This window comes from Panthera leo, chromosome A2 (genome assembly GCF_018350215.1).
Source record: "Panthera leo isolate Ple1 chromosome A2, P.leo_Ple1_pat1.1, whole genome shotgun sequence".
Lineage (NCBI taxonomy): Eukaryota > Metazoa > Chordata > Mammalia > Carnivora > Felidae > Panthera > Panthera leo.
The window spans coordinates 69,197,703-69,341,881 of record NC_056680.1 but is presented as its reverse complement, the minus strand read 5'-3'; the positions used below and the strand labels follow the sequence as shown (position 1 = coordinate 69,341,881).

At 43.4% G+C, this 144,179-nt stretch overlaps 2 protein-coding genes and 1 long non-coding RNA gene across 4 annotated transcripts; 1 reads left to right on the top strand and 2 right to left on the bottom strand.

The window, feature by feature from the left end:
- Window positions 1-798: 798 nt before the first annotated feature.
- Window positions 799-3,425, bottom strand: LOC122213142 (taperin-like). Its single transcript, XM_042927327.1, has 3 exons — window positions 3,296-3,425; window positions 2,639-2,698; window positions 799-1,259 (listed from the first exon to the last, which is right to left on the bottom strand). The coding sequence occupies exons 2-3, from the start codon at window positions 2,664-2,666 to the stop codon at window positions 799-801; spliced, it is 489 nt and encodes a 162-aa protein (XP_042783261.1). The 5' UTR covers window positions 2,667-2,698; window positions 3,296-3,425.
- Window positions 3,426-31,185: 27,760 nt separating this feature from the next.
- VOPP1 (VOPP1 WW domain binding protein) lies at window positions 31,186-141,542 on the top strand. The gene is made up of 5 exons (XM_042914157.1): window positions 31,186-31,413; window positions 82,487-82,545; window positions 109,498-109,575; window positions 115,063-115,199; window positions 138,931-141,542. Exons 1-5 carry the CDS (start codon window positions 31,360-31,362, stop codon window positions 139,119-139,121), a joined length of 519 nt encoding a protein of 172 aa, XP_042770091.1. The 5' UTR covers window positions 31,186-31,359; the 3' UTR covers window positions 139,122-141,542.
- LOC122205619 lies at window positions 83,508-92,399 on the bottom strand. 2 transcript variants are annotated; one of them, XR_006196169.1, is made up of 3 exons: window positions 92,220-92,399; window positions 91,717-91,810; window positions 83,508-84,081 (listed from the first exon to the last, which is right to left on the bottom strand). It is a non-coding gene; the product is annotated as an uncharacterized LOC122205619 (long non-coding RNA). The 2 variants fall into 2 exon arrangements; XR_006196171.1 differs by having other exon boundaries at window positions 91,721-91,810.
- Window positions 141,543-144,179: the final 2,637 nt, after the last annotated feature.

The window sequence follows — 144,179 nt, the reverse complement described above, 5'->3', positions numbered from 1 at the left end:
ATTTTTTTTTTCTAATTCTTAATTTTCAGAGAGAGAGAGAGAGAGAGAAAATCCTGAGGAGGGCTTTGTGCTGTCATTGTAGAGCCTGACTTGGGGCTTGATCCCATGAACCATGAGATCATGACCTGAGACAAAATCAAGTCAAGAACTCAACCAATTGTGCCACCTTGGCACCTGTCCTTATTATTCAGATTTTTATTTTATTTAAGAAATAACATCCGTATAAAACCTATATCAGTAGTAAATGAGAAGATTTCATATTTGAATTTGATATTTGTTTAATATGCACCTTAGACTAATTTAAAGATGGCCTCACCAGGAAAATGAAAGGTCTTCAAGGTATCACTCTGCTCCAGACATTTCTCTTGTGGCTTTTAGCTCTCAAGTCAAACTTCTAAATGGGATCCCTATCCCAGATAATGAAGATATTTCAAGTAGGAGGCTTCCATAATCTTTGTTCTTTGGGGAATATTCCTCTGTCCTAAAAATATTAGTTTGATTGAATATTTAACCAATTATTAATCACTCTCATGTTATGTAGCCAGACACAATAAGCCATGGTGTGTGATTGCACACACCTGAAAACCCCAGAGGAGCTAAAGCAGCAGAAACTGAGGTCAGCGGTTGCAGAGACCGGGGTGAGGGTTGAGCCATGGCTGATGGGTAGTATACATGTGTCTGTGATGGAAATATTCTAGGAGAACATAGTGGTCATGGTTGTATAATTCTATGAATATACGTAATGGCATTTCAATGTGTACTTTCAAAGGATCAGAGTAAAATTATTTTGAAGTTAATTTATCTTTTACTTATAAAACAATACATAAGGACAGTAAATATCTCTATACAAACCACAAAAATGACAAAGAACGCAATGACAAGGTCAGGGAATTCATCCTTTGGGGCTGCGGCCGACATGAGCCGCTGTTGGGGAGCTGAGGCTGGTTGCTCAGCTGCAGCAGGTGGTTGCTCCAGCCCTTCCGTGACCCCGCCGGCTGGGACTGAGGGCTGCTCATGCTCTGGGGCCACCAAAGGGGCAGGTGGCTCTTCCAGCTCCTGTCTGTCAGCCAGATCTGGGAGTACCTCCTGCCCTGGTGGGGACGCTGTAGTGAGGGTCTCCGATTCTCGTACGCGCTGAGCTCCAGGAGAACTGGTGGCTTCAGGCAGCCTGGGCTGCAAGGCTGCAGTGGGCACCACAGGGATAGCGGGGGCTCGCTCCCGAGGGACGTGTGGATGTGGCTCTAGAGCTGCTGCCAAAGCTTCAAGAATAGAAAGTGTCATCACCGTGATTGCCATTCCATGGCAGGAAACCTCTCCCGCAGACATTGTCATCTGAGTCAAAGGACCCACCAGGAGGAAATCTCCCAGACGGCAGGCTAATGGAACAGTGATCTGAGACTAGTTCCTACTCCTGGCCCACCTGCAGTCTCAGTAAACATGCTCTCTGTGGCATATCCCGTCCCCTCCACATGCCCACATCTCCCACCCAGAGTCCTCCTCACCCAGAGACTCTGGCTCATTGGGCTCACACTTTCTCCACCATGAGTAGAGAAGGCGGGCACGGCGCTGCAGCTCAGAGCCCGGCATGTGGACCCCTACATATTCCTGCAGTGCCTTCAGGCTGATGCAATCTGGGGGCTGGAAAAAGTACTCAGGGTAGTAGTCCAGCCAGGTGCCCAGGATGGAGGAGATGGCCCTGGGGATACAAAAGTAGCCAGAACAATCAGGACGGGGTGTTCCTCCCACACTGATGTCTCAGGACAGGCCTGTGGGACCTGGCCTCTATGCCTCCTGCTCCTGAATGTCCAGAAACTGTTCCTACACCTTGCCCACCTGTGATTTAGGAGTCCTGCTTGAGATAGTTTAGTCACTGAAGAGGGACTGGCCAAAGTCTTTTTGACTGGGACCCCTTAAACAATGATGTGGCAAAGTCTGTCCATCTTGGGGAAGCCAGCCAGACTCCTCCGTGTGTCCCCCTGCCTACCTCCCACCAGAATTCAAGTCCGTGCGTGAGTGGAGGGGTGGTGTCGGGGTGAGTCAGTGCCTTCACTGCACACCCTAGCGCTCCATGAAAATCTGCGCAAATACGGGACAAGGGGACTCTGTCTCTTACCTGGGCTTGCTGGGACCCTCCTGATGCCTTCAACGTGACGACCTGTGCCTCTGTGCTGCCTCATGCCCTCAGTGCACATGTGGGTGTCCTCCCACTGACATTGGTCTCCCATCGTGTGGGTGATATGTGCTCCTTGAGCCCTCACTGTGTCACCTGTACCCTTGCTAACCACACACGTTGGATGTTCCCCAAGGTGGTGAGCGTGATGCTCCCCAAAACCGTTATTCTGGGTCCCCTGATGGGGGTGGAGGCAAGGCTGTGAGTGGGAAGGGATGGGGTTGGACTCTCTGAGGGGCTGACGCGGTCCTCTGGCGCCCTCTGCTGCCTCCCTGTGCCCACAGCCCATCCTCTACCAGAGAGGACAGAACCCCTTTCCTTGCTTCCAAGAGAAAGCCCTCAGAACTTTGCCCTCTCACAGGACTCTCAGACGTGTGGGATGCTGGGTCCTGCAGCCCTCCCACACACAGTCTCAGCACTGCCCTCTTGGAGAAGGAAGGCCCTCCAGCATGAGCTCAGCCTACTCACAGTTTCTCCTGCTCCCGGGGTCCGCCATCCTCCTCAGCCTCAGAATGGAAGCATCCGTATCTGGAGGATGCCAGAAGGATATCATATCAGGTGCCCTGTGGATGCTACATCTTGTCCTATCCAGAGTCACTGACTGCTGACTAGAATGCAGCTCTGGAGGGGAGGGTACTGTCTGCTCTGTGCATTGGATCCCAGTCAGCTCCTACAGAAGTGCCTTCACCTAGTGGGGCTTCCTGCATGTTTGAAGAATGATAGGGCCCCAGTCAGCTCCATCACACATATTGGTGTGGGTCTGGGCCTCCTGCTCATCCTGGGCATCCTTGACTGGTTTGAGCCAGGACTCAGACACACAGATAAAGCCTCCAGTCTCCTTTTCCAATGGGAAAACAGCCCAACTCAACACCTGGCGACGGTGAGGGATGAGGCAGAAAGTTGATCATGGGGAAGAGGACAAAGATGACCCAGCAGAGACGCAGCCGTGCCAGCAGAGCTTTCCACAGGCCAGGGTGACTTTCCCTTCAGTGCCCCCACTGAGAACCTGGAGTTTTTCTACCCCGATCAGAGGAACAAAGTGAGACTCAAGGAGTTGGTGACTTTCCCTAGACTCAAAACCTCAAGGACTGCATCACACTGGGCTGTGAAGGTCAGGGTGCTCACCTCATAAACAACACTTCCAGGACCTGCTGGGTGGTAGTAAAAGTTGGGTACGTGCCCAAGAAGGTGGAGACGTACGTGGGGTCTCTCCCCAAGAAGGCGGGCACGAGGTGCTCCACTCACTTCTTCAGCAGACCTGCATCAATGGTCCACCCCACATAGTTCTCACTCTCATTCCTGGGTGTGACCTTTGTACCCTGAGGTAGAACACAGGAAGGACATAGAATCAGACACAGCACTATGGCCAACAGGAGGGTTGGAGTCCAGAATGCAGACCAAATCCCCAGACCCCAGTGACTTGTGGCAAGCCTGAGACCTGGGTGCCCAGAGTAGGAAAAAGGATCCTGGCATTCACTCGAGAATTTGAGGTGGGAAATGACTGAACACATTAGGATCTCAGGTCAGATTGTTAGATGAGTATGGACAGCAGCTCCCTGCATTAACAGCAGTGTCCTTGTGATTTCTGACAGCACAGTCCATTCTGGGGATCCGAAGACAGAGACTTTACCTGGCAGAGGTTGGATCAGGATAATAGGACATGTAGGATGTTCAGTGCAGCACTGTGACATGGCAAGAGAAGGGAATCATGTCACAGTCCCACATTTGTGAAGGGCTGAATGGGTGAGGAGGTGAGTGGTCTCATTTCCAGAACGTTGTCTAGGTGGTAAGGCCCTTGCTCCTGATCTGGAGGGGCCCCAGGGGCGTGTTCCTTGGCAACCAAAGTGCAGAACAGCAGACATAATGCCATGAGCCCCATATCCCTGTGGCTAAAAATCCTCCTGCTCATCGTGATCATGTGCCAGACTTGGAGAAGGTGTGGAAGGATGGTCAGGCCAACAGGGACACCTGGGAAGAGGAGTTTGGAAAATATGCAAACATCCTCTTTGTTCCCGTGGAGGGAACAAAGTGGTGGCCAAATGATCATACTAATGAAGCACAGTGTCTTCCTGGCCTCTAGGAGATGGAGTTGGCAGCTTTAAAACCTTGGCTTGGTTGTAGGATACCATAGACGTTGGCCAGGGGGAACACAGTGGCAAGCATGAGAAGGTAAATCGTGAATGAGATATACAGTCCAAGATGCCCACACTTCCCCTCTCTCGAGGTATATTCAATTTCAAGCATAGTGTATTTCATCAAGTCCAGCTTGAAGCAGGGCGATGGAATCCAAGCAGAGATCCAAGCAGAGATGGCACTCAAGGTGCAAAGCAACTTTCTTATCCCAGGGGAATGTCCCATTCTAAATTTCAGGAGATAATTCCTTTTTTTGTTGTCATAGGACTTGGTGTTGTCAGCAGGAGAGCAAGTTAATCCTATGTATGGTCACGGTAAAGGCTGTTTCCCACAGCTTTTACTTTTATTAGGGTGCTGGTTATCTCGGTGGGGGGCTCTAGTCTATCATAGGGAGTAATAGGCCCTGTTGGTTGATCATTCCAATGTGTTAAGGTTGGAGCAGTATTTTAGGCCACTAGCCAAGATGGCTTTGCTTGTTACTTTCATATTTAATTTAATTTGTTAGTTTAATATTCTTTTTTTTCCCTTTTTACCAGCCCTGCCATTTGTGAGTTATAGGGTAGGTAAAACCTCCATTCAGAGTCATGTTCTTTTGCCCAGTTTTGCATATTATACTTTTGAAAGGTGACTCCCACTTTTGAAAGGTGTATATTTTATGAAGGCATCCATACATAGTTTCCAGTTTCTCGAATCCCCTAATGGTGGCGGCCTGGTTTGCATGGCAGCAAGGGAAAGCTTGGGTTAGGCCAGATGCAGTGACCACAGAAACCAGGGTGTATTTAGAACATTCACTCAGAGGAAGAGGGCTGATCGAATCAACCTGCCAATGTCTTCCTGGTTAGGAATTCCAGTGAATGGCTCCAGATGCTTTTGGCAGTTTCCTTGGACATTGTTTAGAACTCACAGGACAGGCTGTTACTGCGTTACCCACGTCAATGTACTTCAAGGTAATTCAGCATTCCTAGCAATATGCCATTCCATCTGGGCACTGCAGTGGCCACTCTTTCTACGCACCCATTCTAACGGAGTTCAGTAGTTAAAGCTTGTACTTGAGTACAAGTAGTTAAAGCGTGAGCTTTCTGACTGCCAGGAGGTGTCAGTGTCTTATACGCTGGTACAGTGAAAACAGTGAGGTCCGCCTTAGGCTCTGGCAGACAGACCCAAATGTCTTTCCACATATTTTGACTCCATAAGGACTTATTCATAATCATCAAAGCACTTGGCTTTCCATTGTCTGAGCCCTCTGGTTAATACCTTTAGAAAAGCCCAGCTGTCAGTGCAAAGGGTTAACAGCCTGACTGCTGCTTTCAACCCACTGGCTGCTATGGTTTGTTCCTGTTCTCATCCAGATGGTGTCGGTGTTGGGCTGAATACTGATCACAGACCATGTGAGTAGATGTCCTCAGTATACCAGGTATCAGTGGGAATCACTCCTACCCACTCTTTCTCGGCTGCAGGGGCCACCATTAGGAATAGGTGTGGGGCATCTGGAGGTTCTATACAGGGCCTGGTAGTGCCTGCACATCTAGAGACACTGGGAAGTGGACAGGGACTCCTCTGCTGAAAACAGGCATGCCACTTAGTCAAAGTAGGGGTTTGAGCCATAGCAGAGATGGGTCGATGAAAAATAGTTTTCATCTTCTCCTGCACAGTCACGGAAGTTCTCAACCCAGTGTGTTCTACAGTGAGAGGCTCTACCTGGAGGAGAGCTGTGTACATTGCCTAAAAACCATTGTTCTCTTGGGGGTATGTCAGATTTTGACCAAAATGTTAGAGGTACTCTCTCCTCTTACTGTCCCTGCCACAGTGCCAACCCATGCCTCTGGAGTCAAAGACACATCTAATCCAAAAAGTAGCCCTGTTGGACAAATGCCCAGAGCTTTAATCTGCCTATTATTTTTTTTTAATGTACCATTTTAAACATTCATTTCTTTAAAAATGTGTATTTATTTTTGAGAGAATGGGGTGGGGGGAATAGTGTGAGGTGGGGAAGGACAGAGAGAGAGGGAGACAGAACCGCAAACAGGCTCCAGGTTCTGAGCTGTCAGCACAGAGCCCAATGAGGGGCTTATACCACGAACCATGAGATCATGACCTGAGCTGAAGTCAGAAGCTCAACTGACTGAGCCACCCAGGTGCCCCATGCCTTACTATTATTTTTACTTTCTCAAAGGTGGCTTGCTGTTCTGATCCCCTATCCCATATATGTCCTTTTTTCATCAGGTGCTTTAAAGTACAGAGGCACTGTGCCAGGTAGAGAATAAAAGTCCTCAAAAACCCCCAAACCCCTACAAAACCTTGTGCCTCTTTCACATTCTTAGAGTTTGGGTGGACTTGCATCTTATAAATCACAGCTTCTGGAACAATATGAGTCTTATCTGACTAGATGATAACTCAAACCTTATGTGAGTGCCTGTTGCTTGAATTTTCTATGGGTTTGTTGTATATCCTTTCTTTTGCAGATGTTCCAGCAAAGCCCGCAAGGTGTCCTGGAGTAGAGGCAAATCTTTACGTGTTAAAATTATATCATCAATATAATGATCCTGTCTCACCTATGTGGGAAAGAGAACAGAATAAATAGGTCCCCAGCTACCATCCATGACATATGGCGGGACTGCCTATTCAGGTTGCTTTGGGGGGGGGGGGGTTCGAAAGTTCATCATTGTCCCTTCCACATGAAGCCAAATTAACTTAGTTACCAGAAACCTTTACTCACCAAAGCCTTTTTTTTTTTTTTTAAACGAATTTCCTAAAAGACTTTTGCAAGGACACTTTTTTTTTTTTTTTTTGACAAAGCATTAGGGTAAAACAGCTACTATCTGCAAATAACAAATAACAAAAGACTTAAAAATGGCCAGAATTAAAGATTTTTTGAGAGGTCATTATAATGCAGTTGAAAAGCTAACTGCTATAGTGGTCTGTATGTTAGAGTCTTCCCCCACCCCACTTGTATTTTCTTCAGTCTCTTTGGGCAGTGTTTTGATAATCTGCTGGGGTGTTTACATTTCAAAGACATGTTAAGATTTACAACTTCAAAGGACCTGGAAAGAAAGAAGTTTTCTCCTAAAGGTTTGGGGGATACTTGTTGTTTAAAATTTTCCTTTGTATTAGAGATTCTGTTTCTTCATCAATTACCACAACATCCTCCTCTTTACTTTCATCACTTCTTTATAGAGATTCCACCTTTTAGTGTCCTACTCAGACCTTGTCATTAGTGCCTAGATCTTTAGTCCATGGCAGATTGCATTGCAAAATGGCATGCTAAAGTCTCCTACTATCATCCTGCTCTACCATTTTGTCTGCCAGCCCCAAATCTGTCATGGTGGTGGGCATTCTCATGTCCTTTTCTGATCTTAGCTCATCTTTTAACTTCCTGACACGACTTTAGCCTCCAGTTGGACATCGTGGCTGGCCAAAGTATCCACAGTAGAGGCCAGCCCACGGGGGCTACCATGAGCTTCCTTTCTCTGACACACTGCACAAGGTGTAGTTCCTTTAACAAGCACATTAGACCCAGTGGTGTTCTTAGGCCATCCCATCTTTGTGTGGCCATCTACAAGTATCTGACATAGGGTCCTCCCTCCCCACAGACAGGTCAATGGCCCACTTGGGATTTCCCCTCCAGATGTCTTTTTCTCAAGGCCCATTCTTCGGTCTCCTGCCTAACTTACCAATTGTTGGTTCATAACCCTCCGAGAAGTTTCCAGGTATCACCTGACACTGGTCTTCATATACAGAAGACAGAGAGAAACCAAAGGAAGAGGCAGGCCACTTCAGGTTGGTAGGTGGCAGTTTTAATAAGCAAAAGGAACTTACATTTGAGATTTCTTTTAGGTGGTAGCAAGGCAGATGGATCCCTGCACCCACTCACTAAACCCTACAAGTTTCTAAAGAAACGGAACTGGGCCCAGTCACATGTACCACGTAGGTGTTTTCAATACCAAATCACCATCTCACGGCTATGTCCTTGGAGTAGCCTCTGGGAATGGGAAAGGCCGTTAGAATACACACCACAAGGAGAGGAGAAAAGTGCGAAACCTCTGAGGGCCTGAAGTCTGGCTCACAGGTCAACTGAAAACCACATCTTTTTGATGACATTTCACAACAATTACCTGTGCATTTACTTTTATTAATATTTCATTCCACCATGTGGCTTTAAGCTGCTGTCTATTTCTTTCATTTCACCTTAATCGACTATATTGAGCATTTCTCTTTTTTATTGAAATGTATTTGACATAAAAAGCTGTGCACATGTAAGGTGTACAATGTGTTGATTTGAGACATTTATATACAGTAATTTAATTGCCATTGTAATGATAGCACATCTATCTCATCATATAACTTTAATTTCTTTTTGGGATGGAAATACCTAAGATCTGGTCTTTGGCAAGCTTGGTTATTATAGGGCAATATTGTTGTTTCACTATCCTATGAATTAGATCTCCTGGACTTATTTGTCTATGGGTGTCAAATCTGTACGTTTAAACAACATCTGCCCTATTCTCCCAACCTCAGCTTCTGATAACCTCCATTTACTCTGTTTTTATGGATGTGATTTTTTTTGGATTCCACATATATGTTATATTATACTGTATTTGTCTTTCTCTGTCTGCTTTACCTTACTTAGCATAATTTCCTCTAGGCCTATCCATACTATTACAAATGGCAGGGTATCGTTCTTTCTCATGGCTAAATAATATTCCATTATACACTTATACCGCATCTTCTTTCCCCATTCATTCGACAGGCACTTAGATGATTTCCATATCTTGGTTATTGTGAATAATGTTACAACAAACATGAGTGTACATATTTTCTTTGATATCCTGTTTTTATATCCTTTGGGTGGGTATACACCCTGAAGTGTCAATATTAAATCATATTTTAATTCTATTTTTTATTTTTTTGAGGAGGGTCCATTCTTCTTCTATAGCGGCTGAACACATTTACATTCCTGCCGACATGTCCAAGGATTTCCTTTTCCCCACATCTTAGCCAATGTGTGTTACCTGTTGCCTTCTTGATGATAGCCATCTTAACATGTGTGAGGTGAGGTGACATGTACTGTAACTTTGATTTGCGTGTCCCTGATAACTTGTGATGTTAAGCGTCCTTTCAAGTATGTGTTAATCTTTTGGATAATGTTTATTAGGTTCCTCGGCTCATTTTTTTTCATTGAGTTGTCATAGTTATTTTTGTTGTAGTAGTTACTGTTATTGTTGTTACTGAATCATGTAAGTTCTCTGTATGTTTCGTATATTAAAACCTTACATAATATATAGTTTGTAAATATTTTCTTCCATCCTGCAGGTTGCCTTTTCATATCGGTGATTGTTCTTTTGGCTGTGTAAAAGCTTTTCATTTTGATGTAATCCCACTTGTTGATTTTACTGATAGCTACTTACCTTCATTTTTCTAGTAAAAGCTTCACACTTTTCTTCTTTCCCTTTAATATTTTTGATGACACAATTTACCTCTTCTTATGCTGTATATTCAATTCCAAATTATAGTAGCTATAGCTATTTTGAAACCTCCATTTGCTTAACCTTTATACTATACTTAAGTGGTTTCTCCATCATCCTTACAGAATTAGAATTTTCCGAATCTGACTGTATATTTTTCACTTTACCAGTGTGTGGTACACTCCCATGTGCTTCCCTATTACTAAGTGGCATTTTTCAATTTAACTTGGGCTCCTTTCAGCATTGCTTGCAAGGTAGGTCTACAGGTGATAAATCCCCTCAGATTTTTAGTCTATACATGTCTTTTTTTCTCCTTCACATATTCAGGATAACTGCCAGATACTGTATTCTCAGTCTGCAATTTTTCTCTTTCAGCACTTTGAATATATCATTCTAGTCTTTCCTGGCCTCCAGGATTTCTGCTGAGAAATATGCTGGCAGTCTAGTGGGAGTTCCTTTGTGGGTTAAACTGTTTTTGCTCCTGGCTGCCTTTAGTATTTATTCTTTACTTACCTTTGATTTTTTTATAGTTTCATTATAATGTGCCTTACAGAAGGTCATTTGGTATGGAGATAATACAGTGATCTATTATCTTCTTGAAATTCGATGTCCAAGTTTTCTAGGCTTGAGAACTTTTTACCTATTATTTCTTTAACTTAATTTTCTGTCTTCTCTCTCTCTTCTCCTTCTGGAATCCTGATTATTTGGAGATGACATTTTGATTGAATTACCTACACTACTCAGGGTTTCTTCACTCATTCATTCTTGGCTCTTCATTGTCTTATATCTGTGTGATTTCAAATGTTACATACTTTAACTCATTTTTTTCCCTTTCTTCTCTCTGCTTACTCTACCTTAGATGTTCTCTATTGTATTCTTCACTTCATCCAACTCATCGAATTCTTTACCTCCAGAATTTGTTGCTCTCTTTTTAATCATTTCTGTGCTTTGATAAAGGTCTCATTTTGTTCCTGTACCCTCTTGTGAATTTTATTTAACTGTTTATCTGAGTTTACTTGTAGCTTGTCAAGTTTCTTCAATAGAGCTATTTTACATTTTTTTATCAGCTAGATTACAGATTTGTCTTTTTTTCTGTTGTTGGGGAAATATTGATAGCTTTTGGCAATGCCATGTTTTCTTGCTTTTGACATTACTATATTGCTATATACTATACTATAGCATTACTATATTGCTGTTTTCACATTTGAGGTATCTTTACTAGTTATCAACACATGAGGAACTGTTTATTGATGCTGCCTCTTTGGAGATCACAAATTTGTAATAGATAGACCTCCTCTACTCAATGGCAGAAAATATTTATACATTATACACATAATAAGGGATTAATATCCAGAATATATAGAGAAATCCTAAGACTCAAAAGAAACAAACTAATTTAAAAGCTGGACAAAGCACTTGAATAAACGCTTTCCCTAGGAAGATATACAAATGCCTAATAAGCACAATAGAAGATGCTCGTTTTTAGGGAAATGTAAATCAAAACAACAGTGAGGTATCACCTCACACCCATTACGATGAACATGACTAAGATAAAATAGACAATGACAAACGTGGTTGTTGGCAAGACAGTGGAGACAATGGAATCTTTGTGCCCTGTTTTTGGTAATGTAAAATGGCACAGCTTCTTTGAAAATCAATATAGCATTTTCTCAAAAAATTAAACACAAAATTAACATAAAATCCAGGAATTCCACTTCTGGGTATATACCTAAAAGAATTGAAAGCAGGTTCTCAACAAGATATCTGTACGCTTATGTTTATAACAGCCTTCCTTACCATATCTGTAATGTGGAAGCAAGCCAAGGGTCCACTGACAAACAGATAAACAAAATATGTTATACAACTACACTGGAATATGGTTTACCCTTGAAAAGGTAGGAATTTTTTTACATATATTATAATGTGTATAAACCTTGCAGGCATTATGCTAAGTGCAATAAGTTAGTCACAAAAAGATAATTACTTTATGCTTCCGTTTCTATGAAGTAACTAAAATAGTTACATTCATAGAGATAAAAAGTAGAATAGCAGTTGCCAGGTGTTGGGAGGAGAAGGGAATGGGGAATTATTATTTAATGGATACACCTTCAGTTTTGAATGATGAAAAGTGTTCTGGATTTGGATGTTGATGATGGTTGTACAATACGAATATACGTAACACTACCAGACTGTTCACTTAAAATGATTTAGATGGTAAAGTTTAGATTATGTGTATTTTACCAGGCTAAAAATGTATTTTTAATATATTTTTTAAGGAAATTTAAATTTCCTTAAATCTCCTTTAAATTTTTTAAGGAAATTTATTTAAGGAAATAAAAAGCAATGGGAAGAAATTGGAGAGATTAAAAAAATTTTTTTTTTAAGTTTATTTATTTTTGACCGAGAGAGAGGCAGAGAATGAGCAGGGGAGAGGCAGAGAGAGATGGAGACACAGACTCGGAAGCAGGCTCCAGGCTCTGAGTTGTCAGCACAGAGCCTGACGCGGGGCTCGAACTCACAAACTGCGAGATCATGACCTGAGCTGAAGTCAGATGCTCAACCAACTGAGCCACCCAGGCGCCCCAAAATTGGGGAGTTTTTAAACAAAGAAGGAGTTGATTTTATTCCTGTATTTTATGAAGATTATTTTCTCAGCAGCATGGAGAACAGATTGAAAGGAAGTAACATGGAAAATATTGACAGAAGATGTAAAGATCTGAACTAGGACATAAGTAGGAATTTCTTTTCTTTCTTCCTTTTTTTTTTCTTTCTTTCTTTCTTTCTTTCTTTGTAAGAGGAAAGAACACACTCAAGAGACTCTTATGTAATAAAATTAATAAGCTACTTGAGAGGTAAGAGACAGAGAAATAGGTGGAAAGAAACTTTTCAAGGTGGAGAAAACAGGAAAAGGAGCTGATAAAGAAGATAGAAAGTTAATGGTTTTACATGAGCTTGAAGACATATTACCCAAATGAGATTCTCCAGTAGGATACTGGATATGGCCATGTTAGTGTCAAGCTCAGAAATACTTCAGATTGAGATGTACATTTGAGGATAATGAGCATATCAATGGTAAAGATCTGAATCTGAGAGAAATAATACATGGAGGCTCAATAAATTACCCTCAATATTCTGCAGAAGCCAACGGAGTAATCATCTTTCCAGAATACAAGTGCCTTACTAAAATATCTGTTTTATTAATGTGAATTAAATCTCTGATTAGATGTGAAATAATGACTAATATGTTCCTGGAAATTATTATTTTTCATACTATAAATCTGCAAGTGACTATAGTTTTTAACAAGAAAATAAATCTTCTGAGAGGGCAAGAATTATAACCTTAATTTTAAAAAATATTCTATAAACCTCTGTGGATACGCATGTTTGCAAGTAGTGTGATAATGTCATAGTATACATTCTTACAAAATATGGACTTTTAATTTTCCTACATAATCCAGATTTTAATAGCTGTAACATTCAATTACTAGAAACATCTTGTTCTATGAAAATGGTAGGAACTGGTAAAATATTAGCTGTATCTGTGATGAAGAATTTAGCCAGCTATTGTAGGATAAATTTTCTATCCTAACAAAACTTTTGATTCCTGGATTTCAGAGCCAAACTTTAGTGTTTTTTTTTTTAATTTTATTTTTGTTTTTGCAGAAACTATTACATAGTACGTGGCCAACCATTGTTCATAGAGGATGTTAATATTGTGAAATGTTTAATGTTGAACACCATGAGAAGGTAGTGATTTTCTTGATTGCATAGGAGTTAACCATTGAGTAGCAAATATTCTTAGAGTCAAATCTGTAGAAGGAAAGTAAGACACACCCCTAGCACTCTGATCAGTTTAAGCATCCATGTTTTAGAGAAGGCTATGACAGTGGGAGAGAGAATTCTCTCTGAGCCTTGGGATTTAGAAAGTGGCAGTTCATATCAGCAAATACTGTGAGAGGTCTCATCTCTGTAGTTAGCCAAGTTTTCATTCAGGGATAAATACCACACTGCCCACATTGAGTGGAGTTTTCCAGAGAGATCAGTGTGTCTGGAGTGTCAAGAGGAAAAACTTGATGGAACTTTGGAGGCCTAAAGTGGAATAAAATATTTTAAGGGTCTTTATGCATCTAAATGCTGTCATGTGAAAGTCAGGATAAAGGCACATTGTCATTACCCTAAAGGAGAGTTTAAACACTCTGCAGGTGAGGAACTACCTTCCAGAGGACTGACTTTTCTTAGTGTAGCAGGAGCCCACACAACTGTGGTTTTCTTTTTTGTAATGCAAGTGTCTGACTTAAGCTTTGATTGCCAGGACATACATCTCAAAGAGGCATCCATTTCAAAGAAAGCTATCTCCAATAAACACATCCCTAGCCACAGGACTAGACAAATAGGACACCTCCCCCCACTGAAGCTCCATTGATTGATAAGGCTTGGTTGATTTCAATAACTCAGCATTTGGGACACTTGTCTTTTTTATTCTCTGTACTTTTCCCACTCTTATGTTTTAATTTACCAATAAAGACTAATGCCATGACACCCAAGACCCCCATTTATACCATAACAAAAATACAACCCCACCCTGTGTGTACTGTCTTCTCTCTCTCTCCCCTCTCTCTGTCTCCCTGACCCAACAAAAATCTTGCTGTGTGACACCAAGTGTAATTTCCATGTCTTTTAAGTAATAAAACTATCTTTTTTCACTTTCCTGAATTTGTTGTTGAAGGGTGTCTTGCCATCTTACTAAAAACAACAAAGGTTGGGTCATTGGTTAGTTATAAGCTAAGACCCACACAAAACAGTTTGTGTAATCAGCAGGATTGCATGATTGCCCTAGCACTTAATCAACGGGAGTGTCCTTTACCTGTGACTTGTTAACTAACCATCTAACTCAGGTGGGTAATACCACCTGGGAAAGAAGCACCACTTGCTAGAAGTTTTCTTGCTACTATGTGCTTTTCCATATTTCCTCTGTCACGTTTTGCCTGTGGTATGCAACCCAAAAGGCTATCACTTCCATAATAATCCAATGATCCCCAGAGAAGCATGATCAGTATCATATGTTCTAACAAGATGATTAGACCACTAATTATAAAAGCCTTACTTGACTATTAAAGTGTGAAAGGGTCGTCTCTGCATCAAGGCCAAGGAAAGCTGAGGAGGTTGGACTCGATCAGATCGGATTGCAGACTTACTGTCACTTCCTGAGGAGAGGCTCTGGACTAAAGGCATGAGGAAAGGATTCCTGTAGGTGAGTGGGATGAGAGACGCCTGCCTGCAACCAATGACTTAATGGTTCTTGCCTGCACTGTATGTCCTAACCCAGAAAAGTGAAATAGCCTTGCAAGCAGAAACCAAAGACAACACAAAATGAAAACTACAACAGAGGCCTACAGTCTCTGTGTCACCATTTCACTCACAAGTGTCACTGCCTTCCCTGACCTGATGGGATATGATGGGTCTAATTCCTGGCATGATGTTGCTAAAAAAAATAATGGACAAATAAAAGTGTCCTGAACTTTTGGGATTAGCACCTCCTTAGAGCCTTGAGAAGGTAGACTAGCCCTTTGATAAATGCAAAACCCCATGGACGCTTCCTGGACATTATTTAATACCATGCATACCAATAGGCCAAGACTCTGGCATTACACTCCAGGAGCCTAGGGGCTTTTCCCATTGTTATCATGCTGGTAGTGACAGACCCAATTCTGGAGAAGTCTTTTGGGACTCCCTGGAAAAGAAATCAGCCATCTACGAAGAGGGCTCATAGTGACATCATTGAAATTTTTTCGGTAATAACACGTAAGATTAAGGCAACACACAAAAAAATCAAGAAGTAGCAACTGAGATAAAAAAAAACCACAACTATGCCTTAACTGAAATTTAAACCTTTCTTAAGTATTTTATGTAGAAAGAAGGAGAGGAGGCTATTGTGGGTTTTCTTATTTGCTTAAAAGAGCTCTGAATTTTTACTCATGGCTGCTAAAATGTGTCCACTGGCCAGTATCTCTAAAACCCCTAAAATCCATAACTTTCTTAAAGGTCCATCTGGGCTATATACTTATTCCCTTTGAGACACCACAAATCCTGCATCCCTTGGCTTTTCCCTGAACAGGTGAGAATGAAGAAATGTACCCGATGAGGCATTCTTCCTGCAAAGGGAAAAGCTAACAGGGTTATTGAGTCCTCTGGTGAGGAGAAAGGGGGAAAAGGAAAGGCAAAGACCCCTAGAACCACTAATGTCTGTACCAGGACCTTCTTCTCCTCACTTGGATATTTATGGCTTGGCACCGTCTCCTCACAGTGAATGAAAAACAATAAGATAAAGCCCAGGTCCTGTGGTACAAAACTGGCATAATTGAATGGGTTTACCATTTCCATAACTATAGTAACCCAAAGGACCCAATCTTCATGTCCAACCCTGAAAAGGTCCCATTTGACCATGAGTCCAGAGAATTATATTTTACAGATGCTCCCCCTAGTTACAGGATCAAAATGATGGGAGAAAAAGAAACAAAGGGAGAGGGGCCAACATGGAGGAGAAGTAGGGGGATCCATATGTCCCGTGTCTCTCAAACAAAGAGGTGTAGAAGCCAAGGGACTTTGAACACCAGAGCCTGGGAGGAAAAGAAACTGAATCTATTAGGAAGAAAATGGGAAAGCTGGAAAAAAGATAGGTGGGTAACTGAGAACTGGGGGAGATTAAAAAAGGCCACGTGGGCACGGAGGGGTGGCACCCCCTTCTGCAGAGAGGCAAAGGGAGGAGAAAGAGTGGCTGGGGAAGTGCAGGACCATATCTGGACAGGAGAAAGACCTCGGACTGAGACTGAAAGGGATCCCATCTCTAACTGCGTGGCCTTCTTTGGACTGGGGCCGGCTCCCTGTTCCGAAGTCCACCTGGAGAGGAGGGGAGCCAGCCCTGGGTGCAGTGGTAGGTCAGGGGCGCAGTCCGCAGCTGGAGAAAGTGGTTGCCTTCCCGGAGGGCTGCACAATAGTACAAAACCTGCCTGCATCAGCCACCCTGGGCACAGTGGCTGGGCCGAGGGCGCAGTCTGCAGGGGGACAAGGCCGCTGTCTCCCTGGAGTGCTGTGGGAAAAGACAAAGCCGGCCTGTGTCCGCCACCCCAGGGGCTTGCGGTGGCGAGGGTGGCGGCTCAGTCCGCAGGAGGAGAAGTCGGTCCTCCCTGAAGTGCGGCGACACAGACAAAGCCAGCGGGACCACATATCGGCCACACTGAGAGGCGCTTCTCCAGGGCCAGAGCACGCAGAGCAGGACTTTGAATCCTAGTCAAGCACAGGATCAGGGGAGCCGGTGGAGAGAGGGAAGACCGCCCCCTCTGCACCCGCGGCACAGTGAGGACAACTCAAACTGTCCACTGGGTCTGGCTCTGTGGAAAAGACACTGGGGGATCACCATTCCCCCCTCCCACACACACACACCACCACCAAGGCGGGGCCTCAGGGATCACTACCAGGCCCATAGTGGAGGTGGGTCCAGACCACACCAAACCACGTTCTTTGCACTGGGTAACTGCTATCGACTGGAGCGGCACAGACCCTGCGGACAGCTCGTCCCGACGAGCTATGCAGCATTGCCTGGATTAACTCTAGGTCAATTCTGGATATACAGATATATTCCCCCACCCCACCACCCCATTTCTCCTCCTTACCTCTTCCTTCCCTTGGCTGGTCACTCTGGTTATCGGTCTGTCTAAACAGACATTTAACCCATTATCTTCATACATGTTCTACGCCTCCTTCTTTATACTTCTTTCCCTCTCTCTGGAATAACCAAGCCACACAGTTTCTCTGTCTGGGTAACTGTATCCTCGTTTCGTTTTCCCCACCTCCTTCCTTAGTTTCCTTTCTCTCTCTCTGGATTAAGCCTTTTAGTCTCTCTGCCTAATCAATGTTTATTTTTTCTCCCCGCCTCCACGCATTTCTCCCATGGTATGTGCTCATCCATTAGCACTGCCTCCACTCTCTTCTTGTAGTTGGTGTTTTTGTTTTTGTTTTTTTAGTCTTTAGGTTTTTGTTTTTGTTTATTTGTTTGTTTATTTGTTTGTGTGTTTGTGTGTTTTTGTCTCCTGTTTGTCTATCTGTTTTCCCTTCCAGGGCTACTCCAAGGAACAAATCAAGGCACATCTGGTGGAGGGTCCAAAAAATCACTACGAGTAGGGTAATAAAATAATCAAAGTCACAACAACAGAGAGCAAGTAACAATCCCTGAAAAAACACCTCCTGAAAGGCCAGGCCCTAGACTTTCCTTTAATATAGCAATGTTCACAGATGCAGAGCACATAACAAGATTTGAACACTCATAAGGGATAGAAAACTAGCCAAAATGACGAAATGGAAGAATTCTCCTCAAAAGAAATTCCAGGAAGTAGCTACAGCTAACGAATTTACCAAAACTGATTTAAGCAATATAACAGAACAAGAATTTAGAATAATAGTCATAAAATTAATCGCTGGGCTTGATAAAAGCATAGAGGACAGCAGAGAATCTATTGCTACAGAGATCAAGGGACTAAAAAATAGTCATGAGGAATTAAAAAATGCTATAAATGAAGTGCAAAATAAAATGGAGGTGACCACAGCTCGGATTGAAGAGGCAGAGGAGAGAATAGGTGGATTCAAAGATAAAATTGTGGGAAAAGAGGAAGCTGAGAAAAAGAGAGATAAAAAAAATCCAGGAGTATGTGGGGAAAATTAGACAACTAAGTGATACAATCAAATGGAACAATATATGTATCATAGGAATTCCAGAAGAAGAAGACAGAGAAAAAGAGGCTGAGGGTGTATTTGAATGAATCATAGCTGAGAATTTCCCTGATCTGGGGAAGGAAACACGCATTGAAATCCAAGAGGTACAGAAAACTCCCTTCAGACATAACTTGAATCGATCTTCTGCATGACATATCATAGTGAAACTGGAAAAAGAAGGATAAAGAGAGAATTCTGAAAGCAGCTAGGGATAAACGGGCCCTAACATACAAAGGTAGACACATAAGGGTAGTAGCAGACCTATCTACTGAAACTTGGCAGGCCAGAAGGAATGGCAGAAAGTCTTCAATGTATTGACCAGAAAAAATATGCAGCTGAGAATCCTTTAAGCCTGTCATTCAGAATAGAAGGAGAGATAAAGGTCTTCCCAAACAAAAACTGAAGGAATTCAACACCACTAAACCAGCCCTACAAGAGATCCTAAGGGGGATTCTGTGAGGGAAATGTTGCAAGGACCACAAAGTACCAGAGACACCACTACGAGCATGAAAACGACAGATGTCACAATGACTCTAAACCCATATCTTTCAATAATAACACTGAATGTAAATGGACTAAATGCTCCAACCAAAAGACATAGGGTATCAGAATGGATAAAAGAAAACAAGACCCATCTATTTGCTGTCTACAAGAAACTCATTTTAGACCTTCAGATTGAAAGTGAGGGGATGGAGAACTATCTATCATGACACTGGAAGTCAAAAGAAAGCTGGTATAGCCATACTTAGACAAACTAGACTTTAAATTAAAGGCTGTAAAAAGAGATGAAGAAGGGCATTATATAATAACCACAGGGTCTATCCATCAGGAAGAACTAACAATTATAAATGTCTATGCACCGAATACAAAAGCCCCCAAATATATAAAACAATTACTCACAAACATAAGCAACCTTATTGATAAGAATGTGGTAATTGCAGGGGACTTTGATACTCCACTCACAGCATTGATTAGATCATCTAGACACAGGATCAATAAAGAAACAAGGGCCCTGCATGATACATTGGATCAGATGGACTTGACAGATATACTTAGAACTCTGCATCCCAAAGAACAGAATATACTTTCTTCTCGAGTGCACATGGAACATTCTCCAAAATAGATCACATACTGGGTTACAAAACAGCCCTTCATAAGTATAAAAGAACTGAGATCATACCATGCACATTTTCTGACCACAATGCTATGAAACTTGAAATCAACCACAGGAAAAAGTCTGGAAAACCTCCAAAAGCATGGAGGTTAAAGAACACCCTACTAAAGAATGAATGGGTTAACCAGGCAATTAGAGAAGAAATTAAAAAATATATGGAAACAAATGAAGATGAAAATACAACAATCCAAACGCTTTGGGATGCAGCAAAGGCAGTTCTGAGAGAAAAATACATCGCAATCCAGGCCTATCTCAAGAAATAAGGAAAATCCCAAATACAAATATTAACAGCACACCTAAAGGAAATAGAAGCAGAACAGCAAAGGCACTCCAAACCCAGCAGAAGAAGAGAAATAATACAGATCAGAGCAGATACAAACAATAGAGAATAAAAACAAAAACAAAAACAAAAACAAAACAAAACTGTAGAGCAGATCAATGAAATCAAGAGTTGTAGTTTTTTTTTTGAAAAAATAAACAAAATTGATAAACCTCCAGCCAGGCTTCTCAAAAAGAAGAGGGAGGTCACCCAAATAAATAAAATAATGAATGAAAATGGAATTATTACAACCAATGCCTCATAAATACAAGCAATTATCAGGGAATACTATGAAAAATTATATGCCAACAAACTGGACAACCTGGAAGAAAGGGACAAATTCCTAAGCACCCACACACTTCCAAAACTCAAACAGGAAGAAATAGAAAACTTGAATGGACCCATAACCAGCGAAGAAATTCAATCAGTCATCAAAAATCTCCCAACAAATAAGAGTCCAGGACCAGATGGATTCCCAGGGGAATTCTACCAGGCATTTAAAGCAGAGATAATACCTATCCTTCTCAAGCTGTTCCAAAAAATAGAAAGGGAAGGAAAACTTCCAGACTCATTCTATGAAGCCAGCATTACTTTGATTCCCAAACCTGACAGAGACCCAGTAAAAAAAGAGAACTACAGATCAATATCCCTGATGAATATGGATGCAAAAATTCTCAACAAGATACTAGCAAATCGAATTCAACAGCATGTAAAAGGAATTATTCACCATGATCAAGTGGGATTCATTCCTGGGCTGCAGGGCTGGTTCGATATTCACGAATCAATCAATGTGATGCATCACATTAACAAAAGAAAAGATAAGAACCATATGATCCTGTCAATCGATGTAGAAAAAGCATTTGACAAAATTCAGCATCTTTCTTAATAAAAACTGTCGAGAAAGTCGGGATAGAAGGAACATACTTAAACATCATAAAAGCCATTTATGAAAAGCCCACAGCTAACATTATCCTCAATGGGGAAAAACTGAGGGCTTTCCCCCTGAGATCAGGAACACGACAGGGATGTCCACTCTCACCGCTGTTGTTTAACATAGAGTTGGAAGTTCTAGCATCAACAATCAGACAACAAGAGGAAATCAAAGGCATCAAAATTGGCAAAGATGAAGTCAAGCTTTCACTTTTTGCACATGACATGATGTTATACATGGAAAACCCAATAGACTCCATCAAAAATCTGCTCGAACTGATACATGAATTCAGTAAAGTCACAGGATACAAAATTAATGTACAGAAATAAGTGGCATTCTTATACACTAATAATGAAGCAACAGAAAGACAAAGAAATTGATCCCATTCCCAATTGCACCAAGAATCATAAAATACCTAGGAATAAACCTAACCAAAGATGTAAAAGATCTGTATGCTGAAAACTATAGAAAGCTTATGAAGGAAATTGAAGAAGATACAAAGAAATGGAAAAATATTCTGTGCCCAAGGATTGGAAGAATTAATATTGTTAAAATGTCAATACTACCCAAAGCAATCGACACATTGAATGCAATCCCAATCAAAATGGCACCAGCATTCCTCTCGAAGCTAGAACAAGCAATCCTAAAATGTGTATGGAACCACAAAAGACCGTGAATAGCCAAAGTAATGTTAAAAAAGAAAACCAAAGCAGGAAGCATCACAGTCCCAGACTTTAGCCTCGACTACAAAGCCGGCATCCTCAAGACAGCATGGTATTGGCACAAAAACAGACACATAGACCAATGAAATAGAATAGAAACCCCAGGGTGAGACCTACAAAAGTATGGCCAACTAATCTTTGACAAGGCAGGAAAGAATATCCAATGGAAAGAAGACAATCTCTTTAACAAATGGGGCTAGGAGAACTGGACAGCAACATGCAGAAGAATGAAACTCGACCAACTAGACCACTTTCTTACACCATTCCCAAAAATAAACTCAAAATGGATGAAGGACCTGAATGTGAGACAGGAAACCATCAAAACCCTAGAGGAGAAAGCAGGAAAAAACCTCTCTGACCTCAGCCGCAGCAATTTCTTACTTGACGCATCTCCAAAGACAAGGGAATTCAAAGCAAAAATGAACTATTGAGACCTCATGAAGATAAAAAGCTTCTGCACTGCCAAGGAAACAATCAACAAAACTAAAAGGCAACTGATGGAATGGGAAAAGATATTTGCAAATGACATATCGGATAAAGGGCTAGTATCCACAATTTATGAAGAACTCACCAAACTCCACACCCAAAAAACAAATAATCCAGTGAAGAAATGGGCAGAGACATGAATAGACACTTTTCTAAAGAAGATGTCCAAAGGGCCAACAGGCACATGAAAAGATGCTCAATGTAACTCCTCATCAGGGAAATACAAATCAAAACCACACTCAGATACCACCTCATGCTGGTCAGAGTGGCTAAAATGAACAAATCAAGAGACTATAGATGCTGGAGAGGATGTGGAGAAATGGGAACCCTCTTGCACTGTTAGTGGGAATGCAAACTGGTGCAGCCGCTCTGGAAAACAGTGTGGAGGTTCCTCAAACAATTAAAAATTGATCTACCCTATGACCCACAATAACACTGCTAGGAATTTACCCAAGGGATACAGGAGTGCTGATGCATAGGGGCTCTTGTACCCCAATGTTTATAGCAGCACTTTCAAGAATAGCCAAATTATGGAAAGAGCCCAAATGTCCATCAACTGACGAATGGATAAAGAAGTTGTAGCTTATATATACAATGGAATACTACTTGGCAATGAGAAAGAAGGAAATCTGGCCTTTTGTAGCAACGTGGATGGAGCTGGAGAGTGTTATGCTAAGTGAAATAAGTCAGGCAGAGAAAGACAGATACCATATGTTTTCACTCCTATATGGATCCTGAGAAACCCAACAGAAGACCTGGGGGGAGGAGAAGGGGGAAAACAAGTTACAGAGAGGGAAGGAGGCAAACCATCATTGAGACTCTTAAAAACTGAGAATAAACTGAGGGTTGATGGGGGTAGGAGGGAGGGGAGGGTGGGTGATGGACACTGAGGAGGGCACCTGATGGGATAAGCACTGGGTGTTGTATGGAAACAAATTTGACAATGCACTTCAAATTAAAAAAAAAAGAAAAAGAAACACAAGCTGGACTTGGCTGCAGCTCATAGTCTCCAGGTGGAATTCCTGAGGCTTACAGATTGTCACCCTCCTACAGGTCTCTCAAGGACTTTATTTAACCTTTTACCACTATAGCTTGGCCCCGGTTAGTGTCACTTTCCCTGATAGCCATAAACACTTCCCCAGATAGATGTTAGCAATTACCTCTCAAGCATATGGCCTACTGATACACATTGGGTTTCAAGACTGATGTTTTAATAGCCAGTAGTAAACAACCTTACCTTAGCAGTAGCTAGCTCATGGTCCTGAAAGTGCTACTTCTAAATTCCTTAGAGACTTGCATTACCCTTAGCCCCCACTAAGTAGAAAGTATGGAATCAGTCACTTCTCACAAACACAAGTGCAGCTCTTCCTACCCATGGGTTCTAGCTCCATCCTGTAATAGAAGCACATTTTTGCACCGAAAATGGCTCAAAATTCTTTCTTGACTGTTTGCTCCCAGCCCACATCACACCAGCAATGCTACATATTAGCTCCTGGTGCATTGATCTGTTCCTTTGTGTGTTAACTTTGAATTTTGTTTATTTCTGCTTTACTCTTCATTATTTCCTTCCTTCTAATGGTTTTGGGTTTTGTTGTTCTTTTTCTAGCTCCTTTAGATGTAAGGTTACATTGTTTATGAGGGAGTTTTTCTTGCTTTGTGAGGAAGTGTATTGCTATAAAATTCTATCTGAGAACACTTTTGTTGCATCCCAAAGATTTAGGACCTGTGTATTTTCATTCTCTCTCTCTCTCTCTCTCTCTCTCTCTCTCTCCATATATATATATGTGTGTGTGTGTGTGTGTGTGTGTGTGTGTGTGTGTATGTATATATGATCTATATCTATCTATAAAATTTCCTCTCTTATTTCTTGGCTCACCTTTTAGCTCTTTGGTCACATGTTATTTAACCCCCATGTATTTTTGGTCTTTCCAGATTTTTTCTTGTGGCTGATTTCTACTTTCATAGCATTGTGATCAGAAAAGGTACGTTGTATGACTTCAATCTTCTTGAATTTGTTAAAATTTGTTTTGCGACCTAAGATGTGATCTATTCCAGAGAATGTTCCATGGACTCTTGTGTACAATGTACAATGTGTATTCCATTGTTTTAACATGGAATGTTCTGCATATACCCGTTAGATACATTTGGTCCAATGTGTCATTCAAATGCACCCTTTTCTTGATGATTTTCCTTTTGGATGTTCTGTGCATTGATGTAAGTGTGCTGTTAAAGTCCCCTACTGTTATTGTGTTATTGTCAATGCTTCCATTATGCTTTCAATAGCTGCTTTATGTATTTGGGTGCTCTCATGTTGGGTGCCAAATTATTTGCAATCACATCTTGTTGGACTGTACCCTTTATGATTATATAGTGTCCTGCTTTGTCTCTTGTTACGGTCTTTGTTTTAAAGTCTGTTTTGTTCAATGTAAATATTGTTACCTCATTTACTTATGACTTTCATTTGCATGTTAGATGTTTTTTCTTCCTTTCACTTTCAATCTGCATGTGTCTCTAGATCTGAAATGAATCTCTTACAGGCAGCAAATGGATAAGTCTTATTTGTTTATCCATTCCATCACTCTATTTCCTTTGCTTGGAGTGTTTAGTCATTTAGTCCATTTACATTCAAAGTCATTCTTGATAGGTATGTAATTATTGCCATTTTATTGCTTCTTTTATGGTTCTTTTTTTAGTTCTTTGTTCCTTTATTCTCTTGCCTTTGCCTTTATTCTCTTCTCCTTCTCTTGCTGGCTTTCTTTAGTGATATACTTGGATTCCTTTCTTTATTTTTTGTATATCTATTACTGGTTTTTGATTTAAAGTTACCATTAGGTTTGTGTCCAGCAGTCTGCATATGGCAGTCTATAGTAAGTTGATGGTCACTTAAACTTGAATCCATTCTTCACTTCCCCCAGCCTTCCAGGTATATGATATCATACTTTAATCCTTTTATTTTGTGAACCCCTTAATTTCTTTTTGTACACGTACTTCATTTTACTGCTTTTGTGCTTTCCATGTTCCTTACTCCTGCTCATGTTTTTTCCTTTCCACTCAGAGAATCCCCTTTAACATTTATTGTAAGGTTGGCTTAATGGTTATGAATTCCTTTAGCTTGTGTTTATCTGGGAAACTCTTTATGTCTCCTTCTATTCTGAATGATAGACTTCCTGGATACAGTATTCTTGGTTGCAGCTTTTTTCCTTTCAGAGCTTTGAATATATCATAACTCTCTTCTAGCCTGCAATGTTTCTGCTGGAAAATCAGCTGATAGCTCTGTGAGGTTTCTCTTATATGTAACTGTCTTGCTTTCTTTTACTGCTTTTAAAGTCTCTCTTTATCACTACAGTTTGCCCTTTTAATTACCATGTGTCTTGGTGTTGGAGCCTCTTTTTGTCCTAGACCTGGATTTCTGTTTCCTTCCCCAAATTTAGGCAGCTTTCAGCTTTGTTTCCTTAAATAAATTTTCTGACCCCTTTTGTCTCTCTTTTCCTTCTGGGACCCGTATCATGCAAATTTCATTACACTCTGTGGTGTCACTGAGTGCCATTATTTATTTTCATTTTTTAGTATTCTTGTTGCTCCTCTTGTTTTGCTTCTTTTTTTTTCATTACTCTGTGCTCCAGATCGCTTACCTGTTCTGACAACTGAAACTGTGTCCTTATGAAGGAGAAGTCCTGTGGTCCCCTATAGTGCAATGTCCCCTCATCATCTGACCATGGTGCTTCAGGGTGTCTCATGCGTGTGGTGCATGTATCCTCCTGTTGTGGCTGAGCTGTTTTTGCCTTCAGTCCAGTCATCTGCAATGGCTCTCTTTGCCTGCTGTGGATAGGGTTTGGGCCCTGTGTTGTTGATGGGCCAGTGGGCTTGTGTTGAGTCTGACCTGACATTTGTTAGAACCACAGTCACACTGAATTCCAAAGTACTCTCTCCCTGTGTTGTCCTCTGAGAAGCCTTCATTGGTGGACAGGGCCTGAAGTCAGACAAAATGTCTGCCCCCAGTTGACTCCACTGCTGGGGCCACAGTGGAACATGTGTTGCCCTCTTCCCCAGGTAGGAGTCACTTTGGAGCTGTGTTGTACTTCGTGCAAGCTGCATGCACACTGCTACGCTTGTGGCACCACTTTGGATGGACTCCTCCTGAGGGTGTGTTGGATGGGGCAGGTCTGCAGGAAAACACAGAGTGTGGCATGCAGGGTTAGCCAGGCTTGCACAAGTACGCTGTGGGAGCAGATCGCCAGCTGCTTTGTAGAACGACCAGGGGTATCTCAGCAAGGGAATGCTGGTGTGGAGTGCTCTTTTAGCAAGCTCGGTGGAGAGTGCTTTGAATGTCACTGGTTTCCACAGGTGTTCGTGTGTTTAGCTGTGGGCGTGGGGTGGGCAGCGAGAAGCAAATGGCATCCACCAGCTCTTCTGTTCCTGGGTAAGTGTTCTATCCTCTGCTCCTCCAGCACATGTTCTGAGATTACTAAATAAATCTCTTTCCCATATACCCCAGGAATTTTTCAAACTTCTCCTCCTCCTCCTCCTCCTCCTCTGCCTCCTCCATCTTCTCCTCCTCCTACTGCTCCTCCTTCTCCTCCTCCTCCTACTCCTTCTTCTCCTTCTCCTTCTTTTTAATTTGAGATGTGGAAGACTGGAGGGGGAGAGAGAATCTTAAAATTCTCAGATCATGACCTGCGCCTAAATCAAGAGTCTGACACTTAACCGACTGAGCCACCCAAGTACCCTCGTACTGGTACTTCTATGCTTTATCTCAGCGGTGTTGTTTGTTGTATTGTCTCTTCTTCAAGTACAAGGACTCAATTTTCCATCACCCTTCAGCTCTCCCAGAGCCAAGATCACTGATTTTAGTTTCAGGTGTTAGGCCTCACTGATTGTAAAAAACTTGTGGAGTTAAGCCTCTCTGGGTTTCACAGCCAAATGTTACAGGGATTCATCTTCCCAGTATGGGTCCCTGTGACTCAGGTGCCTGGTGTGGGATCTGTTCTTTTCCCATTTTTCTGCCTGTGGGTTCCCTCCCTACCATAGACAAATAGCATACGATCTCACTCCTATGTGGAATTTAAGAAACAAAACAAAGGAACAAAGCAAAAAAATAAAAAATAAAAGAGAGAGACAAACCAAGAAACAGACTCTTAACTACAGAGAATAAACTAATGGTTACCAGAGGGCAGGTGAGTGGGGCATGGGTGAAATAAGCAATGCGCAATAAAGACTACACTTCTCATGATGAGCACTGAGTAATATATAGAATTGTTAAATCGCTATATTGTACTCCTGAAACTAATATAGAACTGTATATTAACTATACTGGAATTAAAATAAAAAACTCAAAACAATAAAAATATAAAAATAAGGAGAAAAGGCATACTATATGGAATAGTGACACTTTCACGAGTAGTAGGAAATGCATTTTTTTTTTTTTTAAAGACCTAGTAGGGTTGGGTCGCCTGGGTGGCTCAGTTGGTTAAGCGTCAGAGTTTGGCTCAGGTCATGATCTCACAGCTTGTGAGTTGAGCCCTATGTGAGGCTCTGTGCTAACAGCTCAGAGCGTGGAGCCTACTTTGGATTCTGTGTCTCTCTCTCTCTGCTCCTCCCCTGCTCTCTGTCTCTCAAATATAAATAAACATAAAAAAATTAAAATAAAAAAAAGACCAAGTAGGGTTATCCTTGCAAAACCAATCTATGGAGCGTCAAAGCTACCACCATTGTTCTGCTTTTTTTAATCTGATTATAAAAATCTATGCTTATGGCCTAAGTCCTTAACTCCGAACTTTCCCATTTCTCACCCAATCTTGTCAATTTTTCATTCACTAATTCTCTTGCATCAGCCATGTTGTGGGGGGGGGGGGGTGGGGAAGCTGTTTCTCTACCGTCTTAGGCTAATTCATTGAGGACTTGCAAATTAAACTGAAATGGTAAGTTAAAAGGAGAAAAAAGATTTATTCCTATGTAGAGAAGAACTTACAAAAAAGAGTAGCTAGTTTACTACATGATTACCATTAGAGGCTTACATATCTTAGTAGGAGAAAGGGAGTGGGGGAAAGAGCTTCTGTGGGTAGAACAAATAGGTTTGTTTATAAAAAGACAATGGATGGGGCACCTGGGTGGCTCAGTCAGTTAACCATCCAACTTCAGCTCAGGTCATGATCTCACCGTTCATAAGCCTGACCCTGGAGCCTGCTTTGGATTCTGTGTCTCCATCTCTCTCTGCCCTCCCCACTTTACGCTCTGTCTCTCTCACTCTCAAAAATAAACAAACATTTAAAAAAATAACAGGGCAGTGGAATTTTAGGAGAACACATGGGAGATAAGAAAGTTTTTTCTTTTCATCATGATAAGTGTATTCTGTAATCTCCATCACCTATTCCAACCATACCCCCTCCCACACACACTTCCCCTCTGGTAAACATCAGTTCATTCTCTATTGTTAAGGGTCTGTTCTTGGTTGGTTTGTTTCTTTCTCTTTTTTCCCTTTGTTTATTTGTTTTTTCCTTAAATTCCACAGAAGTGAGATGATACGGTATTTGTCTTTTTCTGACTGACTTATTTTGCTCAGCATTGTACTCTCTATCTCTATCCATGTTGTTGCAAATGGCAGTATTTCATTCTTTTTATGGCTAAGTAATATTCCATTTTACATATACCACTTCTTCTTCATCCATTCACCTGTCTGTGGATACTTGGACTGCTTCCGTATCTTAGCTCTTATAAATAACGCTGCCATGAACATAGGGGTGCATGTATCCCTTTGAGTTAGTGCTTTTGTATTTTTGGGGTAAATACCCAGTGGTGTGATTCCTGCATTGTAGGGTAATTCTATTTCAATTTCTTGAGGGACCTCCATACTCTATTCCACCGTGACTCCACCCGTTTGCATTCCCATCGACAGTGCACGAGGGTTCCTTTTTCTCTGTATCCTCACAAACACTTGTTGTTTCTGGTGTTTTGGTTGAGGTAGGAAGAGTTTTGTTTCTGCGGGTGTGAGTAGTCTTTTCATACTTTTTCATGGCCATGAAACGTTCCCAGAGAGGGGATTTATGATAGATTTATTCTCAATCTTCTTCCCATGAGTGGACGCACTCAGAAAATTTATGGCCTTTCCCAGCAGTTGTTGCTTTGAGTCACATCAGAGAAGCTCTGAGAAGATTCTTCTGTTGAATCTCCTATGTCTTTAGATCATAATAATCTCCACACCCACTCTGGGGTTCTGAGTGGTTTTCTGAGTCAGCCCCTCCCCTTTCCTTTACTCCAATATCCTCACCTCAGTAACAGACTAGCCTCCTTACAAAGTCGACAAGTAAGGACCTTTAGGTGGTCACCCCAGCATAGACCTTAGATTCTCGTGTTGCCGTCTGTTTGCTTAAAAGTGGAAATTAGACAGCTGGAAATAGGGAAGGTGTGGCAAGGCCAGGAGTAAGTCCACTCTTATTTCTATAAGGCATGACTCCTCCAGTCTGCAAGGGAAATCAACAAAGACTGAGCACATGAGAACAGGCAAAGGCTATGGACTCGGTGCTTGGGACAGCAAGGGAGTCTGCCGTGATCTCTCGTATTTGGCAGAGACTCCAAGTCAGGCAGAGGAATAGGAAAGCTTCAAGGCAGAAAAAAAGGGAAGGCTTCTAGGATGCCCCGACTTAAGTGGAGGCTGTTGTCATGGAGAAACTGTAGGTGAGGTAACTAGAGGTGGGCCATACTATGGGATGGATTAGGGGAGTATAAGTGGCTTTCTCCAGTTGATTCTAAATTGAAAGTGGGGACACAATGTATACAAGCTTCTGCCAGTCTGACTTCCAGATAGTAGCCTGGCCATTGTAGATAACAGGTTGGTTTCCTGAGCAAATAATTGCCACAGATTGCGGGTCCTATTTTGTCTTTGAATTCGAGTTCTACTACATGTAGAGAGGAGCACAGGGCCTCACTGCACTGATCCTATTTGAAAGTTCCCAGGGCCCTGGCTGCTGGTAACTTAGGGCCTTTACCTAATAGTGCTGTTCCGTTGTCCTGCCTCCCTTTAGGTCTCTGCTGCTGACAATTTGCCATAGAGGCCTGGCCTGCCTCTCCTATTCCCAGTGACACCTGCCATACCTCCTAAATGTTTCATGCAATTTATTTTTCTTCCTGGCCAGTTACAACTTGACATACGTTTGTTTCTTTATTCTAATTATCCATCACTCCTCCCTCACTGGATTGAAGTCTACACTTCAAGCTAGAGGGTAAGCTACTATGTCTGTTTTGTTCACTGCTATTATCCCCAAGGACCACAAGAATACTCAACTGAAAGAAGGTGTAGACACATATTGGTGGAATAAATGAAATCCATGTCCATCATTCAGGCAGACTCCATGCGAGGAGAGATGAGCTTTGCACGGGGGACTCCAGGTCGAGCCCAGTCGCTCGTGTATTTGCTTCCTGTGACAACCCAAAAGCCCAGGTTCTGGGATCTTCCCTCATCAGGGGCAGCTGAGTAGGCCTGGGGCATGTCTAGTCCTGTCCCAAACAACAGATCAGAGAATTTCTTGCAACTGGCAGTCACATCCTCCGTGAGAGTTGTTGTACTAGAGTTGTCTTCACCTTGTTACTTTTTCAGAAATTTGTGCGCTCTCATGGTCTTTCCTCGGGGAAACAGCCTGGCCAGCCAGCCCTTACCCTATTACCAATTCCTGGAAGCAACCAGCCATCATCTAGAACCAGGTAGAGGACACACAGGAGAGATACCAGGCTAGGAGGAAAGCATCGCAAAGTTTCACCTTTTTTGTTTTTAATTTTTCTTAATATTTATTTATTTTTGAGAGAGACAGAACGCGAATGGGGGAGAGGGGCAGAGAGAGAGGGAGACACAGAACCTGATACAGTCTCCAGGCTTAAGCTGTGTCCCCTGCCTGTGCTTGGATCCCGGTGCCTACGAGTGCGTGCCAAAGAGGGCGTGCCAGGAGCGTGCTCGCGCGTGCGCGCGCGCGAGCACGCGGGCGCGCTTGCTTCCAGGCCGGGGGCGGAGCGCAACGAGGGCTGAGCTGTAAGTGCTCCGCGTACTGGCTCTGCGACCTCAAGCCGCACGGAGACCCCACCTCCCCCCACCCTGGGCCTGCTGGGAACTAACGCCCTCCCTGCCCTCTTGACCGTCTCACGGGGGGACGTGCTGCTGACTGGCGCCTGCGACCCGGTAGCGGGACACACCCAGAGAGGACTCGGAGCCATGAGCCGCCAGCCCCGGAGGGTGGCGGCCCTGCTGCTCGGGCTGCTCCTGGAGGTAGGGGCTGAGGTGGGGGCCGCGCTACACGGGGGCACCTCTTGGATAGGCTCGTGGAGCGCAACCACTGCCAGGGGCTGAGCGCGGTGCGATGCCCAGATGCCCCAGAAGACCATCTGTGAGAACCCTAAAGGTCCAGGGGCTGAGAACCACAGCCTCCCTCCAGTACCTTCATAAGTCCCAGGGCTGAGTATGTAGGGATCCTGGTAACAAGGTCCCATCAGGGTTTCTGCCTGCCCCTCTCTGTCTTCCCCTTCCATTCCCACCCGACCCCGCCTGCCCTTCCCCACCTCCCCTCCCTCGTGCTCAGGGGTTCTTGTTGCTCTCCTTTCTCTGGTGGTCTGGAGGACTCAGGAGTGACCTTTATGCATTGTAGCCATCCCACCCTGCCCTTTCCCTCCAGGAGGAGGGCCCCAGATCCAGTGGGGGGTTAGGCTCCAGTGGTGATGGGGGGGCGGTGGTCCAGGAGCTGCGCAGGCGCAGAGTCAGGCCGGCTGTGTGCAGTGGGTTGGAGGGTGGAGGTGAGAACACGCAGACCTGCGGTTGTGGGAAAACGTCAAGGCAGGGCCAGGGACGTCGCAGCCAAGAGCAGGAGGAAACATTCCTGCCTGTGAAAATGAAGCACAGGGACCTCAGATTCCAGAGAAACATTCCAGGGAGAGTCAGGGTGGTGGGCCTGAGTTGCTGGAGGCCAGCCAGGGACTGTGTTGAAGGGGTTGAGAGTGGAAGCAGCAGGTGAACACAGGCCTCCTGCCTCCCCCCTCCACACCCGCTGCCCTGCCCCGCCCAGCCCCGCCCCGCCACTGGTGGTGGAGTTGCACCCTCTGATGGGGAGGGGGAGATTCCACCCCGCTTTTGGCTAAAGGGGGTCCTCTATCATGGGAGTCAATGGGACTCTGGGGTAGGAGTCTGGATTAGGGGAAGTGCAACTCCCTGTTGAGCTCTTCATTTCTGAAGGCCATTTGCATTCAATCAATGAACTCTGAGCAAATGGGCCAGGAATAAGTGGCGCTTCTGTGTTTTTGAGGGTGGTCCAGACTCTTTCCTACTTGGAGATGTGTGCTGAAGAGAACTGGGTGTTGTGGATGGAGTTAAAAGTCATCTTTTTGGGAAATGTTGGGTGGGAACGTCTTCTTCGCACTCTCTCAAGGAAGGTGGATGGAAAAGCTCCTTGTTCCAGGCAGACTTGTGGGTTTTGTTCTTCATATCCGTGGGGCGTGGTGCTTCATGTTTCCGAAGAGCACCTCCTGTCTTGTATTCGTTCCGCGTTTCAAGAGTTTCAGACGTTAGGAATCACATCTCCTCTGGGACTCACCAGGCAGCAAGAGGGAGAAGTGACTCAGAGCCCACCGGGTCCCTAGAAGCCAGTGCATGTGTACTTGAGCAGGCAGTGCTCCTCTCTCAGCCTCCTTTGGAAATGAGGTCTTGAGCAAACGCTCTTTCATTGCATGGGTTCCACCTCTGTCAGGTTGTTGGGGTTTGTGTTTGTGTGTCTGTGTAAGTGTCTGCGGTGCCATGTCCTGTATGGAGTCCTGACCGCATTAGGGACCCAGTTCTTTCCAAAGACACTGTTTTCTTGCATTGGAATTTCTCATTTCAACAGAGTTTTCCAATCCTGTCTCAAAGGCTGAAAACATCCTGAAGGCAGCACCGTGACCTTACCGAAAGCAAAAGTCTAAGAACTGAGGCTTTCCCAAACTTACATATCAATCTGACTGGTACTTTATGTTTTCAGTAAGATGGTGTGGTGTAGGCCACTTTCAGCAGCTGAGGCTCCTAAGCATCTATTTTGTCCCTGGGGGGTGACAGAGGACACCTGACAGAGGTAGAACCCATGCAATGAAAGAGCGTTTGCTCAAGACCTCATTTCCAAAGGAGGCTGAGAGAGGAGCACTGCCTGCTCAAGTACACATGCACTGGCTTCTAGGGACCCGGTGGGCTCTGAGTCACTTCTCCCTCTTGCTGCCTGGTGAGTCTGTTGTCTGTGTCAGGAATTAAGGAGATTATTATTATCTTTAATATATTATTTTCATTATTACCATTATTATTATATTTTGCACAACCCATCGCATGGAATTTGATACATGAGCTAGATATCTGAGACATTTTCTTCTTAAATTAGTTGCCCTGAATTTCATCTAAAATTGGTTGTTGTCAGAGTACCTTTGATGCTTTTCAAGTCTTGAACCGCCTCCATAGACGTGCTGTCCCGGTTGCCATATATGTGAGGAGGCAGAGTCTCTTGACCTGAAGCACATCAAAGTATCCAGGGAGATCTTTGGTGGCCTCTCACAGTCCACTGCACCCTGGCCTGGTTCGTGGCCTTTGTTTCTTTGTTCTGCTTGCACTGGTTTCATGGTACTTGTGGAGCAGTGGATCCTGCACCCCCTGGGATAAGGTGGTTCTTCCATTGTGGCCCTCCCTGCAGCACTCTGTTCTGGCACTCTGTTCCTAGCCGGCACCACCCAGAATCAGGCAGGGAGGTTTTCTTTTTGCCAGCGGAAGTCCTGAATAGGGAGGGGGAGCCGGACACTGTCTGGGGAAGGACGGGATACCTCCCCTGCCTCACCATCCCCAGCAGTTCCCTTAGGTGCTGGCCACGAGAGGACTGCCTATGCGTTTTTGTTTTCGTTGGTCTTATCCCACCTTGGTAGAGCACTTAGCCTGTTCCAGGCACTGTTCTGAGCACTTTAGAGATCTTGGCTGTTGACACAGAGTACCTCGGCAAGGACTCTCGTCCCCATTAGTATTTCCAATGGAAGATGTGAAAGAATGTGTGCCTGGGGTCACTGCTGTGAAACGGGAGGACTCGAGGCATGAAGCCAGGCAGCCGGGCTCCACGTGAGCGTGCTGCGCCGCTGGCTTTCCCACTGCTGCCTGTCGAGAGGCAGGGAAAGCATTTGCACGTAGCGTGCATGTCCTGAGAGCAGAGGTGGGCTTGGAGACGTGCGTGTCCCCTGAAGCAGGGAATCCAGCAAAATAGGCTCTAGGGACTGAGTCATGCTTTCTGTGGGGAACCCTATGATTTCACATCCAGCCTGAGAGACTTTGGAGAGTGACATGTGGGGCTCTTAGTGAGTGTGGCGGCACAGTGGGGGGCATGGGTCAGCGGGACCTTCCTAGGACCACCCTCCCCCCCCCCCCCCCCCCCAGTGCTGTGCTCCCCCTGAAACCCAGGCAGGGCTGGAAGGAGGAACAGGCTGTTGATGGCACCATCCCTTCCGCAGGGAGGCTTCTTGGGAGCTGGTGACTGAAGTGACCTTTGCTTTGGGGTGAACTCAGAGCTCCCCCTCTGAATTGCACAAGAAGCGGCCGAGGGCCCTCATTTCATGCGGTCCGCATTCCCCGTCGCCCCGTGCACCAGTCACCAACGTCTCAGGTGCCCAGGCCGTGAACGTGGTCCCCCAGTAGGGGAACCCCAAAGCTGTTTCTGCGTCCTCAAATGCTAACGTTCTCTGCTTGTGTCCTGCGCCCTGGCTCGTCCGAGACCCTGAGCACAGTGCCTGCAGGAAGGGTGAAGGGTGCGAAGCTGTCTCCTGGTAGGTAGGGTAGGTAGCTGTGGTGAGGTCGTTCCCGGTGGCCTGCACTCAGCTGCAGGGCACCTTGGAACCCAAAGCCACGACGTTTCCAATGGGACAAAGTGTGCTGCAAGTGGAACCTGGGGAGTCATCAGGCCCTAAGGGTATGCAGGCATGACCTTTATCCGTGGGGCTTTTGATCAGAGCGCCCTCTTTGCTAGATATCATCAGGGCAGCCTCTTTGGAAGACAGAGGGCAGGTTGTGGACAGTTGTATAGCATCGTTCTTATAGTATGTGTTGTAAGGGCTCTGGCCTTGCGGAAATGGGCGTGGATGGATGGAGTGGACTCCTGAATGGAAACTTCCTGGGGCGCCTGGGTGGCTCAGTGGGTTCAGCTTCCGACTTGGGCTCAGGTCATGATCTCGTGGTTCCTGATTTCCAGCCCTGCGCTGGGCTCTGCGACAACAGCTCAGAACCTGGAGTCTGCTTTCAGATTCTGTGTGTGTCTCTCTCCCTCTCTGCCCCTTCTCCACTGGCTTTCTCTCTCTCTCTCTCTCTCAAAAATTAATAAACATTTAAGAAAATTAAAAAGAAAAATTAATATAACTTTCCCCAGGGTAGGTGCTAGGCATTCTGTCACATCCATTCTGTCACATCCATTCATTCACTGGATGAGTAATGAACTCTACTGGGTTATATTATTATTATTATTATTTTAGGCTTTTTTATTTGTTTTGAGAGAGAGAGAGAGAGAGCATGTGTGTGCCTGTGAGCAGGGTTAGTGCAGGAGAGAGGGAGATAGAGAATCCCAAGCAAGCTCTGCCCTGTTAGCTGTTTTTTTAATGTTCATTTTTGGGAGAGAGAGTGAGAGACAGGAAGAGAGAGAAAGCCAGTGGGGGAGGGCCAGAGATGGAGAGATAGACACACAGCATCTGAAGCAGGCCCCAGGCTCTGAGCTGTTAGCACAGAGCCTGACAGGGGGCTTGAACCCACAAACCATGAGGTCATGACCTGAGCTGAAGTCAGAGGCTGGCTTAACCAACAGAGCTATCCAGGCGCCCCAACTACTGGGTTACTTTCCTGAAGGGAGTGGCATCAGTATCTTTCTGATTCTGCCCTGGATCCCAAACTGGAAACCTTTAAGTGAGGCTCCCATGTGTTTGAAAGTTGTTCCCACAAAAGGACAACCCTTCTTAGGCTTGAAACTTCCAGAGAGTGTTGGAAAGTGAATGTTGTTTTTTGAAACTAAGGAAAATAAGAGGATTACTAAGTAGTTTCCTAAAGTTCTGTGTATTTTGATGTCTGGGAGTCTAGAAATTAGAACCAAGTCATGTTTAAGTGTGTTTTTGTTTTTTTGCCAAATACTTCTTGTGCCCTGGGATGCCAACAATTGTGGCAGCCCTTGGATGCCAATTCTCTGAAATAAACCTTTTCAGCCCTCCCACTCTGTAGAGTGGCAACTGGCCACTCTGTAGAGTGGCAATCTGGGCAACATGGGATTTCAATGAAAAAGAGGACTGTAGGGAGTTTGTTATCACTGGAAGCTCCATAGGTGGCTGGGAGCTGGTGGATGGCAGTTGAACCCAGTGGTAAGGCCTTGTTCTGAAGCAGGGAAAACCTGTCTCCAGGTATGTGAGGAGGGCCAGGGGCCTTGGGACCAGACTTGGGGCTCTAACTGGCCCTTGCTTTCTTTTGGCTTGTGCACAGCTATAAGGCCAGCTGGGGGGAAGTGACTCTAGAAGTCTATTGATTGGGCTAGTGGTCACTTGATTATCTAGCCATGGGATGACAAGTAATGTTTCTAGAATTCACATTAATCATCTGTTGATGAGGCCTCTCAAATGCCACCCTTCAGGAAGCCTATCTTGATCACCCTATGTAAAATTCCAACCCATTCTCCTCCCAGACCCCTTGCTCAGACCAATTCCCTCCTTCCTGTGTATCTGTTACTTTCAAAATCTGATGCAATTAACTTTAGAGGGGCAAAGGTTTTCTCCATTTTGTTGACTGAAATATCTCTAGCTCCTAGAATAGTACCTGCCATAGAGTAGGACTCAGTAAATATTTGAATGCGTTAATAGATCCTTGAGTAATGACCTTGGGTGAAGGAACTGAATAGGTGTAAGGTAGGAGAGCGGAAGGTCATTGATTAGCTGTGGACTCTGAAGCATGGAGTGCTGTACTAACCTTTACTTCCTTAGCTGTAACCTATTTGGACACCGGCAGTAATGGAAACAATGCACCCACTTTTTGGGCAACTTAATTGTTAAAGTTTTCTGTTATATTGAGGAGAGATGTCTACATTATTTTTAACCTGGCTCTAGTTCTGCATTCTTGGGCTTTTCAGAAGAAATAGAATCACAATGTCAGCCCCTCAGCATTTGAACACAGCTATTATAGTCCCCAGTGTGTTCTTCTCAAGGTTCATTTCCTTCTGTCATTTCTCCCAGGATGTGCTTTTGAGTCCTCTCATGGTCCTCACAGCTGCCCTTTGAAAAGTCTGTCAAACTGTGAAAATAGTTGGTCCTAGGAAAAGTCCACTCAAAGTGAATCCAGTGTTTTTTTAAAAGAAAAATAATGTTTATTTTTGAGAGAGAGACAGAGATGGAGCATGAGCAGGGGAGGAGCAGAGAGAAGAGAGAGACAGGAATCCAAAGAAGGCTGCAGGCTCCGAGCTGTCAGCACAGAGCCTGATGCAGGGCGCGAACTCAACGGACCGTGAGATCATGACCTGAACCGAAGTCCGATACTTAACTGACTGATACAGCCAGGTGCCCCCAAAGTAAATCCACTTAAGGACCAGAATTTTGTAGTTAATAGTGGGGGAAAAACAAAGTCCAAATTTTAAAAATAAGTTAGGGGTGCTTGGGTGACTCAGTCAGTTGAGCATCTGACTCTTGATTTTGGCTCAGGTCAGCATCCCAGGGTCCTGAGATCGAGCCCTGCCTCAGGCTCCACATAGAGCCTGCTTAAGATTCTCTCTGTCTTTCCCTCTTCCCCTCTCCCTTGCTTGTGCAATCTCTTTCTCTCTAAAATAAAAAAAAAAATTTAAATAAGTGAATTTTATCTAAGTATTCATTTTTAGAATTTTAGAATTTTTTAGAATTTTAGAATTTTAGGGGTGGGGGAAGAGATTAGTTTTTGTGACAAAAATATGTGATGAATAATATTCAGGTCTTCACTTGACATTGAAAGTCAGAGGAATGATCATAGTAAATTTTTTTCTTTTTTTTCTTTTTCAAAATTATTTGCTCTAGTAACCAACCCTCCACCCACAACGTCCACTTCTAGCTTCTCTTGTTGTGTTTTATTCCTACCATTCTCCTTTGAGCATCTGTTGGGTCATTATTGTGGCTAAACTGCCAGATTCTTTGTCCCTTTCATAGGCTTCATTAGGTACTGCATCTTTGTGAGACCTGCGAGATCATTTTGCTGTCCATTTGTGTGGTATCTGTGTTGTACTTTCCTATGATCCTGTCATCAAAGATTGATTCCAGAGCTGCTTTAGTTAAGTGGGCTGGGTTGTTGGTGCACTGCTAAGCAAGAATGAGTTCAGTGGTAAGTATATTTTGCCATGAAGCCTTTGGCTTGCCTCCTATGTCTTCCCATTATGTCTTATTTGAACATTCAGGACACTCTGTTCTATAGGCGTGATCTGACTGGCTCTATCAGAACCCTCCTGTGGACCTTGTCATATGCAGATAAGATAAGCCAAGAGATTCACATTGAGTTTTCAGTGACATTGAAATCTTTTTGACAAGGGCTCCTGATAACCCACAAGTCCTCACAACAGTTGTGGAGATGTATACTATAATTTATATTTTTTAAGACTGAAATTGAGGTCTATATATTTATTGTAACTCAACTCACATTAACATTCTTTATCTCATCTTGTTAAACTTGTCAACATCTGTTTGGGTGGTGTCTCAGACCATTCGGCCTGCTCTAACAAAATTGAACACAGAAATTTCTTTCTTATGGCTCTGAGGGCCGGGAAGTCTAAGACCAAGGCCTCAGCATGGCTGAGTCCTATGAGGGCCATCTTCCTGATTCATAGCCAAACACCTTCTGGCTGTGTCCTCCCTTGGTAGAAGGAGCAAGGGGTCTCTGTGGCGTCTCTTTTACAAGAGCACTAATCCCATTCATGAGGACCTCATGATCTAATCAACTTCCAGAGGCCCCACCCGCTAATACCATCACATCAGGCATTAGGATTCCAATCTATGGATTTTGAGGGGACATGAACATATGGATGTTAGCAGATGATGACATGACCATGTGTTATAGAATCTCCACTTTGTGTGCCTTGGCTGGGAGTCTTTGAGGAAATTACTGAAGCTCTCATTGACTCAGTTGATTCACTTGTAAAAGGAGAAGTGCCTTAGTGTTGTGGGAGGCCATGGGAAAGTCCCCCACTTGAACCTTAACTCTTTGTGTAGGCTGGATCAACAGATTGTGAACTTGTCTCTAGGCAGGCCCTCTGGGGTGTTTATTTCTTAACAGATGCACAGTGGCTCTGAGGGGATGAAGACTTGGCAGTCTTTAGTCAGCGACTAACCTGGATGCTGCAGGTCCCTGAAAGTACCACATGATCTCTGCTTGTTTCCCTCCTCTCTTCCTTTGCCATTTGAACTCCCACCATACTTGTAGATGCTCAGGTGACTGATGTCTGGGAAGAGGATGCTGACTGTTCCCTCAGGTATGAGTTAAGTGCCAGACCTGGGCAAACCACATTGAGGACCTCCTAGCTCAGGTATTTTAATGGCCTCTTTGTGGTGTGTGAACCTCTTAGACCTTAACCTAGAGTACCTTGGTGCAGAAAAGCTTAGCAGATGGAGGGGGGAATGGAAACAGGAGTTGGATATAGATGTTAGCCTCAGGGGAGAGAATGTGGTTTGAGTTGGGAAATGAGGAGGTGGGTAGGAGGGAAGGTGCAGATATATTTTAGGTTTAGTGGAAATAGGTTGGGGCAACTGTGGCGAGATACCTTTTTTTTCCCCTTTGTATTGTTTTGGTTTTTATTAAAGTAAGCCATGGGGGTGAGTTGGAAAGGGTCTGAACTTGAAGCAATGGCAAAGGTCTAAGAGAGCTGTTGTGGGAAGGACCACTTGGAAGCTGTATACCTGTGCATCGCAGAGCATCCATGGTTGAGATTTAGAATGAATGTTTCTTTCTTTTAACTCTTCGAAGTTTATTCATTTTTTGAGAGAGATAGAAAGAGAGGGAATAAGTGGGGGAGGGGCAGAGAGGGGGGGCATAGGATCCAAAGCAGGCCCTAGCTGATAGCACAGACAAAACAATCTGACTCTTGATCTTAGCTCAGCTCTTGATCTCAGGGTGGTGAGTTTTAGCCCCATGTTGGGTTTCATGGTGGGTGTGGAGCCTATTTAAAAACAAAACAAAACAAAACAAACTACATTTAGGTATCACCACATACCTGTCAGAATGGCTCAAATTAACAGCATAGGTAACAACAGATATTGGTGAGGATGCAGAGAAAGGGAAACCCACTTACCCTGTTGGTGGGAATGCAAACTGGTACAGCCACTCTGAAAACCAGTATGGCGGTTCCTCGAAAAGTTAAAAATAGAATTACCCTATGATGTACCAATTGCACTACTAGGTATTTATCCAAAGGACACAAAATACTGATTTGAAGGGATATATGCACCCCAATGTTAATAGCAGCATTATGAATAATAGCTAAATTACGGAAAGAGCCCACAAGTCCATCGACTCATGAATGGGTAAAGAAGATACGGATGTATATCTATGTACACACACACAAACACATACACATACACACAGACAGATACAATGGAATATTACTCAGCCATCAAGAAAAGTGAAATCTTGCCATTTGCAATGAAGTGGATGGAATTAGAATGTATTATGCTAAGCAAAATAAGTCAGAGAAAGACAAATCCCATATGATTTCACTCATGTGGAATTTAAGAAACAAAACAGATGAACACATGGAAAAAAGGGGGCAAACCATGGAACAGCCTCCTTACTTATAGAGAACAAAGTGAGGGCTGCTGGAGGGGAGTTGAATGGGAGCATGGGTTAGATGGGTGATGGGCATTAAGGAGGGCACTTGTTTTGATGAGCATTAGGTGTTATATGTAAGTGATGAATCACTAAAGTGTACTCTTGCAACTAAGATTACACTATATGTTAACCAACTGGAATTTAAATAAAAACTTGAAAATAAAAATAAATAGACAAATAGATAAGATGCTGGTGATGATGTGATAACTAGCAGTTACTAGTTTGCTTAGTATGTGTCAAAAACTGGTTCTTAAAACTGATACTTGTAAGTTTTATCTTTATTCTCTTTTCTTTATCTCTCTTTTCTTTATTCCCTTTTGTTTCCAGCTTTACTAAGGTACACTTGCCAAATAAGTTTTATGTGTTTAAGGTGTATGATGTGATATTTCGATATATGTATGCATTATGACAACATTACTACCGTCAAGCTAATTAATGTATCTGTCACCTCACATAATTATCCTTTGTGTATGTGTGGTGAGAACTCTTCAGATCAACTCTCTCAGCAAATTTCATGTCTACGATACAGTTTCATTAACTGTAGTCACCATGCTGTACTGTGGCCGTCCAGACCTTATTCATTCTGCCCTGAATATTTGTACCCTTTGAATAATATTTCCTCATGTTCCTCTTCTCCCAATCTTGATGACTACTGTTCTATTCTCTGCTTTCATGAGTTTGATTTTTTAAGATTCCATATATAAATGGAATACTGTCATATTTTTTCACGTGTCTGGCTTATTTCAATTAGTATAATGTCCTCCAGGTTCATTCATGTTGTGAAAATGGCTGAATCCCTTTCTTTTTAAAGCAGGGATAGTGTTATATTTTTTCCATATAACTTTGTAAATATACATTCATGCATTGACACTTTGGTTGTTTCCTTAGCTATTGTGAGTAATGCTGCAATGAACATGAGGGTTCAGACATCTTTCCAAAACAGTGATTTTATTTCTTTTGGATATATACCCAGAAGCGAGATCACTGGATCACATAGCAGTTCTCTTTTTTAAGGTTTTGAGGAAGCTCCCTAGCATTTTCCCTAATGGGTGTACCAATTTATATTCCCACCAAGAGTGTACAGCCATTCTCTTTTTTTTTTTAAGTTTTTTTTTTTTTTTGAGAGAGAGAGAGAGACAGAGAGAGAGACAGAGAGACAGAGCATGAGCTGGGAAGGGTCAGAGAGAGAGAGACACAGAATCCGAAGCAAGCTCCAGGCTCCGAGCTGTCAGCACAGAGCCCAACATGGGGCTCGAACCCACAGGACTGTGAGATCATGACCTGAGCCGAAGTCAGATGCCTAACCGACTGAGCCATGCAGGCACCCCGCAGCTCCCTTTACTTCATATACTTGCCAACAGTTGTTATCTATTGTGTTTTTTGATACTAGCCATCCTAACAGGTTTAAGATGACATCTCATTGTGGTTTTGATTTGCCTTTCCCTGAAGATTAGTGATGTTGAGCCTTTTTTCATTTACCTGTTGGCCATTAGTATGTCTTCTTTGGAAAAATATCTATTCAGGTACTTTGCCTATGTTTCAATTGGGTTACTTGCTTCTTTGCTATTGAATTGTATGATTTCCTTGTATATTTTACCTATTAACCTCTTATCAGATAATATGGTTTGCAACTATTTTCTGCCATCCCATAGGTTGCCTTTTCAGGTTATTGTTTCCTTTGCTGCACAGAAGTTTTGTTTTTGTTTTTGTTTTTTAGTTAGACATAGTCCCCCTTGTTTACTTTTGCTTTTGTTGCCTGTGCTCTTCTCTTGGTGTCATATTAAAAAAAGTCTTTGCCAAGACCAGTAAAAAGGAGCTTTCCCCTTATGTTTTCTTCTAGGAATTTTGCAGTTTCAGGTCTTCCATTTAAGTCTAACCTTGGAATTATTTTTATTTGCTTGAATTTCTTGAGGCTTGTGTCGTGAACTAACATGAATCTATCTTGCAAAATGTTCCATGTGCACTTGAGAGAATGTCTATTCTGCTGCTTGTGGGAACTTCTATCTATGCCTGTTAGGTCCATTTGGTCTATAGTGTTGTTCACTTCTGCTGTTTCTTTATGGATACCCTCTGTGTGATCTATATATTATGGAGTGGAGTCGCCTAGTATTATTGTATGCCATATATTTTTCTCCTTCAGATCTGTCAATGTTTTCTTTATACATTTACATGTTTTGATGTTGAGTGCTAGTATATTTATAACTGTTATACATTGAATTGACCCTTTTATCATTATTTGATGACCTTCTTTCTCTTTTGAGAAAGTATAGTATAGAAAGTATAGTATAGTGTAGAAAGAAAGTATAATTTGTTTGATATAAGCATATATATATATATATATATATATATAAATAAGCATAGCCAGCCCTGCTCTCTTTTGGTTACCATTTGCATGGAATATCTTTTTCCATCCCTTTACTTTGAACCTATGTGTGCCTTCAAAGCTGAAGTGAGTCTCTTGTATGAAGCATATAGTTGGGTCTTTTCTTTTTTTTTTTTTTAATATATTCAGCCACTCTGTGCTTTTTTTTTATTTGGAGAATTTAGTCCATTCACATTTAAAGTTGTTATTGATAGATAAGAACTTTCTCTTGCCATCTTGTTCATTGTTTTCTAAATTTTTTCATAGTTCCTTCATTCCTTTCTTCCTTTCTTGTGGTCTTCCTTTGTGATTTTTTGATTTTTTTTTTTTTTTTTTTTTTACATTTCCAAACCACTTTTTTTTTGGTATTTTATTTTATTTTATTTTTCAATATATGAAGTTTATTGTCAAATTGGTTTCCATACAACACCCAGTGCTCATCCCAAAAGGTGCCCTCCTCAATACCCATCACCCACCCTCCCCTCCCTCCCACCCCCTATCAACCCTCAGTTTGTTCTCAGTTTTTAATAGTCTCTTATGCTTTGGCTCACTTCCACTCTAACCTCTTTTTTTTTTTTCCTTCCCCTCCCCCATGGGTTTCTGTTAAGTTTCTCAGGATCCACAGAAGAGTGAAACCATATGGTATCTGTCTTTCTTTGTATGGCTTATTTCACTTAGCATAACACTCTCCAGTTCCATCCATGTTGCTACAAAGGGCCGTATTTCATTCTTTCTCATTGCCACGTAGTATTCCATTGTCTATATAAACCACAATTTCTTTATCCATTCATCAGTTGATGGACATTTAGGCTCTTTCCATAATTTGGCTATTGTTGAGAGTGCTGCTGTAAACATTGGGGTACAAGTGCCACTATGCATCAGTACTCCTGTATCCCTTGGGTAAATTCCTAGCAGTGCTATTGCTGGGTCATAGGGTAGGTCTATTTTTAATTTTTTGAGGAACCTCCACACTGTTTTCCAGAGTGGCTGCAGCAGTTTGCATTCCCACCAACAGTGCAAGAGGGTTCCCGTTTCTCCACATCCTCTCCAGCATCTATAGTCTCCTGATTTGTTCATTTTGGCCACTCTGTCTGGTGTGAGGTGATATCTGAGTGTGGTTTTGATTTGTATTTCCCTGATGAGGAGCGACATTGAGCATCTTTTCATGTGCCTGTTGGTCATCCTGATGTCTTCTTTAGAGAAGTGTCTATTCATGTTTTCTGCCCATTTCTTCACTGGGTTATTTGTTTTTCAGGTGTGGAATTTGGTGAGCTCTTTATAGATTTTGGATACTAGCCCTTTTCCGATATGTCATTTGCAAATATCTTTTCCCATTCTGTTGGTTGCCTTTCAGTTTTGTTGGTTGTTTCCTTTGCTGTGCAGAAGCTTTTTATCTTCATAAGGTCCCAGTAGTTCATTTTTGCTTTTAATTCCCTTGCCTTTGAGATGTGTCAAGTAAGAAATTGCTACGGCTGAGGTCAGAGAGGTCGTTTCCTGCTTTTTCCTCTAGGGTTTTGATGGTTTCCTGTCTCACATTCAGGTCCTTCATCCATTTTGAGTTTATTTTTGTGATTGGTGTGAGAAAGTGGTCTAGTTTCAAACTTCTGCATGTTGCTGTCCAGTTCTCCCAGCACCATTTGTTAAAGAGACTGTCTTTTTTCCAGGATATTCTTTCCTGCTTTGTCAAAGATTAGTTGTCCATACGTTTGTGGGTCTAGTTCTGGGGTTTCTATTTTATTCCATTGGTCTATGTGTCTGTTTTTGTCCCAATACCATGCTGTCTTGATGATTACAGCTTTGTAGTAGAGGCTAAAGTCTGGGATTGTGATGCCTCCTGCTTTGGTCTTCTTCAAGATTACTTTGTCTATTCGGGGTCTTCTCTGGTTCCAGACAAATTTTAGGATTGCTTGTTCTAGTTTCGAGAAGAATGCTGGTGCAATTTTGATTGGGATTGCATTGAATGTGTAGATAGCTTTGGGTCGTATTGACATTTTGACAATATTTATTCTTCCAATCCATGAGCATGGAATGTTTTTCCATTTCTTTATATCTTCTTCAATTTCCTTCATGAGCTTTCTATAGTTTTCAGCATACAGATCTTTTACATCTTTGGTTAGATTTATTCCTAGGTATTTTATGCTTCTTGGTGCAATTGTGAATGGGATCAGTTTCTTTATTTGTCTTTCTGTTGCTTCATTGTTAGTGTATAAGAATGCAACTGATTTCTGTACATTGATTTTGTATCCTGCAACTTTGCTGAATTCATGTATCAGTTCTAGCAGACTTTTGGTGGAATCTATCGGATTTTCCATGTATAATATCATGTCATCTGCAAAAAGTGAAAGCTTCACTTCATCTTTGCCAATTTTGATGCCTTTGATTTCCTTTTGTTGTCTGATTGCTGATGCTAGAACTTCCAACCCTATGTTAAACAACAGCGGTGAGAGTGGACATCCCTGTCGTGTTCCTGATCTCAGGGAAAAAGCTCTCAGTTTTTCCCCATTGAGGAAGATGTTAGCTGTGGGCTTTTCATAAATGGCTTTTATGATCTTTAAGTATGTTCCTTGTATCCCGACTTTCTCGACGGTTTTTATTAAGAAAGGGTGCTGAATTTTGTCAAAGGCCTTTTCTGCATCAATTGACAGGATCATATGGTTCTTATCTTTTCTTTTATTAATGTGATGTATCACATTGATTGATTTGCGAATGTTGAACCAGCCCTGCATCCCAGGAATGAATCCCACTTGATCATGGTGAATAATTCTTTTTATATGCTGTTGAATTCGATTTGCTAGTATCTTATTGAGAATTTTTGCATCCCTATTTATCAGGGATATTGGCCTGTAGTTCTCTTTTTTTACTGGGTCTCTGTCTGGTTTAGGAATCAAAGTAATACTGGCTTCATAGAATGAGTCTGGAAGTTTTCCTTCCCTTTCTATTTCTTGGAATAGCTTGAGAAGGATAGGTATTATCTCTGCTTTAAACGTCTGGTAGAACTTCCCTGGGAAGCCATCTGGTCCTGGACTCTTATTTGTTGGGAGATTTTTGATGACTGATTGAATTTCTTCGCTGGTTATGGGTCTGTTCAAGCTTTCTATTTCCTCCTGATTGAGTTTTGGAAGCATGTGGGTGTTTAGGAATTTGTCCATTTCTTCCAGGTTGTCCAGTGTGTTGGCATATAATTTTTCATAGTATTCCCTGATAATTGTTTGTATCTCTGAGGGATTGGTTGTCATAATTCCATTTTCATTCATGATTTTATCTATTTGGGTCATCTCCCTTTTCTTTTTGAGAAGCCTGGCTAGAGGTTTGTCAATTTTGTTTATTTTTTCAAAAAACCAACTCTTGGTTTTGTTAATCTGCTCTACAGTTTTTTTAGATTCTCTATTGTTTATATCTGCTCTGATCTTTATTATTTCTCTTCTTCTGCTGGGTTTAGGCTGCCTTTGCTGTTCTGCTTCTATTTCCTTTAGGTGTGCTGTTAGATTTTGTATTTGGGATTTTTCTTGTTTCTTGAGATAGGCCTGGATTGCAATGTATTTTCCTCTCAGGACTGCCTTCGCTGCATCCCAAAGCATTTGGATTGTTGTATTTTCATTTTCGTTTGTTTCCATATATTTTTTAATTTCTTCTCTAATTGCCTGGTTGACCCATTCATTCTTTAGTAGGGTGTTCTTTAACCTCCCTGCTTTTGGAGGTTTTCCAGACTTTTTCCTGTGGTTGATTTCAAGCTTCATAGCATTGTGGTCTGAAAGTATGCATGGTGTGATTTCAATTCTTCTATACTTATGAAGGGCTGTTTTGTGACCCAGTGTGTGATCTATCTTGGAGAATGTTCCATGTGCACTCGAGAAGAAAGTATATTCTGTTGCTTTGGGATGCAGAGTTCTAAATAGATCTGTCAAGTCCATCTGATCCAATGTATCATTCAGGGCCCTTGTTTCTTTATTGACTGTGTGTCTAGATGATCTATCCATTTCTGTAAGTGGAGTGTTAAAGTCCCCAGCAATTACCACATTCTTATCAATAAGGTTGCTTATGTTTGTGAGTACTTGTTTTATATATTTGGGGGCTCCTGTATTCGGCACATAGACATTTATAATTGTTAGCTCTTCCTGATGGATAGACCCTGTGATTATTATATAATGCCCTTCTTCATCTCTTGTTACAGCCTTTAATTTAAAGTCTAGTTTGTCTGATATAAGTATGGCTACTCCAGCTTTCTTTTGACTTCCAGTGGCATGATAAATAGTTCTCCATCCCCTCACTTTCAATCTGAAGGTGTCCTCAGGTCTAAAATGAGTCTCTTGTAGACAGGAAATAGATGGGTCTTGTTTTTTTATCCATTCTGATACCCTATGTCTTTTGGTTGGCACATTTAGTCCATTTACATTCAGTGTTATTATTGAAAGATATGGGTTTAGAGTCATTTTGATGTCTGTCGGTTTCATGCTTGTAGCGATGTCTCTGGTACTTTGTCTCACAGGATCCCCCTTAGGATCTCTTGTAGGGCTGGTTTAGTGGTGACGAATTCCTTCAGTTTTTGTTTGTTTGGGAAGACCTTTATCTCTCCTTCTATTCTAAATGACAGACTTGCTGGATAAAGGATTCTTGGCTGCATATTTTTTCTGTTCAACACATTGAAGATCTCCTGCCATTCCTTTCTGGCCTGCCAAGTTTCAGTAGAGAGATCGGTCACGAGTCTTATAGGTCTCCCTTTATATGTTAGAGCACGTTTATCTCTAGCTGCTTTCAGAATTTTCTCTTTATCCTTGTATTTTGCCAGTTTCACTATGATATGTCGTGCAGAAGATCGATTCAAGTTACGTCTGAAGGGAGTTCTCTCTGCCTCTTGGATTTCAATGCCTTTTTCCTTCCCCAGATCAGGGAAGTTCTCAGCTATTATTTCTTCAAGTGCACCTTCAGCATCTTTCCCTCTCTCTTCCTCCTCTGGAATACCAATTATGTGTATACTATTTCTCTTTAGTGCATCACTTAGTTCTCTAATTTTCCCCTCATACTCCTGGATTTTTTTATCTCTCTTTTTCTCAGCTTCTTCTTTTTCCATAATTTTATCTTCTAGTTCACCTATTCTCTCCTCTGCCTCTTCAATCCGAGCCGTAGTTGTCTCCATTTTATTTTGCAACTCGTTGATAGCCTGTTTTAGCTCCTCCTGGCTGTTCCTTAGTCCCTTGATCTCTGTAGCAAGAGATTCTCTGCTGTCCTTTATACTGTTTTCAAGCCCAGCATGTTTTTCTGTTACTAATTAGTATTCACTCATTACAACTTGAGAAGCTCCCTTTAGTATTTCTTGCAAAACATGTCAGTGGTGGTAATCTCCTTTAGCTTCTGTTTGTTTCAGAAAGTCTTTATTTCACCTTCATTTCTGGAGGACGGCTTTGCTGGTTAATATATTCTTGATTAGCGTTTCTTTTCTTTCAGCACTTTGAATATATTATCCCACTCTTTTCGGCCTTACACAGTTTCTGCTGAGAAACCTGCTTATAGTCTTATGGAGGTTCTTTTGTATGTGACGAGTCTTTTTTCTCTTGCTGACTTAAAAATTGTCTTTTTGGCTTTGGCTTTTGATAATTTAATTACAATGTGTCTTGATGTAATCTTTGGGTTGATCCTGTTGGGGAAACTTTGAGCTTAAGGAGCCTGGATAGCTATATCCCTCCCAAGATCTGGGAAATTTTCAACCATTATTTCTTAAACAAACTCTCTATCCCTTTCTTTTTTACTTTTCTTCTTCTCAAGGTCCCATAATGCATATATTGATTCACTTGATAGAGTTCTATAAATCCTATAGACTTTCTTCACTTTAATTCACTCTTTTTTCTTCTGACTGAAATATTTCAAATGACTGGTCTTTGAGTTCACAGATCCTTTCTTCTTGATTGAGTAGTGTTGGAGGTCTCTAATGAATTTTTCTTTTCATTCATTAATTATGTTATTTTCCTCTCTGTTTAAAATTTTATTTATTCATTCATTTGTTCCAAGATTTTATTTAAAGTCTAGTTAGTTAACCTATACTGTAATATTGGTTTCAGGAGTAGAATTTAATAATTTGTTACTTATATATAGCACCCAGTGCTCATCCCCACAAGTGTCCTCCTTAATGCCCATCACCAATTTAGCCTATCTCCCCATCCACCTCCTCTCCAGAAGTACTCAGTTTGCTCTCTGTAGTTAAGAATCTCTTATGTTTTGCCTCCCTCCCTGTTTTTACCTTATTTTATTTTTCTTCCCTTTCCCTATGTTCTTCTGTTTTGTTTCTTGAACTTCACATATGAGTGAAATCATATGGTATTTGTCTTCCTCTGACTTACTACCCTTAGCATAATACACTCTAGTTCCATCCATATCATTGCAAATGGCAAGATTTCATTCTTTTTCATGGCTGAGCAATATTCCATTGTATATATACACCACATCTTCTTCTTCTTTTTTCTTAATGTTTCTCTATTTATGAGAGAGACAAAGACACATTGTGAGTGGGTTAGGGGCAGAGAGAGAGGGAGACACAGAAGCAGAAGCAGACTCCAGGCTCTGAGCTGTCAGCACAGAGCCCGACGCAGGGCTTGCATTCACGAGCTGTGAGATCATGACCTGAGCCGAAGTCGGACTCTCAACTGACTGAGCCACCCAGGCGTCCCATACATCTTCTTTACCCACTCATCAGTCCATGGATATTTGGGCTCTTTCCATAATTTGGCTATTATTGACAGTGGTGCTATAAACTTTGGGGTGCATGCACCCCTTCAAATCATTATTTTTGTATCCTTTGGGTAAATACCCAGTAGTGTAATTGCTGGGTTGTAGGGTAGTTCTATCTTTAACTGTTTGAGGAAATGCCCACTGTTTTCCAGAGTAGCTGAACCAGTTTGCATTACCATCTATAGTGTAAGACGGTTCCCCTTTCTTTGCAGCCTTGCCAATATCTGTTGTTTCCTGAGTTGTTCATTTTCACCATTCTGACAGGGATGAGGTGGTATCTCATTGTGGTTTTGATTAGTATTTCTCTAATGACGAGTGAGTTTGAGCATTTTTTATGTATTTGTTAGCCATTTGTAAGTCTTCTGTTGAGAAGTGTCTCTTCATGTCTTCTGTCCATTTCTTAAGTGGATTAATTTTTTTTTTAATTTTTTAATGTTTATTTATTTATTTATTTTTTGAGAGAGAGACAGAGAGACAGAGAGACAGACTGTGAGTGGGGGAGGAGCCGAGAGAGACGGAGACACAGAATCTGAAGCAGCCTCCAGGCTCTGAGCTGTCAGCACAGAGCCCGATGAAGGGCTCGAAATCACAGGCAGTAAGATCATGACCTGAGCTGAAGTCGGGCACTCAACAGACTGAGTCACCTGGTTGCCCCTTAACTGGATTATTTTTTTTGTTGTTGTGGTTGCATGTTCAATTTGATAAGTTCTTTATAGATTTTGGATACTAGCTTTTTATCCAATATGTCATTTGTAAATATCATCTCCCATTCCGTTGGTTGCCTTTTAGTTTTGCTGATTATTTCCCTCAGTGTGCAGAAGATTTTTATCTTGATGAAGTCCCAGTAATTCATTTTTGTTTTTGTATCCCATATCTTCAGCAACATGTTTAGTAAGATGTTGCTCTAGCTGAGGTAAGATAGGTTGCTGCCTGTTTTCTCATGTAGAATTTTGATGGTTTCCCATCTTACAATTAAGTCTTTTATCTATTTTGAATTTGTTTTTGTGGATGTTGTAAGAAAGTGGTCCAGTTTCTTCCTTCTGCATGTAACAGTCCAGTTTTCCCAGCAGCAATTGTTGAAGAGACGATCTTATTTCCAGGGGATATTCTTTCCTGCTTTGTGGATGATTGGTTGACCATACATTTATGGGCCCATTTCTGGGTCCTTTATTCTGTTCCACTGATCTATGTGTCTGTTTTTGTGCCAGTTCCATACTGTCTTAAGCTTTGTGATACAGCTTGATGTCCAGAATTGTGATGACTCCCACTGTGCTTTTCTTTTTCAACATGACTTTGGCTATTCGGGGTCTTTTCTGGTCCCATACAAACTTTAGAATTGTTTGTTCTAGCTCTATGATAAATGCTGGTGTTCTTTTAACAGGGATTGCATTTAATGTGCAGTTTGCTTTGTGTGATGTAGACATTTTAGTGATGTATGTTCTTCCAATCCATGAGCATGGGATGTTTTTGCATTTTTTATTTTTAGTCTTCTTCAATTTCTTTCACAAGCGTTCTATAGTTGTTAGAGTATAATCTTTTACCTCTTTGGTTAGGTTTATTCCTAGGTATCTCATGGTTTTGGTGCAATTGAAAATGGGATTGATTCCTTGATTTCTCTTCCTGCTTCTCTTCCTGCTCTTCTTGCATTATTGGTGTATGAAATGCAACTTATTTCTCTACTTTTTAAGTGTTATTTGAGAGAGAGAGAGAGAGAGAGAGAGTGCAAGCAGGAAAGAGGGGCAGAGGAACAGAGAGAGAGAGAGAATCTCAAGCAGACCCCATGCTCAACATGGGGCCTGACATGGGGCTCCTTCTCACGACCATGAGATATGACCTGAGCTGAAATCAAGCATCAGTCGCTTAACTGACTGAGCCACCCAGGTGCCCTCTGATTTCTATTCTTTGATTTTATATGCTGTGACTTTGTTGAATTTATGTATCAAGTCTAGCAATTTTTTGGCAGAGTCATTTGGGATTTCCACATAGAGTATCTTATCTCTGTGAAGAGTAAAGGTTTGATTTCTTCCTTGCCAATTTGGATGCATTTTATTTCTTCTTGTTGTCTGATTGTTGAGGCTAAGACTTCCAGTACTGTGTTGAACAACAGTGGCGAGAGTGGACATCCCGGTAGTGTTCCTAAAAAACTGAGAGCTTTTCCCCCATTGAGGATGATACTAGTTGTTGGCCTTTTGTATCTGGTCCTTATGATATTGAGGTACGTTCCTTCTATCCCCACTTGCCTGAAGGTTTTTGTATCAAGAAAAGATGCTTGTATTTTGTCAAATGCTTTTTCTGTATCTATTGAGATGGCCATATTGTTCTTATCCTTTCTTTTATTAATGTGTGTAGCACCTTGATTGACTTGCAGGTACCAAAGCAGCCCTGCGGTCCAGTAGTAAATCCCTCTTGATAGTGGTGAATGATTCTTCTCATGTACTGTTAGATTTGATTTGCTAGTATCTTGTTGAGAATTTTTGCATCAAAGTTTACCAGCGATACTGGCCTGTAATTCTCCTTTTTAGTGGGGTCTTTGGTTTGGGGATCAAGGTAATGTTGGCCTCATAGAATGAGTTCGGAAGATTCCCTTCCTTTTCTATTTTTTGGAACAGTTTCAGAAGATTTGGTATCACCTCTTCTTTAAATGTCTGCCAGAATTCCCCCTGGGAAGCCATTCGGCCCTGGACTCTTGTTTGTTGGAATATTTTTGATTACTGATTTATTTCTTCAGTGATTATAGGTCTGTTCGAATTTTTTATTTCTTCCTGTTTCAGTTTTGGTAGTTGATATTGTTTGTAGGAATTTCTCCTGTTGTTTCAGATTGCCCAATTTGGTGGCATAGAAGTGCTCATATTATTCTCTTATAATTGTTTGCATGTTTCATTCAATGTATTCTTCTGCTAGAGAATTTCTGTTTGATATTTTTATTTTCCTTTTTGTTGAAATGTCTGTTTGTTCATGCACTTCCCCCCGATTTTGTTGAATTGTCTGTTTGCATTTCCTTGTACCTCCCTGAGCTTTCTTAAGGTAATAATTTTGAATTTGTTGTCAGAAACTGTATATATTTCCATTTCTCGGGGCTTTATTAGTTTCCTGTTGTGATGTCATAGTTGCCTGATTCTTCGTGACCCATGTCACCCTGCACTGGTGTCTGTGTACTTGAAGCAGTTAAGCACTTCTTCCTGTCTTTACAGGCTGGTGTTAACAGGTTCAGGCCTTCCGCTGCTGTGTCCCCAGGCTGATGGCACTATCTGTAGGATTGCAGTCGAGCAGGGCTAAGCCTGGTTACCTGACTGTTGCCGGGTCACCGTTGGGTCCAACATTGGCAGGCCTGTTACCATGGGCATGGGTTGCTGTGGATCCTGCCTGTACCTTGGGTGGACAGGACTGCTCTGGGACTGTGGTTGAGCAGGTCTTGAGTCTGGTCACATGGCCATTTTCAGGCCTACAGTTGATGAGCCTCTTACCAGGGAGGATATGGATGGCTGTGGCTCCAGCTGTATCCCTGAGCATGCTTCCACCAGGTCCCTGGATGGGTAGCACTGCCTTCTGGACCAGGGTAGAGTAGGGTGGGAACAGGATCACAAGGCTCTACAGGATCTACAGTTGGGACTGAGGTTGGTAGACCCCCCAGTGGGGACTCATACAGGCATGTGTCCTCCAGTTCCCTGAGTGTACATCATTGCCCTCAGACTCCCATAGATCAGTCCTGGAACTGAGTCTGAAGGAATCCACAGCTAGGAGTCAGGTCAACAGACCGGCTGCCAGGGGAAAATATGTGTGTTTCCAGGTCCCTGGGCCAGCAGGAGTGACTCTTTACCTCCTTATAGTGGAGTTGGGGTTAGGTCTCAGGGCCACCTCTGGTGCACTGAGGTCTGAGGTCAGCAGGATGATAAAGGGGTCACGGATGGATTGTGGCTCCCCGGGGTCCTTTGGCAAATGTGGTTGTTTCAGGAGCATTGTGAAGCTGGGTTGAAGCCACATCCATAGGGACAGGGCTACTTCCAGTCTGTAGCTGGGAACACTGCCCATGAGCATACCACTAGGGCACTGGCCTGCCTTTACCAGGTGATATTTCATGGTCTTAGGCTTCATTGGGGTTTTGCAACTTTCTACTTGGATCCCAAAGTTCCCACAAGCAGACTTTGTCCGTGGCTGGCTGCCAGGTGATTGTGTTGGGGGATGAGCTGGGCGCCTCCTATTCTACCATTTTGCTGACGTCCTGCAGGCACTGTTGTAAGCACTTGACGTTTCATCTCTACAACCTTCCTCTGAGTTCAGTGCAGCATTACATCCATGTTGCAAATAAGCCGAATGAAGCACAAGAGATTAAGAAGCTTGACCGAGATTTTCTAGCCAGACCCAGGATTCTAACACCATCAGACTGACATCATAGTCTGTTCTTAAATACTGTGCTTCACCTCTGCCTCCAGTATATAAATTTATATCATGATAGAATTTTCTTCTGTTTCAGGTTCCTTGTGGCCTGGCTTGGAATAGGTTCCTGCTGGCTGCCTCATGTTCTGGGTTTTTTGGTTATTAGAGACTGAAATTCAGTCTTCTTTTCCTAAGTCATGTGTCTTTATTGTAAATAGGATGTGGAAATCTAGAAGACGGTAATTTTGGTTCGTGGTATCTAGAAATAGATAAGCTTAAGAACTGAAACGTGGCTCCAAAAACAGCATGGCTGATTGGCTTGTCTTTGTGGCCTTTTGAGTCCTGTGCAAATTATCATCATCCATTTTGTTGCAGTCAGGGGCTCTGTGCCATGACCGGGGGTCCGGAGGGGTTTGGCAGACTGTGTGGGAGCTGATGACTCCAGACACATCCTGCAGAGGTGTTTGGGGAGTGCAGTGGCTTTCTGCCTCCTACGTGAATGTCTGGTCCCTGCATAGGTAAAATGGGAGGTTCCTGGTACACAAATTCATCGTCTCATCACCATGTACAAAGAGCTAGGAAAGGAAAATCTACCAGGAAACATTTTAGAATACATATAAAAGAAAACAAAAAGTCAGTTTTGGTTCATGAGCTATTTTGAGTATTTTCCAATTTATATTTATTTGCTCTATTTTATTTTCATTAGTAGAGCTCATTGAAAAAATTCTGGTGTAAGGATTGGTTATTTCCTTAGGATTAGTTCTTGAAAGGTCCTTGTAAGAAATTATGGGAATGAAGTTTGAGTTTCTTTTTAAAACTTACCATAAGGAATTCTGCTCTTAGCCAAGGGCATGCTGTTCATAGGAAAATAATTGAGCACCACAACTATAATTAATAATGAAGTATAGGGCAGGGAAACCAGGAGAAGCCTGTACCTAAAGAGCGTTTGGTACTTTGAAAAAGGGCCATGGGGGTGCCTGGGTGGCTGAGTCAGTTAAACATCTGACTTCAGCTCAGGTCATGATCTGATCAGGTCATTTGTGAGTTCAAACCCCATGTTGGGTTCTGTGCTGACAGCTCAGAGCCTGGAGTCTGCTTCAGATTCTGTGTCTCCCTCTCTCTCTCTGCCTCTGTCTCTCTCTGTCAAAAATAAATAAACATTAAAAAAATAATAATAAAAAAAGAAAAAGGTCCATGTATCTAGAACAATGCACTGAAACAAAATGGACCACCACCAATTAGAGCTGGATTTTACCTGGTGCCAGAAACGTGCTGGGTGTTGTTCTCGTTGGACACCTGACCTGCGTTCCCCACAGTAACCCTGTGGGTATCATCCCTGTACTTTCCAGATGTGCAAAGTGAAGTTGAGAAGGTACGTGATTTATCAGAGATCACACATGTGGTAAACGGAGGTATTAGGAGTTGCGTTTTCCAGTTTTTATGTGTGCAGAAACTGAAACACTAACGGTTAGTGATTGCCACAAGTCCGCATCTTAATGTCTGTGCAGTGTTAGCCTTCAGGGGCTGGGTGTTTGAGTTGGGAAGAAGGAGGGAGCAGCAGGTGTGACGGGGGGGTGTGGAGGCATCGCAGAAGCTGGGGGTGTCCACACAGTCCCTGCCTTCTTGCCCCTCCCGCCTTCCCTTCCCAGCTCCCAGGTTTTACTGCTTTCCTTCTTCCTTTTTTTTCTAGTACTTTTGCAAAGTCTGCAGACAGACTGATAGTTTTTTAAGAGACTTTTAAAAAGCACATTTCTCTGTGTAACTTTTTTTATTTTTAATTTTTCTAACGTTTTTATTTTTGAGACAGAGAGAGACAGAGCATGAATGGGGCAGGGTCAGAGAGAGAGAGAGCCACAGAATCCAAAGCAGGCTCTGGGCTCCTAGCTGTTAGCACAGAGCCTGACTCGGGGCTTGAACTCACAGTCCGTGAGATCACGACCTGAGCTGAAGTCGGATGCTCAGCCGACTGAGCCACCCAGGCGCCCCTAATCACTCTTTTTTTTTTAATTTATTTAAAAAAAATTTTTTTTCTGTGTAACTTTAAGTTTCAGATGGATTTTTCTTTTGTCTTAGATTCATGTTTGATTTTGTTTGTTTGTTTGTTTGTTTGTTTTAAGTAGGCTCTGTGCCCAGTGTGGAGCCCAGCGCTGGGCTTGAACTCAAAACTGTGAGATCAGGACCTGAGCTGAGATCAAGAATCCGAGGCTTAAAACCTAAGAGACTGTTAAAATTAAGAACAAACTGAGGGTTGATGGGGGGGTGGGAGGGAGGGGTGGGTGGGTGATGGGTATGGAGGAGGGCGCCTGTTGGGATGAGCATTGGGTGTTATATGGAAACCAGTTTGACAATAAATTTCATATTAAAAAAATAAAAGAATCTGAGGCTTAAACGACTGAGTCACCCAGGTGCCCCTAGAAGTATGTTTTAATGTCATGGTTTAACTTGGAAATAGCATCTCTGTAGGAAAATAACTTCGCAGCAGCTTTTCTCTTTTCCAGCACCTAGCAGAGCATCTGCTCCCCTGGGGCTCTTCCCTCTCCGTTACCTTCCCAGATGGCTCGCTTGTACCTTCCATGTGGATGTCTCCTAGGTTTGGTTGAGGACCTTCTATTCTTATTCTCTGAAAGGTCTTTGGGAGTCTCATCCACAGCTAAATTTTCCGCGGTCGTGTTTATGCTAAGTTTCCAAAATTTCTATCTCTAACCCCAGAATTCCCTGCTGAACTCCAGCCTGTATTTATCCAGTTGTCTAATTGAAATCTCTGCCATGGTAGCCGAGAGGTCTCCCAGACCCTGGTTCTGAAACAGCTCACTCTTTCTTCAGATGTCATCTGTTGTCTCCATCTCGGTGGCCATACTGTTCACCCGGGATGCTACTCCCGAAACCCGGGGCTGTTCCAGCCCCACTTTCTTTGCATCCTGTACTGTCTCCAAGTCCTATTGATTCTTCCTCCTTCTAATTTCTAGAATGCTCCTCCCCCATGTCTCTATTTTCTCTAAACCTCGGTCGAGGCTCTTCAGTCTGTGTGCCATCGTCCTCCATCTACCTGTGTAATCTCTTGAAACTGTAATCCAACCTGTCACTTCCCTACTTGAAATCCATGAATGCAACTAAAATTCCAACTAATCTTAATCACGGTGCCTTTCAGGGCCCTGTCGGTTCTCTAGATGGTATGTGGTTGAGCTGTCCCATCCCAAGCCTTTCTGACCCCATGCAGTTGCCCTAACCAGGTGCTGTTGTCCAATAGTGAGATAGCGGGCATTGCACATTTTTATGTTACATCTTTTGAGAATCAACTGATCACTGGGTAGGTTTTGGAGCCTGTCTTATCAGCAGTAAATATGCGAGGAGGAATGCCTTTGTATGGGTAGTTCTCTCTGCCTCTCCTTTTTACCAGTGATCACATTTTTTTGGACGCTTTCATTTTGGAAGTGGCAGAAGATAGGAGGGAAAGAGACCCAAGATGATAAATTTTGAACAGGGTGAGTAGCAGCCAGGGTTGCCAAGATGCATCCCTCCAGGACGTGCCCGTCACAGCATAGTCTTTCTGAGTGGTGTTCCCTGAGTTGTACAGTGCACAGCCTGTGATGCTGAAGAGGACAGACCTGGGAACAACCCTGCTGTGAGGCTCCAGGGTCTGGAAGGAAATGATGCCTGGCTGAGAGGCCTAGGAAGAATGTGATGAAGGTATGGGTGCACAGGAACATGTGCACAGAGGAGTGTGTGTGTGTATGTGTGTGTGTGTGTGTGTGTGTGTGTGTGCGTGCGCATGTGTGTTGAGGGTAGAAAAGGAAGCTCAGTGTTACCAGTGAAGTCAAAGACTGAGGATGGGGCTTCTAATATGGTCATATATGACTTAACATGGTGTGTCTATTGCTGGGGGCAGGGATGGTAGGGTTGAGAACAGGGGGTGGAAACTTGGGTACAATTGAGGGAAGTAATCCACTTCTGACCCCCAGTTTTTCATTGGTTTCTTTAAGAAACATATTTAAACAAAAACCAAAATTGTTAGGCTTAGATCTATAAATATTATAGCCTTCACCAAGTACAAAAAGATTGAGATGGAGGGAGGTGGGTGGGGGATGGGCTAAATGGGTGATGGGCATTAAGGAGGGCACTTGTTATGATGAGCACTGGGTTTTATATGCAAGTGATGAATTATTAAATCTACTTCCAGTACCAATGTTACACCATATGTTAACTAACTAGAATTTAAATAAACATTTGGAAAAAATATTATTTCTTTTTGTAGTAGATGAATTGGAGCTTACAACCTGTAGTTGTAACCTAGTAATCCTGGCTTAGGGTCTGTATCATAGGTAAATGTCCTCTGTGTCCCTTGCTAGTCTTTTGTTTTCCTCATTTCAGAAGGAGCCCCCTTACAGAGGTTTGTGTTTGTGCAGATTCCATTAGCACACCCTGGCTCCTCCTCCCAGGTGGTGCAAAAGTAGAAATGAAAATACCTCCTCATTAAATTCTGCAACATAGTGGAACTAATTGTTAGGAATTACATTTAAAACTGTCCCCCAGGGGCACCTGGGTGGCTCATTTGTTTGAGTGTCCAACTTCGGTTCAGGTCATGATCTCCAGGTTTGTGGGTTCGAGCCCCGTGTCGGGCTGTGTGCTGACAGCTCAGAGCTTGGAGCCTGCTTTGGATTCTGTGGCTCCTTCTCTCTCTGCCCCTCCCATGCTCATGCTCTGTCTCTCTGTGTCTCTCAATAATAAATAAACATTAAAAAAAATAATTTGTAAAACTGTCCCCCAAACCCCTCCTTGGAAAAAAAAAATTCTTGAATCCAAAATGTAAAAACTAGGCAGTATAACAGATGAACTTCAGGTCTTTTCTAACAGTGCCTCCTGTTCAGGTGACACAAATATTAGGAATGAAGTGTAATTAACTCTGTGCCTATACTGTGACTCCCTGAATCCTTCCAAGTTGACTTTAGGAAGATTGGCAGTGGAAACGATGTTGTCAAGCATTTGTCACTTTGCTGTAGCTACAACAAATAAAATAGGAGGACACTAACTAGGAGGAAATTTTCAGAAGGTGTGCTTACTGTAAACGTTGGTTTCTGCTGTTTTGTATCCTAATTTCACTTTGATTCGGTGAAAACTTGCATTGACTTGAGAAGTGGTCCCACTGCAGGAAGCATGGCAGATAGTTGTCACAGCTCCTGCAAACTCCTACTAATCTCCCTGGTAACCACAGCCTGGAGTGCCTTGCTGACAAGAGGTCCGAAGGAATGCTGGGACGAAGCAAGGCCTGTGTGCTCTCTGTTGGTAATTTGCCAGTCAAGCCAGAGTGCCATGTTTTCTGACTAGAACCTGCCCACTTGCTTCTGCTTCTGCTCTTTCCTCCTCTGGGTATACCCTTTCTGTCTTGCGGTTCTCGTTCCAAATACAGCCTTCTCCAAGAAGCTTGTCCTGATGCTCAAGCCAAAGCAGTCTCTGATTTTCCAAATTCATAGTTGAAACATTGCTTTATGCATTATGAAAGTTAAAACAGTGCATTCTAGTTGTGAAATAATTGGAAAACAGAAAAATACACAAGGAAACAGGAGCAAGGTTCTCCTTATTCACCATTCTTAGAGAGCAGCTGTTAGCATCACATAATGTGTTCTATCTGGCCATTTTCTCTGCATTTTTTATACAGAAGTTGCAACATGTATGCCGTCCTGCATTTCCTCTCCTGAGCACTGCCCTTCCATTAACAGATACTCATACACATTTTAGTGGCTATATAATCTTTGTTATTATATGGCTATTGATGGAGTCATCAGTTCTCATGTTGAATATTTAGCTAGTTGCCAGTTTTCCTATTTTTAAAAGATTTTTAAAAATATTTATATTTGAGAGAGAGAGAGAGAGAAAGACAGTACGCTTGAGCAGGGGAGGCACAGAGGGAGAGGGAGACACAGAATCTGAGCTGTCAGCATGGAGCCTGACACGGGGTTTGAACTCACAGGCTGGGAGATCATGACCTGAGTCAAAGTCGGGCGCTCGACTGAGCCACCCAGGTGCCCCTGTTTTTCTATTTTTTAAGAATCCTAAAATAAGATTCTTTGTGCATTTGGGATTTTTTTGAAGGATACATTTCTAGAAATGGAATAACCAGACCAGAGTTTATTGACAGATTTAAAGACATCGGATTTGTCTTGCTAGACTGATTTTCAGAAAGTTGTTTTTTTTTTTTTTTTTTTTTTTTTTTTTTTTAAGCAAACTCACACTTCTTCTAGCAGTGTATGTGACCATAGGGTCAAATGTATCTTTGCTTATTTGACCAAAAAAAAAAATACCTTTTCCCTATGTTATGAGATAAGAGTTTTACAATATTAGCACTTCCTGGCATTCATTGGGTATTGGCAGATTTTCTCTCTCAGAGAGAGGCTGGCAGGTCCACCCCCGTGCCCATGCTTGGTAGATTAGCTGTCTCGGCTGATGCTGGACCTTCAGTTCTGGTGACTGACTTCTGCAATGCAGGAAATGAAATTCCTTAAGGAGTTACTGGATTGCCTTACAAATGAAATGCTGTGCCCTCTCCCAAGCATTGGAATTCCCTGGTAATACCTGCTACTCATTTGTCAGGCTGCTTGACCCTGACCATGTGGCTCTCAGGCACCTGTGCTCTTGGGAGTTGCCTGGTCTTCATGTAGATGGTCCAGGGACTATACTCCTGGTCAGGGCAGTCAGTCCCTGTAGTGACCATGATGGGAATGGGCTAGGAACAGGCTCTTCCTCATTTGAGAGCAACATTTTTTTTTTTTTCAGAAAGGAGGGGCATAGAGGATTTTTGATGTATAGGCCTTTTTAAAGTTCATTGATTTATTTTGAGAGAGACCAAGTGGGGGAAGGGACAGAGAGAAGGAGAGAGAGAATCCCGAGCCAATTCTGTGCCATCTGTGCAGAGCCTGATGCAGGGCTTGAACTCACAAACTGTGAAATCATGACCTGAACCATGATCAAGACTTGGACACTTAACTGTGCCACCCAGGAGCCTCTAAGATTTTTTTAAAAGAGGGATTTTTTATAGAAAACTTCCACATTCTCTTGTCTGGAAAGAAGGTGAAGGGAAAGTGTCTTTCATAGAGTTGGATCCCTGTCTGTTTAGAAGGTAGTGTCTGGGGTAAAGGAAGTAGATAAAACAATACTCAACAGCAGCCACTTCCTTCTTTTGCTTTTGCTCCCAGGGTGAGTTGATTCTGCACAAAGTGTCAGCAAACATGGACCTCACCTAATAGTCACCCCGGGGTGAAGATGGAGAACATACCAGCAGACCCTATTTCCAAGGGTAGAAAAAAGGGCAAAGGTCTCTAAGAACATGGCGCCTTGCTCTAGTCCCAGTGGCAAAAGTGATGTTGGAGGGTCATTTCCTTCCTTAGCTTTTGTCCAGATGAACCACAGACCTGGGCATTTTAGTAGAAATTAAACAATTAAATGATTAGGGGACTTGGGCCGCTTGGTAGCCTTCTTGTCCTGTGACTATATGAATGGGCCTTTGTTTAGCAGCCTGGGTGTTTCTAGTACTTGGGAATTGTTTATGATGAACTGATTCCATCTTCCTCATCAGACCTTTAGGTAATTGGAGGCTTATTTGGAATACCTGCCTAGACTATCCATTATCTACTGGAAGATCTCTTGGATGTGGCATTCTCCCTGCCAGGCAGGACTTCACGTGACATTCCCCAGTCACTGCACCTCCCATCTCTCAGTCCTCACAAGTGCACCTGTCCCCCAGGCCCTGTGTCTCCAGATAATCACCCCAGGCTGTTCATACCCCAAAATGGTGATAAAACAAGATCCCTCCTCCTGCTAATAAGACTGTGGATTTTGTGAGGTATTAGGAGATGCTGGGATTTGATTATCATGAAGTACCTATTGCAGAACCCATAATGTTCCCCCACCTTTCATATCATCTATCTAATCTGTCCTTGTAAGGATGCTGAGAATTATGGACTATGTTTCCCAGATTTCTATATGCAGTCTTGGGCCAGGAGGAATACGGGAAATTCCAGCTCAAGGATGATAAAATTAAAGGTGATTAAAGTCCATTAGATGGAGTACACATAAAAGAGAGCTTTATAATTACCAACAGCCAACTTGGTCACCCACATACTGTATATTATTCGCTGGCCAGCACAGAGAAGTCAGCCTGTTTGGGAGAGTATGTGTCATCTGGGTGTTAAATATTAAGTTTTCTGCTAATGGAACAAAGGTAGGTCACTGTGAGGGATGACAAATATACATTTTCACCTGTAATGTGAGAAAATGAGCAGGGAAGCTTGCTAGGCACCCTCCTGGATATCCTGAAGTCCCGAGGGACAGACTGAGCCTTTGAGGTCAAGTCAGTTGGCAACCGATCTTCTCAAACTGAGGACACTGATGTGCTAGGAGAAAAGGAAGACACAGCATCAACTTAGCATATCTGCCTGGAGCCTCCATTTAACTTCAAGTTTTTAGGGAGGAAGAAAGGTTGTCCTGGAATTTATAAATAACTGAAAACATTATGCATGAAATGTTATACTGCTATATCATGGAACAGAACGCAGTAGGTGTGAGTATTGAAGAGAAAGCTGGAGATGTCAAAAGAATTTGCATTCCATTGGAGACCACATCTTCATTCACCTGCTTGCATTCCCAGAGTCTGGTGTCCATGCTGTTGGGCACCATCATGGGTATTTTGGTAAAAAGGTTGAAGTGTATTGACAAGGGAAGAAGCTGTGATGTGAAACTGCTGGTGAGATTTTATGGGAAGTTGGTAGAAAGGGATTCTGTGCGCAGAAGACAGTGATTGCAAATGCCTGCAGGGCCCAGGAGGTAAATGAACATGTGTGGCTGACTCGATCCATCTCCTAGGGAGTGGCGGGAAGTGTAGACAGCTAACAAAGGCCTCATCCTGTAAAAGGTGTGCAGGGAGGTAGGCAGTGCTCAGTACCATCTGACAGGTTTTTGGATTTTTTCCAAGTTGGAAGTCTAGATTTTTCTGTAAAGTTTCTTTACGTTAAAACTGTTGTGGGCCAAACAAAACATATCCTTGAGTGGCTAGTGGAGATGACCATTCTCAACTCAATTTCTAGTAAGGGCTTGAATGATTGGCATATTTAGTTCTGCGTGTACAGAGGTCTCTGTAAAGCTGTTTTCTTGCTGTTACTGGAATTTGCATGATTCTGTAACTCCCAAGAAGCTGGCAAGATTTTTTGGTATAGAGGGGCTTAAGTTGAAATAATAGGTTCCTATACCTACATGTCAGAAAAGAACAGTATTGCACTATAAAATCAGCCCAAATGTCCTGCCTAACATCAGTGACTTCTGTGGCATCATAGTTTGAAAGAGACTCAGAACCTGGCTCCTGCCCAAGGGGGAGGCGATCTTGGTCCTGCTGGGATTCTATTATCTGTGCAATCCCTTGAGTCTCTTTTGTCTTTCTCCACAGCCTCAGAGATGTGATGGGGTTTGACCTGGATGTTACTAGGCATTAGACGAGAGCCATGGAATAATGCCCAACCCAGTACTAATTCCTGGAGTTGTGCGGGCTCCTCCCACATCCTTACAGCTGACCTGGGGCTGCTAAATCCAGGGATTATGAACTGCCTGGCCTTCTGCCACATTGGGCAGTTGGCATAATGTAGGTCAAGAGAGCTGAGTCTGTTCTCTCACTTTGCTGCTCACATGCTGAGTTGTCTCAGCTGTTCCATTCATCCACACTGAAGGCTGCCCATCTCCCCAGGACCTGGAGGCATGCTGAGGAGAGTGCCCAATATTAGCTTCCCTCAGCCTCTGGAAAAAGACCATAAGTCCTACAAGGTGGCCTGCAAGGCCCTTCGCTCCTGCTGCAGACTCTTCACCACTCCTCTTTGCTCTCTGTATTTCAAAGCCAGGAGCCCTAATTCAGGTTTTTGTTCTTGTATATCTGTTTTGAGTATAATGTGTTTGCATATTTTTAAATCAGTTTTTTTAATATAATTTATTGTCAAATTGGTTTCCAGACAACATCCAGTGCTCCTCCCAACAGGTGCCCTCCTCCATGCCCATCACCCACTTTCCTCTCTCCGCCACCCCCCCATCAACCGTCAGTTTATTCTCAGTTCTTAAGAGTCTCTTATGGTTTGCCTCCTTCCCTCTCTGTAACTTTTTTTTCCCCTTCCCCTCCCCCCTGGTCTTCTGTTGAGTTTCTCAGGATCCGCATATGAGTGAAAACATGGTATCTGTCTTTCTCTGCCTGACTTATTTCACTCAGCATAATACCTTCCAGTTCCATCCACGTTGCTACAAAAGGTCATATTCCATTCTTTCTCATTGCCACGTAGCATTCCATTGTATATATAAACCACATCTTCTTTATCCATTCGCCAGTTGATGGACATTTGGGCTCTTTCCATAATTTGGCTATTGTTGAGAGTGCTGCTATAAACATTGGGGTACAAGTGCCCCAATGCATCAGAACTCCTGTATCCCTTGGGTAAATTCCTAGCAGTGCTATTGCTGGGTCATAGGGTAGTTCTATTTTTAATTTTTTGAGGAACCCCCACACTGTTTTCCAGAGTGGATGCACCAGTTTGCATTCCCACCAATAGTGCAAGAGGCTTCCCGTTTCTCCACATCCTCGCCAGCATCTGTAGTCTCCTGATTTGTTCATTTTAGCCACTCTGACTGGCCTGAAGTGGTAGCTCAGTCATCATCAGGGAAAGAAAATTAAGTCAGCTTTTAATTTTGGAATAATTTTGGATTCACAGAAAACTTGCAAAGCTAACACAGAGTTCCTGTGTGTTCTCTTACCCAGTTTCCACTAATTTAACGTCTTAGTTAAATTAGCGTCTTACACTGCCGTGCTACATTTGCTAAAATAAGACACGCATATATATTACTATTAATTGATCTTCAGGCTTTATTTGAATTTCACCATTTTCCCTACTAATTTCCTTTTTTTTTTCTACTCCAGGATCTAATCCGGGACGCCATACTGAATTTAGTCATAATTCAGTTTTGCCAAAACTTCCTGCTTCCTGTCATCACCTTTCCCTTTTCATTAGGTGTTTGCTTTGTACAACCATTCTCAGCTTGGGGAACACCCTCGGGACAATCACATATTCATTTGCATGGGTTAATGGTTAAACCCAAGAGCCTCAACCCCCCTGCCAAATGATAGCTCGATTGGCTTGGAAGGCATTGCTCCCAAAACACTTGTGACTGGTGGCTTCTCAAGAACCTTGTGGATCAGAATAGGAGCAGGTGGTGCCCAAGCAGCGTTTACCCATCCCTGAGCTTTGTGGGACGTGTAACCAGTGTGTGTCACAAGCTGGGCCTCCAGCTGCAGTCGCGTCTGTTTTATTTTTTCAGTCACACCAGAGTGTAATCATACCTGTGTTTATCTCTGGGTGAATCCAATTATGCACGCTGGCCAGAAGGGGTTGGGGGTGGGGCAGGAAAGAGTACAGGTCTCCTGCCCCAGCTGGTGCACCTTTGCGCCCACGTGGGACCTGTGTTTGTTGTATGCTGCTTTGTGTTGGGGGCGGTGGGACACCAGGAGAGCATCCAGGGACAGGTGCTGGCCGGGAACCACGAGTTCTTCCACATCGCAGCAGCAGGGGCTACAATGGTCCAGAAGGATGCTCTTCCTGATGAGACTATTTCTCTCCTAACCTGGTCTTGCCTCAGATCTTCTTCTTCAATAGAAGTGGTGATCATTGGTAATATTGACTCTAAGTGGCTTTTGCTGTTGAATTAACAAGTTGATTCTACTTTTCTAAATTATTTTTTTTTAAAGTAATAATATAAATTGGAAAGGTTAATAGAGCCAGAGTTTAAAACTAACAACTCCCTCATACTTCTGCTGTTGCGGTCTGATTCTCAGAGGCATCTATTTTCAAACTTTTTAGCTGATTCTTTTAATATTTGCCTTCAAAGTTTAAAACATACACATAGACTTCTAGCTCTTGATTCAGTGGTGTCAGATATCTTTTCCATCTCTCTTCCTCTCTCCTGTGAGTATGTTTGGTTATATCAACATACATATACTACTGTATTATATGTGTGTATACACACACACACACACACACACACACACACCTACACATATATATAGTATTTGGTTAAATCCATACACAATATCCTCATTTTTATGACTTTAAATTTTGCTGACTGGTGCCAGGTAGAATACTAATATTTCACTTGTTTTATTGCACAACCTTTTTGTTTTTCCTTGAGTTCAAACTGGCCTCTTGTTTTCATTAGCTTAGTTTATTTCACATGTTTGGCTGAGCTCCCAAGGGGTCCACCAGCTCTACAGAACTCCTCAACAAAAATTTCCAGAGTTAAATATCAGATTGTATCTGTCGGTCCCACTTACCCTCTGGGGAGATTCTCCTGGAAGTCTCCACTCCTCTATGCCAATCACTACTGTTCTCCTTGGGAAGACCCAACGGAAAATTTTCATCACATTCCAATATCAGAAAGACTGTCTCTTCTCTGAAAATTTTTTTCCCATCTGATGGATCCTGCAGTGTTGTAGCTGATCATGTTTCTGTCTGTGTAGACGGCGGCCGTCTCCTCTCCCCACGCTGACCTGAACTGACAACACCATGCCATTTTGTGTACTTATCTTATTCTAGTTTCATATTTTCCTCTCCTGCTTTCCCTTTCACTCAGCTGTTACGTTTTTTAAAATGTATTTTAGAACTCAACACAAATTCATACATGCAAGTCTTTCTTCTATTTTTTAAAATTTAGAATATTGTTCATGTCCTAATGGAAACCCCATACCCATTAGCAGTCACTCCCCGTTCTGCCCTTCCCCTCACCCAGCCCTAAGCAACACTAATCTGCTTTCTGCTTCCTAAATTTACTCATTCTGCACGTTATATAAATTGAATCATAAACGTGTGGTCGTCTTTGATTGGCTTCTTCCCTGTTACAGCACGTATCAGTAGGTTGTTCCTGTACATTTGAGTTGATTCCACTTTTGGCTGTTATGAGCAATGCTTCTACAAATATTTGTGTACACGTTTTTATGTGGACATATAATTTCTCTTGAGTGTATACCTAGGAACGAAATTGCTGAGTCTTATGGTAATTCTGTTTAGCCTTCTCAGGAACATTCCAACATTTTTTTTTTTGTAAATAGCTGTACTATTTTATATTCTCACCAGCAGTGTATGAGGGTTCTCATTTCTCACATCCTTGCCAACCCTTGTTATTATCTGTCTTCTTTATCATAGCCATCCCAGTGAGGGTGGGATATCTCACTATGGTTTTCACTTACTTTGCCCTGATGACTCATGAAGTTGAGTATCTTTTCATGTGCTTCTTGGCCATTTGTGTATCTTCTTTGGAGAAATGTCTATTCAAATCCTTTCCCTACTTCAAAAAATAATATCTTTATTGACATATAATTCACCTACATATCATTCACTTATTTAAAGTATACAATTTAGTGGTTTTTGATATTCACAGAGTTGTGCAAGTATCACTACAATCAGTTTAAGAACATTTTCATCACCACCCCCAAACCAAAAAAAAAATCCTGTAGTCATTAGGAGTCTTTCCTTTGTGTGTTTTTTAAAAAAAATTTATTAAAATGTTTTTAATGTTTATTTATTTTTCAGAGATAGAGCATGAGTGGGGAACGGGCAGAGAGAGGGAGACACAGAATCTGAAGCAGGCTCCAGGCTCTGAGCTGTCGGCACAGAGCTGGATGCAGGGCTGGAAGTCAGAAACTGCAAGATCATGACCTGAGCTGAAGTTGGACCCTTAACCCACTGAGCCACCCAGGCGCCCCTCTTTTTTTTTTTTTAACCTCCGCTTCAGATAGGCAGCAGGTAGAACACAGAATAAAGGTAATCCTTGAGGCTGACAGAAGCAAAGTGATGCTGATGGTTGCTCCTAAACAGTCCAGTGGTCTAGCCAGTCATCACCTCGGACACGTGGTCATTTCCCTCCTGCTCCGGGTGGGCTGAGGCAGCGTGAAGACGCAGAATGTCATCGGCAAACAATTCTGGGCCAAACACAAGGACAGAATGAAGGTTCATTTACTTTATGAGCTTCATAGAAATTTATTGGGTAGCCCGGGAATTTAGCCAACTCTTATACCATTACTGCTGTATGAAAATGGATCCTAAATTTTAAATCACCTATTTGGAAATAGACTTTTGAAATATGATCTGTTTCTAAATTAGAATGTACCTGTGTTAATTCATTAGTGTTCTTTTCAGTAGCTTTCCCATCACATGGGGGGCTGTGTGTGTGCAGTTATGTGTGATATATGTATATGTATGTGTGTGATACGTGTATGTGTGTGTATAATCATGCTTATCCATTTATCCTAGCTATTGTCCATTTAGTTGGCTCCGCAACAATTTATTGAGCCTGCCAATGGCTATTGTTGTCCCCAGACCATGGCAGGAAGGCAGAATACCTTGGGACCTCTGTCCTTCAAAACTTCACAGTCTGTTGGGGGAGAGCATGAACTCCACACAGGCAGGGTCTGCTGTAAGCACTGGTTCTCAGCCAAGAGGAAGGGGCTGATTATTCAGATGTGAATTACTCAGAGCCTCTGTTTCTCTTCCTTTTGGCCTCACACTTGGCCATTTCAGAGCTCATTAGTTTTGTTTTAAGGACAAGTAGAGAGAAAGGAATAGGGAGAAACTGAATTCACTTTGTTTGAAGCGTTGTGGTAAAGGAGTAAATACCAATTGAACTGTCATTCTTAAATTACCTGGGGATTTCATCTATGTTGATCTTGATTTCTATTTTACTTTATTTTATTTTTAAAGTTTATGTATTTACTTAGAGAGCACGCAAGCTGGGGAGGGGCAGAAAGAGGGAGAGAGAGAGAATCCCAAGCAGGCTCCACACTGCCAGTGCGGAGCCCGATGTGGGGCTTAAACTCACAAACTGTGAGATCATGTCCTGAGCTGAAATCTAGAGTTGGATGCTGAATGGACGGAGCCACCCGGGAACTCCTCTTACTTTCTATTTTTATAGATAGTTGATTTTAATGGTTTCAATTTTTTGAGCAAAATTAATGCGTGTATATGGTTAAAAAAGGTATGAAGCAGAATGTGAGGCCCTCTCTTCACCCTATTACCTCCCAACCCTAGACCTTCTCTGCAGAGGGAGTTATCTTTTTTTTTTTTTTTTAACGTTTATTTATTTTTGAGACAGAGAGAGACAGAGCATGAATGGAGGAGGGTCAGAGAGAGGGAGACACAGAATCTGAAACAGGCTCCGGGCTCTGAGCTGTCAGCACAGGGGCCCGATGCGGGGCTCGAACTCACGGACCGCGAGATCGTGACCTGAGCCGAAGTCGGCGCTCAACCGACTGAGCCACCCAGGTGCCCCAAGAGGGAGTTATCTTTAGTTTCTCTTGTAGCCCTATGAATTTTTATTTTCTAATTTGTATACTCAGATACTTTGTTAAAAGTACACGGATCATATTATACATGCTGTTCTGCAATTCGTTTCTTCTTTTTTTCTTAAGAGATATTTCTTAGAGATATTTCTATATCAACGTGTATAAACCCACTGCATTTCCCTTAAAATTAAAGAGTGCTCCTTAATGATCATGACTTGTTTAATCAGCTCCTTTTGAAGGACATTTAGGTACTTTCTAGCTTTTTGCTGTTACACACAGTGCCCCGTGAAACTCTTGGACAAGTGTCTGTCTCATGCTCTTTTGCAGGCTTGCATTGACAGGTTATTACATTTGTCATTAAACCATGCAAGGTCATAGTTTACAGTGATTCTCAGCTGGGCTGTGGAATTGGATTTGGATTGTAGTGTGAGTGATCGTATGTGGTTTGGGTGCAGCCTCGTAGGAAAAGCTTATACTCAAATTTTGAGAAAATACTTGAGGATTAAGTTAGAGAAGGACCGAAATATATTGTCCATTTCAGAGTGTTGAACTTACTCTTTGCATCTTTACATTACTTTGGAGGCTGGATGGATGGAGACTAAATTTTTCTTGGGCTTGGAGGTGGATGGGAGGACCAGGGTAGCGGGGTTTAAGAAGATACTTCCAAGTGGGAGACAGGTCGCTATGCAAAGTGCAGACTGCACAAGAGACAGCGTTTGTGAATAGCACCTACCCATTCCGGTTTGTAGAAATAGACTTTTCCACAGTTCACGTTCTAGAAGCACTCGTACAGTAAGAGAATCCTGGGAGACACAATCCCTAGGTTAGCAGTGAAAGTTCTTCACTGCATCAGCTGGAGAAGAGAGGTGTCTCGAAGTCCAGGAGGTCTGAGGGCAGCTGACGGGGAAGGGGATGTGACAGAGTTAGGCTGGAGCTGGAGGTCCTGCTGTATGTTCTGCCAGGCTCACCGTGAGCTGCAGTTTCCCAGGTGGGGCCCTCTCGGCCTCCTCACTGGCTTGTGGAGAGGAGCTAAGGAGAGCAGTGAAGGGTGTGGGCAGATTACTGCCCTGATGGATCCAAGCCTCCACCCAGCACTTGGCATAGCCTTTCGCCCATTGTTGGTGAGTGGATTTTGGGAGAGTGAATTTCTGTGGGGGGTTTGAGGATTGGATTTTCGTTTAAGCACCCTGTACATGCCACATAATGTACATGTGGTAGCATTAGGGAAGCAAGCCTGAGTTACACTGATAGGTGCCTGCCTTTGTGTTTAGGAGAATAAGAGACACTGAGCCCCAGGTAACACTGAACTACTGAACCACTGTAATTACAAAGGAGAAGCCCAGGACGTGTAAATGGTAGAGTCAGACTGTTTTGGGGTGGCCCGCAGAGTCCCTTCTGCAGAAAGCCTGCAGACTGCCCTTCTGCATTCAGACTTAGGAAGAAATTCATCTTTTTTTCTTAATTTTTTTTTTTTTTTTTTGAGAGAGAGAGAGACAGAGTGCAAGTGGGGGAGGGGCAGAGAGAGGGAGACAGAATCCAAAGCAGACTCCAGGCTCCGAGCCGCCAGCACAGAGCCCGACATGGGGCTCGAACCCACGAACTGCGAGATCGTGACCTGAGCTGAAGTTGGACGCTCAACTGACTGAGCCACCCAGGCGCCCAGGAAGAAATTCATCTTTAAGTGGAGACCTGATGGAGAGTAGCAGTTAGCTGATGTTGGGGTGGGTGCTAGGGAGTCGTCGTGGGCCTGAACTGGTCAATTGTGAAGACCCAGGGAACTGTTAACAGTATGCACCTTTCTGGGGACAAAGGTGCTTGGCATGAGGGGAGGCATATGTCGTACCACCTTCTGGATGTGGATGATCCCAACATTGTTCAGCCTCTCATTGTGTTTAGCCAAATCTCAGCTCTTTTTAAGAGCTTCCTCCTTACAGTCCAAATCCAGACTTAGAGCAATCTATATGTCAGCAGACAATCCAATGCACTTTCCCTCTAAAATATAAGCCAAATAGGGAGGCTAGTACACAGCCCAACTTAGGAAGTCCTTATTTACTTTTTGGCATTTTGCTCTTGAAGTGCTGTGCTTATGAATCTTTGCAGGCATTTCTGTCGACAACAGAGAAGAAGTTGGTATTTTCTCACCAGTCTGGTGGTTAGCTTTTGGATCTGTTGGCAAACAAAGATTTAGTTCCGACGTAATGTAACAGTAAATGTCTGTTATCCATTTGGGCGGCGCTGTGGGATGTAGTCACTTCCTGTGATATGTATCATACAAGCAGGGTGCACCAGCGATAGATCAGGTGGTTGCTGAGCTGATCTGCTGACTTTTTCATAAGGTCGTTCTTGTACTCTGCAGGCACATTGTTGAAAGGGGTGACTTCCCTAGATTAGGCCCTTGGGGCCCTTGGGGAGAGTATCTAAAGGCTTCATGTCTATTCAGTGCTTCCTTTTTTAGCCTTTGGCCCATAACAAAGGTTGATTATTAATTTGTTGCCGGCAAGTAACAGTAGCTCTACTATTTCCACCTGTTATCACTGCTTTCAGATCATTCTAATGAAATCTCCCAGTCATCAGTTTTTGAATGAATGATGTTTGGTGGCATTTGCAAAATTTGTCACATAAACTTTTTTGGCTGGCACCTGTGAATTCACTTTGTGCTGTTCTGTGCTATAAAGTTGCAGCTCTGAGTGTTTTTAGCAGCTAAGAACACTTTCTGAGCGGAAAAGAGATTGGTTTGCCTGCAGGTAGGCTTTGGGCTCCTTTGGTTTGGGATTGTCTGCAGCAGGTTGGCCAAGTCTTGGCAAAGCTGCTAACCACCCTTGTCTTTTTTGCTCTTGGAGATGCAGTAAATGATAGTGCTGAGAGCGGAGGGGTGCTCCAAGGTATGATTTCTAGTAAGGTTTATTTTGGGAGGATGGAATGAGGTCTTTCATGTGGTTTCAGGCATCATTTTCATTTCTCCTAGGCAATGAGATGATGCCTAAAATAAATCTCATTCTGGCTCCCTGTGGGAGACGCGACAGACAGAGCAAAGAATGGGATTATGAATTATCGTGACACAGGAAAGTGCGACATCTGTCCACTGTCAGAGAAAACACACAGATTTTAGAAACCCACTGGCTTTATTCAGACCGCAACTCTCCACTTGTTTCCTGTGTTGCCTTGGCCAAGTTAATTCACCTCTCAGAGACCTTCATTTACTTGCTTCTAAGTACCTCTACTGCCTAAGTCTCAGGGTTGTTATGCTGTTAAGTGAGGTTTTACCTGCAGAGTACCTGGAGGATAAGAGACATTGCATCAATGGCAGCTACTATTTTCACCTTAGAATTGAGCTAGCGTGAAGAGACGCTCTGCCTCATTAGTCGCTAGGGAAATTCCAGTTAAAACCACAGCGGGATACCAGTACAGTGTCAGAGGGCTGAGATCAGAAATAGTAGTCACGTTGGTGAGGATGTGGAGAAACTGGAGCCCTCACACTGCACGCAGGAATGTAAGATAGTGCAGCTGCTTTAGAAGACAGAGTGGAGATTCTTTAAGAAATTAAACATTGAGTCACCATATAGCCCAGCAATTCCCCTCCTAAGTATCTACCCAGGAAATGAAGACATATGTCTGCACGAAGATCTTCATGCGAACGTTCATAGCAGGCTTGTTCATAATAGCCCGAACAAGGAAACAACACAGATAAATAGATAAACAAAGTGTGGTGTGTCCATTCGATGGAATAGTATTCAGCACTAAAAATGAGTGAGCTGCTGACAGCAACAAACACAGATGGACAGAATCCAGACATAAAAGACTGTAAGTTTTATCGTTTCATGTAACTAACTGAACCTTGTAGAAAAGGCAAGAGAAAGCTAAAAGGCTGATCAGCGTTGCCCGGGGCTGGGGCAGGAGCTAGAACTGACTACAAAAGGACAAGAGAGAACATTCTGGGGTGATGGAAAGGTTCTAAAACTGGATTGTGCTATTGAATGCACAAAGTATAAAAATTTATAAAATCTCACCAAACTGTGCATTGAAAATGGGTGACTTTTATGTTTGCAGTACTGTGATTTATATTAAGAAATACATACTTGGTTTTCATCCCAGTAAAGGTGTCTGTTGTTATATTAATACTTGACGTTTGGGAGGCATCTAAGCATGGGGGTCTGGTTGCCCACAGAACCAATCATGTGGTTAAAGGGTTGGGACTTTCATTCCCTCCTCTGATCCTCAGCGAGGGGAGAGAGGTTGGAGGCTAAATGATTTGCTAATGGCCAATGATTTAATCAATAATGCGTATGTGATGAAGACTCCATAAAACCCCGAAAGGACTGGGTTCAGAGAATTTGAGGTGGGTGGACACATAGAGATTTGAGGGAGAGCGATGCATTTAGAGAGGGTGTAGAAGCTTCATACCCCTTCCTTTTATCTTGCCCTATGCATCTTGTCCATCTGGCTGTTCCTGAGTTCTATCTTTTTATACTAAACCAGTGATCTAGTGAGTCAGGTGTTTCTCCGACTTCTATGGGCCATCATAGCAGATTAATGGAACCTCAGGAGGGGGTCGTGGGAACCTCTGATCCAGAGCCGGTAGATCAGAAGCCTAAGTGACAACTGGTGCTTGAAGGGGGTCAGGGCACTCTTGCAGGACTGAGCCCTTAACCTGTGGGATCTAATGCTATCTCCTGGTACATAGGGTCAGAGCTGAGTTACTATTGTAGGACACCCAGGTGGTGTCACCAAATTACCGGGCGGTGTGGGGAAAACCCCCACACATCTGGTATCAGAAGTGACGTGAGTATGGTAGTCGTGTGAGAATAATGAAGAAACACAAGAGGGTAGGTTTTCCAAATGGCATATGAATTAAACCTCATATTGAGCTAGAACCTGGATCACATGACTGTCTCATAAATTATACTTTATGTTGATAATTGTTTTAAAAAATAGCATGGTCGTGCAGCCTGGATGGTTCAGTCAGTTAAGCATCCTACTCTTGGTTTCAGCTCAGGTTATGATCTCACTGTTCATGAGTTTGAGCCCTGCATCAGGCTCTGTGCTGACAGTGTGGAGGCTGCTTAGGATTCTCTCTTTCTCTTCCCTGCTCTCTCTCTCTCTCTCTCTCAAAATAAATACATAAACTTAAAAAAAAAAGCATGTTTCTCAGAACTCTCATGTTCAAATGGCACGAGTAGGAATGCCTGTGTACCCAAGTGTTGTGAGTCTTTCAGCGGATCCCACCTTTTACGCTAATTTAGGACTCATGTGCCACCTGCATCTTGCTACAACAGCTTCTGATAATATTGTTACAAGAATTTCAGGCTCAGTTAGAGGGAGATTTGCAAAGCAGCCCAAAGGAAATCGCACTTCCCAAAATACACTATAGAGTTAGGCTCATATTGTCCCGTTTTTCCTATAAACACAGATTTGTTTTTACATTGTTAAAATTATGTAATGTATTTTAAAATGACTGCATAAAATGAGAATTTTTTTTCATGATGTTAAACTTCTTAGAAATACAGTTTTAATTGCTGTTTCAGTACACTCTTTCTAGCCTTGTATATTATTTTTCACAAACTTTGTTCATCTCTTACATCTTATTTAATTTATGGTAGGGTGATGTTCACTTTTGTTAGCCAATTATATTTTCTCATTTTAAATATCTCTTTATGTCTACTCTGCACTTCTTTATTGGACAGTAAGTGATCTGCTTTTTCAAGTACAATTTAACAAATTTAAAAACAAAATGTTCCACACGGAAAGCTTAGAAACTTGATTACCAAGATGAACAATGGAAAAAAAATCATCTCTAATGCCACCAGAAAGGTAATTTATTGTCATTATTTTGGCATATATCTTTACATATTGTTTTCTCTGTCCTATGATGTGCAGCAAGTATATGCTGTCCTAGATATGCTCTTTTATTGGCTTTATTTTTCTCAGCAAAATGCTCCCATACAATTGTATATTTTTCTGGTATCTGATAGTATATGCCTACTAATATATCTTTTGGATGTGTTATAATTTTGTTAACCAAACGTACATTTCAAAGGGTTTTTTGATATATGTTAAAAATTGTGTGAGACATTATATTCCCAACACTATTATGTGATATGTCTTTACCCTCTTGTCCTCATCAGTAGTTGATACTGTTTTTTTTTTTTTTTTATTAAACAATTTGGTAGCTAAAACCACATCATTATAATTTATACTTATTTGATTACTAATGAATTTTGTCTCAGAAAATAGCTTTATTGACCGTTTTTGTTTCTTCTTTGAAGAATTTCCATATCTATTACTTTTATTTATTTTTCCTATTGGAATTTTTATCTTTTATTATGTAAGCTTTTTATTTAAAGATACTAAGTTTATTATATTTTCATACCTTATTGTTTGCCTTTTAATTTTGGTTATTGATTAATTTTCATTTCCTGGATATGAGGATTTTTACCTACTTGAATTAAGGACCTTGACTGAGTTCCCCTACCATTCCTTCATGAAAAACTAAGGCAGATAAAGCTAACAAGGAAGCTTTCTTCAGAATAAGTTATGAGAGTCCACAGAATTTTCCAAGGGATATGTAGCTGGGCCTAATTTGTGTCTTATAGTCTACATGTCCCCAGAATCTTCAAGATAGTAATAGACAGTATTCTATATCTAATAGTTATTTGCTGGCTGATTGGTTTCTTCTGTAAGACATCAGATGATCTTTTATTTCTGTTATTTAAAGAATTTCTCTGCTTTCTTTCCTTTAATAAATGTTACTTGTGAGAAGCCTCATACTTTTGTTTAAAAAAAAAAAATCAAGGTTCCTTGGAGGCAAGATGTTCCTAAAAAAGAGAATATCCATAAGCCCAAGGATTAAGTAATTAGCACTTAGGAAGTTGATTAAAATGCCAGTACAAGAATTTGAGGCATGCTGACTCCTATTTATTGTTTGAAATTCAGAGACCTTGATATAATTAGCTGTTACTCCCTCCATAAATTCTTGCTCTGACTTCTACAAGGCCTCCTGCTGCCCTCTCTCTCTCTGTCCCTGGTCCTGAGCATCAGCCCTGCCAGCATCCAAGAGGCTGTCTTTGTTCAGAGTCTGTGCTGAGTGTAAATGCCCACTCTAATTGGGCTGGAACAGAATGAAGCCTACATCCGGTGGTGTGTGTTTCAAGTTCAGCTTTTGACGAATGTGAAAGGAGCACCGAGGTGCAGCCAGGCATCTTTCCCCTTTGACAGAGAGTCCTCAAACTGATTTTCCCAGGGCCTTCCCACCATGTTGAAGAAAGTTGAGGACTTACTGGTCCAGGACAGACTGGTGAAATAAGTTTAAAAAAAAAAAAATCCTTGCTTTCCAGGTGTCAGTGGGATCAGTTCTGTTAGTGAAACACTACTTTTCCAGTTGGCTATTCATTTAAAGATCCAACTCCATCCCCCTTTGAGCAAAAGGAGAAAGGGTGGGATTTAGATAAAATCCAGTGTTCTGAATCCTTTAGGCACTGAGTCCTCACTCCTGTGTGTCCCAAAGTCACAAGCAGCTTCATTCTGTCAGAGTCGACTGTGTGCTGTTGTGGTGCAACACTTCTGTTAAGTTGGAGTAGGAGAAAGTTGTACCATTTTATTAAACGGTGGCATCTGGGACCTCCTATTTTCAGCACAGATAGATTCAGAATAATTTATGTCAGTGTGAGGATTGCTGTTGGGGATTAGCAAAGGATATGTTCTTTGGGCTTAGTTAGATCCTGGCTAAATATGGATGACTATATTTAGGAGGGCTCAACTACATTTATAGACATCCTAGTCCTTGAATAATAGAGCACTGGGGTTCTTCCCTGACTGCAGATGTCTTACAAACCTTTCCAGTTTAAACCTTAGATTACCCTTCACTTGCTCCTTATGGTAGATGTTTTCTCACAATCCTGCATATTCTGCTTTGTGAATGTTGCTATTATTTATGATATCTTTGAAAAAGAGATGGCTATGCTTATTACTTTCATTATACACATGGGAGGAGTATTTATGAGTGCATCGAGGGCCTACCGTTTGCCCAGAACCTGGTAGAGAACCCTGGCTATTGAAGATGCCCAGTCGGTAGCAGAGAGCAGCTGACATGACCTCTCCTAACAAATATAGTTTCTTTTTCAGTAGATGGTCAATCCCTAAGAAGCCATGATAGTACCTTTGTAGAATGAGTAGGCCTACATTTTGGGTGGACAGTGGTTTTTTTCCCCTAGTTTATATAGTTAAAACTTGTTTTAGGGCGGGGTTTGTTTGCTTTAGAGAGATTTTGGAAAACTAAAGTGTGCAAATGTCAGATATTACATACTTAGAATCTTTGTTCTCAGAAGGTTTGAAAGCGTTGCTTCTACTTGGATGATCATAGTAAAGTGAGTCATGTGTTGCAGAGACGTAGGAAAGCTTGTTTCAGGGCACACATTTAGAGATGGAATTCCTGGCTGGGTGTGAGATTCAGTGGACTATACGCTGATCTGGTCAGGCATTTTGATGCATTCAATCTCAATGACTTCATGAAGCCATCTTATAAATTCAGTAGGGAAGACAGACGATCTTGTTTTAGAAATAAGACAGCTGAGGTGCAGACTGACTAACACCATGGCTGATAAGTGGCAGTCAGCTTGAGAACCCAGCTATGTTCTGATTCATCTTTCCTCAGTGGGATGAATCCACCCTTACCCCTTGATGCGGGTGTGTTTTCCTAGCGGACCCTAGCACAAATGCCTTCCTTCTGCCTCTCCCCATACCACCCATCCATTTGCTCACAAAGTCACTTCTGAGAGCCCACCACTGTTGGGAATGATCTGGAAACCCTCCTTACTCATCCCTCACAACTTCCCATTTGGCCACATGTCCAGAGCTCCAGCTGTCTGGGTCTGCCCTGAATCCTGGTGCTTATGCTAGATTTCAGGTTTGGAATTGATAGGCGAATCATGGTTTTGTTGGTAGACTTTCACTCGGCGGAACTGGCTCTCAACCCTGGGTGGTTTCTAGCAGGGATCTTCCTTTCCGCCTCTGGCCCTACGGTACCTGATCTTCAGTCCTACCATGAAGCTCTTGGATTGGTGTGCAAGCTGACTTTGACACCTGGGATTCAGTTAACAAGCATTTAGTGAAGGAAAGACTCGATGATGAAAATTCCCAGAACTTCTTAGTCCTCATTCAGTGTTTTCAGCTGACTCATGAAATATGTCATTCTGTGTTCTTCCAATTATCCAGCTGTAAAAAGGAATAATACCCCATTCTAACTTAGGGAAGTATTATCTGTGTGTATTATTATATAATATTTCTTATACAAGAAAGCTGTTGTAAAAGTCCAGCTACCAAAAATAATGAAGAAGTTACCTGGATGTTTGCAAATGTCAAAAGCTTAAACTAGCTTCAAGTAGCGATAAATGAAACTATGTTTTAATGGTAGATAGCTCAGCTTCAAAAGTGTTTATCTCTTCTGCTTCAGGAAATGTGGCCACAAATTGTTCTGTTTGGTAAAGATTATTTTTATTTATTTTGAGAGAGAGACATAGGGAGAGAGAGAGAATGAATGTGCACAAGCAAGGGAGGGCAGAAAGAGAAAGAGAGAGAATCCCAAGCAGGCCCCACACTGTCAGCACAGAGCCCAACACGGGACTCAATTTCAGGAACTGTGAGATTATGACGTGTGCTGAAATCGATTGCACACGGTTGAGAGTAGGTTGCTTAACTGACTGAGCCACCCAGGTGCCCCCACATATGTTATTGTGCCCCCACAATAACATTTTCTGAAGAGAATCTTTTCTAAAGGAACAAATGGAGGTGATACTTTTCAAAATAAGTTTTATTTGACTAGCTTAATGAAAAATGGTAAAAAGGTGATTAGCAAATAACTGTGAACAAAAATAATGACCAAGGAGGCCCCAGTGAGGTTACTGAAGATCTCAGCAAAAACACCAGAAATAACATTTTGAGATCAGAGGGAGAATGGGATGGAAATAGTGTCCTAACATCTGAGGGCATTGGGAGGGTGTGAAGAGGAGTGTGTTCTCCTCACAAGTTTCTTGTGAAGCTCTTCTAACTTCCCAGCTGTTTGCTGTGTCTGCTTCCTTCCAGCAAAAAGTGATGTGTGCGTGCAGTGCCATGATAGTCCTTAGTCGATTTTTGTGGTCTGAGAAGAGTAGATTCTTTACAAATTCCTTTTAACTTTATTTTTCTCAACATGAAAGAATTTTACATGATTCCAAGGTCAAACTGTGAATAAAAAAGTATACACAGAGAAATGTGCCATCACTCTCTCCCATCTCCTAACGCAGCCCCCATGGGGTAAGCGTTCTCATTAGTTTTTACTATACCTTTCCTGTAATTCGTTTAGTAAGAAATTAACCACATGTAGAATTTTCCTTTTCCGTAACAAGGAGCATGGTGGATGCACACTTTTGCCCATTGTCTTTTGAGTAACACTGCATCTTAGAAATCATTTCATACTGTTTCCGAGAGACCTCGGAACAAGAGACCTCTCGTTGGCCACGTTGTGTAGATTTCTCTTCGTGTATTTAAGCAGGCTGCTGTGAGTATCTGTGTCATTTCCAAGATTTTGCTATTAGAAATAATGCCATGATCAATAAACCTTTGCATATTATGTTTCATATTTGTGGAGAGATAGTCAGTGGTTAAAGAGAAATACATTCATCATTTCCCAGACACTGCTAGATTTCCTTCCCAATCGTCATGTCTGATAGTGCCTGGGAGTTGTTCTGTATTAACAGTTTGGTGCTTTTCGATACCCTGTCATAGTTCTGAAGTTCACACATACCACCATAGATCCCATACACACATCTGTGCATGTCACATGCCCCACCACACGGGCAGCTGAGTGTCGAGGGCAGAGAGAGCCTCCTTTCAGAGTTTGTCAGGCTGTTAGTGACAGATCTGGGAGCAGGATCCTGATGTCTTGGTCTGGATCTCTCTCTGCCACCTTGTAGTCATAGGGCAGTATGGGGAGAGGTGAGTGTCAAGTTCTAAGAAAGTGTGCCTGTCTCCAATAGTGATGGAGAATAAAGAAGGAACATTTAACATGCCACCTGGAAGAACGCCCTGGTTGCTCAGCTTATAATAGAGGACTCTAGTGAAATAAATTGTAATTTAGGGCAGACACTTGAAATTTCTTTCTTGCCAAAATAAATTAATTTCTTTAGCTGTCTGAATTTCCTTTTCTGAACTGGACAGGAACTAACAGAGTCTAAATTAAACTCATTTTCCATTCATACAGCTGGGTCACTTTGGGCTGCCCGAGTGTGCTTCTGGGTGTCCTAAAGCACATTTAAACCACCCCCCCACCCCCAGTGTTTCATGCTGTTTTCATAACCCATCTGATTTAGCCAGTGTAACACATAATATTTGCTTTCGCCTCTCCACTCTAGAGTCAGGGTCTGTTTCTGAAACGTCTTGATAGCTATTCGTGAAGACTGTGGCGGGAAGGCATCGCCATACACCTGCTAGCACTGGGCAAGGCAGAGGGCAGATGGCGGGGGTCAGGCTGGGGAGTTGGGTGAGACAGCCCCTGCCTTGCCCAAAGAAAGCTTTGTTTTCGTGACGCCTTTCCCTGTGTTCCCACTGGTAGCTTTGCACTACTATTTGGGAGGTATTGTTTATACATAGGGTCCAATGAACTGGATCATGAATGGAGGAAGTTGTGAATTAAAAAAAAATGGTAGAACAAGCAGAAGAATTTTAGAAATATCTTGTTTAGGTCCAGGACAGTGTTTCTGCTTGGAGCTCTCACTGAGCACTTGGTGCCGTCGGCTTGCTCTCACTTGTTGGAGGCATGTGAGGCAGTCTGTCCACCAGGGCAGCATTTGCACCTGCTGTGCCCCCCATAACGTCAAGTGTGACACTTCCTTGGAAAGCACTCGGGAGGCTCTTAGTGTCTTTCCTCATCACCCTCCCTGTTTCTCATCCCTGGGAATGAGGGCAGGGGGCAGTACTGATGCTGGCAAGTGAATCCTGCTTTACACAGTCTGCCAGATGTGGATCCCCATGGGAGGAGCCATGATTTGAATATGCCTTTTGGAATATTCTGAAATACAAAGATCTGGAAAGGTCAGAACTGTGGGAAATACCTTTCAAACACGAAAGTTGGGGGGAAATGGAAATAATTGTAATATTTTATTTTTAGCATATTTTAGATATTTGGAGTATCATAATATGTGAATTTTTTAATTTTGTTAACTTTATTTATTTATTTTGAGAGAGACAGACAGTGAAGGGGGGAGCAAAGAGAGAGAGGGAGAGAGAGACTCTCAAGCAGGCTCTGTGCTGATGTGGGGCTTGAAACCACAAAACCGTGAGATCATGACCTGAGCCAAAACCAGGAGTTGGGCACTTAACCAACTGAGCCACCCAGGTGCCCCCGTACTGTGTGAGTTTTTAAAAACAGATTGTCTTTAGTTTACTTTTCAATGAATTGGTCATGCCCATGTATGTAGGGAAATAGAAAGCTAGAAAAATTACAGGCAAATAGATGTTTTCCTATGTTTTCTTCTTCCCTTTTAAGAAATTTAAAGAAATAAAAAGTCATTGTGGAGGGTGGATCTCCCTCTGATGCATGGTCTCCCCCAACCCTCTGCTTTCTACACTTCAAGATGTATCAACTTACCTTTCCTTGTGTCTTTTTGTCCAGTCGTCTTAACAATATGCAGATGACTTTCTACTGACAAAGGTTTTCTTCCTTCTATTTTCAGTGTACAGAGGCCAAAAAACATTGCTGGTATTTTGAAGGACTCTATCCAACATATTATATGTAAGTATTTGCATTTTTCTGTTGGTTTGATCTTGTGGTCACATCTTTCTTTGGGAATTATTTCTTTAATAGGTAATAGGACAGCTTGTAGGATGGGGAACAGTCAGTTTGGGGAGGTCTTCACCCTTGGTTTCACATGCCTCTGCTCATGATTGTGCAGGTGACTTCCCTAAGGACATTCAGCCTGCTCCAACCATTTACTTTGAAGACAGCATGAAATACCATGTGCTTTGTTCTGTGATGCATGTGGGCTCATACACGATTGGACAAGAGGGGCAAGGTGTCTGAGCAGGGCCAGAGTCATGTTGGTTTAGACAAATTTTCCGAGGTAAAGGGAGCAGTGGGAGTAGAATTTTGAACTTGAGCTGGATAGGGAAAAAGTCCTTAGCTCAGCTGCTGGACTATGTGTGCGTGTACGTGTACGTGTGTGTGTGTGTGTTGACAATGAATACAAAGATCACCTGGCCTGTCCCCCCCTCCCCCCGCCCCAGACAGGTACAGTCAGCCTTTCATGGCTCTTGGCTTCAAGCAGGATATGTTTCTTCCTATGCCCTGGGTGCCTGCTGGTGTTATTCTAATTAAAGCATTGTTGTCTTTTACCCTGTTGTTTTTAAGGGTTTTTTTACATGTCTGCTGAGTTAGCCACGTACTATGCTGAGCTACCTGCCTACATGGTCAGACTAACTCTCAAGGTTATCAGTTATTATTTTTATTGTATTTTGCGGTTCCATAGGTTTTGAGAGGAATGCCCCAAACCATTTTTTCCCCAAACTCTGTTATTTTTGGTATTGAATTTTATAAAACATGATAATTTTCAGTAACATATGTAATCATAGCAGAAACACTATATATTTTAGTGTATAGGGAGATTGGACAGGAAATAATAATAGTAGCAAAGAGTGTTATTTGTTAATTGGCCAATAGGTACCTTTTTATTACCTGCCATTTTGGGGTGAGTTTCTGATCTTGAAGAGACAAATACAGGAGGAGGAAGGTTGCCCACCTGTGAATGGGGACATGTTGACAAGTAGGAGTCCTCAATGCCCAACATTGCAGGGCTTCTGGCAGAAAGCCTCTGCAGCTGCAAAAAGACAAAGCCCACTTGGAAAAATCAAGCAGCAGCCTAAGGACTTTAATTACAGAGTTGTCAGCTTGAATAAAAATGGTTATGGGATAGCATGGAGGTAAAATATTTAGATTCTTAGAACAGTGGATATTCCTTGGGAAGCCCAGTTCCTTGATTCTGCTCCATATTCAAGATATGGGACGTCTTCCTATGTATTCTTCCTTGAAAACAAATCTTTCTCAAAGTGTTCTGTAGATCAGCTGAGGAGCCATTTCTTGTTTTCTTACAGGTTGGGAGTTGGAGGTCGTTGCTGTTCTTGTATTTACTTGTTTGTTTGTTCCTTTATTCATTTCCTTATTCACTCCATATTTGGAAGGTGTTTTGTACTGACAGAGAATACAGAGATAAGCCTTGTTCTTGTCTTTAGTGCGGTGGGTCTGCTGGTTTGGATCCTCTCATGTGTGGGGGCTCTAAAAATTGGAAAGTAAAGTCACTCAATTATTAGAACACTGAGGCTCAATATAAAACATAGTAATAGTAACACTGAGAATTTACTATAGCCTAGACATTGTCCTCTGCCCTTTCCATAAATTAATGTCACTTAATCCCACAGCCACTTGAAAACTCCAGCCATACCCACTAGTCTTGCCTGTGATCTCTGTTCCCACTGCCTTCATGTGAATCCATACCTGCGTTAATGCTCTTCTGAACCATTGCATATACTTTCTTTTTTAGCCAGCTTTAGTGAGATATAATTGACATATAACATGGTATAAACGTAAGGGGTACAACGTGATTTGATATGCTTACATATTGCAAAATGATTACCACCATAGCTTTCGTGAACACCTCCATTTTGTCCCATAATCGCTATTTCTTTTTCATGGTGAGAACACTTAAATTGACTCTCTTAGCAACTTTCAAGCATATAATGTAGTATTGTTAACTATAATCACTGTGCTGTTCATGACATCCCTAGAACTTATACATATGATGACTGGAAATTTTTACTCTTTGACTCATACCTCATTTCCCCCACCCCCAGACTCTGGCAGCCACCATTCTACTCTCTTGTGATGAATTTGGCTTTCTGGATTCCACAAATAAGAGATCATATGCTATTTGTCTTTCTCTGACTTATTTCACTTACCATAATGCCCTCAAGGTACATCCATGTTGTTGAAAATGGCAGAACTTCCCTCTTTCTTTGGGGTGAGCTATACTTCACTTTATGTATACACTGCATCTTCTTTATGTATTAATCTGTTGATGGTCATTTAGATTGCTTCTAGATCTTAGCTATTGTGAATAATGCTGCAGTGAACATGGGAGTGCAGATGCCTCTTCGAGATGCTGTTTCATTTCCTTTGCATACTTAACCAGAAGTAGGATTCCTGGATCATGTGTTGTAATTTTATTTTTAATTTTCTGAGGATTCTCCATACTGTTTTCCATAATGGCTGGACCGATGTCTAATCCTAGCAATGCACAGGGTTCTGTGTCCTCACTGACACTTGTTGTCTCTTATCTTTTTGCTGGTAGCCATTTTAACAGGTGTGAGGTGATACCTGTGTATGGTTTTGATTTGCATTTCCTTGATGATGAGTGACGTTGAGCACCTTTTCATGTACTTGTTGGCCATTTGTTTATCTTTGGGAAACTGTTCATTTCTGCCCATTTTTATTTTATTTTATTTAGTTAATGTTTGTTTATTTTTGAGAGCGAGAGAGACAGAGCGTGAACAGGGGAGGGGCAGAGAGAGAGAGAGGGAGACACAGAATCCGAAGCAGGCTCCAGGCTCTAAGCTGTCAGCACAGAGCACGACGCGGGGCTCAAACCCATGAATCATGAGGTCATGACCTGAGCCGAAGTTGGACTCTTAACCAGCTGAACCACTCAGACGCCCCTGCCTGTTTTTAATTGGATTATTATTATTGTTATTTTCCCCCATTGAGTTGTACAAGTTCCTTGTATATTTTGGACATTCACCCCTCATCTGATAAGTGGTTTACACATATTTTCTCCCATTCCGTAGATTGCCTTTCATTTTGTTGATTGTTTCTTTTACTGTGTATAGTTTTTTAGTTTGATGTAGTATAGAGCCCTTTTACTGATGTTTGCTTTTGTTGTTTGTGCTTTTGGTGTCATATCCAAAAAAATCTTTGTCAAGACCAGTGTCGAGGTGCTTCTTCCCTATATTTTCTTTTAGGATTTTTGGTATATCAGGTGTTATAAGTGTTTGATCCATTCCAAGTTAATTTTTGTGAGTGGTGTGAGACAGAGGTCTGGTTTTATTATCTTGTATGCATTTTTCTAGTTTTCCCAGCACTATTTGTTGAAGAGACTGTTCTTTCCCCATTGAGTGTTGGCCCCCTTGTCGAATGTTCACTGATGATATATGGAAGGGTTTATGTCTGGGCTCTCTATTCTGTTCTGTTGGTCAATGTATGTATTTTTATGCTCATACCATTTTAGGATTTGTTTTTTCTATTTCTGGGGAAAATGCCCTTGGAATTTTGATAGGGATTGCATTGAATATGTAGATAGATTTCTATCTTTTTTCAGTCTCTTCTCTCATCAAGGTCTCACGTCTTTCTAAATTACTGAGATTTTCTTTCACTTCCCTGCCTAAAAACATCAGGAACAAAGCCCAAATTCTTAGCCACCTTTAAACCATAGCTTTCTAAGATATTGCCTGGTTTTATCTCCTTTATTAAGAGTCCCGGGGCACCTGGGTGGCTCAGTCAGTTAAGTGTCCCACTTCGGCTCAGGTCATGATCTCACGGTCCGTGAGTTCGAGCCTCGCGTCGGGCTCTGTGCTGGCAGCTCAGAGCCTGGAGCCTGTTTCAGATTCTGTGTCTCCCTCTCTCTCTGACCCTCCCCCGTTCATGCTCTGTCTCTCTCTGTCTCAAAAATAAAATAAACATGAAAAAAAAATTAAAAAAAAAAGAGTCCCATGAGGGCAAGGACCAGGAGTTTTGAATATTTGAACAACCAGTGCCTAAGATAGTGCCTGGCACACAGCAGACACCCCCAAATGTTGAGTGGGTGCATTTCCTTCCAGTCCCCACCATCAGGCCAGCACTGACTTCTGCAAGCCAGTTCTCTGGCTGGCAGGCTCTTCGCTGTCTGGAAAGCCTTCCTTCAGAATTCCTTCCTTCTTCCTCATTTTGGCTCTGATATAAAATCTTTGAGAGTCTTCACACAGTCTTGTGTGCCCTGTGAGTGCTCCCAGGATGGGCCACAACCTGTACATTTATTTAACCCCACTGGTTGCCACAGTGCATGATACTGGCTGTTTACTTTCATCTTGGCACAGTTTATTTCCTGCCTGTTGATTCTCCTGTTTTTATTTCCCCTGTTGTGGCACCTTTTCCTTAATCATAGACTTTAAGTGCTCCAGGGTCCAGAAGATCAGGGTGCAAATATTTGTTCTATAACTTTCTTTTAAATTGAGGTGAAATTCACATAGCAAAATGAACCATTTTGAAGTGAACAATTCAGCAGCATGTAGTATATTCACAATATTGTGAAGTCACTGCCTTTCTCCAGATCCACACATTACAGTCACTCCCCTATTATATAGTGGCCCTTTGACCTTCTCAGTTAGCTTCTTCTTGAAATGCGGACATGAGTGTTGACCTGGCTGTATAGCATGGGCCTGTGTATGGTCAGCACTGAAATCATACACAAATATATACACACCCAAGGCCAGCTTGCATCTCTTCTGTGTGTGTATACAAGGTTGTTTCTTCTACCAACTGAGCTTGCCACTTCATTGCACCAGCAAGGTATTTGACACAGGTAAGATTTCTTCCCTACTTTCCATCAAGTTGGGGTGATGGTGCATTTTTATCCAAGAGGAGTGAGGAGAAGTGGCTTGGATAAATTCTACTCCATCCACATTTATGCTGCTTAAGGATAGATTTGCTACAGGCCAGATGCTAGGCACAGAAAGAGCACAACCCCAATTAGAAGCACTTGGGCCTATGGGAGACATGGGGAGTATGGTGTTCCCCAGAGCCAACTGGATCCATCATGGTTTCCATGGTGTTGGCACAGATGGTGGTGCAGGTTAAGGTGGCTTATGGCCAGCTTGAGCTCGCCTTCACAGGGAGCCTGAATGTCAAGAGCCAACATCCAGGCTGTGCCGTGTGGTCTCTCCACTGGATAACCAGACCTGCCTCTCGTTTAGTGTGCAAGGTACGGCTCGAGGGGCTGAGATGGCTGCATTCCGTTCATTCCATCCACAGACATGTGTGGAGCGTCTGCCAGCATGTCTGTTGCTGGGATACAGCGGTGTAGGGCTGGGATGGTGCCTGTGCCCCAGGGAGCCGCAGTATAATCATGCGTGGCTGAGCAGTTCTTTTTGAAGCACCTTTAATATTCAATCTAAAACCCATGAATTGTAACAGATCTCACTTAAAAAAATACATTCCTGGTATCTTCTACCTTTCATTTCTTCTGGGTAGAGTGCTTTGTATGAAATTCTTCAAAGTACGTAATTCCTTGACGATATGTAGACTCAAGATGGCGTCCTCTTATTCTGTGACAGGACTTTTTCCCCTGCAGAAAATATATTCCAAACAACACCTCTGTTTTGTGCTTACAATTTATCATGGACTGCATTAGGGAGAGGACATTTAGTTTGCGAACTTGTTTTAGAGATTTTACTTTTGCATTTGAAATCTGATTGTGTTTATCTCACCAGAAATCCTATATGGCATCCCTACTTTCCCTGCCTCTCTGTGTGCTTCCGAATTTTATTCCAGCACTACAGTTACCAAGCTAACAGAGGCTATTTTTTTAAGTTAATTAGGTTTCCACTGTAGCTACCTAGACATACATCTGTCTCTCTCTGCCTCTCCCTTCAGTCAGTTTTTTAGTTTCTTGCACTTGTGTTTTTCTTAGTGCCTGTTGAGCCAGAAGTCTGCATACATAAACGTACAAACAAAACATTACCCTTGTTTTTGAAGAACAAGTCCCTTGGAAATCCGAACAGAGAAGCCACGCGTTTCAGACTTCCTATTTTTTTTTTCTTTCCCCCTGCCCTTCACTCTACTACCTTTCTTTCTTGTCTACAAGCTGCCCTTCCAAAAGCCTTTAATTAAAATGTGCGTCTTTTCCTACTTTGGTTCAGGGCTTCCTTGTGGGTCCTCCTGGCAACAGGAGCTATTTTGAGCCACTCAAAATAGCTGGGTGGTCATGTGGACTCACCGAATCCAGTTCCTTTGCTTTCCGTCTCCACTTGAATTGTTCTTCTGTCAGGGGCTTGCTCACACAACGCTCCCCCCACCCCCACCCTCCTGCTTTGTCTACACAGCGTAAAACACCATCAGAGCTGCAGGAGGCACGAGGTGGGAAGATAAGGGAAGGTCCTTGCCAAGAAGCATGTCCCGGGGTAGAGGCAGGCACAGGGCCACACACATCCAAAGGAGCACTCTTGTCCTCCCTATTTGTTTAGAGTCCAGAAAGTATGCAGTCAGAGGTGGCATTTGTCACAGAAGAGTCTAAATGCAGTGTCACATTCTGGAGCTTGCTTTGATGCCCGGGTAGCGGTAGGAGGCACTGAATTCCTTGTCGGGTGCCTGGGAGCTGGTGTCCTGTCTCAGGTAGTGTACCCTCTGCTCCTGAGGGTGCGGAAGGACAGTCATGCGGCACAGGAGAGCTAGTTCTGGGCCCTCCTGCTCTCACCAGCTGAGCAACCTGGCCGATCACTTGGCTTTAGGCCTTCTTTCTCCCGTTAGAAAGTAGCTGTGGTAATGGTAGCTACCACATTCAGTTGCAGTGAGGGTTGACACTGCTGTGCACGTTCATAATGTGTGTATCATCACTGATATGGCTTGGGGAGGGTCGGGGGTCTGTGTCCATAGATGACATCATGGGATCCCTGACTTCATATACAAGGATTGCTGCCCCGGAGGGACAGGAAGACTGGATGAGCTTGTCTCACTGTGAGACATGCTCTTGGTGACTCTCGGAAGGGCCCTTCCCAGCCTGGGTCCCATATCCAGAGGTTGGCACAGGGTGCCCTTGGTGCTGGATTGAATAGCATCATGGCCATAACCAGCCCCTTCCTGGGCAGTTGCAGGGGAGGACCTCGCAGATCAGGAGCAGTGTCTCTCCTCTGTTCAAGCTCTTTCTGCTGAGATTTGCAGTCTGAGGCTTGTCCCGGAGACACTCTTGTCCTCAGTCGCCATCCATGGACAGACATGTATCTTCAAAACCAGAGGTGGGAGACAGCTTGCAAAGCAGAAGTAAGTGCAACATGTTCCATGGGCATGTAGATGGGTAGGTTTCCTAGGGTGGGGCCAGGGACCTCAGGGCCTCCTCCAAAGTGGACAGTGGTGTACGAGCCTCGCATGGAAGGCTGGCAGTGCCTTACAGCCCCAGCTCACTGTACAATGGTCACCAGGATCCACACATATTTCCATGTCTTCTTCAGACCAAGACAGAGTAGAGCGTGTCCCCGTGTTTTCCCACACTGTAGCTGACACAGGGTCCTCTACAATGTCAGGGGAATTGTGAGGGAATTCATGACAATACAAGGACTGAAAATAACAATAGCTGACATGTACTGAGCGCTTACTATGTGCAGCGACCTTTCTGAGCTTGGCATATGTGTGATCGCCTTCAGAAAGCTTTTGATAGTGGCCTCTCTTCCTTTATCTCTGTTTCAGCTGAGGGATGTGTATCCTTCTCTGGTCCTTTGCTACCGTGTTCCATCATCAGACTTACTGTTGCCAAAGTAAAACATTGGTTGTCTCCTTCCTCCCTAACCTGGGAATCTTTTGAGGGTATGAGTTCTGTCTTGATGATTTCCATATCTCTGTGCTAACACAGGGCCTGACACAGAAGGTGTTTGGGGCACATTTAGTAACTGAAACAAATGGTAGGGGGTGGAGAAGGCAAGAGTGAATCACCATCAGTCTTTGGTGATGGAAAATATTTTAGGGACTGGAAGACAAGACCTTCTCTAGTCCTACTCTGCCATTAGGTTATTGTGGGCAAATCTGACTTTCCTGAGTCCCAGTTTCCTATGCTAGGTAATCTCGAAGGTCTCATCCTGCTTATTCTATGACACCTACTTATTCTATAGCTGTCTGTGCAGAGTAATTTACAGCATAGAGAATAAAAGGTGAATGACCGAGGAGGCTTATGTATTGTAGCAGAAACAGCATACCAATGTGGGATGGATTTCAGCTCAATAAGGGTCCACCCTTCCTGCCAAAGACAAAACAGCCACTTAATATTTTCTTTCAAAGCAACGAGTCATTTTTCTTCTGCAGGTCTTAGTACTGACACAACAGTAGGAAAAGAGGTTAATCACACAGTCAGCCAGCGGGATGGATCTAGGCGCCTGTGACCACTTACTGTTTCAGATTCTGAGGTTCCTAAGATATCTTCCTAGGAGGTGCTGAGCTGGAGCTTTGCGACAGTCATGTGTGTGAATGCTTATTCAGACAATGACTTTTTTTTCATATGATTTTAAACAGGCCAGAGGAAGCTGGTCATTTACATGTGCATGTTTCCTGGTCTTTATGAATAGAAATGAATCTAGTAATCCCTTCTAGAAAATTGAGGGTAGGTTAAAAGTGAGTTGGGTAATCTTCACTAGACAACAATGATTTTGAAGCAAGATAACCTAGTGGCCCTCTGGATAGCTGGCAAGTGGGAAAGGTTTGACCCAAAGGTGGTCCTTGATTTATCTGTATTTTCATAGAATACTAAGAAAACCTCAAGACCATACTATCCAGTTTTACAAATGAAATAACTAGCAACAGGAGAGGTTAAGCCATTAACCTGGGTTTATGTCTTCTTTAGGGACCTTTTGCCAAGTGGTCACATCTGTGGCTGGAACAGAGGTGTAGAGTATTTGAATTCTAGATGTTTCTTTTACTCACTTAGTTTAGTTTAGTTTATTTATTTATTTATTTATTCTGAGAGAGACAGAGAGAGTGATCGGGGGAGGGGCAGAGAGACAGAGGGAGACAGAGTCCCAAGCAGGCTCCACACCTGCCGAGCTCATGAACCTCAAGATCATGACCTGAGCCGAAACCACGAGCCGGATGCTTAACTGGCTGAGCCACCCAGACGACACTTACTCACTGATTTTCGTTGTGGGTTCAGATGAAAGAGAATCTGGGGAAATTTCTCAGAAGTCACCTCCACTGAGACTCGAGGGAATCCACACCGCACCTAGCTCAAAGGAGAAAAGGAAAGGGAACAGTGTTTTGGTCAAATACATGGAAAGTGTTTTGGTCAAATACAAAAGATAGAATACATGAAAGAGAATTAATGAGTACATCACCAGGGTCATGCATTAATTCCTCTAACATGTATCGAGTCCCTGCTATTTCCACACCACTACTAAAGGGGCTGGAGAGTGAGTGGGAGGGACCATGGGACATAAAGATGAGGGAGCCAGGACCTGCCATCCCGGAATTCATGGTCCATAGCTTATCCAGCAGCAGCATGTGCCCAGCACTGGGGAGCACTGGGTAGAGGTCATTCTTTCCAGTACTGCTCTTCCCTTGTGACCAGGCCTTTTCAGGCCCTGTTCCCAAGTCTCCCATTGGAGTGTCGAAACTTCTTTTAAAGTACTCACATTACCCTGGTTTATTGTGTCTCTCTAGGTTTATTTCTCTGCTGTCAGTAATTAATGGTCTGAGTGCATGAAGTGTTATTTGCAGATGTCACATCTATATCCTAGAAACAGGATGTGGAGAGCCAGGACCAGGCCAGGCAGGGCCACCTTAGCTGCCTGCTAGACTTTTAGGTGCCAAGGTCACTTCCAGGGGCACTGAGACATTCCAGGGCCACCTCCGATCATTACTAGGCACTGGTGTGCACCACCCTCCCTATTGTGTTGTCAGACCCTGAGCCTGATGGAGTTTCCTCTCTGTGAGGTCAGCTGGACTCCATGTGCCCTGCTCTCCTCCCAGTAGCATTGGGAACTTGAGGGATGTGCAGAGTGGAAAGAAGTGTGGGGTGAGGGAGCAGGCATACCTCCTTCACCATGCAGTCCTCACCCGCCCCTTGCTGTTCTGCCATGATGAGGCAGCTGAGCACAGCCTTTACTTAGCAGCCTTGGGAGGGGGAGGTGTCTGGTCTAGTCTGGGGACAGATACTCTAAAGAATTTTTCTTCTTCCTCAGTTCTTATTGTTGGGCTTAGCAAGGAAGATTCTTGGTGGAAGTTGGCATTTTCTTGTCCTCAGAACAGGGAGAAAGATTCCCCTGATTATTCACCCTTCACATCTCTAGACTCCTGCTGTGGTCTGAATGTTTGTGTTACCCCAAAATTCATATGTTGAATCCTAAGCCCCCAAGGTGATGGTACTAGGAAGTCAAGCTTTTGGGAGGTGGTTAGGTCATGAAGGCTGAGCCCTCAGAATGCTTTTTATAAAAGAGGCTCTGAAGAGATCCCTTGTTCCTTCCACCGTTGAGGGAAAGCACAGCAAGGAGGCACCAGCTATGAACCAGAAAGAGGGCCCTCACGGGGCGCCTGGGTGGCTCAGTCGGTTAAGCGTCTGACTTCAGCTCAGGTCATGATCTCACAGTTTGTGAGTTCGAGCCCCGCGTCGGGCTCTGTGCTGACAGCTCAGAGCCTGGAGCCTGCTTCACATTCTGTGTCTCCCTCTCTCTCTGCCCCTTCCCTGCTCATGCTCTGTCTCTCTCTGTCTCAAAAATAAATAAACATTAAAAAAAAAATTAAAAAAAAAAAAAGAAAGAGGGCCCTCATGAGAACATGATCGTGATCATTGATCTTGGACTTGCCAGACTCCAGAACAGTGAGAATTAACTTTATGTTGTTTATTAGCTAGTGGTATTTTGTTATAGCAACCCAAATGAACACAGACAACCCTAAAATGCCTTATTTCTGTATATATTGGGTAATTTGATTTTTTGAGTTTACATATTGTATATAGTCCTCTGAATCCGTATACAAAACAACCTCATTATTTTTTATAATAGAGTATTCCCTGGGGAGTCACCGTAACCCACACATTTCCCTGTAATCATTGTATGTTCAGGTAGTGTCCATTCTGTTTTGTTTTGTTTTGTTTTGTTTTTACTACTGAAGGTCCAAATTCCATTTCTAATTTTCTAAAATTTAACATGGTATTCATAAATAATTTTTAAAAATTTTTTAATGTTTATTTATTCTTGAGAGAGAGAGAAGGTCAGAGCATGAGTGGGGGAGGGGCAGAGAGAGAGGGAGACAGAATCTGAAGCAGGCTCTAGGCTCCGAGGTGTCAGCACAGAGCCTAATAATGTGGGGCTTAAACCGATGAACTGTGAGATCATGAGCTAAGCTGAAGTTGGATGCTTTACCAGCTGAGCCACCCAGGAGCCCCTTTTCAACCTTCTTTGTTGAGAGATTTTATCATGAACAGATTTTGCATTTTGTCAAATGCTTTTTCTACATGTATTGAGATGATCATATGATTTTTATCCTTCATTTTGGTAGTGTGGTATATCACATAGATTTGTTTGTGAATGTTGAGTCATCCTTGCATTCCTGGAATAAATCACACTTGGTCATGGTGAATAATCCTTTTAATGTATTGTTGAGTGTGGTTTGCTCATATTTTGTTGAAAATTTTTCCATCTAAGTTCATCAGAAATATTGGCCTGTAGTTTTCTTATTTTGTAGTGCCCTTTGGTCTGGTTTTGGTGTTAGGATAATGCTGGCCTCATAGAATATATTTGGAAGCTTTCCTTCCTCTTAATTTTTTTGGACTAGCTTGAAGAGAAGAGGTATTAACTTTTCTTTAAATGTTTCATAGAATTTACCTGTGAATCCGTCTGGTCCTGGACTTGTGTTTGCTGGGAGTTTTTTGATTACTGATTCAATTTCATTGCCAGTATTGGTCTATTCACATTTTCTCTTTCTTAGTAATTTCAGTTTTGGAAGATTGTATGTTTCTAGGAGTTTATCCATTTCTTCTAGGTTGTCCAATATGTTGACATGTAATTTTTCATAGTAGTCATTTACAATCCTTTGTATTTCTGTGGTATCAGTTGTTACTTCATTTCTGATTTTATTTATTTGGGTGCTATTTATTTCTTGAAGAATCTTGCTAAAACTTTATCAGTTTTGTTTACCTTTTCAAAGAGCTAGTTTTTGGTTTCATTGATCTTTTCTATCCTTCTAGTTCTTTTATTTCTGCTCTGTTCTTTATTATTTCTTTCCTTCTACCGACTTTGGGCTTTGTTCTTCTTTTTCTAGTGTCTTTAGATATAAGGTTAGATTATTTACCCGAGATTTTCCTTATTTCTAAATGGAGTGCTATAATTTCTCTCTTAGAACTGATTTCACTGCATCCTAAACATTTTGGATCATTGTGTTTTCATTTTTATTTGTCTCCATGTATTTTTTATTTCCTCTTTGATTTCTTCATTGACCCATTGGTTGTTTAATAGTATGCTGTTGATTCTCCACGTTTGTGTTTTTTCCATATTTTTTCTTATAATGGATTTCTAGTTTATACCATTGTGGTCAGAAGAGATGCACTACATGATTTCATTATTCTTCCATTTATAGAGATTCGTTTTATTGTCTAACATGTGAGCTATCCCAGAGAATGTTTATGTGAGCAAATTTTTAAGTAATTCACTTGGTAGCAGAAATGGATTTGCACAGACACAGGGCTATTCTTTGTAAAATTCCATCTAGCATGATGTGTTAAAAGATAAACTGGGGCATATTAGAAAATGTTAGAGTTTATTTGTGTAAACATCCATCCAAATTGGGCAATCCCATAATGAAAGTTGTTAGGAGCACTCTACCAACAGGAACTTGGGGCAAGGATTTTATAGAGAAGCAAATCAAGGAAATTATTTAATGGGCTGTAATGTAAGTGGTTGCATTATTCGGGAGACCCTAGCTGTCTATTTGTGAGTGGTTCTTAACCTTGAGGCATTTACAGGAATTGACTCTAGCTTAGGTTTGGGTTTGCTTACATAGGCTGTGATGCCACCTCAGCTGATGGCCTCTTGTTTGATTATCTTAACAGGTGTTTTGTGAATTTCAGTGCAGATTGTGCTCAGTGGTATTATGCAATCTTATCATCCACGAATCCAAACGGTTCTGAGTTCTCCACATATCTGGTCCCAGGAGTTTGTAGAAAGGATTTCAGTGTGCCCCACTACTCGATAAACATCTCTGTACATACTATATCTTGATATGCTTGAACTTATTTTTGTCATGGGATGATTTTGCAGAAATGTAATTGTGTTAGCAAAGGTTATGCTTATGTTACATTTTAGTAAATACTGCCAGACTAGCCTCCCCAAAGCTCTCATGATATAATCAGCCAAGAATGTACGAGAGCACCTGTTTCCAGCCATCTTCACCAGCACTGGGTGTCATATTGTCATCAAAGTACCCTTGTACTCTGAGTTCATGGTAGTTAATGTGCTATTTCATCTTGAGGAGTCTCCTTTCTACTGCATTGTCACTTTTGCTTAAGGCCAGGCACTTATGATGTGCCCGGAGCCATGGTAGGCACCCGGGCAGTACCTAAAGGAATGACATAGGACTGCTCTTAAGCTCGGGGTCCCGTATGGAAGACAGATGCTGTTAACGATGAACAATAATACAGTACGTGATGAGAACTGTATCAATGGAGATCTAGCAAAGGGGGAGTCATGCTGTATGGGGGAGAATTAGGGGTGGTGTTAGGGAAGACTTCACAAAGCTGACCTTTGAAGGGTGAGGAGCAGTTTCAGAGGCTTTAGTGAAGTGTAAGGCATGGAAGTATGAAGATGCATCATATATTTGGGGAACCACAAGGCTAGAGTTCAGGGTGCCTGGCAGGTGGCAGGGGATGAGGTGGAAAAAGGAGTGTGAGGCTCATTGAGAAGGGTCCAGTGGAGACTTCCTTCTGCACAGTGCATCAGCTTGGTCTGTCAGAAAGCTGTCAGGACAGTACACGGCTGAGAGCCATGTAAATGAGGCGGTTGTTGTCTCAAAATGAGGAGGTTATTGCTGTAGTCAGGGCAAAATATGGAAGGTCTGACCCTATGAAGACAGAGCTAAAGAACACAGTGGTGGGCTGGAATGGTATTTCACAGAAGAACCAGTGTGGGAATAAAGGGACTCAGTTACTCAGAGGTCTCCATTTGGGCAGATAGTGAGAGAGATCATGCAAAGGACAGGTTTTAAGGAGGGATTTAGCAGAAGAGGGAGTAGAGGATGTCAGCTATGTCCATGTTGAGTTTGAAGTTCTTGCAGAACATCCCAGAAGCATGGATCATGGGAGCTTTGTTTTTGTAGCTCAGGAGGGAGTCCAGGGATAGAGTGTAGATTTAAGAGTTCTGAGCATGTAAATAGGAGTTCATCACCCAAGTAAAAGTAAAGCTGAGAAAGTAAGCCAGGTGTCATCTTGACTCTAATTTTTAAGATTTTTGAGCTAATTGGCACTAGAGTCTGTCTGCTTTAAAGATTGTAATGGCAAATTCTTATCATTCCATTTGTAGTGTTATGGTAGTTCTATTTAAATAAAATGAAATGTATTAACAGATTTAAATTCTGTAAGATCATAGTACTTCACTTCTGTTTTTCATTTTCCATGTTAATTCACTCTTCTTGCCAGAATTTAGTTTTCCAGTCTGAGAGTTAATCCAGAGCTAGAGGAATAAGTCCTTTGGTTTTCAGGACAGAGTTGAATGAAACTGATTTTAAGTGATCAGATCCTTTCTGTCTGAAAGGAGAAAAGAGGAGAAACCTCTCCCAGAAACACAAGGTTAGAGTCTCCGAACTTGGAGTTAGCAAAAGTCAGCTGTGGTTTCAATCCTCCGGGTCCATTTTACCTCATCTCCTCACCTCAACAGTGGGCACAAGTGCTCTGAGGCATCAGCGATTCAAGGGCTACATGGCAAGGGAATGAGCCCTTTGTAAGCCATTTGGTCTGTTACTTTTAGGACTTATCATAAGCATTTATAGTGTTTTCTTCCGTGGCAAAAGTAAAAATTCCCTAGGTAATCCCCATATGCCACCCTAAGGACAACCAGTCCTGGTTTATTTGAGATGTTTTCTAGTAAAAGATGTGCCTCTGGAGAAACAACTCATGGGGCAGCTGTCCTTCCCACCTTCTTCAGAGCCCAGAGATGGTTGACTTTGCCATGGGGTATGTCAACCAGATCAGAGTTAAAATATCATCAAAGTAGGACCTTGTCTCAACAGATAGGCACAGCCCTGCCTGTCAGGGACACAAAGTCACACCGGGAAAGAAATGATACTGACAAATCAATAGTCAACTGACATTGACAGAAAGAATGAACCATCAGCTCATCTTCAAATCTGTGAAGTTTTTGTCTTGACAGCCAGACAGATGAAAGGCTTAAAACGTGTGATTGGAGAGATGAAAGTCCTTTAAAAAAAGTCTTTCTCGGGGCGCCTGGGTGGCTCAGTCGGTTAAGCGTCCGACTTCAGCTCAGGTCATGATCTCACGTTCCGCGAGTTCGAGCCCCGCGTCGGGCTCTAGGCTGATGGCTCAGAGCCTGGAGCTTGCTTCCGATTCTGTGTCTCCCTCTCTCTCTGCCCTTCCCCCGTTCATGCTGTGTCTCTCTCTGTCTCAAAAATAAATAAACGTTAAAAAAAAAAAAAGTCTTTCTCTCACAGATATTTACTATCGAAACTGATCCGAATATGTGTATTACTTTGATTGTGATGATTGTATCACAGTGTTTTCGTATGTCCAAACATCTAACTGCGTGCATTAAATATGTGAAGTTTTTTTGCATAACAATTATGCCTCAGTAAAAGTGCTTTTTTAATTGGCAGAAAAATAAAAACAATAAACCCCACCACATGCACGCACTCACATGCACAAGCACAAACTCGCACCTTACCCCTGCTCTCTTGACTGGGTGACGAGAAAGGAGGAAGAGACAAGAGCTCTCCAAATTTAGATCCTTTGGCTCTCAGTCCTGGCTGTGTACCAGACTCACCTGAGAGGAGTGATTCACAACCAAAAGGCATGGGTGTTTTTTAAAGCTACCTGATGGTTCTGGAGAACCATTTTCCTGAGTGCTCAACACAGAGTGTGAGCACTTGGAGAGCTAGGTGCTCCCCCTGGACCTCGTCCTTCCCTGTTTGCAGGGGAGACTTATTGCTGTTTCATTCAAATGGAGAACTTTCCCATAGTAGGTTGGGGTCTGAAAGGCAAGCCAGAGCTATGATCTGCCATGTTATGCCGTCCTAAGGCTGAAAATGAAAAATTATATTAAATAGTATAATATCATAAAAAAGCTTGTTATAGGAAGGTAGAATTGATGGTGACTAATAGATTTTAGGATGACAGACTCAATTTTGGGCAAGAGATGGCTGTGACTCATTGATATGCATCTGGAAGTGATGCTTCAGGGAGTTGGTGGGACATTTCAGGAAGATACCTTGTTTAGGAGGGAAGAGGCGGGACTACTCAGGCTGTCGATATGCTTAGGAAGCAAGCAGCCCACCAGGCTGAGGTTTTAAAAGGGCATGTGCAAAAGATGAAAAGTGAGCTCATCACCCAGGGCATTTGCTCGAGAAGGGGGCTCCTAGGTGGAGGCTTCAGGAGAATCATCTAGAAGAGATTATTAAAGGGATATTCTGAGATCATCTGGAACTAATTTGGGTTTACTCCTCTAATGTCCTGTGAGGTTGGGCTCATTTTTTTCAAAGGGACCATAAGACTGGGAGATCTGCAACTTGACAGTGTGCCTCAGTTTCATGGGGACATTTAATAGCCTCTCACATGATAGCTCAGCGATGAGACAGGGAATTCTGCTCTAAATGGGCCAGGTGGGTGGATCTGTAACTGGTATAAGAGCTGTCCCTATAAATTAAGATTAATAAAATACCAACATGGAAGAAAGCTCTAATGGAGCTCACCATTGGCTCCATCCTCAATACTTTGTCACTGATTTGAGTGACAATATGGAAGGCATACTGTAGCAGTCACACTCACAAGCTGTAGGGAGAGGAGGTCTTGGATCCTTTCTTCCTTCCAACTTCCTCTTTATTATAAGTGAATATATAATTCACATACTGCTTTCTTTTCATCCAGGCACTGAACGCTCTGAGTGGTCAGCATATAGGACAGCTGGTTAGTGTCCTAGAACCCACTTAGTGCTGGGTCTGAGTGTTCAGGTAGCCACTCCTCCTGCATGGTGTGCAATTTCAGTCCACACCCCTGCCCCCCACCCCCACATCCCACGCAGCTAGGCCAGGACTCATTTAGCAGGGTGGGTTTCTTTCTTTCTCTTCCTTTGATTTTCTTTTTTTATTTAACTGTAAAATACTTGGGGTTTATTATTTCCTCTTTATTTATTTAATTTTATTTTTAATTTTTTTAAATTTACATCCAAATTAGCATATAGTGCAACAATGCTTTCAGGAGTAGATTCCCTAGTGCCCCTTACCCATTTAGCCCATCCCCCCCTCCCACAACCCCTCCAGGAACCCCTCAGTTTGTTCTCCATATTTATGAGTCTCTTCTGTTTTGTCCACCTCCCTGTTTTTATATTATTTTTGTTTCCCTTCCCTTATGTTCATCTGTTTTGTCTCTTAAAGTCCTCATATGAGTAAAGTCCTATGATTTTTCTCTTTCTCTGACTGACTCATTTCACTTAGCATAATACCCTCCAGTTCTATCCACGTAGTTGCAAATGGCAAGATTTCATCCTTTTTGATTGCCGAGTAATACTCCACTGTGTGTGTATGTGTGTGTGTGTGTGTGTATGTATGTATATATATATATATATATATATATATATATATATATATATATGCCACATCTTCTTTATCCATTCATCCATCGATGGACATTTGGGTTCTTTCCATACTTTGGCTATTGTGGAGAGTGCTGCTATAAACATGGGGGTGCATGTGTCCCTTCGAAACAGCACACCTGTATCCCGTGGATAAATGCCTAGTAGTGCAATTGCTGGGTCGTAGGGTAGTTCTAGTTTTAGTTTCTTGAGGAACCTCCATACTGTTTTCCACAGTGGCTGCAGCAGCTTGCATTCCCATTCCTTTGATTTTCTTATTCTAGGCAGCCTGTCAGGCTTTCAGAAGATCTCTGGTTCTAGATTTCAGCATTAAGGTGTGGCAAGAGTCCATTTGATGTTGAGGCCCAGGCCTCATTGTCCACCTGACCTTACTGGGCTGTTATTGGACACTGCCGTGCCCCGTCATCTGCTATGGGGGCACTGTAGACAGGAGGAACAAAATGGGCTGGGTGAGGTTGCACATTCCCAGGTCCCAAGAAAACTTGACTCCCATTCTTCATTTAAATGACAGAAGACTCAAAGGCACAGTGAATGCTTAGAGTGACAGAATGAGGTTCCGGAAGCTCCTGACCGACTAAATAATAGACCAGATTTCAAACATGAAGTTTGATTAGAGCTAACTATTAGATCCTATATTTAGGTCCTGTAGCCCCTACTGTATAGGATGGGAAGATACAACTTACTGAGTGAAAAAACTGGAATGTCGCTATGATTCAGCTGGCTTAAAATATTGGTACTAAGGCTGCAGTAAGTGTACAAATGAGAGTGAATGGACATTCTTCCTGAGGATGGGAAACTGAGATTGTACCAAAACTATACTCGATATGTTCCTGGAGAGGAGAAGACTGCGGAAACCATGAGGATTCTTTCAGACGTTGATGGGGCTGCTTATTGTGTGATGGCCCTGGGAGGTGGGAATAGGACCAGTGAGGGCCAGACGTGGACTCTGCCTGAGGAAGAATGCCCCAGAATCGTGAGAGGCGTGCACCTCAGGAGATCCTGCAGTCGTGAGTGGACAGTGTCTGTGGGAGGGGGTGGAAGGGGAAAGCCCGTCCCATGCTGCGGTCAGAGGGGGATGTCCTCCATACTAGGAAGGCACAGAGTTCTTCAAGCTCTTGCAAGATGTGTCAAGGAGATTTCCCAAGGGCACTGGGTGGGCCAAGGATTAAGCTGACCTCTGCTTTGTCCCTCACCCCAGAGTTTCACTTGCCTTTTGGAGTTTTCTCCAAACCTTGTAGGCATGTGTTTAGTTTTTCTAAGGAGTCCTGTTTCTCACAGGTTAATTGAGGGTCTTTGATAATGTTGAATGTATTTCCTGATTTGAACTCCGTAAGGCTTCAAGCATCTGCCATGTGCTTTGCTCTGTGGGAGCAAACAAACGATAATAAAAGGAGTGTAAGAGGAAGGCTAGCTATCAGGATACATACAGCATACAATCGAGGAGAGCAGGCCACCTGTCAAACTAAGACAGTCAGGATTGGACAGGGGACATGCGTTGTACTGGCAGAAACGTAGAAGGAAGGGGGTGGTTTGCTGAGACTTAATATAGCAGGTAATGGAATAGATTGGAATTTTAAATGAAACAGTGTTGACAGGAAATTACTTAAAACTCCAAAGTTTTCATTTGTTAGCAATGCCCTGTTCTTTATTTAACACCAAAAATAAATTAGCAAACCCCACAAACTCCATTTCTAGACCCCCACTCTGAACGCTTATTTTTGTTGTTCCTCCAGATGCTGAGATGATTTTCCATGAGTCAGCTTAAAATTATTTTTTAATATTTATTTAGTTTTGAGAGAGAGAGAGCACAAGTGGAGGAGGGTCAGAGAGAGAGGGAGACACAGAATTGAAAGCAGGCTCCAGGCTGTCAGCACAGAGCCCAGTGCGGGGCTCAAACTCACGAATCATGAGATCATGACCTGAGCTGAAGTCGGAAGCTTAATTGACTGAGCCAGCCAAGTGCCCCACCATGAATCATTTTCAGTATATATTACCATTTTACACCACATGAAAGAGTTAACATATGAATATCTGGCCTGTTTTCTTTACTACAAAGATTTTGTGAGTTGATTAATGTTGAACATTCCCTTCCCCGGTATGTTATCCTTTTCTGCCCTTGAGATTTATGTGACTCAACAGCAAAGAGAAAATATGTCCAGTGGCCAGACCCCTTCCCTCCTGGGCAGTGCCGAGCATGACATGTGCTTACTTCTTAGACTCTTGAAACTCCCAGAGGAGCCATTCTGTTCTATTTGCATTTAATCGCTACTATGACACATTTCTAACTTTTGGCAGATGCGTTTCCAGACATATGCTTCCTTTTACATTATGTATCCTCAGGACCTCACTACCAATCCTTTACTGGAGGATGGGCTAGACAGTCTCCTTTTATCTCTGCAATGTACTTAATAACAAATTAACATCTATGTCTCTGATCTCATGAGAAATGTATGTTTGGCTCATGGATACATTGAAGAAGGCCTGGCTGACAGGAAGCTCGGCCAGGGACCCACTGCAGCCGGTGGACGTGCTGTTTCCACACCTCTGTGTCAGCAGTGTGTGTCTCCGAGTCTAAGCTTGAAAGGTAGATATGTTGAGGAGTGAATTTAGTTAAAAGTCCCATTTGTTCTTTTCTATTGCAAGTCTGAGGGGAGGCACACAGAGTGGAACAAGAAGGAAAATTCTCTTGTCTCTGTCCGGACTTCCTCTGTGGCCCGCACAGTGAAGGTAATGAGCATAGTTAGTCTTGAGCGGGCTTTTGGAACACCAGTGCCATTTGAGACTTAGGCACTAGACCTGATGTGTCAGACGATGGCTTATTTAGTATGCTGGACAGGCTGCTAGTGTTTCCTACTTTTTTATTCAGCTCAGCGTTACATTTAACATTCCTTTTGTAATCACAGCCATTTGCAATGCCAATAGGTGTGTTCTTGGGGCCCTACTTTACCAGCAGGTCCACTGGGAAAAAAAAAAAGTAGCAGAGAGAAATGGGTAAGAGTGTCACCCCATGGGTAATTGCGTGCTCCTTCAAGAGTCTGGCACTCGCCAGTATCCACACTGGGAGCCAGTCCAGGACTGCAGAATGAGCAAGAGTATGTTTGGACTGAATGGGTCTTCAGCTAAGCAAGGAAGCATAAAGGATGCTCTGTTTTGAGCAAAGAAAGCAGATAATTAGTTGACCATACATATTTGCTGCTAGTGTTCCAAATTTGGATCCTGAAAAGTAAGAGCACTTAGACGTTGAATCTTGATAACAGAGAGTAATTTGAATTAGGAACTCAAAATCATTATGCTTCTGCCTTCATTCTTGGGCTGAGGGGAGTGTGTGTGTGTGTGTGTGTGTGTGTGTGTGTGTGTGTGTGTGTAGAATTTGAGACAAAAGGCTTGTAGGGGTTCTTGTCTTACATGTTTTCTCTAACCTGGGAAATAGGACACTGCAGGGCTTAGGTTTCAAAGTAGCAAACGCTTGCTCATAAGTACAGCTCTGGAGGGCAAGCATTTTATCAAATTCAGCTCTTGAAAGTCGATCATTCACCAAATGTTTATCCCTATACCTACCTTCCTTCTTTATACCAAGTTCGTGTTTACCTGAGTTTAGCTGAGTCTGCCTTCAGCTCTGACTGTGCCTGAGGCAGCTCTGGTTATCTCATTAGGGGTAAAACCTGGAGAGAGATACACAGGAAATTTCATGGCGGCAAAGGCAGCAGAGCCATGGAGAGCAAGTATTCTGAGCCGGGAAGAGAACAGTCTCATTTCTCCCAATCCACAAACATCTGCCATCTCTGTTCTCTACCGCTCGTCAGCCACCTCCTCCCTTCATGGGGTGCTTATAAGCAGGCAGGTGAGCAGGGGCCATTCCTGCTGGAGGGGGCCTTTCTGAGAGTTGCATCTTCCAGAATTGGATCGTTGCAGGGCAACTTTTAGTAGAGTTGGGAGCAAAAATGCAATAGCCATTTGACCAGTATCACCCAGGCAGAAGTCACGGGGGGCCTGAAAGGACCTCAGCCCAGCACCACTGCCAGCAGGAAGTGACCTTCTGGTTGGACCTGATGCTGCCCACGACCTACCAGGAGGGTAAAGAAGCTGATACAGACACAACACAATTTGAGCTTGTCCACTTTTGGGGCTTACACAACAGAGCTTTGAGGAAACAGCCTTCGTGGTGCAGCCTAGTACACACACGTCTGTAAGGGTATATATGTGGTCAAAAGAGAAGTTTCGCAAAACACTTCTTACGTGTCATGTCTTAGGATTTCTTTAAAATCGATCTTTGCCTCTGTAAAATGGATATCACAACCTAATAACCTGATTTCACAATCCATTAGTCGGTCACAGTAGCTAAACAACACTGTTCTGATGTATAATTTATTACAGCAGCATGGAGAGCCCTTTCCAAACGAACATCATACTTTTACCTAATCTCACATCTTACTGTATTATTTCTATCTGTAATGATTAAACTATCTGCTAATTGTGGAGAGTTATTGACACAGAGTGGTACAGGCATTTGGGGGAATCAATATGCTGTCCCTAGTTAAAGCATACTAAAGAGTGGTCGCTGAATTTCCATCTGTCGCCTCTGCCCCAGGGACTTCCTGCTATTTACCCAGGGATTCTGTGCTGGTCTCTGTTTCTGTGGTCTTGATGAGTTTCCCTCTTTTCCCTGTCACTTCCTTGGGGCTTGGTTTGCCCTTTGGGAATGGCTCCTGCCACGTTAAACTTGCCCTTCACCTCCTACATTTTCTCAACCTCTTTTGCTTTCTTAGGCATCTCTTCACTGCTCTGCTTCTCTCTGCCTCTTCAGCTGGTTCGTTCGCATGAGCTACATGATTGTGGACTCACTGTTAGTACAGTCACCACACATCATCACTGGGATGGCTCGGCCCATAGCAGCTTGTAAAAGCAGGGCCCAGGAAGAATGGGCAAACCAAGTAGGGATAAAGAAGTTACCCTTCGGTAATGGAAGACTCCATATTACCTACGAGGCAGTGTCTGTGCTAAACACTTTCCTGGAATGCTGGTCAAGTCCATTCTTGGCTTTAGCAGATAGTGCCCTGGACTTAAAAGACACACAATATCCCTAATGCCTTGTTTCCCGAGATTATTTCAAACATGAGGCTAATAATACTTACCTTGTATATAGAAGCTTTGGGTATTATGACAGTGGTAAAGCACCTCGAAGTTCTCATAACCTGTGACCTTTGTCCTTACTTGTCTTAGTATTCTGTTGCTACATAATAAATTACTACAAACTTATTACAGTAAAACCTTGGATTGCAAGTAACTCGTCCTGCAGGTGTTCTGCAAGACAAGCAAACATTCCTAATAGATCTTAACTTGATAAACAAGTGATATCTTGCAATATAAGTTGTACATGATGCTGAATGTCACATGATCACAACTGAGCCAGTGGTTCTTGAAATTTGCTTTGATTATACGAGTGCTTTGGATTACAAGTAGGTTTCCGGAATGAAGTATGCTCACAAACCAAGGTTTTACTATATATTTCTTTTCTTACAATTTTTATAGATCACAAGTCTGGCCATAGCATCTATGAGTCCTTTGCTCTGGGTCCCACAAAGCTGAAATCAGGAAGTTGGCTGGGTTGTGTCCTCATCTGTAGCTTGGGGTTCTGCAAGTTTGTGCAGGTTGGTGGAGTTGAGTTCCCTGTGCTTGTCGGACTGAGGTGCCAGTTTCCTCATTGACCGGTTGGTGGTTGCAGTCAGCTCCTGGAGACCACCCTCAGTCCGAGCCATGTGTCCCTCTGACAACACAGTAGCTACTTCTTGAAGCTAGCAGGAGAGCCTTAAATAACATACAACCTTACATAATATTCTCTAATCATGGGGGTGGCCATTTCATCATATTCGTAGGACCCTCCGCACACCACATACACAAAGGGGTGAGAATCTTGGGGCCATCTTTGAAACCTGCCTATCACATTATCACATTGATCATGAATCCAACATAATTGCTGAGGATTGTCTTTACAGATGCATGATAGAAAGGAGTTTCATCTCTTTTCATTTACAATTAATTGTTTGGACTCCACCTACCCTAAAAGCAAGAAGTCCTTTTTCTCCCTTGAATGCTCCCCTCTTTCTCCACACAGATGCGCGTGCACGTGCGCACACATACACACACACACACACACACGCACACACATGAGCACACACATATTGGTTACCCAGGACCATTGAGATTCTTGAGAAGGAGGGCACCACGGGGTCACTGTGGATGATGCTGTGCATCACATTAGCAGAGGGTGCTGTTTGGGCAGTGCTGTGTCCTTGCTGGTCCAGCCCTGGCCCAGATTCCCTGCCCCACCCCCAACCCCCGTAACAGGGCCATTCATCTCCTCTCACGCTCCATGCTTAACCACTCTTCTCCACAATGCAACCACAGTCCCTGTGCAACTGGGACTAGAGGCGCAGCAGGTCCAGCCACCCCAGAGCCACACTCCTCCACCACTGAGGCCCTTGTGCTGGCCCAGGTCATTGCCAGGCTGCATTTCTGTGTGGTCTCTGCTCAGATGTCACCTTCTCAGTGAGTCATCCCTGAACTCCTTGTTTAAACTTGTGTTATTATCTACTGCCCCCTCTCCCTTGCTCTCAGCCTACCAGCTCTTACTTTATTTTTCACCATAGTGGGACTTACTGCCATCCAACACAGTTCATGTGTTTTTTTAATTTATTGTTTGCCTCCCTTTTCTAGGAAGAAAGCTCCTCCTTGGCAGGGACTTCTGTCTGGCTTTTCATTGTTCCATCCCTCACGCCCCATCCCAGGATCCAGTGCAAAGCTCAGCTCCTTAGTAGCACCTTGGTGTGGCTTTTTAATGGATGCATAGATTATAAGAACCCATGGCATTTTTAAAATTTATTTTTGTTTAATTTTTAAATATTTATTTATTTTTGAGAGAGAGAGAGAAAGACAGAGCGTGAGTGGGGGAGGGGCAGAGAGAGAGGGAGACACAGAACTGGAAGCAGGCTCCAGGCTCTGAGCTGTCAGCACAGAGCCCGACACAGGGCTCAAACCCACGAACTGTCAGATCATGACCTGAGCCAAAGTCGGACGCTTAACCGTCAGAGCCATCCAGGCACCCCTACATTTTTTTTTTAATTTAAGTATAATTCATATACAGTGTCACATTAGCTTCAGATGTACAATATGATGATTCAGCAATTCTATACGTTACTCAGTGCTCATAAGAGTAAGTGCACTCTTAATCTCCTTCACCTATTTCACCCTGCCCACCTACCTCCCCTCTGGGAACCACCAGTTTATTGTTTGTATTTAAGAGCCTGTGGATTTATTTGCCTCTCTTTTCCTTTGTTCGACCAGCAGCATTTTTAGACACACACTTCAGTGTTCTACTATGTGTTGATTGATTAAGGCAAGTTAAACAGATAACCTTATGTCACCGATGGACGGAAGCATCTCATGGAAATCACAACAAGTTCTACCTAGTACGTAGAAGTCTGTGTTTGTGGATTATGGGAGGACTGGATGTGAAAACATCTGTATCATATGGAGAATGTGGTACTGGTGGTGGAGGTGACTGGACAGGAGTCTCTCAGATAAGTTTTGTCCTTGAAGTGATAGATGTAGCAGCAGTTGGGTGCTGGGTATTTAAAAAGATAGACACAACAGGGCTCCTAGGTAGCTCACTCAGTTAAGTGTCCGACTCTGGGTTTTGGCTCAGGTCATGATCTCTCCGTTCAGGAGTCTGAGCCCTGCATCGGGCTCTGTGCTGATGGCATGGAGCCTACTTGGGATTCTCTGTTGCCTTCTCTCTCTGCCCCTCCCCTGCTCACAGTATCTCTCTCTGTCTCTCTCTTTCAGAAATAAACATTTCAAAAATAATAATAATAAAATAAAAACATGGACTCAAGCCCTGGGAGCCAACCAAGGAGAAACGGCATAGGAACTCAGGTCTGCTGAGTTTCACTATAACTCCTAACTCTCCGTCTTAACTAATCTTTGCTAATATTTCCCAGGGAGCTATTTTCTACACAATTATTCATAAAGCAAACCAATTTGTACCAGAATTATCTACAGATTCAGCGTCTAAGATCCTGGATCAAATTGTGTATTTCTCCCGGCTATTTTTTAAAAGAAGAAAGTCGGCAGGAACCTAGATGACAAATATATGATCATTCAACATTACTGAGAAACAGTCCACCTTCTCCCTTTTCCCCACCTACTGCCACATGGACTCAAGTCACTGCAGTGACAGTTTCTCTGTAAATACCAAGGTGCAGAATCAAGGGGCTTCAGCTTTCATAGCCGTCTCTCTTTTCCAAAAAAAGGGGGTGGCAGGCATCTTAAAGGAAGCTGGGTTGACTCCTTGGAGCCTGCACTGAGTCCTAAGGGCCTTGACTGGGCAGCTCTTCTAGGGGAGGAATAGCTCCTGAGCCACACCCACACTCCGCAGGGCCCCAAGCCTCAGGCACCGTGGAGGGGAGGGGGCAGCGAGACAAGGACAGCCCTGTCAGCAGAGTGTATAAGGATGCAGCACTATAAAGGGATCCTGCCCTCCCACCCCTTTCACTGGGAAACTACAAAAACTCAGATATGGGGAAACTGAGGCTTGCAGAGGTCCAGTGACTTGCCAGAGTCCCATAGCCATTAAGTGGCAAGACCGGAACTAAATTTGCTAATCTGTCTGACTTGATAAGCTCTGCTTTGAACCTCAGGGGACTTGCCAGTGCCATGCACCCAGCTTTGGACCATCATCAGGGATCGAGCGCTGAGCAGGGTCTATAGCATGTGGACACAGGTCTCTTGTTGAACTTCCTTCCTATTGCAGCGCTGGCGTGACTCATGCTGGCCTTGGTTCACAGGCCCCACCAGAAGGGAACCATTGTGATTCAGCATCTGGAGATGGGTAGTGAACCCGGCGCTTTGAATCACACTGACCTGCACTGGCCAGCTCCATCTCTGCACCTTCTGTTTGGGCCACCAGACAGCCCTCAGTTCTGGTTGGTGACATGCAGCGGTGGCGTTTCTGCCCGTTGCCCTGAGTGGGCCTGGACCTCATGAATGGTTCGGCCTTCCTTCCGACCCAGGACACTGACCGGCCTCTGCCCTCTCTCTCCTACAGATGCCGCCCTTACGAGGACTGCTGTGGCTCCAGGTGCTGTGTGCGGGCCCTCTCCATACAGAGGCTATGGTATTTTTGGTAGGTCGCAACCCCTCCTGGTCTCGAATGCCTTGGTCTACCACCCACCCCCCAACGGCTCTGCCAGCCTCAGTATTGTCACGTCACCTTCACCTGAGGTCTTGGCCTCGGGGACAGCCTCTGTCAAGCACACAGGTATGTTCAGGTTGCCTCAGTTTGCAGAAAGCTTGTTCCCGTTTTCACAGAGGGTGGCTGGAAAGAAGAGTTCGTCTTTGGGAGGTAGGCTGGAGGACTGTTCTCCAGAAGCTGCTGTGCCAGTTTCTGAGATGGAGCTGAGGATGACTATCTGAAAGATTCAGAATTAGCCGACTTGTGATCAAGTCTGTGCTGCCTAGAAGTCATTCCCACTCATGGTGTCAGCTTAGTAGATAACTTTCAGGACAGACAGCCTGCATCTTTGTCCCTCTTCCAGCTCTCCTGGGGGAAGTCTGTAAAATTCTACCTTGAGAGGGGATGAGGGAGTGACGCTGACGGAGCATCCTGGAAGGGGAGAGGTGCAGTTTCCATTAATAACAGGATTCCCCAGGGGATTGCCCTCTTTAAAGGGTGCCTGCTCAGGGGTGTGTCTAAAAACGTATTTGAGTCTATAGTTGAGAGACACTGCTTCACATCTCAGGGACGGCAGGGTGTGAGTGGGAGGGGATGTGCCTAAAACCAAAAGAACATTTCCTGCACCCACACGCCCTCTCCTCTGCTCCACTGCAATGGTAGTGTCATCCAGGCAAGCTCCACAAAGGGTTAAGCCTTAAGCTTCTCTATGACTTTTAGATTCTGACATCACTGACTTCCAAAGACATTAAGACTTTTAGTAATAAGCATGTTACAGCAGCCACTTGAAATTTTTTGTGAGGTTTTGTCTTTCCCTTCTGACAACTGTTCCCAAGTTTGATTAGGGAAAATGCCAGTAAGTGGCATTCCACATGTCACATTGTCTTTGATAGGAGAGCCTGCTTCCATATCACCATCACCACCTCCTTGATGGGGCATTGGCCATTTGGGGGCTCGACTCACCTGTCACATCGGGCCCTGGCCCGGCCCCCCTTAGGGTTGGCTTGGACATCCCCTGTCTTGATGTCACTACCTCTGGCAAGCCCTCCTGAACCAAGTGCCATGTTGGTGCCTAAAACTCTATAATAGAAGGTATTAGCCTAAGATCTTCTGAATGTAAACATCTCTGAGTACACTTCAAGTGAAGTGGGCCAGTACCAAAGTAGGGACCGGGAGGACCAGGATAGGTGGTATTTCAGAGCTTTGCCTAGCTTCATGCATGCTTTCCCTCAGAACTTTCCTCCATGGGGCCTTGTGGTAGAAGGAGACAGGACTGTCCGGGGCAAGAGTCCTGAAATGCTTAGGAAGTTATGCCAGGTTAGCCTGAAGCACCAGATGTTCCTAAAAATGAAATGTTCCTAAAAATGAAAAAAACTTGTCAAGGTTTAGGTATCAGGTGATTTAAAAAAATTTTTTTTTATGTTTATTCATTTTTGAGAGACAGAGACAGAATGAGAGTGGAGGAGGGGCAGAGAGAGGGAGACAGGATCTGAAGCTCCAAGCTGTCAGCACAGAGCCCAATGTGGGGCTTGAACCCACAAACTGTGAGATCATGACCTGAAGCCGAAGTCAGACACTCAACCAACTGAGCCACTCAGGCGCCCATCAGGTGATTTTTTTTTAAAAATTGAGAGCGCAGGAGAAACATAAGGGCCTAGAAGCTAGAGCATCTTCTGTTGGCTTTCCCAGGAAACTTTACCTGAGTCAGCAGTCAGGTGCCTTTTAGAGGCCAGCCAGGGTCACTTATCAGAGTTGGGACACGTTGGTAAGACAGCATGCAGTGAGTGAGCGGAATCCCTGCACAGAGACATCTTATGAGTGCCATCAAACAGGGAGTGCCAGATGACAGAAGAGGAGATTCTGACAACAGGTTCTAAAGTGGGGGTACATCCAGAGAACAGCTGGAGATGTGAGTCTGAGGTGCCCCAGCTGAAGTCAAAGGATGCTTGGGTCTGGCTCCTATGCATTCCTTCTCTCAGTAAACATGAAGGGTCTCGTACACACCAGGGTCCCATGGAGAGGCACTTAGGGTAGCCAGGCTCCTAAAAGAAGCAGGTGTCTAAATAGGTAATTCTATGTGGAGGGTTTTAAACTGGTGTTCTGGAAACACAAGATGGAGCCTCTGATCCCGGAAAAGTTGGGAAAAGCTGCAAAGCTTCTGACTGGGTGTCAGAGAGGGTGTTCTGTTCAAAGGGACCAGCATGTTGATGGGACAAGGAGGTAAGAAGAACCAACATGGTGAGAGAGTGGCAGGAGAGTCATGTGGGAGGCAGGTGTTTGTGGGGGAAGCATAGGGGATAGGAATATGGAGCTGGACATAGAAGGAAGGAAGGGCTACTCTCCAACCTTGGTCCCACCTCGTTTTTAAGGACTTCTGTCTCCTTACCATAGAACAAAGGTTTTGGAGGAGAATGCTTCCAAAAGTCCCCCCGGTTCTAAAATCTTGAGTAATCTTTGACCAACACAGTCTGAATGAAATCTTCATAGTTTGAAGAACTAGACCAGTAGCACCCTTGAGTAGAGCTGGAAAGTACACTATGAAGGAGTAAAAACCAGCAGGGTTATTGTGTGCGTGAGCCCTGCCGCTGGCAGCTCCCACCCACCTGGGTCTGCATCATGGTTCACCTGATGCCTGGGACGTGCATCCAGGGAGAGAGCTGCTGTGCTGAGTGCTGGGGGGAGGGCAAGAAGGGATTGAAAAAACACATTGAACTGAAGAAACCAGATTACTTTGGATAATGGAAAAGGCATGAACTTCCTCTCTTAATCCCTGTAAAGCTTCCAAAACCCGCTCAGCAATGAAAGGGAACATCTAGAGCACAGTCAAGCTTTAGTGCTTCAAAGAACAGCTTTTCTTACTATACTCCTCTTTTTCCCCTTCCTCTCTTTCCTTGTTCTATAAGCTCATTTTCCTGACCCCTTGTCAGTTTCTCTCTTAAAATAAGTTCTCTCAGACCAATATTTCAATGAGGAATGAATCTGATGATTGATACCTAAGCTGGTAGTCAGTCTCCTACCTTTTGACTTGTTCTGTCCCTGCCTGGTACTTACTTGGTCTCTGTTAGTCTAAGGTGCAATATCAGATGAGGTGCCTCAGTATCATTCATATCTGGCTAGGAGAAGAATAATTCCATGTGATAGTGGAACCAACACTGTGGCCTGTCCCATGGAAGAGACCCCTATCTCAGATTTCTTGTGCATTTTCCAAAACCAGGGAGCCCATCTCTTGGGAGTGAGTGGTAGCACTGTTTGAAAAGCACTATATATCCTGTACATAAACCCTTACGCACAGTCGGTCTCTCTGTGCTCAGATACTTACAGTTCAGCCCACTGTTGAATGTAAGATCATCATTGAGTCCACCCCACGGAAATTAGTCTTAAGAGCCGAAACAGTTCCCTTTGTGATTCCAGCATCTCGGTGCCGAGATGCCAGGCCCCTGCACAGTGGGATTCTTTGGTATCCCAAGACAGCAGCCCCCTCGGCCTCTCCCCTGTCTGCGGCCCACAGCCATCCTCTGGGGCCTCTTGCTGACCCAGCTTCCCGCTGGCACACGTGCTGTTCTTTCCACCCAGAATGTGCCTTCCCTCCCCTTCAACTGGCCTCTTTCTTTCCATCCTTCAGAACTAAGCTCAGATACTGCTTTGAAGGAAAAGTTTTTTGGGTCGCCTCGCTATAACACGTACCCTTGTTTAAAACCTCTTGTTGCACTGAATTGTACACGTAAAAATGGTGAAAATGGTCACTTTTACATTATGTATATTTAACTGTATACACACATGTGCACTTGCGCGCGCACACACACACACACACACGCACTTATGACGGCACCTTTGGTTTTCCTTCTTAGCACTTACCAGAGTTGTAAATCAGTGATTTTGTAAATTTGTTGTTTGCCGTCCCCCTCCTCTATCACAATTCAGGTATAGCGGGTGGGAAGGGACTTTACCTTACTTTCTATAATGCGCAACATGGTTCTAGGACCAGAGCAGGTGCTTCAACATTATTGAGTGAATAATGAACTCGAAGACAGGTCCGAGAGCCACAATTTCAGCCCTTTCCCAAATCATTTCCTGACTGACTGATGGACTTACACTTAACATTGTATTCATATTCTTAAAGACTTTATCGCCTCCTTTTTTCTTAAATTTCGTTTTTGTGTGGTCACATGCCTTTGACCATAACGCAGCGGGCTCTCCTGCTCATTCATCTTTCACAAGGCAGTAGGCTGCCCACACAGTGTGGGCATATTGAGTGAGGTTCTGGAAGGTTCCAAGAGTCCCATCACAGTTTCCCAGCCGTGTCTGTGCAGGACAGACAACTTGGCCCTTCTCAGAATGACTTCCCATGTTTCTAGAAATACAAGGTATAGTGCAAATGTGAGGTGGGAAGAACCATTTATCCATTTCTCAGTCATTTATTGAATGCCAGTGATGTGACAATATCAGAGAATTTTCAGATGAATTAGACAAAGGTCCTGTCCTTAAAGCAGTCAGCTCTACTCTTCATTAGACTTTAAGGTCACATAGGAGGTCAGCCATACTTAGAACATAGAGATTTTATATCTGCGGCTCTTTTATGGAGTATGAGTACTTTCTCTAGTCCTGTAGTTTTTCTATAATTAAGGTGTGCTCTCGGAAGGTCACCATGTAAAATTTTCTTTCTGAATATTCACGTAATAATGGAGAGAAAATGGCTAGAAAGGATAAATGTTCTTATCCGTGTTGCTTTCCCAGTGAAGAATGGAAAATGGGGGACATGGGCAGCGAGGCAAAAGCTGGGTCAGCCATGGCATTCAAGCAAGGTTGAGAAAGCATCTCCTGTTTTGACTAAAATTGAATTGAGGTCAGAGCCATGGACAGGAAAGAGATGGCACCAACCCTTGGAAGGCAGCTAAGCATTTGGAGCTATTGGGGACAGAAAGCTCACTGAGAGACCTTCTCAGTGTAAGTGGGCTGCATTCAGGGGCATCCCAGAAGTCTGCAGGCCAGTGGTCTCCCTGGTGTCACCCACCCAAGAAGGTCCTGGGGGAAAAGTCAGAGGAAGGCCAGCCTGAGGAGCCAGGCACGGAGCCCCGCCTTCTGACCCTAGCACGTGGGAGTCAGTGCCCACGGATCTCTGAGTCCATGGGCCCAGGCCAGCCACTGTGTGCCCTGAGCCCCACTATTGTGCCCTGAGCCCCACCTCGCTGCTGCACCCTGAGCCCCGGCTCCCCGCTGTGGCCTGAACCCCGGCTCCCTGCTGCGCCCTGAGCCCCGGCTCCCCGCTGCGCCCTGGACCCCAGCTCCCCGCTGCACCCTGAGCCCCACCGCTGCTCCCTGAGCCCCGCCGCTGCACCTGAACCCCAGCTCCCCGCTGCACCCTGAGCCCCACTGCTGTGCCCTGAACCCCAGCTCCCTGCTGCGCCCTGAGCCCCGGCTCACCGCTGTGCTCTCGCTCAGGTTCCTTTTGATGATGGGTGTGCTCTTCTGCTGCGGAGCTGGCTTCTTCATCCGGAGGCGCATGTATCCCCCACCGCTGATCGAGGAGCCCGCCTTCAACGTGTCCTACACCAGGCAGCCCCCCAACGCCACTCCAGGTCAGCCCACCCCTCGTCCTTGTCTCTGCTCTGTGCACTTTATGTGTCCTCTGCAAGCATTTGTGAAAGTCACTGCTATGGAATATGTAGAAGAGAAAATTCAGGCCGTGTTTATTCATTTGGTTCTGATGATCACCCTCACTGTGCATTGTGTCAATATAAAGTGCAGCGTCTATTGGGCTATATGTCTGTTACCTCATATTCTTACCTAATTAGTGGTGCACCTTTTATGCATGTTTTTGCAGTTCCTATAACCATATTGTTTGCTCTCTGTCATCACCCTTAAAAATTATTTCGTGTATACGTTTCTATACAAGCAGTAGGGTCCCTGCCATCATAATGCATCGGGACTAAATATTAATTATGCTACTAAATGGTGATTTACTTATTCTGTCATTGCTGACCATTTGTTTTCTCTTGGTTTGCTTTTTATTCATTCATTCAACAAGTATTTATTATGCATTCACTTGTATTCTGAGTACTTATAAATAGAGCACATTTTTGCACAAGTTACATTTGGCCTAATTAGGGAACATTACCCAAAGTGATGCCACAGACTCAAAAAAAATTAGTGGTTTCTTAATTCTTACAAAACTGCTTTCCCTATCTAAAATTCTCAGGTACTATGGAGCGTGATTTCAGGCCTCCCTTGGGACACAGGCTGGTTCCCTATTGTTCACATTATATGTGAGATGTTTTCCTTCCCTTTGAGGGCACCTTCTGAGAAGGAAGGGATAGCAGGGTGTCTGGGCATTGCTCAGTAGAGCTCCTGTCTTTCGGCCACTATGTGCTGAGGTGAGGTGACGGGCGTCCTTCCTGTGTTTGCTGCCTTGCTGGACACAGTCTCCACCTAGGCAGTGGAAGGCGGGGGCTCTCTCTTTTCATTGCACACGCCAGGTAGGCACAATTCTAGGAGCAGTTCTTGCCTTGGTTTTTATGAAGTTTCAGTCATGCAGGATGAATATGTCCTAGAGATGTACTCTACAGTGTAGAGCTTATGGTTAACAGCACTGTATTGTCCACTTCAAACTTTATGAAGACGGTAGCTCTTACATTAAGGGTTCTTAGCACCATAATAACAGTAATAAATTTGGAGGTGATGAATAGATTTATGGCATATATAGTGGTGCCGACTTCATAGTGTGTATTTATCTCCAAACTCACCAAGTTGTATCCATTAAATAGGTCCAGCTTTCTGTATATCAATCATAAATTAAAAAAAAAAAAAGCATTGGGGGGATTGAGTGTAAGTTTTCTCACTCCTGTTCTCCTGAGGACATGCTGTTCTCAAGATGCAAGGGGAGTGGAGACATTTATTTTTTAGGTCTTTTACAGTTTTCTTCCACCAGATACTCCCCAGGTTTTTTTTTTTAATGTTTATTTATTATTTTTGAAAGAGAGACAGAGTGAGAGCAGGGAGGGGCAGAAAGAGGGAGACACAGAATCTGAAGCAGGCTCTAGGCTCTGAGCTGTCAGCACTGAGCCTGATATGGGGCTTGAACTCACAAACGGTGAGATCATGACCTGAGCCGAAGTCAGACACTTAACCGACTGAGCCAGCCGCCCCTCCCCAGTTTTTTTTTTTTTTAAGGAATCACCTTTATTATTTTTTTAACGTTACTAAAAGATCTGAATATGTATTTTGCGTAACAGTTCAGAGGCTGTTCTGCGTTAAAAGCTTTCAACCAGGGTTAATACCACTTTTCACGTGTAAGTGGATTTTTATTCTTTCATATTCCAGCATCAGGTGAAGTGCAAATTTTCAGTTAAAGTTGGGGGGGGGTGCAAAATCAGATTTCATCTGGATTAGTCTGAGCCCATCTCCCCCCCCTCCCCCCAAGAAAGAAACAGATCAGAGAAATTGGGTCAAAGGCTTCTAAATTTCTTTTTTTTCTGTCGTCACTTCCTGCTTTTCTCTCCCGGGTGCTTTGCCAAGTGCATTAACAGCATTGACTGTGCTGAATTTTAATCCCTTCTGTATACTTTGGGCCCCCCAGTGAGCCCATGCTTCAGTATGATTCACATCTCAGGCACCAGGCAGTCTCATGTCTGCCAGCTGAGGGAACTGGTCAGCCTGCGGTCGGGATTCAGAGTGGCCACGCTTGGAGCCCGGAGCCCCAGCCTGCCGGAACTGCTCACTCAGTCCATACATACTGCATAGCTGCTGAGGTACAGCAGGTGCATGGGACACTGCAGTGCGGCCTGGGTTCCAGCCCTCACCCACTTGTGTGTTGCACAGTTTGCACAACTGTGAATGAAAGCCTGCGCAGTTGCACAAATGGTCACCAACCATGGTGAGAGCTATGGAGGAAAACTTCAGGATGCAGGGAAGCCATGTGTGTGAGAGACTCAGTCTGGTATATGGGTGGATGGGACTGAAGAGTATGAATGAATGTTTAAGTGGCAGTGAGTGGGGAAGGAGTGAGTGGGGAAGGGACCAAGAAGAGAGGCCCTGTGGTCTTCCTTTCCTGCCAGCCTTTACTATGTCCGCCAAGTCTCTGGAGCTGCAGAGCTCCAAACAGCTGCTGTCCATCCTGTGGCCACAGCACCAACTGCAGGACACTAGAAGATGGCATAAGTGTAGGGCAGGAGAGTCCCAAGTAAAAAATATCAAGTCCCTTTGTAGACAGTGGAGAAAGACCAGAATTGCCAGTGAGCAGCTGTTCAGGGCAAAGCCCAGCCTCTCAAACATCTCGGGCACTGTGGTTTGACCCCATTCTACCTTGTAGTTGGAGGCATTTGGAGAAATGGGAGGCATTCATTGTCTTCCAAGGCCTGCCATGATGTAGTTACCATTGGAGCTGATGAAAGGGCCCATTCACCACCTGCTGGGAGACATTGATTTGGGTGCCCCCACCCCTCTAGAGTGAGTCGTCACCCTCTTTCTTCCATTTGTACATTTCATGCAGACCCATAGCAGTATGAAATAGCCAATCCCCAGATATACCTATCAGAGTATCTTAAGAAAATAAGACTTGCTTTGTGCCATAGGAGTGTGTGGTTTCCATAATTTCACTACCAAATCAGGGTCTGTGTCCTCTGTCACAGCACTAAGCTTGGAAGCAATGTAAGCGCTTTGATATGATTGTTTAGAACTAGTCATAAAAAAATAGGGCCTGTTGGGTTTTCAGTGATTCCAGTGTAGATACCCGCTTCATCCTGTCAGTGGGATTCATGCCGTCTGCAGATGTTTGTTGAGATCCTGTAATGCTCAGGGCACCATGCCCTTGGGAGATATGCAGGGTAAGAAGGCCATGCAGGGCGTGGCAGTCTAGGAAGAGAAACTCCGTGCACTGACATCATATGATAGGTTCACAGGATAAATATTATGCAGAATAGACCACTCAGGAATATGGTATCTTTGTGAGACACAAGCCAGTATTTGTGGACTTGCTGGGGTGGCTCCCTTTCTCCTCTGTTGATCTGGGTGGGGGGGAGTGGATTTGGTGAGCTTTGCTTATGCATGAAGAAGAAAAGGCAGAAGGTTTTAGAGAACCCTACTAGCTCACTGGAGGACGGGGGAAAGTGGCAGCTCACCGTCCTGGAACCAGCTCCCCAGGCCAGCGTGGCTGAGTGGAGGAAAGCAGATCTACACCATTGCAGACCTGCTCCTACCTGGGACAAGGGGAGGAATGTGACCTCATCATTGTGGTTCTAGGGGGCTGATGCAGGTTGGAGCAAGACCCAGGGGAAGATACTGACAAACGAGGTGTGTAACTGAAGTTCAGAAGTAGGGCTCCAAGTCTGCCCAGGAACCAGAAGAAACCAAGGCTGAAGCTTAGGGCCTACCATTAGCTCATTTGTGCCTTGAGCTAGGTGAGGGATGTGCAGAGAAGCCGTGGTCTGGGAAACAAAAAGAGGCACCTGGACAGGGGCTTAGGAGGTCTAAGGTCTGTGAGATCAGAGTGGGCCACGTCCCTTCTGAGCCTCAGCACTTTATCTGCAAATTGGAATCATATAAAAAGTGGTTAGAGTGGAAGAGAGCCAAAGCATAAGAGACTCTTAAAAACTGAGAACAAACTGAGGGTTGATGGGGGGTGCGAGGGAGGGGAGGGTGTGTGATGGGTATTGAGGAGGGCACCTTTTGGGATGAGCACTGGGTGTTGTATGGAAACCAATTTGACAATAAACTTCATATATTGGAAAAAAAAAAAGAGAAAAGCACTCCTCATTTTAGTCTTTCTATATAGAGGCAGCCAAAATGTCACTGAAGAAAGCCAGAGCTCCCTAAATGCTGTCTCCCCCCTGGCTCCAATCTTTCCACATCAGGCTGCTGACAGGGCCCATTGGACATGTCCTCCTGGGTAGGGAGAAAAGATAGACTTCACTCATTCATTCAGACATTAGCTAACTTGGCAGCAGCCGCTGTGTTCACACAGGAGGAGGGGTGTGATGAAGACGTCCACACTGCTGCCCTTTCACAGCTTGTGGCACGAGGGGTGGGATGGGGAAGAGGGTCAGAGGTACAGGCTTCCAGTAATAAGGTAAGTAAGTTCATGGTCGCTATAGTTAACAATACTTTACTGCATATTTGGAAGCTGCTAAGAGGGTAGATCTTAAAAGTTCTCATCACAAAGGAAAAAAATATATATGTAACCACGCAAAGTGATGGATGTTAGATAACTTTGTGGTGATTCTTTTACAATGCATACGTATATATCAAATCATGATGTTTATATCTTCAACTTACACAATGCTTTGTGTCAGTTATACCTCAGTACAACTGGAAGAAAAAAGGAACTTTGAGAACAATCAGAAAAAAAAACATAAAAGCCGTGGTAAAGCAGAGTTGTGGGTCTGAAGGAGAGCAGGCAGGGCCTGGATTTCAGGAAGGTCTGAGTGGTGGCCTGAACTGAACATGGTGCCCACAGGATGAATGTGGGGACGGGGGAGGAATGGGGGCTGCCAAGAAAATGATGTCTCTTCTTTATGGGATATTATGTGGTCACCAAAGTTAATGGTCAAAATCAAGGCCATGTAACTGGCCAGACAACTGTAAAGCCATGTTCAGGGAAGAGGGCAGTGGGTGACGTGTTATTTTGAGTAGTTGATTCCGACTGTGTAATCGCACAAACGCATAGAGAGAGATCAAAGAGAACAGTCAGTAATGACATCGGGGGTGTTAATGCGATCTGAGTTTTCTTGAAAGATGGTTTGCTTTAATACTGGTTAAGTGACTAATACTGATTTAAAAAGATAGAAGATGCAGCATTCCATCCAGTATTCCACTGGGAGATACATTTTTCTTCCTTTCCAGCAGTGCATTTATGGTGAATTTGTTGATGGTTTCCTGACTGTTCTAATGTCTCAATCTTGTACCAAATCTATGTCTCAATCTTGTACCAAATCTGTCAACCTGCAGTGACTCTAGTGGTCTGACTGAATGACTCCAACTGCAGGAAAATGGAAATAGTGGGGAGTGTGTTTTGACACTTTAATAACCTTCCAAACCAGGGCTGAGACACAAACAGAGCTGCTTCAGTTCTGGGGCAGCCTGTTTTAGAGCCAGGGGAATAAGCATAAGTGTTCAATGTGACGGTGCTTCAGGTATGTGGAGACGGTGATGAGACAGCCCTGCAGTCACCTGTCGCCATCTCTGACCTCTGCAGCTCTAAGGTGTTCATGGTTTACTTTCCAAAGAAACAGTGGGTGAAGAGACCCAGGTGGGTCGGGGGTGGGAGGGACCCTGTGCTTCCCCAGGACTCTCAGCCATTCCCCTCTACTCTGTTGCTCTCGGGCACCCCCTTCAGGATGAAATTAGTTTAGAATTTATGTTTTTGGTGAAAGAAAGTAACTGGAAATCTTTAAGTTATTTGTTTTAAAAGTCACAAATGCCTGTGTACTGATACTGATATACTTTTCACAGCTACCAGGGTTCTCCTTACCAGTTCACCCCAATGGCAGAAGGTGACTAGCTGACCAGATAATTAGGGTTGGTGGAGAGGGTGGTTTGAGATCGGTTTCATCTAGTGAAGCCCAAGAATTATTGCCTCACAGCATTGAGTTCCTCCTTGATACTTTTTCCCAGAAAGTTCCATGTGTCTGATTTTTCTGCCTGTGTGTCTCACTCTTTCTGCCATTGTTACTCTGATAATTCTTTCGAACTCTGATGCCACCTTTTTTTTTTTTCTATGACAACTTAATTGCTATTTTTTACCATTTGCATTACTCAGTTCATATAAAGTAGATACATCTAGAGTGTTCTCCCATATAAAAATGGGGGTTTAATTTTTTTTCCGCCATTTGAAAATGTGAGGTTTTTGTTCCCTCCATAAAAGCATTTACTATCTTTAGCTACTAGAGATAGATAACACACTTCACACAGAGTGCAATTCAAAAGGAAAGGCCTTTTTTATAGCCTGTCCTGTTGGTAGGCAGCTCATGTTGTTACTTTAATAATGACAGCATTCCCATCTATAATCTTTGATCACCGGGGACAGAAACTTCTAGCACAGTTAAGTCTCCTGCTTCTTATTCTGCACTCTGCCAATGACAGAGAGAAGACAGAGTCTGAGCACCCAGTCCACGTTCGTAAAAACTGCTCCTACCTCCGGGAGGACGACACAAATCTGAAGTGTGTTCCTTACATGGTTCCAGCATGCAGAGCTGGTCAGACAGACTGTCCCCACCCCCTTTGCTTGCAGTTAATGTCCTTAGCTTACCTTTCAAGTCTGCTTCTTCACCTGTCCAGGCCACCTCCCCGGTCTGTCATCGTGAACTTTTCTCCCTAAATTCTTTGAAATGACTTTAGTCATTTCAGAGTTGAAGTAAGGACACACTTGGGTCAAACTAGACAGAGGGCAGAGAGGTGGCAGAGAGGTCCTCAAATGACGGTGTGTACCCACACAGTTTCCTTCTGTCACCTGCCAAATGTGTTTTTAGCACAGGTGCCGTGTGTTAAGTGCTGTGCTTAGCCTCAGTGCCATACAGTGGATATTAAACAGATGACCCCTGCCTCTGGGCTCCTGAAGGACAGCGAGATGGTGTGATGGCAGCAGGAACTCCTGACCTCTGCTCTAGTAGAAAAACGTGGAAGCTATAGATCCCACAGTTAAAAATGATGAAGTTTGAAATTCTTTCTCTCTTATTTTACACATTTGGGTCGTCTGTGGAACTTCAGCCAAAATCCAACGTGCATTTTCCATTTGACCTGCCTTTTACCTTTTCAGTTGACCTTTTATAAACTTTTAGTGTCCTCTAATACATTTTCTATTTTTTTTTTTTAGACTTTTAATGTCTCAGGGAGGTACTTTCAGATGATATGAGATATGGTTTTGCTGTCTGCTGTTTGTTGTATATCGGTATTTTAACCCTTACATCTCTGTGGAGGAAAAGCTGTCTGGTGGGAAGGTAGGCTGGCTACTCATTTGAGACCCTTGAAGGTAATCGTTATTCCTGAAAACAAAATGAGCTTAGCACTGGGTTTGTGGCCGACAGGGATGTTTTATTAGTTCCAAAAAAGGAGGAGAGAAAATCCTATCAAGTGACTGACGGGATCCTACTAGTCATTGGGTTCGAGCCCACCTTCCAGCTGATGAGCCAGTTCTCTGTGCTCTGTTCCCCACCCCCAAACTGGCCTCCCATTTGTCACCAGACGTTGCAGTGAAAGAAAGTCAGCTCCAGTGTTACTTTTGCCGTCCGTGGGTGACTCTGCCCAGCATTTTAGTTTGTGAGGCTTCTCCAAACCGGGGGAGCACATGATAAGGTGGGAAGAGGAAATAGCATGTCTGTCCCAGGTTCGGTTGATAACGACTGGCAGAGGGGTAGACAGCAGGGACAAAAGGAACACCACTATTGAGTTTGACGGTTTATTATACATGTCTGTAGTGTTTACTCTTGGGGTTAAGAGTAACATGTCCGCATTCTAAATCCGCATCAAAGATGGTAATAAACTTTTTTCAAAGACAAGAGAAACATGGAGGAGTTATAAAAGCAAACTATGATGGCAGTAGAAGACTACCTACAATATATATTACAGTGACTCTAAATGTGTTAAAGTATCATCAGGTTGTGTTAGAAACCCAACTTCTTACTGCTTTAAAGAGAGACGAAGAACGTAACAGAAAAGGAATAGGAATTCCTTAGGGGGTGTTTAGCAGAGAAGTAGAATGATCAAAGGTGATTTGACAGCAGCGGTGGCCTGGGCGAGGGTGGTGGCAACAGAGCGGCGTGGGGTCCTTCTGGGCTTAGAGCTCACAGGACCTACAGAAGAGTTCAGGTGAAGGGAGGGACCTAATCTCTTTATGACTCCGATTTCTCTTCTGAGACAGAGAATAATAAGTTATGAAGGTCAACAGGTACTTCTAAAGTGTCTAGTTCTTGCTACTCAAAGCTGGGGCTGGTGGCATAAGTGCCTCCCTAGGAGCTTGTTAGGAGTGCGGACTCTCTCGTGGTCCCCCAGACGACCTGCTGCATCAGCATCTGCATTTTAACAAGATCCCCAGTGAGTAGAATAGGACCGCACAGGGGAGTACTAGGTGTTGGATAAGGAACAAAATGCGGGGGCCAGTGATGGCAATAAGTAATCTCATAGAAGCTAAACATCAAAACCTGTGGATGAACCATTGAGATCCACAGGACCGGAGTAGAATTTAGTCCATGTGTCTGCTGGGCTGATGTGACGGCCATTGTTCTTTTTCTGCCTTGTGTTCTAGGATTTGCTCTGTGGAATACCACTTACCACTGAATTCTTAGCAGTTACTTTGGCTTCTGTTTCAAAACATTGTCAGAAGTGAGCAAAACTACTTTCTTCCCTCAACTTCTGATTTATACAACCAGGAAAGAAAAAGTCAAGACTTTTGGTGGAAGGGTTTTTTTTTTTTTTTTCCTACTTAACCTTGCTCACAAAGCTTGGTGACACATTGGGGCCCCAGCGTTCACGTGTGTCTCAGCTGTGTTTCAACTGCATCATCTCTATAAAACTCTGACGGGTCAGGATGAAATTATTAGGTACCTAATACAGATATTCCTTTTAACTCCTTCCCCCTCCTCCCAAAGAAGCAGTAGATTAAGCCTCCCCCCCCCCCCCGTTTTCCTTGTGATGGGTAATACATCCAAGTCAGTTCTTCTCCTGGTTCCCTTCTTTCACCTTACCGATATTTTTTAGCAGCTATTTATCTTTGAAGACATAATCCATGATTTTCTGAATATATACACATATATAAAGGAAGCCTTTTTCACACTATTAAGATAGTCGTGTATTGTGAAGACATAACTTGAGTTATGTGTATTGAATAACTTCAAGTGTGTGAGACAAACACTTAGAAATGAGAGGAAAGAATGTGGAGTGCCCTTGCATTACTATTGACTTGATCGAAGTATAAAAGTTAACGGAGCTCTTAAAAGAATTTATTGAATTGTACACCACAAAGAAAATCAGGGTAGGTTTACAAAAGCAGAAATCACATACCTCAGGGTCTGGGCTAGGATGCTCTCGGGTTCATTTCTGTCTTCATGCCTCTCTATCAGATCTTGGGAATGTGACTCAGTTTCCCTAAGCTTCAAGCTGCTGACTGTGAAGCTGAGATCATAAGAGACCTTCTTAGGGTGATTGTGTATGAGTTGATCCGTAGACTCTGCTTAGCTCCAGGCCTGAGGCAATGCTCCCTAAGTGGCAGTAATTGCTTCTCCTACTGTTTCTAAACCTTGTAGTTTTAGGAAATCTATAAATGAGCAAATAAGTCATCTGCTCCCACTTGGGAATAAAAGAATACCCCCTACGTCATTAGCTGAGCAAATGAAGGAGAGAAGTGAGGGAGGACCCCGAGGGCCTGGTCTTCACCCCACCACATCCCAAGCCTCCCCACCCAATCTTCCCAACTCAGCAAGGGGATAGTCTGTTCTGCCAGTTGCTCAGGCTAAAAGCCATCATGACAGTTTCTTTTGTCTGCCCCTCTCCTGCTGCCTCCTTTTATCCAGATTACCATAGGAGTCTCCTCACTAGCCTTCTTGCTTCCCCCTTCTCCAGCTTTGGTCTGTTTCCAACAAAGCAAATGGTCAAAGAGAGGTCCCGGCTTCTACTCACAACTCTCCAGAGGCCACCCCCCCAACTCCCCTGTTCACAGTCAGAGGCCCTTACGGTAGCCAATGAGGCTCCTCTCCGTCTCTTACGTCTCCCCCTCCTGCTACTCTTCTGTTCCCACATACCTCTCCTGCTCCTGTCCTCCCGGCTCATTCCACTCCCACCACACACTGGCCTTTGCTTTACCTCAAACCTACCGGGCTGTGATGTTGGTGTCTTTTGCACTGTGATTTCTTCTGCCTAAAAGACTCTGTGTCCATCTAAACCCACCCTGCCATGTATACGTGGTGTGCTTCCCATCACCCTCCCCCACTGCACTCATGGTACGCTCCTTCATAACCCTCACCCCAGGTTCACATGGTGTGCTCCCCCATCCTCCTCCTTCTAGGTACACATGGCTGCTCCCCAATCACCTGCCCCCCCAGCACGTACCTGTGGTGTACTCCTCATCACCTACTGCCCCCAGCTACACATGGCTGCTCCCTCATCACCCTCCCCCACCATTTACACATCGTATACTCCCCCACATACATCTCCTCCATCACCCTCACCCCAGGTGCAAGTGGCCCCGTGTGGCTCCACTTAGGTACAGATTTTTTTTCGATACATAAAGTACAGTACTGTAAACGTATTTTCTCTTCCTTGTGACATTCTTCTAACCTTTTCTCCAGCTTACTTTATTGTAAGAATGCAGTATATAATACACATAACATACAAAATATGTGTTAATTGACGGGCTTTGTTGTCATTGAGGCTTCTAGTCAACAGTAGGCTATTACTAGTTAAGTTCCAAGGGAGTCAAAAGTTATGCACGGATTTTAACTGCACAGGCAGTCGGTGCTCATCACCTTGGTGTTGTTCGAGGGTCAACTGTATTTTGGAATTTTTAAGTCTCTTGAAGGCTTGTCACTTACAGGGAAGAGTTGGAGGGTAAATTACAGTTCACCTGGTCAGTTTCAGCTCTCAGCTCAGTGGCAGCTACCGGTCCTCAACTCAGGCCCCTTGAAAGGCCGCTGGGCACATATTCCTTGGGGAGCTTGCACATAGCAAGCAGGAGCAGGGTGGGCAAAGGGACCCTGTCCTCCAAATATAGGTACTGTGCACTCTGATGGTGTTTGCTGCTACTGACTAAAGAGGCAGGCAGCCCCTGTCACACCTCCCCACGCTGTTGCAAGTGTCTCCCTGCTCTGGCTGAGGTGGCCTCCAGGGCACTTATGTGGCCAGTGCCCTTCTCCCCATCCCTTCCTTTTTCACTTTTTTCCCCTTTAAGAGCTAGACAGTAAAGACCAGGATGTTCCAAACCAACTGCATACACCAGAAAAGTTAGAAAGAGAGCGTGCATCCCAGGGAAAAGCTCAGAAATGACCTGAGAAGTCCATAAGTTTATGTTTCAGGCTTATTCTCAGCACAGAGACAGGCTACAACAATTAACTTTATAAAATAAAAATAAAAATATTAGCAAAACAACAGTAAACTGTCGGGAAGGAGAGGAGGATGTTATTTCCATAGTTACCACATTATTAGATTCAAATGTCTGATGTTCAACAACAACAAAAATCACAAATCATACAAAGAAACAGGAAAGTATGGTCCATTCAAGGCAAAAATTAAATAAAGAGACTGTTCCTGAAAAATACCTAATGGTACATCTGCTAGACAAGTCTTTAAAATACGTGTCTTAAAGGTGCTCAACAAAAACAAATAGCTCAAAGAACTACAGGAATATGTGGAGAAGGTCAAGAAAACAATGTATAAAAAAATGGAAATATCATTAAAGCAATAACCTAAAAAGATAACAACAAGGAATTCTGGAGCGAAAAAGTACAATAAGTGAAATGAGAAATTTACCACATGGATTCAAATACAGATCTGAACAAGCAGAAGGAACAATCAGGGAACTGAAGACAGGACAATGGAATTGATCAGGTCTGAGGGACAGAAAGAACAAAGATTGAAGAAAAGTGGACAGAGCCTAAGAGTCTTGTAGGGCACCATCAACCAGACCAACATATGCATTGTAGAAGTGTCAGAAATAGAAGAGAGAGAAAAAGGAGCACAGAGAATATTTGAAGAAATAATGTTTGAAAACTTCCAAAATTTTATGAAAAACATGAATATAAACATCCAAGAAGCTGGACAAACTCCAAGTAAGAGGAACTTAGCCACACCAAGGCACATTATGATCAACCTTTCAAAAGTCAGAGACCAAGAGAGAATATTGAAAGCAACAAGAGAGAAGTGAATCATCACATACAGTGGATCCTCAATAAGACTGTAAGCATATTTCTGGTTTTTTTAATGTGAGTTTTTTTTTTTTTTAATTTACATCCAAGTTAGCATATAGTGCAACAATGATTTCAGGAGTTGATTCCTTAATGCCCCTTATCTATTTATCCCATCCCCCCTCCCACAACCCCTCCAGTAACCCTCTGTTTTCCATATTTAAGAGTCTCTTATATTTTGTCCCCCTCCCTGTTTTTATGTTATTTTTGGTTCCCTTCCCTTGTGTTCATCTGTTCTGTGTCTTAATATCCTCATGTGAGTGAAAGCATATGATATTTGTCTTTCTCTGACAAATTTCACTTAGCTTACTACCCTCTAGTTCCATCCACATAATTGCAAATGGTAAGATTTCATTCTTTTTGATTGCCGAGTAATACTCCATTGTGTGTGTGTGTGTGTGTGTGTGTGTGTGTGTGTACCATATCTTCTTTATCCATTCATCCATCGATGGACATTTGGGCTCTTTCCATACTTTGGCTATTGTTGATAGTGCTCATAAGCAGATTTCTTATCAGAAACTATAGAGGCCAGAAGGCAGTGAACTAATATATTCCAAGTGCTAAAAGAAAAAAATCTGTCAACCAAGAACGCTGTATCTGGGCAAAACCTTCCTTCAGAAGTGAGGAAGAAACTGGGGTTCCTGGGTGGCTCAGTCAGGTAAGCGTCCGACTTCGGCTCAGGTCATGATCTCACGGCTCGTGAGTTGGAGCCCCACGTCAGGCTCTGTGCTGACAGCTCAGAGCCTGGAGCCCACTTCAGATTCTGTGTCTCCCCCTCTCTGCCCCTCCCTCACTCACCTCTGTCTCTGTATCCTTCAAAAATAAATAAACATTAAAAAATTAAAATTAAAAAAAAAGTGAGGAAGAAACTAAGACGTTGCCAAATAAACAAAAGCTGAAGGCGTTTGCAGCCAGTAGACTTGCGCTGCCAGAAATGCTCAAGGGAATCTTGCGAGGTGAAATGAAAACACACTAGAGAGTAACTCGAAGCCATACGGAGAAATAAACATCTCAGAAAAGGTAAATGCCTTGGCAATTGTAAAAAAGTATTATTGTAACTATTGTTTGTAATGCACTTTTTGTTTTTTACACTGTTTAAGAGACTAATAAATTTAAAGAAAAAATAATTATTAGTGTAAAAACTAACATTAATGTAACATCAGTTTGTAACTTAAAATTTTGTTTTCTATATAATTTAAGAGATGAATGCAATTATGGAAAGAGCCTAAATGTCCATCAACTGATGAATGTATAAAGAAATTGTCTATATACACAATGGAATACTATGTGGCAATGAGAAAGAATGAAATGTGGCCTTTTGTAGCAATGTGGATGGAACTGGAGAGTGTTATGCTAAGTGAAATAAGTCATATAGAGAAAGACAGATACCATATGTTTTCACTCCTATGTGGATCCTGAGAAACTTAACAGAAGTCTATGGGGGAGGGGAAGAAAAAAAAGAGGTTAGAGAGGGAGGGAGACAAAGCATAAGAGAATCTTAAAAACTGAGAACAAACTGAGAGTTGATGGGGGGTGGGTGATGGGTATTGAGGAGGGCAGCTTTTGAGATGAGCACTGGGTGTTGTATGGAAACCAATTTGACAATAAATTTCATATTTAAAAAAAAGAGATGAATGCATTTAAAATAAATAATTATTTATGTTTTAGGGTACATCACATATGAAGATGTAATTTTGTGACATCAGCCATTGAAAGGGAAGGGACAGAATTGTAAAGGAGCAGAATTTGTGTATGTTATTGAAATTAAGCTGGTATAAATTCAAATCACAGTGTTTAAAATTTTTTAAAGTTTTTTTTTTTTTTTTTTTTTTGTGAGAGAGGAACAGAGTGAGAGCAGGAGAGGGGTAGAAAGAGAGGGAGACACAGAATCTGAAGCGGGCTCCAGGCTCTGAGCTGTCAGCACAGAGCCTCATGCGGGGCTTGAGCTCATAAACCATGAGATCATGACCTGAGCTGAAGTCAGATGCTCAGTCGACTGAGCCACCCTGGCGCCCCCAAATTACAGTGTTTTAACATTAGAGTGTTTCATATAATCTCCATAGTAACCACAAAGAAATAGCTATACAATATACACAAAAGGAAATGAGAAAGGAATTAAGCATTTCACTACAAAAAAATCAACTGAAAACAAAAAAAAGATGGTAATGTAAGAAATGAGGGACAGAAAAACTATAAGGCATATAGGAAACAAATAGCATGAACAGAAGTCTTTCCTTATTAGTGAATACTTTAAATACAAATGAATGAAACCCTTCAATCAAAAGAGATTGGAAGAATGGATAAAAACACATGATCCAACTATATGCTGTCTACCAGAGACTTTTTCAGGTCCAATGACACAAACAGGTTGAAAATGAAAGGAAGAAAATGTATTCCATGCAAACCGTACCTAAAAGAGAGCAGGGGTGGCTATATTAATATCATGCAAAATAAATTTAAATAAAAAAAGTCTTAAGAGACAAAGGATATTCTATATTAAGAAAAAATTCAATACAGCAAAAACTGACAGAATTGAAGGGAGAAATAGCCAGTTGTACTATAATAGTTGGAGAATAACGGATAGAAAAATCAGACAGAAGATAAGGAAATAGAGGACTTGAACAAAATAAATGAACTAGATCTAGCAGACATACAGAATACTCTACCCGACAACAGAATACACAGTCATACACACGAAACATTTTCCAGGGTGGACTGCATGTTAGGCAGCAAGTGAAGTCTCAATAGATTAACAAAATATATATCATACAAAGTATTTTTTCTGACCACAACATGATGAAGTTAGAAATTGCTAACCAAAGGAAAAATGGAATATTCACAAAATTGTGAAATTAACACACTTTTAAACAACCAGTGGATCAAAGAAGAAATCACAAGGGAAGTTATAAAATACTTAGAGACAAATGAAAATAAAAACAAAACACAGCAAAACTTATGAGTCAGCAAAAGTGATGCTAAAGGGAAGAGAAACTTTATAGCTATACACAGATTAAAAAGCGAGAAAGACTTCAGCAACCTAAATTTATAACTTACAGAACTAGACAAAGAAGAACAGACTAAACACAAAACTAGCAGAAAAAAAGGAAATGATAAAAATAACAGCTAAATGAAATAAGGAAGAAAAATAAAAGGACAAATAAATAAAAAATTGGTTCTTCAAAAAGATCAATAGAATTGACAAACCTTTAGCTAGATGGACTAAGAAAAAAGAGAAGGCATAAATTACTAAAATCAGATGAAAGTGTAGGAGTGCCTGTGTGGCTTGGCCAATTAAGTGTGCAACTCTTGATTTCAGAGCTTAATCTCAGGTCCTGAGTTCAAGTGCCTCACTGGGCTCCGTGCTGAGCATGAAGACTACTTAAAGTAAGGGAGGGAGGGAGGAAAGAAATGAAAGTAGGGACATTTCTACCTTCTATAGACATTAAAGGATTATAAGAGAGTGCCATGAACAGTTGTACACCAAAAAAAAAAAAAAAAAAGGATTAGCTTGGTAAAAAGAACATATTTCCAGAAACACACAACCTACCAAGACTAAATCACAAACAAATAGAAAATTTGAATAGCCCTATAATTACGAAGGAAATTGAGTCAGTAATCAGAAAATTCCCAACAAAGTAAAGCCCTGAACCTGGTGATTTCACTTGTGATTTTTACCAAAAATTTAAGGAAAAACCAGTAACAGTCTCTCTCAAACTTTCCCAAAAATTGGAGAGGAAGCAACTCTTCCTAACTCATTCTGTGAGGCCAGCATTAATAACCCTGACACCAAAGCCAGACAAAGACACTACAAGAAAAAATTACAGGTGATTATTGTCCCCAGTAGACATTGATGAAAAAACCCATGACAAAATACAAGCAGAGAGAATTCAGCAGTATTTTTAAATGACCAAATGGGACTTACTCCTGGATTGCAAAGATTGTTCAACTAATAAAAAATCAGTCAGTATAATACACCACATCAACAGAATGAAGGGAAAAAAAAATATATGATTATCTCAATTGATGCAGAAAAAGCATTTGATGAAATTCACCATTTTATGATAAAATACACTCAACAAACGGGGAATAGAAAGAAATAACCTCAGGGTGCCTGGGTGGCTCAGTCAGTTAAGCATCTGACTTTGGCTCAAGTCATGATCTCACAGTTCGTGAGTTCGAGCCCTGTGTCAGGCTCTGTGCTGACAGCTCAGAGCCTGGAGCCCGCTTCGGATTCTGTGCCTCCCTATGTCTCTGCCCCTCTCCCCCTCTCAAAAATAAATAAACATTAAAAAAAATTTTTAAAGAAGGAAACTACCTCATCAAAACAATAGAAAAAAAATCAAGGAAACCAAGAGCCAGTTTTTTTGAAAAGATAAAATTGGTAAACCCTCAGCCAGATTCATCAAGAAAAAAAGAGAAAGGACCCAAATAAATAAAATCAGAAACAAAGGAGAAGTAACAACTGACATTACAGAAATACAAAGGGTTATAAGAGAATACTACAAAAAATCATATGCCAACAAATTGGACAACCTGGAAGAAATGAATAAATTCCTGGAAACATATAATCTTTTTTTTTTTTTTTTTTTTTTTTTCAACGTTTTTTATTTTTTTTATTTTTGGGACAGAGAGAGACAGAGCATGAACGGGGGAGGGTCAGAGAGAGAGGGAGACACAGAATCGGAAACAGGCTCCAGGCTCCGAGCCATCGGCCCAGAGCCTGACGCGGGGCTCGAACTCACGGACCGCGAGATCGTGACCTGGCTGAAGTCGGACGCTTAACCGACTGCGCCACCCAGGCGCCCCTGGAAACATATAATCTTCCAAAACTGAGTCACAAAGAAATAGAAAATCTGAACAGACCAATTACTAATAATGAATTTGAATTATCAATCAAAAAACTCCCAACAAATAAAAGCTTAGGACCCGATGGACTCACAGGTGAATTCTACCAAACATTTAAAGAAGACTTAATACCTATCCTCAAACTATTCCAAAAAATGGAAGAGGAAAGAGAGCTTACAAATACATTCTACAGGGCCAGCATTACCCCAATACCAAAACCAAAGACACCACACACACAAAAATAATAATAAAATAATAATAAAGAAAAGAAAACTGCAGATGATATGATCTCATATGCAGAAAATTCAAAAGATTTGGGTCTGGGTGATTCAGTTGGTCAAGCATCTGACTCTTGATTACTGCTCAGCTCATGGGATCGAGCCCCAGGTTGGGCTCCATGCTGAGTGTGGAGCCTGCTGGAGATTCTCTCTCTCTCTCTCTCTCTCCCTCCCTCTGCCCCACTTCCCCACTCACACACTCTCTTTCTCTCTAAAATAAAAAAAAAAAGAAAATTCTAAAGATTTGACAAAAAAAACTTCTAGGTATAATAAATGAATTCATCAAAGTATCAGGAAACAAGTCAACACAAAAATCAGTTAAATTTCTATACATAAGCAATGAATGATCTGACAAGGAAATGAAAAAAAAAAAACAATTCCATTTACAGTAGCAGTAAAACATAAAATAATTGAAAGTTTAACCAAGGAGGTGAAAGACTTGTACAGTGGAATCTACAAACATTGCTGCAGGAAATTTTAAAAGACATACATAAATGGAAACTGATCCCACGTGCATGGATTGGAAGACTTAATATTGTTGAAATGTCAGTACTACCCAAAGCATTCTACAGAGTCTGTGCAAACCCTTTCAAAATCCCAATGACGTTTTTTACAGAAATAGAAAAATCCATCAACCTCAGAGGACCCTGATTAGCCAAAAGAGCTTTGGGTTCCAGAGTTATGTGCCACAGAATCGCGAGTACATTTTGGGGAATGTTTTTGAAATCACCTCTCTCAAGTCTGTGGACACATACCTGTTCTTGCCTGGCCTTCTCTCTCTGGTTTTCACACATGCAGTGAAGTGTTCCTTTTGCCCCTTATGCAGATGAGTCAGAACTGAGTCCGTCTCCTCACTTTCTCTTCTCCATGGGAGCCTGAATGGTCAACCAAGTCAGTGTCTTGTCAGGACTCACTCTTTTAGCCAAAAGAGCAGAGATCTAGCAAATGTCTGCTGGCGTCGCTACCCGGCCAGGGAGCCTTTAGCGGCTCAGTGAGGGTCTATCCTCTGTTCCTGCTGCCCTTCCACCTCCACCACACTCTTTCCAGCATGTTCCATCCATGTGTTTGTCAAGTGTTTTCACCCAAGGGTTCATATTCCTGACGAATACATAATTTGTCCACCTTCTATCTGTTCTATTTCTTTAATATTCCAAGTGCCTCTCCAACTCCAATATTTCAGTCCCGTCCTAATTCCCAGCAATATCCAGGAGCTATTACTGTTAACATAAAAAATGCCAATTAAATTGGACACACTTGGGCACCTGAGTGACTCAGTCGGTTAAGCATCTGACTTCAGCTTAGGTCACCATCTCACGGTTCGTGGTTCAAGCCCTGTGTTGGGCTCTGTGCTGACTGCTCAGAACCTGGAGCCTGCTTTGGATTCTGTGTCTCCATCTCTCTCTGCCCCTCCCCCGCTCATGCTCTGACTTTCAAAAGTGAATAAACATTAAAAAAGGTTTTTTTTTAAATAAATAAATACATAGGACACACTTGCCAGTGCTTCTTATTATCCTCCAGTGTGAGTGGCCCTGATGCACAGATACACAGCCCGACGCAGCCCCATGGCCTGTGACAGGGAATTCAGGTCATCATTGAATGCCTCTGTCCTCAGGAGTGATGGGCAGGGTTGGTGCAGGCTTGCGGAGCTGGGACAGCCTTTTCTTTCTATCATATCAGAAATAAGTGTTTCTTAGGAAACTGCCAAGTGTGCCCAGCACAGCAGAGTGGGGACAAAGTCCAGAGCTATGGCACCAGTCATCCCTCTTCAGCCGTTCATCTCACACATTTACGGAAAATCACATGGCAAGTGCCATTCTGGGCTCTGAGGGTTCCAAGATGAATGAGCCTATCCTCATGTGCAGGAGGCTCAGAAAATTACACTGCTCTGGAGGCAAAGAAGACAGGGTACCTAATCCAGCCAGAAAGGGAGGGGCAGGCGGTGAGATGGAGCTTCCTGGAGTTGGTGATTCTGGTCTGAGACTTGAAAGACAAGTGGGATTTAGCCGCACAAGAGGCTAGGATCGGGGTGGTGTGGAGACGGAGGAGTGTTCTGCATGTGGGACAGCCAGGAGATGCTCTCTGGTGAGGGTCAGGGAAGAGGTGAGCAGGATACAAGCAACCAGACTCTTGTTAGGAAGGGAAGAATAAGGCAGGGTGATAAGAAACAAGACTGAGGTAGGTAAGAACCTGATTATGGAGCGTCTGTTATCCCTCATAAGGGAACTTAGCTTATAGTCCCGTGAGTGAACTGGGGAATATGGCGACCTCGACCAAGAGCGGGAATAAATATAGGAAGTCTGAGTCATAGTGGAAAGGTTGAACTGCGTGCCTGCTCTTTAGGCAGGTTTGAGAGACCTGCCTAAACCTTGAGGAGATGGATGTAGGAAGTCAGGATATGGGCTCTGATTAAACTGAGAAAGCTGGCAAGAGCCCTGGAACTCGTGAGGGCTACCTCCAAGTGGGGGTAATTACAAAGACACGTGGAAGCTGTTGGGAATTGGGACAGCCTGGGGCTGGTAAGCTTTCTACATCTCGTGGGTCACATGGTCTTCCTGAGGCTATCTCCCCCTCTCCCTGCATGTTCACTCCAGTCTCTGCTGCCAGCCAGATTCTTCTGCATCTCAAGTAAAGATTGGCCCAGCTCAGTTGACTTGTGACAGGATCACTGTTAATTAAGAAGGCTTGGCCACCAGACCATCCTTCGGCATAGGTGGGATGGTTCAACTTAGGATGAGCTGCTGTCAACTGATGTCTTTAAGATATTCTTACTCACCTTTGCTGAATCTAGAGTCCCTTCTCAAATCGTGCTGAGACTCTCAATGAGGGAAGAGATGATGGCATTAAAGAATGCAGTGACTTCAGTTCTCTGGAGACAAGACGATGTGCCAGGGATCAGAGTGCAGCCCAGGTGGGAAGCCTGTGTCATGACAGTTCTTAGTCAAGCCCTTGATTTGGAGGATAGAGATCACAATGTAAGCCCGTTAGGTCACTAGTCTTCTCTGGTTTTCCCATCCCTCTCTAGCCTGAACTTCCAACCCCCCGTTCATCACCCTCTTGTGAGAGACACTTGTCCCAGCAGAAAGAGACTAGGCTTTCCAGTACATTCTTGTGTTCAATCCTGGTGCTTCCAAATATCAGCTGTGAGGCTTTGGCAAGTTACTTCATCTTCCTGAGCCTCCGTGTCCTCAAGAATATGTATAAAATTCTATCGGATCCCGTTTCTGTCCCCTTACTGTCCCCCTACCATACCCATATAACATGTATGCATACCCATGTGTACATACATGTAATACAAATGTAATAGACATTGGCATTGCAGACGCTCGATGCTTGAAACAGAAGGGGCAGCTATGAGGCTGACATGGTCTAACTCACCTCTCTGAATCCTTTCCTCTCCGACTAGCGTAGAAACAGTCTTCCTGTAACTCCAGCTTCTTCACAGAATTCTCTGTATGTTTTCTTTCTCTGACTGCACCATCTGCCACGAGCCTTCAGTCCTGAAGGGCTATTTCTCTTCTCCCGTGTCCCACCTGCATAGGGTGAAGAGATGGTACCTGGCTTCCACCCTTGTTTGTAAAGTCCCTTTCACATTGAACTCCATGCCAGTGGGCTCTGTCACTCCTTGTCACTATTTTGCTACCATCTGTGGCCATCTCTTCTCTGAGGATTTGGAAATCTCTCTGCTCAAATAACCTAGCACCAGGTTCACTGCATATAGAGGTTTGCTGCTGGGAGCACCCCACTTCTCCTTCCCACGCAACCATGGGTCCCCCTGTGCTCCTTCTCAGAACTGCTGCCTGTACAGGTCTGTTTGCACATTCAACAGAACAAACCCATGCCCTCTTGTGCACTAGGCTCTTTGCTAGGCAGTGGGCTGCAAATGTTGAACCAGACCTATGAGGTCCCTGCCTTCACTGAGCTTATGCTCTTCCTGGAAATCCTTTCTCTTTCCTGTAAATGTGTCCCTACACCCTTCAAACAACTGCAAGCATTTCCCATCCTTAAAAATACGTCTTTCTTCTTCCTGCTTCCTTGTCAGCTACCACCCACCCCCTCCTCTAGTCGTCTCCTTCCGTCCCCTGAACAGCCTTTTCCCCACTGCAGTTCGTGCCTGTCACTGTGCTAAAACTACCTATTGATGAGAAATCCCAAATACCAACCATATCCACTGAAAATTTGCAGTTCTTATTTTGACCTCTGTGAGGCACTATTGGCAAGTACCAGTCACTTCTTCCTTAAGGATTCTCCTTTCCCTTTGCTGCCATGACCCAACCCAGGCTTCACTGGGTGACGCTCTTTCTCCCCAGTCTCCTTTGTGTCCTTCTCCTCCACCTTCCATGCTTTGTGTTCTGTTCTGTCTTGAACGTTGGTCTTTGCTATGGTTCTCTTCTCAGCCATCTTTTCTCTCTCCCTGCACTCTTCCTGGGTGGGGGTAACCTAATCTATGTTTTTATTCCCACTTTTACACAGGAGTCTGGAAGCTGCCTCAGCTCCAGCAGGCCCAGCATGAAGCTTTCATTGGCCTTACCCTTCCCCTGCACCTTCTCTTTCCCCTGCACCCTCTCCTTCTCTGCACCCTCTCCCCTGCACCCCTTTCCCCTGGACCCTTCTCTTTCCCATGAACGCTCTCTTTCCCCTACACCCTCTCCTTGCCCTGAACCCTCTCTCCTACACTCTCACTTTCCCCTGCACCCTCTCCCCTGTATCCCCCTCCTTCTCCTGTACCACTCATTCCCCTGAACGCTCTCTTCTTCCTATAGCCTCCCATTCTCTCCTCCTCTTCTGCTCTCATAGTCAAAGAATTTCATCTGGTCTTTTCCAAACCAAAACAGTTGCTTGGCTTTTTAAAATCTTTAAGTAACTTTTTATTTGCATAAAATATACAGGGATCCAGAGATAAATAAGTCATAATCTCTATCCTTGGGAAACTCTTGGTCATGGCTGGTCACGGGCTTGTAAACAAATGCATCCCAAGCATGTGGGAGATGTACCGATAGAAGCAGGTGCTGTCTGTTGGACCATCCAGGTGTGAGATAAGGTGGCAGTTGATGAAGGTGGCATTTGTGACTTATTGCTCTCCTGCTGACACCCTGGGCATCCTCCCAGTAATCTGACCTTTATTCAATTAAACTGTGGCAAGACAGATTTGTGGGGGATGGGGAAAGGTGGAGGGTGGGGGTTGCCCTACCCAATCAATATGCATACAGGGATGACTTCACTGACACTCCCAGTATCTTTATGGCTTAAATGAGGCCTAACTCAAATAGACCTGAGTCTACCCACAAAATTAGCCTAGCCCAGGACATACCCAAAGCTCACATTTTTTCTCTATTTATATATTCAGTATTCTGTAGTGTTATCAACATGATCAGCGTAAGCATATCTAAAAAATAGACTCTACAACAGCAGCTCAAATATTTCTGCCCATTAAAATGAGAGTTCGGCTAGATCTGAGACAGCGTGTCCAGATTGTTCCCTCTTGTCTCCTTCTTCGCTCTCCACAATACCGTGTCCTGCACCCAGGCCTGCATCCCGTAGCCTTGCCCTTGGAGAGCTTCTCTTCCGGCAATGCCAAAGACAAATAGATTCCGTAGATGCATCCACCCACCCCTCCGGCTTCTGCTCCCATAGGTTGCCTCCCTGTCCATGAACTTGGGCTCACCCAGATGACAGGTAATCACCACCCTGATAAAATGTTAACCCAGCAGAAGGGAATGGAGACCACACTTCAGAATGTACCTCAGCAAACTGGGTTCTCAAGGGGTTTGTGGAGCTGCCAGCGATAATTCTGGCCAGGAGTCAGGAGACCAGGGTCCTCCTGTGGTAGATAGTTGCAAGGTGGCCTACTTTACTTGCCTGGCTTTCTTGACTCTAAAGTGTGCACGGGGCGGTCTGCGGGTAAGTTTTTAGCACATGCCTCCCCAGCTCTGTGCAGGGCTTCCTTGGTTTATCACTCAGGCTCTGGTTTAGTGACACTGGAGGCCCACCCACCCCCAACATGCCTGATCCCGTTACCGTCTGTCCTGTTGCATAGCCAGCCTGGTGAGTCTGTGTGTGCCCTTTCATCCATCTGCACCCCAGGACAGCAGGAGCGCCATGAGGCCAGGGACTCGCGCGGGGCTCGTGCTTGTCACCTATCCCCATATCTGGGCATGCTAGCCCTCCATACGTGGCAGCCGAGTGAACTGTTGGCGTGGTGGTTCTCCGTGGCCCCTTCAGCCTGGCCATGCCCTGGCCATGCCCTGGCCGTGATGGGCAGTGGGTTTTTTTTCTGCTGTCTCACATCCGCTCATCTGTCTTTTCAGGGGCCCAGCAGCCGGGGCTGCCATATTACACGGACCCTGGAGGACCAGGGATGAATCCTGCCGGGAATGCTATGGCGATGGCTTTCCAGGCCCAACCCAACTCACCCCAGGGAAGCACAGCCTACCCACCGCCCCCTTCTTACTGCAATACACCCCCGCCCCCATATGAACAGGTGGTGAAGGCCAAGTAGCAGGGTCACCTGCCTGTGCGACCTCACAGGGGAACAGGGAGGGGCACTGTCACTCCACCTCTCTGTCCCCATCAACGTTTGCTTCCAGGAATTGTCTTCTGAGCCACTAAGGGCAAATTCCTCTTTGATACCTTCAAATCAAGCACAGCCCCCTTTCAAGTGTTCCATGGAGGACCGATATTTGAATTCACCCCGTGTCTCCTCTGTTACTTCTGTTTCTGATGTAATCTGAGCTCTGGCAGAGTGTGGACAGTCCCCGAGGGTTGACACCTTAGATCCTCGGGGAAGAGACTAAGGAGGATGAGGCAAGGCAGGGCTGGTGTGTGCAGGAGAACACAAGTGAGCACACGGAAGGGACCGCTGCTAGCCTTGACAGCTTCCTCCCAGGCACGCAGCAGGCAGCTCGTGGAAACGAGGCCCCACAGGCTCCACTCTTTGAGCCCCTCGTCCTGTGGGCCTTCCTCTTCAAGAAGCCGTTAGACTTGTGGTGTAGAAGAAACTTCTTAGCACTTTCTGTCTCCGTTCACTTCCTAAGAATGAGGGAGGCCGCCCTTCTGCACAGCCAGGGCTGGAAGAGCTCTTTTCCTCAAGATGACAGGATCCAGAATCCGGCCAAGTTGGATGTCTACACTTACCTGAAAATGACTAAGGAAAGTTACTTAAGTTTATGAGGAATTTCTCTCTGCCTCAAACTGGGACATTGCATTTTATGTCCCAGAGCTCTTGGTCTGACTTGGCAGAAATAAAATGTTTCCCCGTTTTTTAGTGAGTTTGCGGACACTCCTGTAGAGAGAGTCCTGTCCTTTGAGGTCAGACTCAGAGTGTCTTCTCGGACCGGCAGCCACCCTCTGGCTTCGTCATGACCAGAGGTCTCCACACCCTTCCCCGAGGCAGCCCCGGCAGTGGGTTGTGATGGACATTTGCAAAGCAGAGAGGCACATCTGGCTGGGAAGTCACATCAACCCCTGGGAGAGAGGAATCCCAGCAGGGTCTGGCCGGCGGTTTTGAGCCTGGGGCAGCAGGCCCCTGCAGTGGTTTGTTTGATCTCAGCAGGAGTGTGTGTCTGACAAGGGGAAAGCTTGCTGGAAAAAAAAGAGGAATGCAAAATCCCAGGACTGCAGGAAGATCTCTTCAAAAAGTACAGAATAGATCTCACTGACAACTAAATCAACATTAGAATAGAAGATGTGGTTGGAAATGCAAATCCTGGCTAAGAAACAGATCTCACCCTGGGATCCAACAGTAGCCCTAGTCAGGGAGGTCCTGTTCCTCTGCAGTTAGTGATGCTGACAGTGCGTTTAAACCCAGATTGAGATCTGACCGGTTGTGTATAGGAAGGCAGAGCAGCCTAGCCAAGGTGGGTAGATCCCTGTGTGTGTTTAGTAGTGGGATAGGGTGGGGGGCAGGGGCTTATTTTTGTAATGAGCTAATTGGAGCCTCTTGCGAAATTGTTACGCATTGAACTCAAGCAATTTTGTTACTCATTGAACTTGAGCGTGGGAACATCCCGCTGCAGTGGATGCTGAGTCCCCCAGACCAGGAGTCCCTTTCCTACTGGGATCTCTGTATCAGGGGAGGGCGTGAAATCGGGATGGGGCCGCAGCGACGGCTCTGACTTACCTTCCCTCTAAAGATGGAGAGTCTGCCAGCCTCCCAGGGGATTCCACAGGAAACGCTTGGAGCCACACGAACACCGTTGGAAACACAGTTTATAAACACAGATGCTGCTGCTGGTGTCTTTCAGCCACCCTCCTGTGACCTCCGAACTCCTGTCCCGGACTGCAGTTCCTCCCCACACTGGAGTCCTGGATTCAAGTGAGACAACAAAGCACAACGTTGCCGTTTACAACCAAGGACAACCACAGGGGTCCAGAAGGTTCCTCTTCCTCCAGGTCATTCGTTTTGCACTTTTAGTTTGAATTTCTCCCTTCACTTTTTTTTTTTTTTAATAAGCACAGTAAGAGATGCCCCTGGAATTGGATCCGGGTGCAGTTGAATAGGCACCCAAATATCCATGACTTAATTTTGTTTATCTTTTTTGATAGCAAATGATCTCAGAGACTGGATGATTTAGGTAGTGCTCAACCGCTTTGTATTCTGTGTTTGTGAAGAAAAATTTCGTTTTCCCTTGAACCTGGATGAGAACCCTGCTACAGTGAACACCCATACTGTGTGTAGAAATTCCACTTGTGGTGACATTTCCTGGCCATTCTCATTTCCTCTGTGCCGTCAGTGGACTGTGTCCCCCTCCCGGAGTGAGTCCAGCTCCTGGCGTGTTGATGTCTTAGAGAGTCAGTGGTTAGGAGTAAACCGGGAGCCAATCTGTGCTTGTGTTCTCTCTGCAACATTTGGCTTCTTTCGCTTTTCTGTTCTCTTTTGATAGGGTCCTGTTTCCTATGTATGCAAAATAAAAAATAAATTTGGGCACGTGCTTTGATTGTTTTTCTGGGAAGGGGAAAAGCAGGTGGAGATGATGTTTCTAATGAAGAAGGGCGTACAGAAGGTCCTGCTTCAGCCCGGTGGGGGTGGGGCGGAGTGGGGTGGGTGACCCACTCAACCTCAGGAGCCCCAGAAATTAGATGCTGTCAAAGAACATTTCAGGAAGGTTTGGTGCACCAACATATTTGAAAAATCTATCTAAGGAAAAAATTATCTGAAGTGGAAAGGCAGAAGCATTAATGAGCTAAACTCACAGGTGATACCAAGGTTAGTTATCCAAAGGGCCTGGATCTGCTTTCCATAGGTAGCTGATTTTAACGATGCTGCTCTGTGGGGTCAGAAACTGTATTTCTGTCACAGATCTATGGAAGGATATAGTTGCTACGGGCAAGCTGCATTTTAGATGAATCATTAATTGAGCTGATGTTTATAAAGAAGCATTTTGTCTGAAAACAGGACAGGAAATAAGCCAAAAGAGGTCACGCAGCTTGCTCATGGTGAAGTCTAGGCTAATTTACACACCTAACCTGGATACCTCATCAGGTCATCAAACTTCCCCCAGTAAACTGGAAGCAGCCTTATTTCCAAGTCAAAGGTCATGACTTGAGAAATGCAAACTGAGTGCAAACTTATATCTGTTCCTCCCAAATTTCACTGAACCTCAAAAAAACCTGTAGTGGCTTTCACGGTGAAAACGTACAAGAACAGAAATTCTGAGTGATTGCTGAAATAGAAGATGGCAGGGAGGATTGGTTGAGAAAACTTGAAGCTGAAAATGTTCAGAGAAGGTGGCTGGGGAGGTGAGAGCTTTACAGAGACTCCACAGTAAGGCCAGCAGGTGCAGAAGGCAAGCATGGCCAGGGCGTGCACCTGATGGGTGTTCTGGAGAACAGCTATGCCCGGGGTGCTGTGTTTTCTGTCCCTGGTTCCCAGGTGAGGGGAATAGCTAGCTGCAGGAAGTGATGGCCCTGAAGCCTGCTTTCTCACAAAGGGGGCGCTCTGCATCGTAAGGTGTTGGGAGGTGGGCTACCCACCATTAGTTAACTTTTACAAGTGAATTAGGCATTTTCAAATGAATCAGTCAATGAAAACACTTTTAGTCTGGGCTACCATCCCTTTTCCATGGTCCCCAGACCTTGATCCAAGGTCATAGGGAGATCCCTTGCAAAGTGGAGATTTAAGGACGTGGGAGAAATCATGACCCAGTCACCAGCACCACAGATCCAGAAGTTTTCTCTGGCACCAGAGGAAAGGAGCTCAGCCAAGCTTTCTCCTGTCTTGTCCTACACCAGGCTTTCCACCCAACTGGCCAAGCATCTCAGCCTTAATAGTTTGAGTTCTCAACTTCTAATCTTCTTTGAATGCCAAAGAGGAGAGCACAAAGTAGACGTGAGGGCAACCCACATGGGCATAACTACGCGATGTGGTATCGTGCTCTGAAGATGCACCCACAGCCTTGCTCAAGTCCTGAGTCTATTGTTTGTTAGAGGTGTGTCTTCAGACAAATGCCTTCAGTTTCAGTCACTCAAATGATCGCGTCTGTTTCCTCAACTATAAAACAAGAATGATACCACCTGTTGCTTACACCAGGCGTGTCCCAGGCCCACTGTGGATATTCAACAAATGTTTAAAGTCCTCTGTTCTCCCTCATGCTCCATTTCCTTGAGCAGGAAAAACTGAAGCACAGTGGGAGAGAAAGTGAACTCCCACCCAACCCTTTGTCCATCTGTCAGCAGATGAGACCCATGGTGTAGGGGAGAAGATCTTTGAATACATTCTCCATGTATTTTCCATCTTTCAGACAGACCTTGATTATGTGAAGATAGACGACAAAGGATGTCCCATACACCACCACCCCACATGTCACCGTAGTGTTCTCCTTGTCTTAAAATGGCGAGTGATGCTCAGTAATGGATTTTGAGCCAGTCAGAGCTAGGAAGGAAAAACCTGGGGCAACCATCTTTTTTCCTCACCATTTATTTAAGATGAGATTGGTGAGCACCCCAGAATAAGCCATGAATTATATAAGCAATCAATTATAAGCAATCTCTTATAAGCAATCGTATTACTCTGGGTATTTCTTTTGCTGTCTCCTGACCCCCCACAACTTTTTATCATAATGTTTCTGTTTTGGATTGGTTTGTCTTGCACTGTCCAGGAAAGATCCTGCTCCATTTCTGGACACAAAGCCCCCCTAAAAATGGTGTGGTGGGTGCAGGGATGATTATCAACATACCTGCCTCCCCTCCACCACCCCTGAAGAAAGGTAAAGGGAGGGAGTTCTTGTGCAGGTCCCAAGAGTGTAATGAGGGAGAAGGAGCGTCACTCCATCCCTTTTCATCAGTAACAGGAATGCTGGAGAGAGCTGTTTTCATCTCTCTCTCTCTGGACTCTGGAAATCACAACACCAAGGCCACCACACCCCTGGTACTTTTAGATGCCTTTAGATCGATATTCTAGTCCAGCATCATCCATCAAAGCATACCGGGAGCCAAATATGTTACATTAAAATTTCAGTAGCTCCATTACAAAGAAAAAAAGTGAAATTTATTTTCGTATTTAACCCAGTAAATCCAACTACTATCATTTCAACATGTAACAATAGAAAGTTTAGTAAAA

Excerpts from the sequence above, each read along its gene's own strand:
- LOC122213142 (XM_042927327.1), bottom strand. The coding sequence starts at position 2,666 with ATGGCGGACCCCGGGAGCAGGAGAAACT. Across the intron at positions 1,260-2,638 it reads CCCCGGGAGCAGGAGAAACT|CTTTGGCAGCAGCTCTAGAG; the intron begins GTGAGTAGGCTG and ends CTATTCTTGAAG.
- VOPP1 (XM_042914157.1), top strand. The coding sequence starts at position 31,360 with ATGAGCCGCCAGCCCCGGAGGGTGGCGGCCCTGCTGCTCGGGCTGCTC. Across the intron at positions 31,414-82,486 it reads TGCTCGGGCTGCTCCTGGAG|TGTACAGAGGCCAAAAAACA; the intron begins GTAGGGGCTGAG and ends TTCTATTTTCAG. Across the intron at positions 109,576-115,062 it reads CAGAGGCTATGGTATTTTTG|GTTCCTTTTGATGATGGGTG; the intron begins GTAGGTCGCAAC and ends GCTCTCGCTCAG.